Source organism: Lissotriton helveticus, chromosome 4_1 (genome assembly GCF_964261635.1).
Source record: "Lissotriton helveticus chromosome 4_1, aLisHel1.1, whole genome shotgun sequence".
In the NCBI taxonomy this organism is placed as follows: Eukaryota; Metazoa; Chordata; class Amphibia; order Caudata; family Salamandridae; genus Lissotriton; species Lissotriton helveticus.
Window position 1 is genome coordinate 14,211,508 of NC_136063.1, and position 144,179 is coordinate 14,355,686.

The window sequence follows — 144,179 nt, forward strand, 5'->3', positions numbered from 1 at the left end:
AGAGCAATCTACCCTCAACGGTTTTTTCTCACTTAAAACTACTTTCAAACAGTTAAAAAGAGTGAGTGAGAACCAGGACATGGGATCAAAGGGGAGTGTGCCCCCAGTAGCTTCCTTGCCATTACAGGCAGACTCTAATCCTACAAACAGGACAAATAAGGCGGAAACTAGTAGAGTGCAAACTCCAGCACCTAAAATTCCTCCCCCGCCCAAAGTAGGGCCCCAACAAAAGGGAACGACAACATCCTCTGAGGTTGCCAAAATTACACCTAAACTAATTCCACAAGTGCAGCCCCAGGCAAATAGAGGTAAAGCTAAAGTTAGCCAAGCACCTGGTACACAAGAAAAAGGCAAGGGAATAGCGATAGAAACGGTCGCCAAAACTGCCCCTCAACCTATAGCCCCAGTGGTTACCACAATAAGCCCCCGTAAATTCCCACGGCGGATCCCCCCCGTCAACCTCCCACCAGATTGCCACCCCTTTGTTGCCGTATTAGTAAACGTTCCTCCACTGAAGGAAGACCAGCTGGAGAACCACCAGTCTCTTAAGAACAAGTGTATCCACTGGCTAAAGTTAAATAAGCCAATTCCGACTGGTGTGGATGGGCTTATTTTAAGTGTCCGCAGAGTAGGGTGGGTAGGGCAAGGGAAAAAAACACAGGAGGGGGATTGTGTACTAATAAACTTCCAAGATCCCAGAGTAGTGAGCTCCATCTGTGGCCCCATAAAAAGCATGGATACCGTAGGGGTTAAAGTAGTTGACTTAACTTTTTTTTACCCAAGGCAAATCGCTATGCCGCCTTGGGAGGGTCCTTGTACACTTGGCCTAGGCCAAAACTGGGACCCACGCCGGGTTTGGGGTCCTGGGTTCAACGGGCTGAACCCCCCGTGGGGACCCGGGAGTTGCTGACTGGAGGGGGGCGATACGAGGGTAATTGCCGCTACAGTTATGGTATCTGACAATAGAGTAGGCTTAAGGATAGCACCATCACCCCGAATAGCTTCACCCCCAACTGTAAGCGACAGTGGGTTGGTAGTCTCTCTGCCCATTCCTCTGGATTGTAATTTGCATGTTCCTTCTGTGAGGTCTGCGGACAGTAGCGTTCTTGCGATCAGCGACACACCAGCTGTGACGGACCGAGTCCTTAAGGTTTTCAGCTGGAATGTCGCAGGGATCGCAAGAAAGTTGGCCCTCCCAGATTGGAATGCCTTGGTTGATGAGCACGCCATATGTATTTTCCAGGAGACCTGGAGTTTGGAGCCAGTACATAGGGTGGGATTCTCCTCCTACTTTGTGCCTGCGCTAATCTCGGAATCAGGGAGAGGACGCCCCTCGGGTGGCCTGCTCATATGGGTAGCAGCTTCCTTAGACTGCAAAATAGAGGAGTCACAGACAGGCTGTCCGGATATCCAAAACGTTATTTTAAGAGATCCCAGGGGACGAATAATATTGAATGTTTATAATGTGTACGCCAGAGGGACTAAGGGCGGGAGGAAGTCCTCTGTACTATCCCTTCTGGAGACCCTTTTGAGCACAACTCCACACAATTCGTGTATCCTGGTCGCGGGTGACATGAACTGTACGTTCGAGCCCTTGGGCTCGGATGTTGCCCTAGACCAGGATGAGGGGGATGCTAGGATAGGGATCCCAGCCCTGGAGATTCCACCCATTAGGAGATGGTCAGAGGTGGCGTTACAGTTATACTCCCTGAGTCTTGAACTAAACCTAAGGGCAGTTAATGGGAGGACAAATTCAGATAGGGGGGGGGGGCTCATACATATAATAGACCAGGACACACTTCTAGAATTGACTACATCTTACTAGATATATGTCTCTGGAGCCAAGTGAAGGACATGGTTGTGGTCCCGACGATTGAAAGCGATCACAACCCACTTTCCTTGACGATGGCCCAGTGGTGGTGTCTTCCTAAAAAGGGTCCCATTAACCCCACAGTAGCTCCCCCTGATGAGTCGGTAGTCTCTCTCTGTGGAAGGCGCCTAAAATGGGCTAAAGTGGTCCTCTCAGAGGAAAGGGTTGGAGAAATCTTAACCCTTTTAAATCAAGCAGTGTCAAATCTGGGGTCTCTCCCGGAAGGGGTGGGTAGGGCTAGCGGGGTTTTTGTCTCTTTAGTAGAGGCTCTGACAAATGTGTTTACCATCCCCTCTAGTAAGCCAGGAAACAAAAGAGGTGTAAAGCAAGGTAACGGTTGGTACACACAAATATGTAGGGTACATAAATCAAGACTTGTAGAGGCAGTGAAACATAACTCCCACAGTGATATACTGGAAGCAAGGAAGGCTTATAATAGATCCCTTAAAACTGCTAAGATGGAGTGGGAAGAGAACTTTTGGGAGGACCTACTAGCAAAAGTAAAGACTCAAGGGGCTTTTGGAACCTTGTAGGCTCCCGGAACAGGCCCGACGAAGCTATGAGACCCTGTAATATTCCCCCACAAAGCTGGGTAAAACACTTTGGGGCTCTATACCTCTATACTTCCCGGCGGATGGGGAACTAAATGGCAGGGTGATCCCCCCACTAGTATCTGAATCCCATGGCTATAATCTCTTTACACCTTTAGAGATCGAAAAGGTAATTGGGCGTGTAGCCCCCCGGAAGGCAGCAGGCCCAGATGGCCTACCGGGGGATCTCATGCGGGCACACCCAGTGGCGTGGGGAAGGGTTATTGCAGCTCTCCTTAATGACATTATGAAGGGGGGCCCAGTGCCCGATTCCTGGAAGGGGGCGGTGGTGGTCCCGATTTATAAAAAAGGATGCAGAGAAATCCCGGGGAACTACCGCCCCATAAGCCTCATCGACTCCACCCAAAAGATAGCAGGTAAAGCTATACTTGGTAGGATTCTCCATTGGGTGGAGGAAAATAAAATATTATCAGACTTCCAGGCAGGTTTTCGGGCAGGAATGGGGACGATAGAGCAGGTGTTTAGGCTAGCACTCCTTGGTTGGAAGGTGGTGGAGCTAGGCAAGGGCAGTCTATATCTGGCTTTTATAGACCTGAGGACTGCCTTTGACCTAGTTCCCCGGGAGGAGTTATGGAGGGTGCTTTATGGGCTGGGATTGCCTCCTTACATCTTGTCCCTCCTTATTAGCCTTCACGCCCACAACTTTGCTCAGGTTCGCTGGGGAAGAAATGGAGAGTTAACAGAGAAAATCCCAGTGTCTAGGGGTGTGAGACAGGGATGCGTCCTAGCGCCCACCCTCTTCTCACTATATGTGAATGGGGTGGTGGAATATCTCCAGCAAGAACCAGCCGACGTTCCCTGTCTCGGGGGAGTGCGGATCCCTACCCTGCTTTTTGCGGACGACACGCTCCTGATTTCTAAGACTCCGCAAGGCCTCCAGAAGCTGCTAACCCGTTTCCAGAACTTCTGTGTTTCAAGGGGCTTAGTAATCAACGTGGATAAAACTAAGTTTTTAATCCTAAACCCTCCAAGGAAACTGGGCCGCCCTCCTATTCTCAATTCTGTTGCCTTGGAGAAAGTATCCGAATTTGATTACCTTGGAATTCGGATCACGGATAGCATGAACTGGTCACCCCACATTGCCAAGATGGTCCTGAACCATAAGAGAGTAGGAGGTGCCCTTCTGAGGGAATTCCGGGCATCACCGAGGAGGTCGCTTGCCCCAGCAATTGACATTTACAAGGCTAAGGTAGTAACATAAGCCTTGTATGGGGCAGAACTGTGGGGGCATTGCTGTCTGGATTCCCTGGCAACAGCAGAGAGCAAGCTCTTGAAATCTCTAATCGCCATCCCTCCGAGCACTCCAACAGTGCCTGTGCTGTTGGACACAGGATGTAAGAATATTAAAGATCAAGCCCGGCTTCGCCCACTCCTCTTATGGGCACGCATCTGGAGGGGTGACGAGCTAAAATCGTATGCTGAAGGGTTGGATGAGATAATGAGCCTGGGCGGTTGGGCAAAGATTAAGTGGTTGAGAGACACCAAAAAACTTTTGGAGGAACTTGGACTGGGGGACTGTTGGTCATCAAGATCGGCTCCACCAAAAGAGGTTCTGAAAAGATTATACTGGAACTGGGTTGCGGATCAGTTAGTTACAAATTCTGGTCATTGTAAATCTACAGTTGCCTTTTTAACAGTAAAAGATGCAGTAGTTTACGAGCCTTACCTGGACCTAATTACCCTACCAGCTGATCGAGCACTGTATTTCAAATTCAGAGTGGGCTCCCTCCCAGTTGGGGCCCTGGTGTCAAAGTGGAAATCAGGTGCATACATGTCCCCCTATTGTGCACGTTGTTCCACTAGGATATAGTCCATCACGCATATCCTGTTTGAATGTCCGGACTATGCTAAACCCAGGAGTTTTTGGCTTAAACCCCTTTGTAGCAATATGGGCACGCGTAGCTATCTGGTAGCCCTTCGCATCCTATTGACGGACACTTCCCCCCCCTTTCTTTGTGGTGTAGCCAAATTTTTCAAGCAATTTTGGTTGATCCGATGCAAGAGATTGTCATTAGCGGTTTAATTCATTTTTAGTTACATTATTCTGGCATTACATGTCCTTTTATCTTTTTTAAATGTACATTCAATATTGCTTTTTAAAAAAAAATGTTTTTTCTAGTTTTTTAAATGCTGTATTCTGTGTATGCTTACAAGATATTTTGCATATCGAATAAAAGCTTCAACAACAATAAAGAGAAGCTCGAGAGTGGGACATAGCATTTTCACCAACATATGGTCTGTCCAGGCGATCTGAGTGGGGCATAAAGCCCTAGCTCCCTCTAGGTTGGTAAAAAAGGATCAAGAATATGCCCTCCCCTATGCGTAGGAGATGTGACCAGCTGGGTAAGTTGCAAGGCCTCTAAATCGGCCAGAATACTACTGATAGAGGGGGAGGTCGGGCAATCAAAATGGAGATTGAGGTCTCCAAGAATATTGAAGTTAGCACATCCTAGTGCCTCAGTGCTAATTAAGTCAGGGAGAGCAGCCCTAAAAGCAGAATCACAGCCCGGAGGGCGATAAATCAGCATGCCAGAAAAGGTGAAGTGATGGCTGATCGAAACTTTAAAGAGAGCGCTCTCACATCCTGGGAGTTTTAAAGCTTTCCACTCGCACGGATAGCACGACTTGCTGGCCATCGCAATGCCTTCCCCCCTAGTAGCACGATTAAGCGTGAAGATGGAATATTCCGGGGGGAAGGCCAGATTGAGGATGGAAGTATCCGCGCCCTGCAGCCACGTTTCTGTCAAGAAAAACAAGTCAGGAGACTCGTCCTTGATAAGATCATGTATCTCCCGGTAATGTTTAACCAATGATCTAACATTTAGGTTCCAAATGCTGAGATCACGCAATCCTGTCGTTCTTTTATGTGACAATGGCGTCTCCAACGCTCAAATATGGGCAGGAGTGTCTAATGACCAACCTCCACAAGTACATCGGTAAGGACCACATAGCGGGCCTACAGGGGTATGGCCGCAATTAGTAATCCGACCCCGGATGGCCATTAGTTCCTCCCTTGAATATGTAAAAGTAGGCGACGACATGACGATAAGGCTAGAGCTTAGAGTCCTGCCGCGACCCGCGCCTACTTAGCGCTGACGGGCGCAGACGGGCAGGACTCCGGCACGACTCAGGCGCAGGGAAGGCGCGCCCGCTGCGCGAAACCGCTGCGCGTTGAGGGGAGCTTTAAGTAACCGTCCCGCGAGGCTGCCAGAGCGCTAGACCGCTCGCAAATGGCGCCCGCTGATTGTCCCTACTACCCTAAGATGGCGCCTGTAGTTCCCCACCCCAGGAACCGGACCCGCTAAACAGCGGTGCACTAAACAATTATGCTGCAAGTGAGGGGGAGGATGAGACCCGGTTAAAAACAGGGGAAAACAAGTAAATCGAACACAAATAAGAAAATAGGTAAGTTAAAATGCTAGCAGCGCGGCTAATATAGCGCAACGCGCAGGAAGCCTAAAGTGCAAAGCGGCGTGAGGGTACCTCGTCAAGGCTGCCCGCAAGAATGGTCGCCTTGAGTAAGCGTCCCGCGAGGCTGCCGGAGCGCTAGACCGCTCGCAAATGGCGCCCGCTGATTGTCCCTACCACCCTAAGATGGCGCCTGTAGTTCCCCGCCCCAGGAACCGGACCCGCTAAACAGCGGTGCACTAAACAATTATGCTGCAAGTGAGGGGGAGGATGAGACCCGGTTAAAAACAAGGGAAAACAACTAAATCCAACACAAATAAGAAAATAGGTAAGTTAAAATGCCAACAGCGCGGCTAATATAGCGCAACGCGCAGAAAGCCTAAAGTGCAAAGCGGCGTGAGGGTACCTCGTCAAGACACATCACAATGACACATCACTTTTTTTAATCAGTGATGCAACACTTTTCATAAATAAGAACCCACGTTTTTTTGATGTGCTTTCATGAAAGAAGGGCTGATGGTCAACTCAAGAAATTCTGAAGCCATTCAGAATGTCCCACCATCATGTAACACTATAGAAGTCATTAAATACAAGCACAGGATCAAATCTTATTAAAAACATATTTTTATATTATGAGATAATTCCAACCAAACTCATCCATGTTTCAGTTATTCCTCAATCAGATGCTTTTAGCAGTATCATAAAGCCACCAAAGACAACTTTCTCACTCCTGATTGGATCATTGAAATTAATTTGAGGACCCTGAGATATTGGCACTAGATTTTGGGTGCATAACTCAATGAATATTGTACTTCAAAAACCAAACCTATTACACCGGTGCTCCAATATATGAGGCCAAGGCACTGAGTTCAGCCCTTGACGGGGCAGGATTGTGGGGATTCTCCAATACAGAGGAACTACCTAGAGTTGAAAATAACTTTTTGGGAAATCCTGCTTTTCTCTATTTGAGATCTCCTTTGTATACACTCCTCTTGAACTTAGGAGTAAGGGGGTTTGTGGACAACATCACGCCGCACCCATTACTGTAATAGAGCCATCTACGGAATACTCCTGAACTCACCCACTAAGGGGCGGATTCCGATCTTGGTCGGAAGGGCACCGAATCGGGTTTGGCATTAGCGGATGCGATTCGGAGACTGAATTTCCGTCCGAGTCATACACGGGACGACGAAGTACGATGCAAAGAAGCGCAAAATCTCTGTCGGAATCAATTCCAGGTCCGAACCGGTCCGTACGAATAGGTCACAAGCAAACCGTGGTGGGCAATGGAGACGATTCACGACCAAGCTAGTACGATGCTCTATTCGGACAGCCGGATCGAGTCGGAGCATCCGGCTCGCAATAGCTCCCAGAGTTGGGCTTTGGCGGTACACCTCGGACCCCCTGTTACCCTTAGCCTTACGACTCAGACACAGGGGGAGACCCATGGGTCTCCCTAACATAGGCATGTATGGTGCGGATGGCACCGACATGTACCCACTGTAGGGGGCACACTTGTCCGCGACGTACCCATTTGGTCAATGGGAGCCCATGTATGCATTGTACGACCATCTCCCATTGGCTTCTATAGGAGTACGACCGAACCGAGTCCGACTGCATACAGCAGCATCGTACTCGCATGGTCGGACTGCAGGAGTCCGGATCGGTCGCAAAACACCCCGGATCTGCATCGGTCAGAGTGCTTTCCGACCCAGATCGGAATCAAACCCTATGTTGTGACCCGCAATGAAATAATGTATTAATATTTCTTTTGCGTATTTTTAAAGTGCAACACTTATCACCTAGGGGATGTCACAGCGCTAAGTAGTTACCCAACCTATCCACTGAACAAAAAACATCATGCAGTCCATTAACCTGGAAAGCTGACCACTTCAGCAAGATCCCTGAACATTCAAATATTAAGGAGATGCTTTTAATTTGAATTCCTTCTGTGGGTAAGAGTTTTTCGGGGATCAGGTGTCTGTCACATTGGACAAGAAGATATATTTTCCATTTCAGAGTGGACACCATACCGTTGAGAGCGTTCACCTCAAAATGGGCCACTGGGGGAGTTGTCGTTGTCCAGCCTGAAATTCGTCAGAGGAGAGCATGTCTGTCACATGTTTTCTTTTTTACTGGAATTCCAACCCAGAAAAGCACATCCTGTCACTGCTTCAGGCCCTGAAAGTCTGCCGTAAGAACATGAGTTATTAATTGGGGAGATGTGAGTCCTTCCCAGGAGATACGTCCTTAACATTGTCAGGTCCAAAAAATAAGTTTAAGAAAATAAATCTGAACTTTTCTCTGGTGACAATGGCATGGGGCAGCCAGGCACAACTCCGGGAAAAGTATGAACAATATCTAGCATTACCAAAACATATAAAAGTCAAAACAACACAATAAAACTCCTACAGCTAAATTCTGAAAGTTAAGACACATTTTTGGGTAAAAAAAAAGATCAAATATGATCAAAATCCATTAGGGAAACTGAAGATATTATTTTTTAATTGTTTGAGGCATAAGACTGCCAAGAAAAAAGAACAGCTTTTCACTATTATCAGTTGTCACTCTTCACAGTTGGTCTGGACCTAGGTGCAATTTAAAGCCAACCATAATGGGGCTTAGATCTTATTCATCAGGAGTTTATCCAGGTAAAGGTTTTTCCTTCCTTTGTTAGGGAGGTCAAAAGTATTGAGCAGTGCAAGGTTGAAGACTGCATCTGCTTAAGTCCTCTCCAAGTCGGATAGTTATGGAATGAAGTCCCAATGAAGATGTTGGTTTGGCAGAAAAATCCCAGCGCAATTTTCTAATCTTCTGAAGTCCTTTCAGCATCTGGATACTTTCCCCACATTTTCATGGTGAAGATTTCCTTATTAGAACTTATTCTCCAGCGGGGCAAGCCTGGAAGATGTATCTTGATACCTCAGTTGTGAGAGTAAATTGAAAACGTTTTGCAGGTGGTAAAAAGCTCTGAGTAGGACCGAGCTGATGTTTTGCCCGCCGAAGTCATGTCTTTTGGAAGATAGTCTTTGAAGGTTAAAAATATTTTAAGAGCCAACTTTCTCTTCTTTTTAGAGCAGTTGCTGTTGGTCAATTACCAAGACCTTAGGCAGCACTTCAGTAGGGTAAACAGCGTTTACAACGAAACTTTTACCACGCACTACCTTTACCACGCAACTTTTACAACGCAAACCGCTACAACGACTTGCGCTGGGGGGCACTCTAGGATAGGTAATAGTTTAATTTACTATCCTAAACCTTCCCTACTATCCACGGGGACTGGAGTTGGAATAGTAAATTAAACTATTCACTATCCAGCGCCCCCCAACGCAAGTCGTTGTAACGACTTGCGTTGTAAAAGTTGCGTGGTAAAGGCATGCGTTGTAAAAGTATGCGTGGTAACGACATACATCCCTTCAGTAGTGACCCCTAGTAGGGCCCATTGAGAGTCAGGTTGTAACTGGTCAGCACACACTTCAGGTAAATACCTCTTGTAGTTTTTGATGCCCCTGTAGACACGCAGGAGTTCAGCCAAATGACCCTGGGAATTCACTTTTCATTCTTCAGTACATTTGGAGCAGGTTCAACCCTTCAGGTCTCCAAGGAGGTCACAAATAGAAGATACTCTCCTGAATACCCACAAGATGAGATGCAAGAGCAAATGTTTCACTTTTGCAGCACATCCTATTTGCCTTATTACACACCATGAAATTGGGTTGTTTTTTGACTGGGGCGTGAGCCCTGGTCAAGTAATAGACACAATACCTGTCTGGGAGAGCCCCACAAAGTTATCAAATGTACCTGTTCTTAGGCCTGGGTAGCTGGCACAAAAGGCATTCAGGCTTAACTTAGAGGCAATGCTAAATTAATTATTGAGCATACAAACATTAATAAAGTGAAAACACAACACAAGGAAAATCCCTAAGTATTTTTGAAAAATAGAGTAAATTGCATTAAATAATTTGACAACAAAATAACGGAAATCCAATCAAGGTAACCAGAGTTATGATTTTTTAAAGTTTAATGTTCAGTATAGCAAAGAAAAGGAAAATCGCCAACCATGGGCATCCGGTCATGCTCGACTAGGGCAAAGTCAAAAGCTAAGGTCGGTCATGATGGAGGACGGAATATACGAAGTGGATTGTGCCCGATAAGTGCTAACCTTTGGACGCAGCATTTTCTTGAAGGAAAAGTATCTGAGAAGGTAGGAGCTCAGTGGGGCTAGGCCGTAGAAGTTTCCAAGCAGAGAGCTTCATCATGGATAGCCGTGGAGAGAATACATGGTGAAGATCCTTACCTTCGGGGTTGATTACAATGTCTTCTGGAAAGCAGTCCAATTGAATCGGATCTTGAATGCTTTCCAAAAGACTCAGGTTCGAGGAGTCCAACCGACTGATTACGGTGAGTACAAACACATTTCGGTCGGACAACCATTGACTCCAATGAGAGCCTCTTCTATTAATGGAGACACAGGCGGTCATTGAAAAAAGCAGTGGTTGGGGAAAACCTTGCACCTGGTGTGCATGCAGGGAAAGGGGGACCCATGGGTACCCCCAAGGCTCTGAATCAGAGGGCCCCGGGTGAAGGGAGGCCTGCTGCAGGCCCCCAAAGTCTGATTCAGACAGCCGATCTGTGTCAGACAACCGATTTGGAAGGGCTGTCTGAATCCTACATCCTAATCGCTCGTCCAAAAAAGCAGCCCGTAGACCTTTACGTGTCAGTACCGACCAACATGTTACTCGGAACCGAGTCGGACAGGTCAAAAGGCTTCCAGACATCATGATCGGTTGTTCGGAAATATGTCTGTGTTGGTCAGAAACAATGCTTCTGATTCGGATGCTACCGAATCGGATGCCGTTCGGAGCCTTTCCAGATAGCATCATAATTGGGCCCTTCGTCATCAAGATGGAAGTCAAAAATTCTCCAGCGGGGCGAAGCACAAAGTTGTGCCGAAGAATAATACCACTTTGGTGAAGCGGATGCAGAAACAGATTTGTTGCTACAGAGAATTCTTTAGCGGGAGAAGTTGCAAAGTCAATCCAACCAGTGATGCACCATGAGCAGGTAGGCGAGCAGGTTGGTGATTGTCTCCTCCCGGTTCTCAGATAATTTTTTGGGCGTAATTGTGCCTTTTCGCACTTTTGGAATATGGCCATCTGGAGGCCTTTAACACCACAATCAAGGGTCCAAGAGTGGATGGAGACTTCATTGGTGTTCAGGACTCACTCAGGGTCGGTCCAGGTGTGGGCTCAAGATGGTGGGAGCCTGTTGTATTCATGTGTATCAGAACAGGAGGCCAGCACACTAGCCCTAGGAGTCGCTTTGGAAGTCTTGGGTGCAGGTGAGGATGCAGGGCTCAAGAGCAGGGCTGGCCTCTGAGGATTCAAGGCATGCTCCATGCAGCAAATGAGTCTGCCCATGTACAGCAGAGGTCTGGTAGAGTGCACAGTAGGTCACAGCAGCAGGTAGTCCTCTGAGAGTCCATCCACAGGTCTAGTAGTGAACTGAAGAGTGGGTCAGACAGCCCTTTATTTATACCATTGTGCCCTACTCCTAGAAAGTGGGAGATGTTTCTGGAAAACTTAAAGTTCTGGAATGTCCCTGCCTTCTCTGTCCTATAACCAAGCTGGCTGCATTGACAATGCTGGGTCATTAAGGCTATTGTGAGGAGACAGGGCGTAGCCTACTCAAGTGCAAGTGGGGTTGTGCTCAGCCCAAGGACAACCCATCAAGCCAGTTAATGACTGATTTAGGGTCTGCTAATGCTACTATTGTCTGACTGTCTAAATGAATGCATTTTTATTGTATGAAATATATTAATAGTTATCACAATAGAAAGAAAACATTAAAATCACAAACATAACTGCAAATATTCCTTAAGAGCAGCGTTTTGATCACACTTAATTAAAACGGCTATAAGCATAATCTAACAATGTAGTTAGTTTCCTAATAAATGTACAATCTGTAGTGGAAAAGCAGTACTCAAGAGCACCTTTGATACATCTCAATTCAATTCAATTAAATGCTTTTTTCAGATGTTTCTTTTGTAGCTCCAGTTTCTAAGTGGAATTCACAAAGTCCTAACTGTCAGCTATACCCAGGCATATGACCCAAGGCAGGCGGCAGGCACAAAGGCCTAAGGGCAGGAAAATTGTCATTTTCTAAAAGTAGCATTTTTGAAATTGTAGTGATAAAATCGACTTTACCATTAAAGAGGGTTTCTCATTACACGTCCATAGTACCAAACATGATATCTCAACCTCCTCTCATTTAGGAATTACAGTGTATTGAATGTAATAAGGAATCCCCAATGTTATCCTAAAAGAAGGGTAGGCCTCACTATACTGAAAAACAAACTTGGCAGTTTTTCACTACCTGGATATGTAAAACTTAAAAGTACATGTCCTACATTTAATTACACATTACCCTGCCCTCTAGGCTAAGTAGGACCTGTCTTAGAGAAGGAATGAAAGGGTAGTTTAATGTTCGGCAAGGGAGTTAAATACCAAGTCAACATGGCATTATGGCACTGCAACAGCAGGCCTAGGACATGTTTATGAGGGCTACTTAAGTGGGTGAACTACTTAAGTGGGTGACACATAGGGGTCGATTCCGATTCGGGAAAAACCACTCCAAATAGCCGTACAGAGTCTTTTGCCCATACGAATCGTACCCTGCAACGTCACCGTACGTACGACGTAGTACAATTCTCACCCAATGCAGCTCCCCATACGAATCGTACAAGAAACCGTACGACTCGAATTCCCATACGATTCGTCGCAGGAACACGCAGCAAGCGACGTTTGTACGGTTCGAAGCAGGTTTTCCCGGCAAGTACGATTCGTCCCGCCGACCCTCCGTATGTCTCTTTTCCAACAGGAGCTGAAAACTGTCGGTAAAGCAGAGTACGCCCCGAAACTGGTACGGAATGGACCCCCACGGGTACGGTGCATACACCCCATGATCACAGGGGTACGCACCGTACCCCTGTGATCATGGGGTGTACGCACCATACCCCATGATCGCAGGGTGTACGGTGCATACCCCATGATCGCAGGGTGTATGGTGCAAACCTCATGATCGCAGGGTGTACGGTGCGTACACCCTGCGATCATGCGGTACGGTGCGTACACCCCATGATCACAGGGGTACGCACCGTACCCCTGTGATCATGGGGTGTACGCACCGTACACCGAAGAGTTGTGAGATCAGTGGGTCACTGATCCCATTCTGTGGCGCACACACGAATTCCTCTCACACGACAGAGGTTCCAAACGCAGTTTTTCAATGTTAAAGTATGCTTTTATTCAGCAGCTTTTATTCATGTATAGTTTTTCGTTTTTATAACGGTCTTCATGATTTATACAATTTTCAACGTTTCAACACTGTCCTTTATATACATCCAATGCATTTCGGGGCGTATTTGCCCCTTCATCAGGGAGAGGATACTAAAAATAAAATCAAATGAGGCGTAATGAGAATGTGGTAAGCGGGTGGAATCAAGGTGCTGAGAGAGCTAAGCGTGATTTGGAAAGGGTGTTCGAGTGATGTTATGGGGTCACCTTAAACAATCCTGAACCCATGGGGAGGTGGGAAGGTAAATGAGAAATAACGCTTACGTGTATCGAGTATCTAATGCTTCAAGAATCTGTAATAAAAGGGGACGTGGATCACTTATTGTGTTTAGCGGTAAAAAAACGGCTCAACTCGAGGGTCTAAGTGAGCAGTGTAACTGCCAGAATATCTGCGGACTAACCTAATCAAAAGGTAATGGTGAGTCGTAAGACTTCCGTGATTCAGCGTCGGTCAGGAAGGAGGCGTCTACTGCCGCGTATAATCGTGTGGGTTTATGACGATCACGTGGTTATGGAAAGTAACGAAAGTTAAGCTATGAGGGTATTCGATAGTCTGTTTTCCGGGGGAGTGTGGATATATGGGATGGCGCTGTAGGTTGGGGAATGTACACCCGGGATATCGGGGAAATTAATGGAACGGATTGGTGCAACAAAAGACGTTAAAAAAATGTTAAGTACAAATGTGGAAGAGTTTGGTAAAAAAATATAAAATAAAAAAGTTAGGGTTAGCTAGGAAAGTAAATTAAAATAAAAAATAAAAATAAAACATCACGTTAAAGACACACAGGTATCACTGTGCCCCATGATCGCAGGGTGTACGGTGCATACCCCATGATCGCAGGTGTATGGTGCAAACCTCATGATCGCAGGGTGTACGGTGCGTACACCCTGCGATCATGGGGTACGGCGCGTAAACCCCATTATCGCAGGGGTACCCACCGTACACCTGCGATCATGGGGTGTACGCACCGTACGGTGTGTATGTAAATGTGTGACCCTCCATACGAATCACACTTACCTGACGTGTACCCTACGAATCGTGTCTCCATTCCACGGTCCGGATCGTACTCGTCGGGTCGTACAGCATATGTACGAATCGTACGGTCCACGTTGAGGGTCCGAGTCGTACGGTATCTCCGGTGCAATTCATATGGGTCGCAACTATTCGGACGGAAACTGTGCGTACGAATCGTACTACGCAATTCGGACGGACATGTACGATTCGTACGGAGAGGGCTCCGGATACGATTCGGACGGATGCTTTTTTTCCCCAATCAGAATCGACCCCCATAGTGATTCAGGCCCACTGGTAGTATTTACATTTACAGGCCCTGGGTGTATGGTATACCACTCAACAAGAGAATTACAAGTACATTAAATATGGCAATTGGGTATAAACCCATTTGACCATGTTTTAGGGAGAAAACACAAACACTTTAGCACTGGTTAGTTGTGATAAAGTACACAGAGTTCTAAACCCAACAAACACATATCCAGCAAAAAGTAGGAGGAGGTTGGCAAAATGTTTGGGGATTACCCTGCAGAGAGGGTAATTCCCAACAACAATTATCAAAGAAAATCAAAATGGCAAACTTTCAGCCTCTGGAGATGGCTGATGGCATAACCAGAGGTGTTTCTAAGGGAATACGCAGACCTTTCCTCCAGAGCTACACCAAACTGACCTGAGGTGAGCTTCCTCTCCACTCAAATAGATCGAGACTAGCTACAGTTGCACCTGGGTTCAAAAGACTCTGCCATTTCGTAGTTCACACTTTACACTTAAGTGTGAAAAGGGGCAGGCTTCGTTCTGAACCATCAGAGAAATAATTAGTAAAATAATTCACACGCAGATCATCCTGCCAGATGGTCTAAATCTTTGTTTCTGATACAAGGTTAACTTTTACACCTCATCAATGAGACAGCTATGATGAGGGGTGTGGTTGCAGACAGACTAATGCTAATTAGCCAACTGGAGCTTCAGGCAGGCAAAGTCTTACTTTTTATACTTTACTTTTCCTTTATATTATATAAAGCTAATTTATACCATTGAATTTGATTTTAAATATATATTAAAAACAGTAGTTGGATTTACTTTATTGCTTCCTTCAAATCAAAGTTAGTAAAAATATTGTTCAATTGGTATTTAGTAGTTTAACTCACAGAAAGAGGTACAGCCCTCTTTAGTGAAAATGTTTTTAGTGGCTAGTCACAGAAGGGAAATGCCCACCTTAAATTATTATATGTTCCACATTTATACATTCTGCATGCTGCATTATTGGCTAGAAGGCTTACATAGGGGTGACATACTTTGCTGAATGCCCCTGCTAACTGCTCTGCCTGCCATTTCAAGTGAGGAAAGAGGATCTCTCCAGTGCTTCAAGCCCTGACAGACTGTGAGACCCTCTTGGTCTTTAGAGTGAGGGAAGTGCAGCTTGCTAGCTGTTCATACTCCAACCAGCAATGTCAAAGTCAAGCAAGGGAAGTGCATTCTGTCAGTCTGATAGTCCGAGCTACCCATCCGGCACTTCAGGCAAGGAAGTTGTATCAAGGACACTGATTAAACCGAGGAAGACAGCACTATGTTGCCAGCGTTTCAAGCTCATTCTGTCCTCACTTGTTTCTTTTGTGGGAGGGCTTAAACGTACAAGACAAACCTTGCCACCAATGTCTGGCTGCCCACCGGTGGCAGTGATATTTCTTCCCAGTCTCATTAAGTGGGTGAAAGATTCATGTATGTCTTCAGTGCAGTGCTGTGAATGCCTCACAGATGTGACCATATCCAAAAATGCATCTATGAGCCCAGCCCTGATATTTAGCTTGCATTTGGTATTATGATATTCACAGTTAATTTAGATTGTTTTTACATGCTTATTTATATTTTCCAAACATAATGAACCTCACAATAATGTAAATGAAATGAAAAAAGAATAATTAAAAAATTAATATCTTTGATGCTTTATAATATTTATTTTTGTGTTTTGATATATTTAGCTAATTAAAGTTCTTGCCTACTTTTCATGTACATAACATAAAAATACTGTAACAAGTAATTACAAAGTGAATAAAATAACAGGACATAAGCAGAACATGACCTTTACATTTTATATATGAGCAACCCTCCAGAGCACCTTCTGATGCAGCCCCCACTCTTTGACTGCTCCACAGTTCCAAATGAGCCCCTTCCCCAAGCCAGGACACAAAAGGTTCCCCTTCCCTTCAGCAATGACTCAGGTAAGTGCTGTGCATGACTAAGGTTCAACCTGACAGTCCTGCCATTCACTGAGGTCAGGCTTCACATCAAGCTAATAACTGTTAATAAATGCTAATACAGCTAATACATTTCCTTTTTAAATCTAGACTTGATATAGTCCTAATGTGTCTGTGTCTATTTTAGGTGTGAAAATGTGAAGTTGCATTTAATAAAGAAGCCACTGAAGAACAAAGGTAACATCATGTAATGAATGATGCTTTATCTCAATCCCTTTTTACCAATGCAGATACTATACGACCTGCTATTTAGCAATTGAAGCTACACCTGACTGGGTATTCAGAAGAAACCTGCACTGCATCTTGAAACAGGCTGTTGTGTGTATTAAACTGATGCATTGCATGTCAAAAGAGTATTTAAAGAGGCTGTTGTAAAGCAAGACATTGACAAATGAGATTCAGAATTTGTGTAATTAACAACTCACATAATTCACTGGGAAATGGTAAACCATGATCCATTGAAATGAAAACATCTTGTTAAATCTAGGCTTCACAAAGCCAGTGAGTTGAGGAGGAGCCCTTGAGATCCACGCACATATGCTTTAGAGATATCCCTAAACAATTCTGCACATTAATGAGTGTACTGGCCAGTATCTCCACTGCAAACTCTGGTCAGTGCTAGTTTTTTTCCTCCCTAAATTGTGGAATAACTGCTCAAAATGAGATTACTGGGTACTTTTCTGAGCAGTTTTTCTCCATTTTGTAAAAAAAAAAATGCTATTCCCTCCTGCTTTTAGCATGCAGACAGTGTCCCTGGGATTGCTAGGCATTTCTTGTCCAGTGCAGCTGTTGGGTCTAGTCCACTGATTTTAATGTTGTTTTATTTCAGGCGAGGATCAGAACCCCAGGATTGGGTGTCAGGTGCCTGGAATCAAAGTCCCCTTGGTTCAGACATGTCCAGAAGTCCAGTCAGATCCTGAGGATATAAAAAGAAACAGTATGATTCAAGCAGGTGAGTGAAGGACCCTCGGACAAGGCATAGTACAGGAATACTCTGGATGCTATACCGGCCAACATAAATATTATAGACAAAATATTGACTACCAATATGTGACATGTTAAAGGAAATCAGGGATGAAATCCCTGATCACATCGCTGATGCCAACCCCCAAGCTACTGCTCCTCCAATAGAAAGCTTGTAGTAATGAAGACGAGGCTCGTACAGTATGATGAAATATATATGTTGTACACTTTCGTGAACAGTGAGGCTGGAAGTAAATAGTACAAAAAAGTTTTCCTGCCAAACACATGACACCTAGACAAATTGCAGATCTTCCAGTGCCAAAACCTCAAGCAGGAGTCGCCACGAAGAAGTTCAAAAATGTTGTACTAGAATAATAAAGAGAAATAAAACATGACACTCAGAAATACAAATGATAACAGGAAATAAAACAGTTAATATTATTTAAAAAAACATTGATGTCTGACTGCAGGGGCAGAGTGACACTTACCCCAGCCAAACACCACCTCACACACACCACTACAAAAATGCCAGCCACACACACTGGCTAGCTACAAGGTACAAGACGCCGAACACTTTTGTGCTCCCAAAATCCTGCAAACTAATCTCTTCGGATTAAGAGTGGAAGCTACTTTTTTCACCCCGCCACGACGAAAATCTAAGAATATAACGATCGATCCCCTTTGATCATTCCTTTATGACATATAATTTAACAGTCTGAGTTTCCCTACTCTACCCCATAACGATGGAGGTGCAGTCCTGAATAAATACGATTGATTCCATTCATCCGAACATGCCCTATAGCAAGGTTTTTTAGATACGGACATATACTGGCATAATTTACGTCAAGCCAACGACCAGGTACATTCTCCCAGGCCATCTTTTTGATTACTCACCAGGAAACAGCCCCACCCTACCCCCCCTCCTCCCTTCACGTCCTGACGAAGACCCGCGTAGTAAGGATCTAATGTCCTACAATCCCAGGGTCGAAACGTAGACTTTTTTCTACAATCCAGAACTCCTAAGGATAGCCTGATGTATACAGCTGAATAGGAGCTTCTATTTTGAAATGTTGTTTTGATGTTCACGTATTGTCTTCTGACCCCGTGTATGGGGATCTATTAAATTTCGTGATTGTGATCTGTAGAGTCATGCACATGAAAACTTTGATTAGTGATGTTAAACTATCATAAAAAATGTGTACCCTTCCCCAATACTTTTTCCTTTCCCTGTGGGCGTATTGAATTTATGTATACTGTGTATATATCTCTCATCTAAAAAATTTTTGATCATTGATTGACTTTGGTGCGGTGAAAATAAAAACACCTTGCACCCTAAAGGATTTATTTCTCTAGAATTTATTTAACTAAAACATTGTGATTTTCTCAAATCCGCTGTGTTCTGTCTGGGACCACTCTATATATACCTAGCCACACACACTGACAGCTAAATCCCCAGTTCAAACATACCATCAGCCAAATGCCAGTAAACACACAGCCAGCAAAAACGCCAGTACAAAAAGAGCATCTGCCAAACTCCAGTTCACACACCCAGATATTTTCTCTGGTGTCTAGTGTTTTTCGACCCCCCTTGGGGGTAGATGGGCCAACAAATGGGGGTGATCTGCCCAAAGGGAGGGGCCAAAAATGGCCACATTTTGCCCCAAAAATGGGAGTAACCATTGCCCAAGGGGGCGCTCCCTGACATATCAATAACATCGTCCCCAGTGTCTAGTGGTTTTCTACCCCTCTTGGATGCAGATGGGCCTGTAAATATGGCCAATGCCCCAGAGCCAAGGCAGAAAATGGCCAAAATATTGCCCCCTTAATGGGATGCAACCCTTGCCCTAGAGGCCGCTCCCAGACATATAAATAAATAAAAAATCCCTGGTGTCTAGTAGCTTTCTGCCCCCCTTTAAGGACACATGTGCCTGAAAATATGGCTGATCCGTCCCAGGGGAGGAGTAGGCAGAAAACAGCCAATATTGCCCCCAGAATTGTGAGTGACCCTTACCCAAAGCATCGCTCCCTAACATACAAATAAGTGAATCCCTGGTGTCTAGTGGCTTTCTACCCCCCTGGAGACAGATGGGACTGAAAATATGGCCAATTGGCCCCCAGCTGGTAGAATATGGGCAAAACATTTTCCAAGTTATTGGGAGATGATTTTTGCTCAAGAGGCCACTGCCCTACACAAACATTGCTAATAAACATCCCTCATGCTAATGGGTGCTTTCCTGCTGCACAATCTAGACCCCACCCGCTATTGTGCAGCAAGAATGCCCTGCAAAGAGACAGCGGGGGACAGGAAAAACTCTTTCCTTTCCCCCAGAGCCTCTTTGCACTCTGCAACACCTCCTTCTTTGCAAGGCGCTGGAAGCAAATGGCTTCCAGTGCCTCTGGCCAGATCGGATTACGATGGCGCTCGGCTTGTGCCCCGATGTCATCAGATCACCAGCGGAGAAGGGCAGATGTGGCAGCAAAGCATTTCTACTACAATTCCTGTTGGGATCATGTAGAGGGGCGGCCCATGGGGGAGCACTAGACAGCTTGCAGCCATCCTCAGCACAGGCCCAGCATGGCAGAGGATGGTTTGGGGGATAATAAACAAAACAACACCAAAATACCAACAATCCAATGAGGACAACCGGACATATGACAGCACCAAAATGTGAATCACTGTTTTGTGGTTGCCCTTGACCAGTACTTACTCGCAAGTTAATGCAGACAGCAATGGAGCGCAGCTCGGATACAGTGACAAGGATCGACCCCGTCGGAAGTTTTAGCTTTGACCTTACTCTCTGAAATTATAGTCCGAAATCTTCACTGGGGCAAGCAGCAGGCTGTGGCTGAGGAGTGCTCCATGATGTTGGATAGCAGTCAGACATGCTTCAGGTGAAACCATTTTTGTAGGCAGGAAACACTCAAAGTAAAAAAAGGTTGAATTTCGCTCCCAGGAAAATCCTTACATCAGTCAGATACCATTGGCAGCTTCTCCCAGTGAAGATTTCTGCATTCTGACCACATCCCATTTTATTATGGAGCTTGGATTCTTCCAGCAGGGTATGACTGCTCCCCTGAGTTCCCACTGAAAAGGATTTCCTGCTGCAAGAAAGCTCCGAGCCGGAGCTACAGAAATAAATGGCCTAGTGGCAACACACCTTTGTCTGATTATCTTAGCAGGTGTGTTCCCATTCTCTGACCAAAAAGGTTTTTATGTCCCAGGTTTCAGCATTTTTTAAGAAGAACACTTTGACACCAGCCAAGAGTCCAGGGCCCTAAGGACAGCTCTTGGGGGGAAAAGACTCACTCCAGCAGATGTCAAAATCAGGGTCAAAGGCAGGTCCCGTTGGAAGTGGTCAGCTGGGCAAATGCAGGGAAGAAAAACCTTGTTTAGCTTCATGTGCCCTGTGCCTGAACAAGAGTTCAGTCAGAGGTTCTTTTGATGCATGTCTTCCTCAGTGAACGTCTGATTCGTCTGTAGGTCCAGTAAGTGTTTATGGGGATGGTACTGTGGATGCTACATTATTTATTATTCCAAAGAGGGGAAACGGTGGGCTTTTATTTCAAAGGTCCAACATGCATGCCCTAAACATAATATAACAAATAAGGTATTAAGTTCCTAATAAGAAACGGAGTTAGAGGTCAATGATCGTGATATGTGTGCCCTTGTGTGTGGGTGTACAAATGGTTCAGGAGACAGGATTCCTCCTTGATGGAAAGAGACCCTCACACACCCAACAAGCAGGCGTCTTGCGTCATCATTGGGTCTGCTCCTACTCGGGTTGGCGCTGCAATACCTGATGAGGCGCCCGTGATCGGGCCTACTTGGCGGAGATCTTTATTCCGTTAGTCGCTGGGTGCAGTGCGTGTAAGTGCCCTAATGTGTAATATGAGTGTAGGTGGTGACGTGGTGTGAGCGTGAATTAAAACAGGGAATAGTGGTCCACTCAGAACAATTTTAATGCAGTGTGGCCACTACCCTGGTTAAAAACGAAAAACGCACCCTCCCATGGTAAGGTATGTGTGGATGTGTGCTACTGTAAAAAGGTCAGCATGTTTCTTGCCTTAATTCTAATGATGGCAATTCTTATGGACCAATAAAGGGATCTACCTACACTTTCTGGTGGTGGTTAGGACCTTAATGAGGTATAAGTAAGACCAAAAAAATCAATTGTGGAGGGAGAAGGAAGACGTGATCCTTTCAGCGTCCTTGGTTTCGAATCATAAAGATCAAGTAGGGAAGGATCACTTGTCCTGCATAACCAGGGTATGCAGGTCGCGTACCGATATGTCCCAAATAAAAAACACTCATGCACGTGTTTTTTGTTGGAAAGAAAGCGGTATATCTTGATTCTCCGCTAATTGATCACGTGTTTGCATAATCATAGGGTTAGTAGTTATGCATCCTCCAGCCGGAGGTTTTCCCTTGGTTAAAAGCAGTAGTGATCAGTGATTTGTGAGGTGTTAAGCTAAGAATTAAAAACTCGTACAGCCAGAGAATAGTCTTTAATGGGTCTGGATTCGAGATAAGGTTAAAAAGTTATTAACGTGTGTTAAGAGAGTTATTAGGGCTCCCACACACTGGAATTAGTGGTTAAAATAGGTCGACATGTTTCAGCCCTTGGTTGCCTAGGTAGGTCGAGTGGGCTTTCTTCAGGACCAAAGTGCATAGTGTGTGGAGACCGAGGGCGTCTCTGATGGTGTTGTTTCCTATAAGAGGTTTGTCCACTTATATGGAGAGGTGAGGGGAAGGATATATTAGTCCTTCTCAGAGTTAGGTCACAAAGTACCTGCAAAACAGAATTCGTAAACAAACAAGGGGAGGGAATATTAAAACGGACTTGTGTACAGAAGGTTCTGTTTTCTTTAAAAAAGCTCAATCTAGCTCAGCAACTGGAAAATGGCAATACTTCAGGTGAACACACAAAGTCATGGCAAAGATCAACTCTCTCACTCATCAGGTATGCTCACTGATGGGGCTGGGTTTTCAAAAAGTATATTGTGAAATGAAACATGGCAAAATTTCTCTGCTCATTCTATAGGTGACACTCTTCTGCTTAATCTCAATTTGTCTGTATGGTGCATTAATGCCTCTCATTTCATTTCAAAGGTGCAAATAACGTGATGTGATGTGTCTTTTTTTTAAATTAACAATTTACTAAAGAAATGTATCTTAGTGTATGTAGCCCCTAACTGCATATTACCGCATGTGCCTTGATTAAAATGTGCGTGAAGGAGCAGCATTAGTGCATGTGAGAACTGGGTAACTCGCGGTAACAGCAATCCCAATGGGATGACGCACATACCTTCAGTGATTTGTATTACGTGCCTCAACGGGTTCCCAGTGTGTCACGGAGGCCTACTGAAATAATGGGCACAGATTGAGAAAAACAGGGGTGACGATTATACGTTACGGTTTTTCGTCGGCGTTGTACTGTCCATCCGCTACCTGCGGTCTCATCCTGGTCAGTGCTGACACCACCACTCTGGGCCCGGGTGACGAAACCTGTTCCGGGTGCCGTAATATATAGGATTGGAGTTAGCAATAGAGGAGAGACTGGTGGTTACGAGCGGAAGTCTGTTTTCCGGTTCTGTTATTAAGAAGTCAGAAGAGGACCAAATTCAAGGCGATTGAGATGAATAAACGAAGTGATCTAATCGATGAATAAATTGTAATTAACATATATTCCCGGAGTGGCACAGGTTTTAAGGCCAAATAATACGAGATTTTTAATGTATCAGAGAAATGCTGTAAATGTACATACAGTTAGTGGTGACAATTCACAATTATGGCACCTCAAAGTCTTTATATTTTGGCAGTTTTATTCTTATTTATTTAGATTCAACCAGGGGATGTTATCATTCAATCCCTGTGAGTCAGTTTTAAGTCTGTGGACCCACCTTTGTTCCTTCTCAAAAAGAATATTCTCTGCATTGTGGTCCTTATTGCTGAGGGTTTCTAAAACAATCCAATTTAGCTCTTCAATGGTATGGCCAGCCTCTAGGTAATGGGTTGACATTTTGGTGGTACTCTTTCTGCATTTGACATTACTGCGGTGCTTGCAGATGCGCTGTTTCACCTTTCTACACGTCATTCCAATATAGAGCTTTGCACAAGGACATGTGATCATATAGATCACATCACTTGTATTGCAGTTGGTATGGTTCCTCATTGTCCATTTCAAATCTGGTAGCAGTTGCACTTCTTTCACTGTCTTGGTTAGTGGGCAGACTGAACATGATCCGCAGAGAAAATTTCCAGTTACTGGACGTTGATCCCATAGCTGAGATGTGACTGCTAAGTGTTTTTTTGCAGGTGGTCTTGTATGTACCAGCATATCTTTAAGGTTACGAGTCCTTTTATTGGCGAACCTTGGTTTCGGCCAATCTATATTTGCAGAAGTAAGGATTCTCCAATTCTTGTTAATGATCTTTTTTACTTTGTTTGTCGCAGTGCTGTATGTGGTTAAACATGTCATAAGATCTGCTTCGGGCTCATTTTGTGCTGGTTCCAATAGACTATCCCTATTTTGATTCCTTGCCCTTTTCTTGCATTTATTGATAACACTTTGGGGGTAGTCGCGATCTTTTAGTTTTTCACATAGCTCATCTGCTTGCTTTTTTTATTCTTTTGTCTTACTGCAATTTCTTCGTAGTCTTAAAAATTGACTATAGGGAAGATTTTCCCTGAGGGGACGGGGATGAAAACTCTGGTACGAAAGTAAGCTATTCTTTGCTGTCGGTTTAAAATAGGTTTTGGTTTGCAAAGTGTAATTCTCAGCATAGATGGTAATGTCCAAAATATCAAGCTTCTGTTTGTCAGCTATGTAAGTGAACTTGAGGCATTCATCTCTTGTGTTAATCCATGAGTGGAAGTTTTTGAGGCTGACAATGTCACCTTCCCAAATCAAGATGATATCATCTATATAACGCCGCCAGAATAATATCCTTTTTTGGTAGGGGTTATTTGCGTTGTTGATATGCTCCTCCTCAAAATTACTGACGTAGTGCCCCGCTACACTTGGTGCGAATGTGCTCCCCATCGAGGTTCCATGGCACTGTTGGTACAAGGTGTAGTTGTATTGGAAATAATTTTCAGTAAGGGCCAGCCTGCAGCACTCAAGTACAAAGTGTCTGGGAGTCTTATAATGCCAATCCATATTAAAAACTAGTGTTTCCAGAGTATCCAAGGTTTTTTGTTGGGGGAGGCTAGTGTAGAGGCTCTCTACATCTAGCCCCACCAGAATCATACTCTCCTCTGAATAGTTGATGTCCCGTAAGAGGTTGAGCAGATCTCTCGTGTCTCTCAAGTAAGTGGGTGTCTTATGCGTTAATTGTTTGAGGTATTGGTCTGCGAATTGTGACAGTGGTTCAAGTACAGTACCAATACCCTTGGAGATGCAGGGAGTCGTACCTTACTGTTAGCTCCTTAGGAGTGGCATCGTCAGACGTCAGTTCTTGAAATGACTCGTCGGGCCCTTGTCACAGTGCAGACAGTGGTGTAGGTTGACAAAATGGAGTCAAAAGCACTGCCGTCAAAGGGCCAAGGCTGCGGTGTAGGTTGGGGTGGTGTGTCCTGTAACTTATGAGCACTGTCCCCAAACCATGGTACAGGCAGTCGCACCAATGTCAGTTTCGAGTGGCGATGTTGGTGATACAAGGGTTGCGCCGCAAAGCACAATGGTGCTCTGTATTCTCCACGAGCGATGTCCACAGGTCATGGAGCAGTCACCAGCACCAGTGACGGTGTCACAGCATCGTCGGAGATATCAGGGCAACTGTGTGAAGCGAGGCGATGCGGGGTGCAGTGCCCAAGGGTCATGGTGCAAGCAGCGGCTTAGTGGCAGCAAAGTGCCATTTGCAGTACCTTCAAGTCCAGGAGCCGGAAGAAGCATCGTTGACGGTGTTTTGGTTACCTTTCTCTTCTGAGGTGGCTGAAACCGCCAGTTCCAGAAGCTGGTACCCTGAAGATGTTCAAGTCTTCCATTTCCCTGAGACTTCGAACAGGAGGCAAGCTCTACATCAAGCCCTTGGAGAAACTTAGTATGCAGAAAGAACAGTCCAGTCCTTTCCCTGCCCAAGACAGAATCAGCAACTGCAGGCCAACACAACAAAGCAACAACAGCAAGGGGGCAGTGCTCCTCCCGACAGCTCTTTCAGTTCTTCTTCCTGGTAGTTTCCTTAGTCCAGCAGTAATCTGAAGTTCTGAAGTCAGGGCCCCAATATTTATACCACATTTTCCTTTGAAGTTGGTACAAACCAAGTTCCTCTGGCATACATATACTAGTTCAGCCTGGCTCAGGCCAGGTTCAACACAGTAGGTGCTCCCGGTGAATTCCATATTGGTGCTAGTAGATTATAGTACGGAAACTTCTATATTTTCCTTATCTTGTACCATAGTTTGTACGCTGACCCCGGTACCTTTAATTACATTTTTTTAAGTACTTGAGGTGGCCAAACTTATAGACACAATGGTCATGATCAGTTACTGCCTTCCAATAAGCAAAGTAAAGTTCATATGGTCGAAAAGATTCCTAATATTCTCAAAGTGAAAGGCTCTATAGTACATCATAAGGTCTGGACCGGCATACCCACTTGATTTTTCTTTTGGTAAAGCTTTTTCCAGGCTATCCTTACTCCCCTAGAGGTCCAGAGGAAGTCATGTATTTCCCCTCTGAATCTTTTTTATCCAGTGTGATTTAAACTCCACAAAGGAATAGCGTTAAATACAAAAGTAAACTTTGGCAGAATAGCCATTTTGATAACTTTGCCTCTCCCCATAAAAGTAAGGGATAAACAGCTCCAAGATTTTAATAACTTCCTCATCTCTTTACCTTTTAAGTCCAAATTTACTTGGGCAATTTCATCAATATTTTTGGGAACTTTTATCCCCAAGTATTTGATTTTGTTTTTAGATTCTATCATCGGCGTGATCGTGTTCCAATGCATGACCTCAGTCTTCTGATGGTTAATTTGGTAACCAGAGATACTCCCAAAGTCTGTTAATAGCCTTGTTATACTGTTGAGGGATTTATTCAGGTTGCTTGTATAAATCATTGGGTCATCGTCATATCATGTCACTTTCAAATTCCATCCATTGAATTTTAAAGGAGTGATTTCATGAGACCTCTTTATCATGTTAGCTAAAGGTTCTATATAGAGGTTAAAAAGGTGGGGGGAGAGCGGGCATCGCTGTCTAGTACCCCTTTTGATCTGAAAACCTTTTGATAAGCGACCATTAATAAGTATTTTTGCCACAGGAGCTATATTCGCTATTGCTCTTGAGATATTTTCCCCTAGACCGTAGTGAAGGATAACTTCCTGCAGAAATGACCAATTCACGTGGTCAAATGCTTTATCAGCATTAAAAGTAAGAACTGCAAGAGGGGACTTTTCCTGAACTGCAATATCGATTGTCGTTGTTTAGAAGCGATATGGGCCTATCCGACTCTCATTTAAGGGGATCTTTGCCAGGTTTTTAAATTAAGCTAAGTGTCGCCTCATTCCAATTTTTGGGAAGCGGGGAACCTCCTAAATAGATAGTGTGAAAGAGGTCCGCTAATTTAGGGGCTAAGGATTCCTTTAGAGCTAAGTAAAGCTCATTTGGGATAACATCAGGGCCAGCAGCCTTTCCTCTTTTCACACTGTTTATCGCCTCCATAACATCTTCCGCTGTGATAACTGCATTTAATAATTTGCAGCAATCTGCAACCAGCTTAGGAATTTGTGAGTCTCTTAAGTAGAGGTCCACTGCTGAAGCTGAAGGCGAAAGGTGTTCCTCATATAGTGACTGAAGAAATCTACGAAAGCTTCTTCTATGCCTGCCCTATCTTCTACTTTTGCCCCTTCGCTGCCCTTATATATTGACATAATTTTATTTCTGTTTGAGCCAGTTTTAAGCTTCCACGCTAGGAGTTTTCCGCTATTTTCCCCATACTCATAGTTTGATAAACAACTGGCGATCTACCTCTTCCTTACCCTATCCTCCAAGTAGAGTGCTAGGTCGTAGTTCTTTTTTAATATTTCTCCCATTGCTTTGCTTTGTTCTTCCTTCAAAATTGATGCTTCCCACCTCACCTATTTTCCAGTATATCAAACCTCTAACTGAGTGATTTTAAGCCTTTTCTCCTTGTTACTACTTATTGCTAGACCAATTAGGACCCCTCTAAGCACAGCTTTATAAGCGCCCAAATTACATGGCTAGATGTTTCTCCATTGATGTTATCTTTAAAGTAGTTTGCTGTTGTATCTCTTATCTTGTCTATAACTTGGTGGTCTTGAAAAAGAGTATGATCTAATGCCCACCTTTTCTAGCCCTGCAAGAGATTATAACATATCTCTAGCTGGACTAAAGAGTGGTCTGGGAGGTGGGCGGGCAAGTGGAACACTTTTTTCACCTTTTTCCTTAAAAGTTTATCAATTAAAAAGAATTACATTCTAGATGCATGGCCATATTTGTGATTCCTGTAGGTGTATCTATTACTATGGTCCCCTTTGGTTTTCTAAATATCAACCAGCCCCAAATGCCTTTTTGGGAAGATTCAAAGCTCTGCCAGGTGGGTGCCTATCATTTTTAGGATCTAATTAGATGTTAAAGTCACCACCTAATATGAGTGGCGTGGACGTTGTTATTAGCTGCGTATAAAGGGACTAAAGTGGTGCAGAATCATCTGTGTTGGGGCCATAGTACCCAACCACAGAGAAAAAACTATTTCCCAACTTGATGTTAGCTAAAGCCCATCTGCCTCTTTAATCTGCACATCCCTCTAATAATGTGAAATTCGATGATTTTTTAATGATAATTGATATTCCCTTGATACTACAAGATTGGTTTGTACAAACAATGTTCCCAACCCATTTTTCCCTTTTTATGATTTCAAACCACTCTTCATTAAGAAGGTGGGTTTCTTGCAATATAATAATATTGATCTTTATTATTTTAAGATATTCAAAGATTTTTTGTCGCCTTCTCTTTGTTCTTAGCCCGTTCACATTCCAAGTCAAGATTATTAACTCGCCTGTCTTAATAAAAGTTTGTTATTCTGCCATGACCGTGTTTGCCGTAATTCTTGCATATCGGACAATATTTTTTTGTCTTTTTTCCACAATGCTCCCCACCCAAAAGAAATGTATTTAAATTGTGGTCAAAGATAATGAACAAGCCCTTTACAATAACCTCACCCCGGAGAACCCTCCCTACAGTCATTCGATTATGTTTGTGTCAAAGGATCCTTCTTTTTGCCAGGGAAATGCATATGCCTTAGTGTGTGCGTGCCATTCATGGCAATACTTGTTAAGTGGTTTGGCTTGTGTGGGGAACCTGGTTTGCATGTTTTTAAATGTTCAAACCATGATTAGTTGGGTACTTTTTAAGTGTCAAATACACCCTAGGTTTTCTAGGTTTTTGGGAATTGTTCGGTCCTACTCTGGTCATGAGAAAAGATTATACACAGGAATTGCTGGTTCTAACTACTTACTATGAGCTCTACGCTTTTTACAGATGCATCAATATGTGCAATTCACAAACACAAGTAGCAATGATTATGAAGGGTCACAACCTACAAGAAAGTGCAATCATTAAAACATAATGAAATTTAGCAGCAAATAGCAGAATTTACTGTGATATGGAATAACGATTGTGAAAACACCATCATATAGCACATTGAGACAGCAACAAAAGTCAACATTCAGACATTATGCAGTTGCATTAATAAACCAGCACCACAGCATCACATCATTGCAAAATCAAATACCTTGCAATAATTTCAAAAAGACAATGAGAACAAAACTGACAAAGGGAAAATAATGCTATTTTGTGACTAGCGGAAGTCCTGCTAGGTACACGGGACTAAGTGATCCCGATAGTCTATGAATATTGGCTCCTGGAGTAAGAAAACAACAATTCTTTTTGTGAAGGAAAGGAATAACTTGAAGAACTACAGGCCCCTCTTGCCCAAACTCAAGCTACACCTGAGATCCCAGATCCAAATATTTTCCTAACATCCAAATTGCACCCCATGTCCAGGGACCTAACATACCATCGGTGTCACGCAAACTGTCCAAGCTAACATCTCCTCTCTCTTCTTTCAGATATCAGCTGTTTTTACCATACTCGGGCCCATGCGTACCATTTGTGTCATGCCCAGCGGTCCAAGCGGTGAGGCCTCAACCCTGTATCACACCCAGGGGACAAGCGTGCCATCTGTGTCATGCTCGGTGGTCCAAGCGATAAACAATATTCATCCTTCTTAGCTTGCTAACTATAAAAAAGTGACCTCCGAGGGAACGCCTCGAGGCCAACCTGTGACTACTCAGTTCGGACACATGATACAATAGGTAACATGCCAGATTTTTGTCAGTGGCAGGGCGCTCTGTTGAACTTTTTGTGCTTCTTCTCAGTTTGCCATACCCAAAATGCTGGGGACTAAGGATAAGATGTGGTCTCTTACCCTTCTGACGATGGCTTCAGGATGAGTCTCAGCCCTGTTATCTGCTCATCTTCCTTGCTACGCAAATGTGAATCCATCAAGGCAGGGTCCCCTGCCTTCAGCTACAGTTGGGTTCAAGGGACCTGTTGGACTTGGACCTTCTGGCAGGTTTACCCCTGAACTTTTTGCCTTTTAATATTACATAATTATAGTGATTTCTGATCTTTGCGCACTTTGACAGTGTGTCCCAGTGTAAAGAGCGTGCGCTCTCTGAGTGCATGTGTGAGATTGGCCTGCCCTCCCAGAGGAATGCATGGGTGATATGTGTGTCCATGGTAGTTCCTGTTGTGTGGGGAGTGCAGGGTCGAGTTTGGTATGTGCAGACTCGTATGATTAAATGCTGCGCGATGATGTGCGCGGATTTAATGTGTCTAGTGTGGAAGTGCCACTTCTAGAAGTTGATTCAGAAAAGGGGGTGGTGATGAACAGAGTGTCTGAATTAAGCAGACCACTCTTACCCAGTCCAAAGATCAGGGCTTGATCCATCACCATTATTTAGCTCACTGCCCCATCCCAGCTCAGAACCTGGCTACATGCAAATTAGTCTGTCCCTGGCCCAGTGCATCATGGGAACAGGGCAGACCAAACTACCAAGCCAATTCTTCACCAGAAAGGAGACAAGCTACCGGGGACCGGTTTCTGGCATTTCAGCCTCGTCGGCCCGGCTTGCTTGAATCCTGATGGAGCAGTGAGCAAGGGACTCATGTCTGAGTATACCCTTCCACGCTTATGGTGGACAAAATGATTCAGAAAAGGGGGTGGTGATGAACAGAGTGTCTGAATTAAGCAGACCACTCTTACCCAGTCCAAAGATCAGGGCTTGATCCATCACCGTTATTTAGCTCACTGCCCCATCCCAGCTCAGAACCTGGCTATATGCAAATTAGTATGTCCCTGGCCCAGTGCATCATGGGAACAGGGCAGACCAAACTACCAAGCCAATTCTTCACCAGAAAGGAGACAAGCTACCGGGGACCGGTTTCTGGCATTTCAGCCTCGTCGGCCCGGCTTGCTTGAATCCTGATGGAGCAGTGAGCAAGGGACTCATGTCTGAGTATACACTTCCACGCTTATGGTGGACAAAATGATTCATAAAAGGGGGTGGTGATGAACAGAGTGTCTGAATTAAGCAGACCACTCTTACCCAGTCCAAAGATCAGGGCTTGATCCATCACCATTATTTAGCTCACTGCCCCATCCCAGCTCAGAACCTGGCTATATGCAAATTAGTCTGTCCCTGGCCCAGTGCATCATGGGAACAGGGCAGACCAAACTACCAAGCCAATTCTTCACCAGAAAGGAGACAAGCTACCGGGGACCGGTTTCTGGCATTTGAGCCTCGTCGGCCCGGCTTGCTTGAATCCTGATGGAGCAGTGAGCAAGGGACCCATGTCTGAGTATACCCTTCCACGCTTATGGTGGACAAAATGATTCAGAAAAGGGGGTGGTGATGAACAGAGTGTCTGAATTAAGCAGACCACTCTTACCCAGTCCAAAGATCAGGGCTTGATCCATCACCGTTATTTAGCTCACTGCCCCATCCCAGCTCAGAACCTGGCTATATGCAAATTAGTCTGTCCCTGGCCCAGTGCATCATGGGAACAGGGCAGACCAAACTACCAAGCCAATTCTTCACCAGAAAGGAGACAAGCTACCGGGGACCTCTGTCCATCACCACCCCTTGTTGTTAAATATTTTGTCCACCCTAAGCGTGGAAGGGTATACTCAGATGTGAGTCCCTTGCTCATTGCACCATCAGGATTCAAGCAAGCCGGGCCGACGACGGCTGAAATGCCAGAAACCGGTCCCCGGAAGCTTGTTTCCTTCCCAGTGTAAGAATTGGCTTGGTAGTTTGGTTTGCCCTGTTCCCATCATGCACTGGGACAGGAACAGACTAATTTGCATATAGCCAGGTTCTGAACTGGGATGGTGCAGTGAGCTAAAAAACGGTGTTGGATCTAGCCCTGTTCTCTTGACTGGGTGAGAGTATTCTGCTTAATTCAGAAACTCTGTCCATCACCACCCCTTGTTGTTAAATATTTTGTCCACCCTAAGCGTGGAAGGGTATACTCAGATGTGAGTCCCTTGCTCACTGCACCATCAGGATTCAAGCAAGCCGGGCCGACGACGGCTGAAATGCCAGAAACCGGTCCCCGGAAGCTTGTTTCCTTCCCAGTGTAAGAATTGGCTTGGTAGTTTGGTTTGCCCTGTTCCCATCATGCACTGGGACAGGAACAGACTAATTTGCATATAGCTAGGTTCTGAACTGGGATGGTGCAGTGAGCTAAAAAACGGTGTTGGATCTAGCCCTGATCTCTTGACTGGGTGAGAGTATTCTGCTTAATTCAGAAACTCTGTCCATCACCACCCCTTGTTGTTAAATATTTTGTCCACCCTAAGCGTGGAAGGGTATACTCAGATGTGAGTCCCTTGCTCATTGCACCATCAGGATTCAAGCAAGCCGGGCCGACGACGGCTGAAATGCCAGAAACCGGTCCCCGGAAGCTTGTTTCCTTCCCAGTGTAAGAATTGGCTTGGTAGTTTGGTTTGCCCTGTTCCCATCATGCACTGGGACAGGAACAGACTAATTTGCATATAGCCAGGTTCTGAACTGGGATGGTGCAGTAAGCTAAAAAACGGTGTTGGATCTAGCCCTGATCTCTTGACTGGGTGAGAGTATTCTGCTTAATTCAGAAACTCTGTCCATCACCACCCCTTGTTGTTAAATATTTTGTCCACCCTAAGCGTGGAAGGGTATACTCAGATGTGAGTCCCTTGCTCATTGCACCATCAGGATTCAAGCAAGCCGGGCCGACGACGGCTGAAATGCCAGAAACCGGTCCCCGGAAGCTTGTTTCCTTCCCAGTGTAAGAATTGGCTTGGTAGTTTGGTTTGCCCTGTTCCCATCATACACTGGGACAGGAAGAGACTAATTTGCATATAGCCAGGTTCTGAACTGGGATGGTGCAGTGAGCTAAAAAACGGTGTTGGATCTAGCCCTGATCTCTTGACTGGGTGAGAGTATTCTGCTTAATTCAGAAACTCTGTCCATCACCACCCCTTGTTGTTGAATACTTCTAGAAGTTGGCATGTCTGTGCAGTGAATGTGAATTGACTGTCTGGCTTGTGATTGTCTGGAGCTGGCTGGTGTGCCTGGCTCCAGGAGTCAGGATTGGTCTGCCCCGATGGTGAATGGAGAGATCTGCATGTTGATGGGAGGGAGGAGTGCACCTGGGACCTGAATAGGGCTGGGCCTTCCCTCCCCAATGCTGGCTCCACCCCCTGTGGTGTGTCTGATGTCCCTGACCCATCCAGTGAATAGGCAGAGAGGCTGAGCAAAACAAATTGCTCAAGAATAAGTTGCGTCTGGTTCGCCCCTTGCCTGCACCTTTGACAACAAAGGATTCCTGTGTATAAAAGAGGGGCTCTGATCCCATGAAAATGTTCTTGTTTCCTGACTTGAATCTACCAGGGGAGTGCTGCTGCTGGGGTCCAGGGGAAGGCTTGCCTCCCTGGGCCCTGCCCAGCACCTGGATTGCTGGAGTACTTCTTTCTGGGGGCCCTTCTGCCTGGCCTGACTTTCCTTTCCCTAAAAGCCTTGTCCTGTGATGCCGTGTTTGTTGCTGGTCCCACTTCTTTCCATAGGGGTCATTCCTGGGAGGGCTTGATGGTCTCTGTACCCCCTAGCGCCTAGGGAGTGCTTCATCTCGATTTATGGGCAGAGCGCTGTCATTTCCACTGAGGGAAGCGCTCCTGCCCTTTATGTTCCTAACGCGGGTGCCTCCCCTGCTTATTTGCGCCTTATTACGGGTGCCATCCCGCTCTTTAATTATTTATAGTACGGATGCCCACCCCGTGTTAATGAGCCTTAGTGGGTGCCCACCCCATTTCTACTTTTATTTTTTACTTTGAGGGAGCCTACCCATTGTTCTCTGCCGGGAAACACTGCTGCTGCCCAGCCGCGGCCGCCCAGAAGTCTGGCAAACTTGCCTGCGACATGGGCGGGGCCGGCGGCTGGGCTGGAGGAAGTCGGAAGAGGCGCGAGCATTGCAGGGCTCCCATGACCAGGAGGGAGCCCCGGAAAAGGAGTTGGCCCGGAGTCCTGCGGTTCCACCCTAATTCCCGGTCCCGAGATGGGGGACCGAGTGAAGACTGGCGCATGAAGACAGCGGGGTTCCCATGAGGAGGGAGAGCACCACCAGAGCCGTAGATGATTTCCTGCGGGTGGGGCATGAGGCAATTGCCGGTGACTGCCCCCGCCGCAACTACAAGAGAGGAGTTTTTTTCCCCGCCGAGAGCCGGTAAGCTGAGAAGGCTGGGGCGGGGGGAAGGTCACATGTGCACCACGGCACGCAGTGGGGGCCGCCCCGATGGCGGCTTCTTTTCAGAGCCGCATGGCTATTGCGAAGGTGCTAAATTGAGGGAAGGGACCCCCGCAGGCACCAGAGTGGTGCCCTGTTTCAGAGCAGCCTTGGATGGCAGCGGGCCGCTCCACTGATAGCTATCTTTTTGTCCTGAAGGCCCGTGGGGGTACTGAGGTCCCGGGGGCCTGTGTTCCCCCCAGAGCCATGGCGCTCCATCGATGGGAGCAATTATTCCTTGTAGGGCCAGAGTGTCCCAGGGGCAGATCCAGGCCCCACCATTGCCCAGAGCCTAAGGGCTCCAACGATGGGCATGTGATGATTCAAAGCCTAGAGGGCTCCCATGTTTTGGCACAATGTTCTAAGGGCCAGTAAGAGCCCCTGCCGCAGTTTGATTTCACAGCTGCCCAGATAGTAGTGGGCAGCTGCACCGTTTAGGTTTTTCTTCCTAGGGACATGTTCTCTTGGACTCAGGAGTGAGTCACACTCCTTTGCCCCTACTTTGGCCTTCCCCAGATGCTCAGCACTTAGTGCCAGCTGCAGCGTTTAGGCCCCAGTTCTTGTTCTCAGCTGCCCAGGAAGTATTGGGCAGCTGCCACGTTTAGGTCTTGGCGCAATGGCACAACCTGGACTTTCGCCGCTTAGGCAGCAGCCCTGACTGTGTGGACATAGGGCATTTGAGCCCCTTCCTAGATGGCCAGTTGGCCAGGGGGGGTTGTTACATTTATAGGGCGCATGCCCTAATGTGATTCATGTGCTAATGCTTGGGGTGTTAGGAAATGTACTGTGTATACTATGTTTTGCGCTCCCTGTGGTTGATGCCTCTAGATATGATTTATGCATAGGAGGTTGTTTTACCTGTTTAGGTGTATGTTAGGGAGATTATACTTCCCTGTGTGATTTGCGCCTCTAGTGTAAGGTTTACTTAGGTGGTTATGGTCTAATATAGTTAGACTTGTGGGATACTGTCTATGATGGATTTCATGTCACAGAATGTAGTATAGTGCAGTGATGAGCAGTGTTTACTGGCTGTACGTTCCATGACCTATTTTACTTGTCTAATTTAGTTCACTTTTCCAAGTTATCTATTTTACTTTTTCTCTACCAAGTGCTGATCCTGACAGTGGTCCATGTGGCCCTGTCAGGTGTACATAATCCCTTGTAAATATTGTCCATGCCAAGTTGGCACAATGTACATCCTGTGATTAATATTCTGATGTGTTTTGAGAATACAAAGGCTATTTTTATATATAACCTTGTGTGGAGTTCCTTTTGTGGGGGGGCCTGGGATGTTGTTGCTGTGTGTGTGTTGCGCAAATGCTTTACACATTGCCTCCGGTATAAGCCTGACTGCTGGTGCCAAGCTACCAAGGGGGTGAGCAGGGGTTATCTTTGAGTGGTGGTTTCTGCCTGGCTTTGGCTCAAGCCTCAGCCAACCAGAGATCCCATTTCTAACAGTACCAAACTGTTCTATCTGGCTCACCAATATGTTGCTTGAATATGCAAATGCTTATTTCCTTAGGCTATTCCCCTGAAATTGGTGCCTCTATTTAACATTCTTAGAAGGATAATATTCTTAGGGTCTACGAAAGGCACTGAGGAAATATTTTTAAGTGGTGTTCCTACAAAGGTCTTCATCTAATCACTGGTGAAGGGGGTAGTATTCTTGAGTTCTTACGGAATTTTTTGTTAAGTTGGAACTCTCAGTTTTCTCCACCCTGTATAGTCAGTGGGCAGGTATCAAAGCTTTTAGGGGTCCTTCCATTCTTCTATTAAAACCTTTGGTTTCACATCTCTTATGGAGTTTTCACCTGAGGAGAACGGTGATCCATTCAATAGTACCTACCGGGGACCTTCTTTTAGTTTTGCGCTCCCTACAGAGTCCTTCTTGTGAGCCTCACTCCTTTGTTTTATTGGTGGAAATTGCCTTAAGGTGATTGTTAGGTGAAATTGGGACTCTCCTCTATCACAATCCCTATTTGAGGTTTTTTAAAGACTAGATGGTTCTATGCCCAAATCCAGCTTGTCTGCCAAAAGTATCCTAACATTTTCGTTCTTCCCTGGATTTAATTCTTCCTGCTTTTTCTCCATAAACATTTCAAGTTTAGTGTCTCTTGACTCATAATTTAAGATCACAAATCATTGTCAAGTTGGACTTTAAATTGAAAGTCTGAAAATGCCACTTTTAGAACATTCTTTCAGGGACAAGGGTCCCTACAGTCAATGAATGCATAACAATGATCTGGAGACAAGAATAATGTCCAGGAGTAATCAGAAATGGATATGTAGCACACCTTTAATCAGACAATTATATGTGTGGAAGATTAACTCCACTGGGGTAATCCTCGACAGGTGTTAAACACATGAAAACAAACAGGCATGAGACACTGAATGACCATCAGTTGTGTCCACAATGGGGGTCACTTATTTACATCAAGTAGAAGACTACTACACCCAGTCATCATATACACATATTTAAAGGGTCAGAGTGTTTAAGGTCGATGCTACAATCTGTGATTAATGCAGGATCATCATCAGGATTTCAAAATACGTACCTGAATAAATGTATTGGTGTGAAGAGTATACGTCATCTAACGTATAATTAACAACACGTGTGGAAGATATTGGGAAGAAGAAAAGGAAAAAAATAGAAATTCAGAAATCAGATGTGTGTACCACTTTGAGCAAGAGAATGCAGTTGTTCCGAGGCAAAGCGTGATATATATGATAAACATGCCTATAATGGTGTAATTTCCCTAGAGGCAGTGAAAAGGCCAATTACCGAACCAAAAACATACAGGAAGGAGAATAGACCACATCCTAGGTCTACTGAAATTGATATTCTATCAGACATCGTTCATAGAGTGATTGAAAATACCATGCAATAAGACAATTATATATCCACGTACCTATCATAGCGTCAGAAGGACATCATGATGGTGTTTAATACACATGGTCAAACAGAAGTAAAACCTCTGAATCCGAAATAGAAAAGCCAAGTTACGCACCGTAACAATCTGACAATTTACAAGTAAACTGGCAGTAAGCATTAAATTGTACCTAGGTAGTATTTACATAGCCAATTATAGGGGCAATCAACAATGCAGAGAGGTATGCAGCCTTCATGGGGAAAATCACTTGGAGAGCAAGCCTCAATCCCAGGGTGGGGAAATCTACAGGAGGAGTTTCAAGGCTTAGAAAGAGAGGAAAAATAATGTCCATAAAAGTGATCGATAAGTGACCTGCTGTGAGCGTAGCGAGCAAACCTGACTGTTATAAGGGTAGTCCAGTTGGGGGGTTCTCCCCCTGAGAAACTTTTAAAAACGAGTGGGCAAATGATGCATTAACAAGCAAATCTGAGTAGGCTAACGGGTTAATAAGGCAATTGTGAAAGTGTAGTTATGACATCAATAAAGAGATTTCATATGATAATGATGTAGGTAGCTGCCTATTCAGTATAAACACAGAACGAGACCCTAGATCGCTATATGAATATATCCCCCTTGAGGGGACCAGCCGCTACCACCTCAAATTACATCACTGTATGAACACCTGTGCAACTGGAGTGAAAACCCGCTCTACCCCGACATTTATGATTAGTGCAAAAACATCTGCGAGCTCAGGTCATAAACAGTTTGATTGCTACTTCTCTACACCTTCATCTTGACTCCTTTCTGAACACATCTACCAGGGGACTAACAATCGTCCCTTCCTTCACATCTGTGGTCCCACACTGGAGCCCTGGCTGCTCTGTCACTAGAGCTCCGACCAGCAGCAAGACCTTCCTCCAGCTCAGACGCAGGGCTCTGATTTATTTTTTAATGGAGCCAGTGAACTCCGAGCCATTATTATAGGTGAAAATGTATACGTTTAGAAACCTATCATTTCTAATGGGTACTCATCTAAAAGAATCAAAACCTCTAAATTGTTTAGCATTTGTACTGCTTGCCCAAATCACTTTCAAAATGTGTCCCCCACTATCCACACCCTTGGTAATATCTACACTCGCCCCTGATCTGCAGTCTCCTTATCCTTGTAGGCTTGTTCATCTCATATCCCCAGAAAAGGTTCCCAGTTTCATTTACAGTTGTTTACTGAGAACTGAGGCCTCAGCTTTCAACATCACAGACAATCATTACAATTACAAAAACAGGAAGCAGACATGCTAAGGAGTAGGCGACAATGCAAGCTCTTTTGCTCCATCCTGGAGTTTGAGCTATTGGTTTCAGAAAGTGGACTGTGGAGACAGTGAGACTTACTTGCATTTGTTGCTGTAGCCCGGTGTAAGCAGCGTGGCCTTCCCTCGCAGTCCCCCCGGTACCATGGCCAGGCCCACGGCATGGCAGGCCGAGTGGAACTCTTAAGGGAGATGGTGTGTCTGTGACCAACGATTCCAAGATCAAAGGAGAGTTGGTGGAGGTGCTGGGACTGAGCCGCCTGCACTCTGTATAATTTTAAACTCATGGCGCTCTCTCACAGCGACTGCAGGCAGTGACCGTGCCAGTGTTTGTCCCGAGAAGCAAACAGTGAAACACATGGAATACAGCACACCTGCTGCGTAAAATACCTTTGATGCCGAATTCAGAGCTGTGCCTGCATAGCCAAACTCTCACACAGCCCACGCGCCCAGCTCCCATTATCCAATAAGGAGAGGAGGCCTAAAAGTAGCGCGAAGGCAAGATCCAATTGTTGCCCCCCTGTACTCTGTCTTTAGATAGGCCAGCCCTGCCCCTGCCCTTTGCCATTCATTTCAATAGCGCGCTGCTAAAACCGCCTGGGCCGCAGCATAAGCGCCCCATTTAAAACAAACCATTTGCCGCTTTCTCTGGCCACTCCCTTCAGGCTGACATCACTCATCTCGCGTGTGCTTCGAGGGTGAGCAATAGTCCTGACCCCGACCAGCACATGCGCAGGAGGTCTCTGACCTCATCCCTTCCCCCCCAAAAAACCTGAATGTGTAATCACAAAGTAGTGAGCACTAAATTTGAAGCTGCTGCATGGCGTTTAGTACAGTCTCTCTTTCTCCTCCCGTCGCTCCTGGGGCCTCATTTATGAGGCCTTCCGTCACTTTTACGCCGCTGTTACGTCACTTTTTGTGACGCATTGACGGCGTAAAACATGCCTCCTGTTGCGCACTATTTACAAAGTGACGCCTCTAAGTAGATGCGTCACTTTGTAAACCCCGGTGCTACATTATACCTGCGTCAGGTATAATGTATGCAGAGGAGGCGTTCCCCCGCAAAAAGCCTCTTAATAGTGACGCAGTGAAAAAAAAAAAATACGCCACGTATCTGTAACTCCTTGCAACATAATGCGTCATACAGTAAATATGACGCATCAATCATGTCGCAAGGAGAGTGCACTGCGAAGTGATGCGTCATTTCTCATAAATGAGGCTCCTGATGCCCTGGGCCCGAACCTAGTAGGACAACTCCCCTTTCGCCCATTAATACCAGCCGCCATGGCTAACCAGTGTTCCCAGTAATGTGCGCATCCGCACATGCACGCGCGCACGCAGTGCTGCATGTGGAGCGTGCCATCCACAGCACATCCCAGGAGAGCATTCGCGCCGCCGCTTTTAGAACGGGAGCGGCACGAAAAATTGTAATTTCCTGGTTGCAGTGGCTCCTGCACTTGCTGCTGTTTTTCCCTCTTAATGAAGGGCGGCTGATGGTTGTTTGTGGACCATTGTGAAAATATTCCTATTAATTGCTGTAGTGTCCTGCGGGACACGTTCTAGTGTCTGGCAGGAAGCTGTACTCCCAGCCAATCCAATCCAAAAAGGACTGGTAACACTTGCACCCTCACATGCATCCATCCCGGTGTCATGAGTGACGTGGCCCAGGGCAATAAAAGGGCCCGGGTGCACGTGCTCGTGGCCAGTTACTGCACCAGATTATCCAGTGTCTGTGTCCGGTATTCTACACCATGTGGGCCTGGGACCCAACATTCCAATTGCAGCACTTTCATGCGCTGAAATTAACATAAATATTTTCACAATGGCCCACAATCAGCCTGCAGTTGCGCTTCTTTAAGAGAAGAAATACAGCAAGCCAAAAGCACAACGTATGCTTTACACGTCGTTCTTTTGGACTTGATGTATTTTCTTAACGGAGCACGCCTGTGGGCTGATTGTGGGCCATTGTGAAAATATTTATGTTAATTGAGTCACGCTGGCTTTAAAAATCATTCAATAGTAAGTAGACAGTTATTTACCAGCCATTTGCTACCCCAGAGTGTTTGTTCAGTGTTCACACAAAGTAAAATACCAATGCCCAAGGAGCACACAATCAGGGCACTGCTGCAATTGCTTGCTGTCTGAGTCATTTAGTGAGTGCTCCATCACCGAGACACAGGTGGGTCCCTGACTTACTGTTGTGTTGAGGTGTTAGATTTGGGGGTCTCTAGTTGCATTGGTAGTTACTTGTGACAAATAAGGACCCTTGCGTCTAGTCAGAGTAAGGGGGTACACTCCTAAAATAACCCCTGCTCACCCCCTTGGTAGCTTGGCACGAGCTGACAGGTTTATCTCAGAGGCAGTGTGTAAAGCATTTGTGAACACATACAGTAATACAGTGACAACACTACAGATGGACACCACACCAGTTGTATATCAAAAATAATTATTCTTTATATAGATTTAATACAAGACCACAAACGACAAATATCCACAATATTGTACTTAACATGGTAGAATTAGCATAGTTCTCTTTAGATCTTAAAATGCGACACTTTGAGTCAATATACCTTAAGATGCGTAACGCCTCTACAACAAAAGTTTTGCAGGGATGGTGATGCGGTAGTTCCTTACATGCATAGACGGTGATGCATGGAAGATCCGGTGTAAAGAAACAAAGATGGCATCTTCTTCTTGATGCGATACGCTCCTCCGATGTTGCAAGATGTCTCGAATCAATGCAACAGCTGCAACGGCGACGCCCTTGTTCAGTGATACGACGAGAGCGGCTTTGGCGGCAACACTCTTCTCCGACGATGCGAGGCGCTTTGGCTCGATGCGACAGCTGCAGCTGCGACACCCTTGTTCAGTGATGCAACGACAGCAGCTGCGGCGGCACGCTTCTCAGTGGATGCGAGGCGCTTCTGCGATTTGATGGACAAGCTACAGCGGCAAAATTCTTGTTCAGTGATGTGACGGCAGCGGCTGCGACACGGTTCTTTAATGTTGCGAGACGTTTCTTGTGATGCGGTGCGATGCGACAGCTACAGCGGCGACACCCTTGTTCAATGATGCGATGGCAGTGGCTGCAACGGCGACATGCTTCTTCTTCATGAGTCGCGCTTCCAGCTCCTTGCGACATGCAGTCTCTCAGAAGGCACAAAACAACTGCAGGCACTTCCAGAGGGCTCTTCGAGTCTGTTGTCCCTGAGACTTCAGCAGGAGGCAAGCTCTTCTCTCAAGCCCTTGGAGATCCTTACAAGTTGATGAAAGTACACAAAGTTCCTCTCTCCTTTCTTTGGCAGTCAGGCAACCACTGCAGGGCAATCCCCCAAGCAGCACTTCTGCTTAGGGATAGTCTCTCCTCAGTCTCTCTGATTCCACTCCTCAGCAAAGGGCTATTGCCCAGAGTCGCAGAGTGTGACCCCGTGAGTCGAGTTGGCACCGGAACGAGAATTATCGAGTCCGTGGAATTTTTGAGCACGAGACCCGCCGAGGCGGGGAATCGAACCCTGGTCCACGGTCGATCTCACCTTCCGATCTCACCTTCCGGGTCTGCCGCCTCTAACCACTGTGCCACGCTTCTCCACATGATAGCTACGTTTCTGCACTTCTGTTCACTTCTGATATTAATAAAGGGTACTGGGTGATGGATCCAATTCTTGGATATGTAACAGATATGTGTAGTATCCTCAGGTTATGTTAAAATGTTCCTATCCTGTTTATCCTTACATGTGGGTTTAGTTTGTTGCTTTGTTATTTTTGGTATGGGTGTTAACCTCATTTCCAAGTCATTGTGTCAGTGTGTAAGCCACCCTGTGCATCTCCTTGTGTTTTTACGTCTTCATGTAGTGTGTGTAAGTTACCCTGTGCATGACCTTGACGTAATAATCCACATTTGTAAAGCGCACAATCACCCGTTAGGGTCTCTAGGCGCTGGGGGCCGTCGGGAAGATTAAGCAAGTTATTGCCCAGAGTCACATGGTGCTGGGCTAATCTGTTGCCGGTGCCGGGGATCGAACCGTGGTCCCCAGATTCCGGAGCCGGTCGCCCTATCCGCAGCGCCACACCTCTTCCTAATGTGGGTGTGTGCCACACAGTGCTGCACCTGTGTTGTTCTCATGCTGCGCATGTCTTTGGGTGTCAGTCCCATGCAACGTTGTCATGTATGTGTAAGCTGCCCTGCGCCTCACTACAATATCCTTGCCTATTTATCTCTGGCTGTGGCATACGCTCATTCACTGCGGACAGCGGCTAGGAAGGCGGACAAGATAGGTATTGACTTGGTTAATTACTGGTAATCTTCTTGTCTATGAATCACAGACCTCCTTGCCACAGTCCTCCATTCCCTCTTCTCCCTCTTTGAAGGCAAGGAGAAAAAATTGTTGTTGTTTTTAGAATGTTGGCTTGGCGAATTTAGGAAGAGACAGGCTTTGACTACGCCCGTATGCTGTAACAATGACCACTTCCTGGGTGGGGATTTTGGTCGTTTTTTCTTTTAATTGCTAGGAGTAAATTTTGTCAGTGAGACATATTTTGGATTATTCAGTTAGGACTAATGAAGGACACAGGTAACAAACCGAGCAAATAATACAGATTCAGCATAAGTAAATATGTGAACGCCACTTTGGCGGCTCCAATGCTATTCCTTATGACGCTTACAAACTAGCAAAGTTCAACTTAGAGGTAAAATTCTGACCCTCAGTCACAAAATCTGCAAATCTGTACTCTAACATGTCCCTCACAGTGTGCAGATTTCTCTTCAGTTGTGCATTGCACTTTCCAACAATACTAAGCGTGATTAAAAATTAATTATATGTATGTGTGTATTAGGGGTAGGACTATTTACTGGACACGCAATGATATGTGCGGCAGGTGCCTTAACCCCATAAGGTATTTAAAATTGCAGACTTTGCAACCAATTAAACAGAATACATTTACTGTCACCTTTCTCCTTATTGTCAGTTTCTTTGTGGCAGAGTTTTTACAAAATAAATGTGTACATTGAGGTCCACATTTTTGGTTTGGGGGATGCGTCATTTTTTTGGGCACAACCCCCACACAAACTGTCATTTGTTAAAGCGTGTGATGCACTCAAATGTACTCATGATAGCTCTGTGAAACATATTTGTGAGGAGTTAAGCTCTGATGTCACTCCTTGTGATGTCTCTTCCTGTCAGGTCAAGGGTTGTGATACCACTTCCGGTTAAGTCAAGAGCCATGATGTCACTTGCATACTGCCTAACATGCAGGCGCGGTTCGTCCATTGGGGCGTGGGGGCATAGCCCCCCCTGCCCGACGGCCGCCCGCAGCTCCCGCATGACAATCATGTCAATGAATCTACATGACGTCAGACCGCCGGGCGGGCGTCATGTTGATTCATTGACATGATTGTACAGACGGCAACACAAGTACGCATGCGTGGGGACGGAGGGTGAATTTTTACCCGTGCCCACGCATGCGCACTTGTGTTTTGGCGGCGTTGCGCATGCCCATCAGGAGCCCTAATGGGCGTGCTGCGGGCCAGAGGGTAACTGTGCCCCTGGCGCCAGGATTGGCCAGGGGCGCTGTGAGCCTGTGACGTGTGCGGGACCGGCAGCAAGGTAAGAGTGTGTGTTTTTCGGTGTTCCAGTAAACTAGCTTGCACAAATGACTTGAATGATGTATGGATGCAGGATGGGTGGGTGGATGTATGGGTGGATGTATGAATGATGTATGGATGGATGGATGCATGCATGCATGATGGGTGGTTGCATGATGGATGGGTGGATGCATGAATGAATGATGTATGGATGCAGGGTGGTTGGGTGGATGGATGGGTGGATGCATGAATGAATGATGTATGGATGGATGGATGGATGCATGCATGATGGGTGGATGCATGATGGATGGATGGGTGGATGGATGGATGGATGGATGGATGCATGAATGATGTATGGACGGATGCATGCATGCATGATGGGTGGATGCATGATGGATGGGTGGATGGATGGATTGGTGGGTGCATGAATGAATGATGTATGGCTGCAGGGTGGGTGGATGGATGGATGCATGCATGATGTATGGATGGATGCATGCATGATGGGTGGATGCATGATGGATGGATGGGTGGATGGATGGGTGGGTGCATGAATGAATGATGTATGGATGCAGGATGGTTGGGTGGATGGATGTGTGGTAAATAAATAATTAATTACCGGTACTTTTTTTGAATACAGTGAACAAAACAGATAGCTCAATAAATAAGAGACAGGATTCGAGGTATCTGAGTCTAACAGGCTTTAATCAGGCATAAGGGAAGGGACAGGAACGGGATAGCCTGCACGGAAATAGAATGGATGGCAGCTGCCATGCCTCATCGACAGTGCAGCATATATATAGTATAATACATTACATTACATTGCATACAGTAGGCGTAGCAGTAGGCGTAACTCGTAGCAGTCGCGAAAGATAAGAACAAAATGGGTGTAACAAGAAGGCGTGTACAGGGCGTATACATAGACATGTGATGAAGACGTCACAGAAGTGTCATAAATGGGGCGGAAACATGGAGGGGGCTACTCGAGTAGCTGGGACCTTTAACCTAGTGGTGCGCGCAAACGGGCAATGACGTGTTACCAGGGAAAACTGGGGGCTATGACTTCTGCACTAGAAGAGGAGACTAAAGTCTGCGGTGTCAGGACGACATGTACCTATAGCATATCTGGTATCTGGTGTTTGGAGTACATGTTGATAGAATCCAAAAGTTATCAGGGCAAAGGCTACTTGACACTAAGACTGGTGCATGCATTATTCTACATGTATTGCGTGTGCGAGGAATATTCTATGAATATTAATACAGTAACTCTCTTACATGGAGACAGAAAGGCTAGACCATAGCTGAAACTATTGATGCGATTCAGTAGCTTAGGAATGCAGAGAAGGAGGGCTGGACTGATAACTAGAAGCATAACATACTCTTGGCAGACAGGCAGGCAGAGCCAGGCCAGGCACCGCGCTGCGCGAAAGGGAGTAAGTGAAGGGTCAGGGATGCAGGTGGGGGCTGCATCGCTCCTTGGAGTGGATTCAGGAAACTGGAGCTTGAATCTGATGTCCGGGCCCTTTTTAGGCCTAGGAACGGGGACAATGCGATGAATTAACGTGCACACTGTGAAACGTGGCAACATAGGCCTAATACTCGTTGCTTTCACGAGAACTGGAAACTGGCATACTAGAGTTGGACACAACTGTAATTGCGTCTTTAATCGATCATGAGGGAATACATGCATATCGATCATGCACATATAGCATAGGATGGGGAACACGTAGGCACATATAACATGGCAAAATTTACTTTTCCACATTCCCTCCTTGTGCCCTACGTTTCCATCAGGAAACATCAATATTCATGATACCATCTATCTGTTCATATAGCATCATTTGCTCGTCTCGAATTGTCTTGGAACGGGATTTAGGACTAGGAATACAAGAGGTAGCACACATGCCGCAAATCGCAGGGCCACATTGTAAACAGAGGCAGCAACTGAATATGATCATTACTGCTATACCTAGGAATGACAATACTTTCCATCCCCAGACAGATATGATACTCCAGAGCCAACCGGACCATGTCCAGGTGCCTGGATTCTGGTGTAACTGATGGGCAATTTTATGAAGTCTGGTTATGGCTGAATAAACAGACGGCGCGTTATTTGGAATGAAAATACAGCAACTAGATCCGATGACTCTACAAGCTCCTCCTCTATCGGCCAGTATGACGTCAAGAACGAGACGATTTTGGAGCACGACAAATCTCATAGCAGATTGCTCTTCAGTTAAGTTACCTAGAGCGGAAGTAGTCTCATTCACTACTGCTTCAAGGGTTCTGGTTAACCTACGTATTAACTTACTATTCTGGACAGGTCCTATAAAGAAAAAGAAACCTTTATTGAAGTCTTGATATTGTTCTAGAGCAGTTTCAGTTTGATCGACAATTGGGGACTCAATCTCCCTTCTATGTCTAACGTGTACTAGATGTGTGTTTCTGTGATAATCAGATGGGGCTAGAAAAACTGGTGGCAGTAGGAAGGCAATATAACATGTTCCATCCCAATCAAGGGGCAGACGAACATATGCGGTCTGACCACAAATAAAATAAGAATGACGTGAGGCTTTGAAAATAGATTTCCCACTGTCACTATACTTGACCACAGTAGTACAATCACTATGTCCTACATGTGCGGAACCATTCTTTCTGACACATAATTCGCCTTTGACTAGTAGTACTGAAATAGCAGGCAAATCTGGAGTAATATCGGACTGGACATTCAGAACCATAAGATTCGAGGAATAATTACCTAAATCATATACTTCATTTTCTAGATCTAACCCTGTTCTATGGGAAAGACCTTGCTTGTCTGGGAAACATGTTTGATTCAGAAGGGACATATCAGTTGAGGATGACGTTAACGTGGACCATGCTCCACACGAACCATTATGTGAAAATGGATAAGGAAAGAGTGGCAGAACTCCCTTCGGTGTCTGGAAAGGGGGGAGTCGACCACACACCCAACAATTAGTGGCATTGCTGGTCTGGTGTGAATAGTGCAACATTCGGATAAAAGTATTGTTACGCATAGCAACACGATAGGATAACTCGTGAGGAGGCAGATCACTAAATGTGTGCTCTACTGTAACATTAGAAAACATATGTACATGTGAAATAGGAAAACATAAATGTAACGCATAACTTATGCATGTAACCATAAGACTTAGGAACAAAAAAAAGAATAGAACTATAATACATTTCTTAGAGTTTTGACTAACTCTCTCACTGTGTGGGTCTATCTCATACATGTCAGGAACCTGTCTAACCATTTCACCCGAGAGGGACTTAGACAATTAAACTGGCTGACTTATTTTACTAGACCGCAATTTTGCTTTATACTCCTGCTGCGGAGTTTTCTCTAACAGGGGAAGTTCGGATTCAGAGTCTGTCTTTCGGCAGTCCTTAAGAATAGGGCAGTCTTTGATAAATGTCTTTTGTCGCAATCCATGGAATTTCTTGATGTGGCTGGTATGCACCCAGCCTTTACGTCCCTCGAGCTTGACGGCGGTCCTTGTTGTTAATAACACCAGCTGGGGCTCCTTCCAACGGGGCTCCAGCGGACTTGAACGATCAAAATTGCGCACCAGGACGAGATCCCCCGGAACGACTTCATGCGGTTTCACCTCAGTGTTGTCTGGGAATGCAGCGGCAACCTGTGAACGACAAGAGTGTAGGGCAGACATCAAGGAAGCTAGGTAATCTGTCAGCATATTACTGGAAACGTCTGTAATGCTACGGGGTCTAGGTGTACCCCACATGTTTGGAGGGCGGCCGAATACGACCTCGTACGGGGACAGACCTGATCTGGAATGTGCAACCATTCTCATATAAAAAAGAGCAACTGGCAGGGCTACTAACCAATCTACACCTTTTTCTACACACACTTTAGCAATGCGGATTTTCAAAGTCTGGTTATGTCTCTCTACGAGACCGGCTGCTTCAGGATGGCGTACACAATGGAACTTCCACTGGTACCCTAACAGAAGGGAAACTTGTTTCATGAGCTCGGATGAGAATGGCTGGCCGTTATCTGAATACACGACCCTGGGTAATCCATAGCGGGGAAAATACTCACGAACCAACTGCCTGGCAGTGGTCGCAGCTGTGTAATCTGGAACTGGATATGCTTCTGTCCACCTGGACAAAGCGCATACAACTACGAGGACATACTTGAAACCTCGACATCGCTCCATCTGAATATAATCCATCTGGAGGACTTCAAAAGGGTGGTCAGGAGGTTGGAATCCACCTTGTTCCACCGGGACACTTTTACCTGGATTGAACTGACAACATATCATACAGGTACGGACTTTCTGCTTGGCTGCTGCTCGTAAATGCTTGTTGAACCAAAGGTTCTGAATACTGTCTAACATGGCTTTTTCTCCTAGATGTGCTGGACTATGTGCGGTATTAATAATGATTTGAACCATAGAGTCGGGGAGAAACCATGTGGCTTTCCCCTTCGTCAACCATCCTTGATCTGTCTGGACCCCTCCTTTTTCGGACCATTTCTTGATTTCATCGGGAGTAGCATGTAACTGTATGTCTATGACATCTTGTGTAGGGTCCTTAACTGTCATACAAGTAGTCTGTTCTGGAATGTGTGTCAGTGTCGTGTTAACTGGAATGTCTGGGGTCTGAGCTGTAAGCTTGGCTGTTCGATCTGCTAGATCGTTACCTTGGGAAATGATGTCAGTGACTTTCGTATGTGCCTTGCACTTCATGATAGCGATAGCTGTCGGTAAATGTATTGCATCTAACAGAGCTTGAATGAGGAGACCATGCTGAATCTTGGTTCCATGAGAAGTCATGAAACCTCTCTCCTGCCAGAGCACTCCGAAGTCGTGTACGACTCCGAATGCATAACGTGAATCTGTGTATATGTTTACTTTCAGGTTCTTGGCACGTATGCAGGCTTGGGTCAGAGCGACTAGCTCTGCTGCTTGAGCAGACAGGGTGTCAATACGATGTGTTTCTATAACTTCGGTGTCAGTAGTCACTGCATACGCAGCTACTAGTTCTCCTGTACTTGTTCTCATACATGAACCATCCACATAAAGTGTCAGGTCGGGATCAGGTAATGCAATGTCTGTCAGATCTTGCCTTGGTTTTGTCATGGTGTTAACAACTTCCACACAGTCATGTGTGGCAGGATTTGAAGTAACTGACGGTAACAGTGTAGCAGGATTCAAAATGTTGCAGCGTCTGATGTCTATGTGTGGCTGAAACAGTGTCAGTTCATAACCTGTTAAACATGCAATTGTCAAGTGCTGAGTCTGTGTTCGGTTTAAAAGAACTTCCACGGAGTGTGGAACTTGTACTGTCAGGGAGTGTCCTAACACTATGGAATCACTCTGTCTGATAGCTAGAGCTGTGGCTGCAACTGACTTGAGGCACGCAGGCAGAGCCTGGGCTACTGGATCTAATGTGCTAGAAAAATAAGCACAGGGCTTGTATTGTCCTGCTTGTTCTTGTGTGAGAACAGATAATGCAGTACCATCACGTTCTGTGACAAAAAGTGTAAAAGGCTGACTGTAGTTCGGTGTTGCTAGAACAGGTGCATTACATAAAGCTTTCTTTAACTCATTAAAAACAAGTGTATGTTCCTGGGTCCAAGGGAGGACAGTCGATACGGCTGCCTCCTGTGTCGTTAACTGTATCAGTGGCTTGGCTAGAAATGCATACTGAGGAATCCATTGTCTGCAGTAAGAAGTGAGGCCGATAAAAGCTCGTACCTCCTTCTGAGTCTTAGGCTGTGGAAGACATGCTATTAACTGGATACGGTCAGGTGTCAACTGCCAACCCCTCTTGGACAGTAAGTGTCCCAAGTAGACCACTTGCTGGACACAGAATTGTAATTTGGAAGGGGACACCTTGTGCCCCATCTCGGCCAGAAAATACAGGACTGTAAGTGACGCACGTTCGCAGTCACGTTCAGAACGGGCTGTGATCAGTAGATCATCGACATACTGGAGCAGGGCAGTGTCAGTTGGCATGTGAATGTTGTCTAGTTGTCTCTTAAGTGCTTGACTGTAAATGCTAGGACTTTCTGTGAAACCTTGAGGTGCTCGTGTGAATTTATAGCTTCTTCCATTTAAACAGAATCCGAAAAGGAACTGGCTGTCTGGATGAATGGGAACACTGAAAAATGCGTTCTTGAGATCGATAACTGTGAAGAACGTAGCTTCAGAATCAATGGCTGTCAATAGGGAAGAAATATCTGGGACTACTGGGTACTGCGGTATAATACATTTATTAAGTTCTCGAAGGTCAATCACTAATCGATAAACTGGAGGTGCATTTGGATCAGTACGTTTCAGGACTGGAATGATAGGAGAATTACATACATTGGAGTCAGTTTCTACAACCACTCCTTGAACAATAAGCTCGTCAATAATTTTGGATAAGGCTGCTACAGCCTCAGGTGGCAATTTGTACTGTCTGATTCGTGGTAAAACAACACCTTGCTTCAGAGTCACACGGTGGGGTGTGATATGCATACAACCTACATCAGTTGGACCTTGCGCCCATAAATGCTGTGGTACATTCAATAATCTTGGATCAAAATCACGTAATACATAATGACCTTTGAAATCTCGGAGGAACAGGCGGACCCCTTCTGGGGAACAGCATATGACTGCTCCTAATTCTTTTAAAGTCTTAATTCCTAACAGATTTTCTGGACAAGATTTTGTTAGTAACAAATCTGTAGTTCGGGACAATGGACCAACTTCTAGAGTAACTGGTTTCGATATTTCATTAACAATAGGCTTTCCTGAAAATCCAAGGGAAACATTTCTAGAGCCTGAGAGTGGAGCCCCTGGAACCTCGTCATGACTGATGGTAGTCCTACTTGCCCCTGTATCAATCAGAAACCTTCTGTCTTTCCCCAATACCTGACTGTGCACATAGGGACCCTCTTGATCTACAGAAATCTCGATGAGAGGCAAGCCTACCTCCCTCTCTAGGCTGTTTCATGAATATGGCTGGTAATCTGGATACTCTGACTGTGCATACTGGTACATCTGCTGTGTAACGTGTTGTGTTGCAGCTATAGGCTGCGGTACTGTAACTGTCTGTTGTGCATTCTGCGGTGGCTGGGAAGTCTGTGAAACTTGTTCTTGTCTAGGCGGACGTGGTCTTTCTTTAGTTTTACCAGTAGCTATATTGTGTTTCAGAACTGCACATTCGTTTATAAAATGACCTGGCTGTTTACAGTAATTGCATGTCCCTTTAACGGGAGCTGCAGGATGACTGGCTTGATTCGGACCCCTCTTCTGACTGTCCTGTGGAACAGACTGTGCAACTAGTACTTTCATTTTCGTGTCTTTCATACGTCTCCTTTCGTGTTCCTGCTCTTCCCTGATTCTGTTCTGGTGATACTGGAGCATTTGAAGCATCTGTGACGGAGAATTAGCTTGCCAGGTACTTTCGACTTTCAGGACTCGATTTTTGACTTGTGGACTTGAATTCTCGACTAGTTTAGTAACGAAAAGATGAGGGTATGATTCACTACTTGTTTTCAGACCACTATTAATGATAAAACATTTTTCAAATCTAGAATAAAAATCACTAGTATCTTCGTCTTGTTTCTGTTTACAGGCTGAGATGGCATCCCAATCTTCCTTTTTCGTGGCTAGTAATCTTGGCAAAACTTGTATCAATAACTCGGGCAATTCTTTAGCTTTATCCCCAAGACCAGTACCTGGTACTCGTGAATTATCTTCAGCTTCTAGAGCTGTCCAATCTATCCTTTTCTCTCCCACCTCCCATTCTTTTTCCTTGAGTTTTTCATATATGCCCGCAGGCAACAGGACCTTTAACATTTTAATGATTTCAGGGTACGTGTATTCTCCCATACGGAGCATGTCCTTTAATTCACGGTGGAACCCTGCTGGATCTTTGTCGTGACAGGGAATTAACTTTTTCATCTCTAAGAGTTCCATCTTTGTGATAGGGGTGTAAACAAATACTTGTTCTAGACCACCACCCTCTTTCTTGACTGGATGTACTTCTCGTAACGGATTCTGTCTGTCTATGTAGAATGATTTACTTTCTGGGGGTGAGACGTGAACAAAATGTGGATTCAAAAACGTTCGGTATTTGTGGCGCTGTTCTAGAATGACGCTAATTAAATCGGTACCTAGACCTTTCCATCTGTACTGGAGTAACTCGTTCAATACATCATGTAGAGGACCTGGATCAGAATGTTGATCCTCATACAGCGTAATGAGGTGCTGGATCATATACATACCCACCAGTCGCTGTTCGGCTGGGGGCAGTTTCAGAAACATTTGTGCCACTATTTCATCTGGAAACGTGGTAGAATCAGTAGTCCACCGGACTGCTGATCGGGCTAGTTCTTGTTCATGCATGGTACTGAGCTCACTATAGCCTATTCGTGATTTCAGAATGTGATCGGTAGCTTGGAACACTTGCTCAAGAGAACACTGTTCTGGTGCTGGAGGAGGAACAACTTTCTTGTAATCTAGGCGTGAATGTTGGTCGGAAAGTCTAGTTCTACCTACATACGCTATTCTGGAGGGATTCTCGTCGTCTACCTCTTCAGTAGAAGAGTCGTCTTCTTTCTCGGTTGCTTGTTTTGCTTCTCGTTTCTCGTGTATCTTTATAATTTCCCTACGAATTTTCTTGTACATACTCTCTATACAATTTTGTGTCTTGTGTCTTCCCTCGGCTATATTGTCACTCCACCTGGTCAGGACTTTCATTTCTTCTTGATCTTTTTCTGGACAATCCTGCTCCCTAATTAAACAGTTAATCAAAAACTTTAAAAGCATGAGCTGAGTCTCGACTTTTCTCTGAACCATGGCTTCGTGAACACTTTCTGGATTCACTCCTGTACGGATAAAACTATATATTCTGTCTAGATGTTCTCTCATATCGGGCAGGGTGTCCAAATAGTCGGTCACCCGTCTTAAACGTAATGAATATATGACCATGTTACCATCGCCTGGAACTGGATCATAACGACATTCGGTAAGTGCTCGCTTGATATCTACGTATGTATTCACTTTTGGCGTACGCTGTAACGCTAGTTCATGTAGCGTCATACGTCTGTGTTGAGGCGGGGTACCAGGAGAATCTCCCCCCGCGGCTCCTAAACTAGAATCGTCGGTGTGTACTGTACGTGCTGGTAGAGCGACTGGTAAAACGGGTACATGTACTGTGGGCTGGGCCGGGGGTACTGTAACAGGTACTGTAACATTAACTGGACCCACTGGACCAGCGGATGGAGGAGCAGGAACTACATTATTAACGGGAACAGGCGGGACAGGATTTGCATATTCTGGAACGGTATCGTCCAAATAGGACGAAAGAAAAATATCAGCTGCGGTCGGTTTATGACGTAGCTTAATCGGGACCAATGGCGGTGGGAAATTACAGGGTGCTTCCGGGGTTGCTTTTGGCAAGCCCTCGGCAAGAAGAGGATACATACCCTTAATAAGGGCATTTCTCTGTCTGTCTGACTGTTCTGCTCTAACTCGTTCACCTTCTTCTATTAATTCCCTTTCTTGGGCTTTTTCTGAGGATTCCCTACTTAATTCTGTTTTTCTGAATTCCTTTTCGGTTCTTTTATGAGATTCTTTACGCCATAACTCGATGGCATCTTTCTGGGACTGTCTGGCTTTTCTTTTCCATAATGCTTCTTCTACTCACATGATGCACTCGGCATCCCATGTACCTGATATGGGCCATCTATATTTCTCTTCCAATTCCTTGGTATAGTCCACCCATAAGTCTAGATATAATATGGCACCTAAGCCATGCTTATGATACATAAAATGTCCGGGACTGTCCCTAGGCGGGACAGGAACTGCTTCCTCGAGTAACCCTTTTCTGGTCTTTAACTGACGTAACTTGGAAAACAGAGGCATTCTAGACTTGAATCCGAACACAATACAATACACGATAAACACAATAATGAATAGAAAAACAAATCACTCATACCACGACATTGAAAACACATTAAATAACATTAGAATAACAGTTCGGACAGAATATTACCTGATATACTGGGAACAGAACACATGAATTTCTCGAGAACGAAACTTACTAGAGTTACTAGATGCACTGCTAAAACAGTACGAAACATACCGGTCCCATAAAGAGACACGTCAGGACCCGTATCCACCTAGGTGAACACTTCGGACTGGATCTGTGTACCCAAACCCACTGGACCAGAGACAAATTAATTGACCCTGTCTAGATACTACCGCAGCAACGGTACTCACCGGGCAGCAAGAACGGAAAGCCTCGGACTGGACTGGACTGCTACGACGTCGGACTACGAACTTCGGACTTCAGTTACAGGTGGGCCTCCGGATACCTCGGACCTTGTACTCTCGGCTTGGGCTCTGGTCGGGACTCGCCGCGTTCCTCACCGCCTCGTCTGGATGCTGGACCGCAACCTCCATCTCCTCCGTGGGCCTGAGGGATACTTGAAGCAGAAATATCTGCACGTGCACGGTATGGTTCCGTCACGGCTGCAGAGGGTCAGGGGGCCTGCGTGGCGTCGCCGGCGCGTGGGGAAAGGGCAAGTCCCTATTCGGGCGCCATTATGTGGTAAATAAATAATTAATTACCGGTACTATTTTTGAATACAGTGAACAAAACAGATAGCTCAATAAATAAGAGACAGGATTCGAGGTATCTGAGTCTAACAGGCTTTAATCAGGCATAAGGGAAGGGACAGGAACGGGATAGCCTGCACGGAAATAGAATGGATGGCAGCTGCCATGCCTCATCGACAGTGCAGCATATATATAGTATAATACATTACATTACATTGCATACAGTAGGCGTAGCAGTAGGCGTAACTCGTAGCAGTCGCGAAAGATAAGAACAAAATGGGTGTAACAAGAAGGCGTGTACAGGGCGTATACATAGACATGTGATGAAGACGTCACAGAAGTGTCATAAATGGGGCGGAAACATGGAGGGGGCTACTCGAGTAGCTGGGACCTTTAACCTAGTGGTGCGCGCAAACGGGCAATGACGCGTTACCAGGGAAAACTGGGGGCTATGACTTCTGCACTAGAAGAGGAGACTAAAGTCTGCGGTGTCAGGACGACATGTACCTATAGCATATCTGGTATCTGGTGTTTGGAGTACATGTTGATAGAATCCAAAAGTTATCAGGGCAAAGGCTACTTGACACTAAGACTGGTGCATGCATTATTCTACATGTATTGCGTGTGCGAGGAATATTCTATGAATATTAATACAGTAACTCTCTTACATGGAGACAGAAAGGCTAGACCATAGCTGAAACTATTGATGCGATTCAGTAGCTTAGGAATGCAGAGAAGGAGGGCTGGACTGATAACTAGAAGCATAACATACTCTTGGCAGACAGGCAGGCAGAGCCAGGCCAGGCACCGCGCTGCGCGAAAGGGAGTAAGTGAAGGGTCAGGGATGCAGGTGGGGGCTGCATCGCTCCTCGGAGTGGATTCAGGAAACTGGAGCTTGAATCTGATGTCCGGGCCCTTTTAGGCCTAGGAACGGGGACAATGCGATGAATTAACGTGCACACTGTGAAACGTGGCAACATAGGCCTAATACTCGTTGCTTTCACGAGAACTGGAAACTGGCATACTAGAGTTGGACACAACTGTAATTGCGTCTTTAATCGATCATGAGGGAATACATGCATATCGATCATGCACATATAGCATAGGATGGGGAACACGTAGGCACATATAACATGGCAAAATTTACTTTTCCACAGATGGCTGGATGCATGAATGATGTATGGATGGATGCATGCATGATGGGTGGATGCATGATGGATGGATGGGTGGATGCATGAATGAGTGATGTATGGATGCAGGGTGGGTGGATGGATGGGTGGATGCATGGATGCATGCATGATGGGTGGATGCATGATGGATGGATGGATGCATGAATGATGTATGGACGGATGCATGCATGCATGATGGGTGGATGCATGATGGATGGGTGGATGGATGGATTGGTGGGTGCATGAATGAATGATGTATGGATGCAGGGTGGGTGGATGGATGGATGCATGCATGATGTATGGATGGATGCATGCATTATGGGTGGATGCATGATGGATGGATGGGTGGATGGATGGATGGGTGGGTGGGTGGGTGCATGAATGAATGATGTATGGATGCAGGATGGCTGGGTGGATGGATGGGTGGATGCATGAATGATGTATGGATGGATGCATGCATAATGGGTGGATGCATGATGGATGGATGGGTGGATGCATGAATGAATGATGTATGGATGCAGGGTGGGTGGATGGATGGGTGGATGCATGGATGCATGCATGATGGGTGGATGCATGATGGATGGATGGATGCATGAATGATGTATGGACGGATGCATGCATGCATGATGGGTGGATGCATGATGGATGGGTGGATGGATGGATTGGTGGGTGCATGAATGAATGATGTATGGATGCAGGGTGGGTGGATGGATGGATGCATGCATGATGTATGGATGGATGCATGCATTATGGGTGGATGCATGATGGATGGATGGGTGGATGGATGGATGGGTGGGTGGGTGAATGAATGAATGATGTATGGATGCAGGATGGCTGGGTGGATGGATGGGTGGATGCATGAATGATGTATGGATGGATGCATGCATGATGGGTGGATGCATGATGGATGGATGGGTGGATGCATGAATGAATGATGTATGGATGCAGGATGGCTGGGTGGATGGATGGGTGGATGCATGAATGATGTATGGATGGATGCATGCATGATGGGTGGATGCATGATGGATGGATGGGTGGATGCATGAATGAATGATGTATGGATGCAGGGTGGGTGGATGGATGGATGGATGGGTGGATGTATGAATGATGTATGCATGAATGATGTATGGATGTATGGATGGATGCATGGATGCATGCATGATGGGTGGATGCATGATGGATGGATGGGTGGATGGATGGATGGATGGATGCATGAATGATGTATGGATGGATGCATGCATGGATGAATGCATGATGGGTGGATGCATGATGGATGGGTGGGTGGATGGATGGGTGGGTGCATGAATGAATGATGTATGGATGCAGGATGGGTGGGTGGATGTATGGGTGGATGTATGAATGATGTATGGATGGATGCATGCATGATGGGTGGACGCATGATGGATGGATGGGTGGATGCATGAATGAATGATGTATGGATGCAGGGTGGGTGGGTGTATAGATGGGTGGATGCATGAATGATGTATGGATGGATGCAAGGTGGTTCGGGCTCGCTCGCTGCGCTCGATCGCTGCGCTCGATCGCTGCGGTGCAATATGCAAATTAGTTTACGCTCACCACTTTCAAATGTCACCAGCCACCCCTGCTAACGTGGTTAGTCCCTCCACTTCTTTTTTTAGGACCTGTGCCCTGGTGGTTACACCTTAGCCTGACCCCAAAGTTATCCCCCACTGTCCTTCACCTCTGAGGTATGGAGCGCTCAGGCCACGCCTCTTTGAGAGACCCCCATCCCCAGTTTTGTCATCCTACGTAATGCCTTGCGGGAAGCTACATGAATTGAAGGTACACTTCTTATCCAGCTCAGTAGAAATAGCTCTTTTTGGTTGATTTTTTATGTAAAAATGTGTCACTTTAAACTTTTCATTAAGTTGAAGTTTGGGCGCTGCTGATTTTAACCTTGTGTTACAAGAAGCAGTCTCCGCCCCTTTAGTCTTGATTGACAGCCCCTGCTCGTCCATCTCTTCTCGCCTGACAATCTCTCTCTTTGCAGGTGGGTTCGGTGACGGTTCATGCGGTGGAACAGAAGAGCTGCGGATGGTCCTTGTCGGAAGCGCCGGAGCCGGAAAAAGCGCCACCGGCAACTCCGTCCTCGGGGAGAGGCGCTTTTTGTCCAGGGCGTCTACCAGGACGGTGACCCTGGAGTGTGAGAAGGGGGTCTGTGTCCGGGACGGGAGGAGCCTGGTGGTGGTGGACACCCCGGGGTTCCTGGGTACAGAAACTTACAAAGAACAAGTGAAGGAGTGCTTGAAGCTCTGTGGCCCTGGGGGGCCCAATGCCCTAGTCCTGGTGCTCCAGGCCGGGCGCTTCACCCAGGAGGAGGCGCAGTCTGTCGGAACACTAGAAACTCTGTTTGGGAGAGGAGCCCTGAAACGCATGGTCATCCTATTCACCCGGAAAGACGACTTGGGTGAAACATCAATACAAGAGTTTGTTTCTACATCTGAGATTCACATTAGGAAGTTAATTTCAAAGTGCGGGGGTCGTTACTGCGCCTTCAACAACAGGGCGACAGGAGCAGACAGGGACCGACAGGTGCAGGAGTTAATTAACATGATAGAAAAGGTGCAGGGACAGAAAAAACAATTTAGATTTTAAAAAAAACGCGTGCTAAATCGTGCATTTTGTCTTAGCTCAAGCTGTGGTTTGTCAGGGGAGGGTGTCATGATAAATTTAGGGCTCAGAGGTGCTGTGGTGAGTCTAGAGTTCAGATGGGCTGTGATGAGTCTAGGGTTCAAAGGTGCTGTGGGAACTCAATCTGAGGTTTGTGCCTGTCGAAAGAAATACAAACCAGCCCTGGCCAAACAGAAGGGCGCCTTGAAGGAAGAAGCCTGGAGGGAGCTGATTGACTCAAGCACTCTCAGGAACAACTCGAGGTTCTGGAGTGTTGTGAACAGGCTTCATTTTGACCAGAAATGGGGGGGCTTAGATTCACACATCACAGAGGAGGAGTGGGTACTTCACTTTAAATCTATGTTTGACTGCCCTCTATAGTTTAATCGCAGAGAAAGCCGGGACATGAAGGACTCTGTAATAACTTTTGAAAGGGGTGAGATCCTGGAAGTTATTATAGGACTATTCATTAACAAAGCACCAGGTCCAGATGGGATTCCCCCTCCAGTTCTGGGCCCCGATACTGGAGTCAGTATTTAATGCAGCAGCAAAGAATGGCTGTCCTCAGTCTTGGGCCTCTTCTACCATAGTCCCTGTTTTCAAGAAGGGCAATAGAAATAGCACCCACTGTTACAGACCGATCTCGCTTATTGATTCAGTGGTTAAAGTGGCAGGACGCATCCTCTTACAGAGATTATCAACATGGGCAGAGGAGCATTAGATCATGTCGGATGTCCTTTCTGGATTCCGGCCGGGATGCTCTACCGTTGCTCCGTGTCTTAATCTATCCATGATACTGAGCAAATATACTGTTGCTCACCCCGGAACCATCCATTTTGCTTTCATGGACTTGTCATTCCCGTTTGACTGTGTAAACAGGGACAAACTGTGGCAGTCCATGAGTGCAATGGGGGTGGAGAACAGTATTGTCAATCATTTCGAGGACCTGCGTATATCAACTAAAGCCAATGTTAGGTTTTCACAGGATTTGCAGGTCACTAGGGACTTTGAGATTAAGAGGGGAGTCTGGCAAGGCTGCTTTCTGACGCGTTTTTTATTTAATTTTTATATAAATGAACTGGATAGTGCACTAAGGGCAATTGGAGTCGATTACCCCTTTGTATATCAGCGTGGTATCCCCGTCCTGTTATATGCGGATGACGCCCGTCCTCATATCCACGACCGAACTGGGTTTTCAATCTCTTTTATCCACATTCTCTAGATTCATGACTGACCGTGATTTGGCAATTAATAATTCCAAGCCCTACGTGTTGAAAGTGGAGCAACAATCGAAAAAGAGTTTTCATTTTAGTGTTGGCCCCGCCAAGTTTCCCCGCACTAATGTATTTTCCTACTTAACGGTTCTTTTTGACGACCAACTTAAATGAGGCCCCCGAATACAGAGGAAAAAAGGGGATCTGGCTCAGGTAAATACAGCAATCTTCAACATTGCCTCTAAAATAGGGAAGGAGCCAACAGGAGCAATGCTGCAAGTTTATCAATGGACGATAGAGAGGAAAGCGACCATAGGCCCCTCCGCGCCACATTCAATCTGGCGCGGGTACAAGCAGAATTACAAGTAGTTATTGGAACTACCACGGGGCAGGAACATCACAAAGTGCTTAAAAGAATAAAATGGTCAACCAATCTCTGTCATAGCCTGCTTGACTATGTAGCTAGAAGGGAGGAAGAACCTAACCCAGTTCAAACTAAGAACATCATTCACCTCTGGGAAACTCTGACCTCCGACTTATTGGAACGCCTGGGCAATAATCATCACTCAAGAAGTCGCCAATTCCACTCTGATCCTTGCCGTGCAACATCGTGGTGCCTGTCACAGTGTAAGCATGCTCTAAATAAGGCAATCAGGGCACAAAAGAAAGGCACTCATTTGTCAGGGAGATACTCCATTGCTGCTCTGCTTGGTCATATCTATCTATGGTAGTAACATTTGGGGATATACTGCTGCAGATTCCCTCCAGGTAGTGGAGAATGACTTTTTGAAACGCTTTTTATGTGTTCCAGCAGGAACCTCTAATTTAGCGATCCACGAGGAACTAGGGGTCCCCTACCTAAGTGATGCTTTTCTTTGCGACCCCTGATCTTCTGGCTAAAGTGTTGGCTGAACAAAGATTTAACTCAACCAACTGATTCTAAGAGAGTGTATGTCCCTTGAAAACTCGGCCCGTTTCCCCAGGCTTAGGGATATTAAAAGAAGTTTTCCAAACCTGACTTCATCGCCAAGAAAGATGTGGAATTAACTAAAATAGCCTTTTTGACTTTAAGGAAAATGGACAGGGAAGCCGAGGAGGTGCTGAAACCTAGTGTTGTAGTTCATGCTTAAGACAACTCCGATGACGGAACCTTATCTTATTGGGTCTCTGTCAACACATGAGAAGTTTTTGTTAACCAGGTTTCGCATTAACCTCTTCCATCTTTTGCTCGCCAGACCTAAGGGTTTCAACAGAGGTCAAGTGTTAGCTCCCTGTGGCTGCGACAGACAGTCTCCGGAGGATTTGTTGCACTTCCTGTTTTTATGCAAACTGTATGAAATTCCCTGTAAGAACTTTCTGGTTCCTATTTTAAAAAGAATGAATTTTAGACAGGTTGTGTATCTTCAACTGCTGAAAGAGGACTTTATCTTTTTTACAGTAGGGTTTTTAAAAGCTTCTGTGAAATCTAGGACCTGTATGGATATGTAAAGTTGTTTTTTGACATGTTTATTTATTTAGAAGATTTATCTTGCGGTACAGGTTATCTTTCTAAATCATGTATTATCATTCAACGGTTTTTATGTATTTGTATCTGTGTAATTTTTATGGTTTTTCGAACAAAAAACAAATAAAGTTTTTCTCATTGATTGATTGATTGACTTGAGGGTGGGAGCATTCACAATCTCACTTTTGATTTGTTTGAAAGCTGTTTCCTGTCTGTCTGACCACACAAACTTGGTGGATTTTCTGGTTAACTCTCTGAGAGGCTCCATCTTGGTGGCGAAATTCTGTATAAACGTACTATAGTATTCACATAGGCCAGAAAATGAGAGATGTTTTTCTCTGTTGTCTAGTGAAGGTGTATTTGTAATAGCCTGGACCAATGATTATTTTGGTACTACACCCTCACCTGAGAGGGTGTGACCAAGATACTCCACTGATTTGCGGAAAAAAATAGCATTTACTGGATTTAAGTGTCAACCCACTCTTTCTCAGTCTTAAACAAACTTCCTTAACATGTTGGACATGATCATCCTCACTCTTAGAAAACATGAGGATATCATCCTGAAAACATTTTACAAATGTTCCAACATCTCTAAAAAATGTGTTACATAGCCCTTTGAAAAACAGATGCTGCAGACGCTAGGCCAAAAGGCCTCCATTTGAACTGAAACAATCCATGAGGAGTGATGAAAGAAGTAAAGTGTTTGGAGTCTTCTGTGAGCTCAATTTGGTGGTACGCAGACTGCAGATCAAGAGTGGAGAAAATGCATGCACCATCCAACATACACACCCTCTCGTTAATATTGGGAAGTGGGTGGCAATCGGCAACCAAGTTGGCATTCAACGCTCTCATATCAACACACAACTTAATGTTTTTGTCAGGCTTCTGTGCCAAAACAATGGATGAAACCCATTCAGATGACTCAATCTCTTCGATAATTCCCCCTTTAACCATGTCATCCAACATAGATTTCAACTCAGCTCTAATACTGATAGGAACTCCTCTAAGTTTTTGCTTGATAGGTAATGATCCTTCTCTTACTTTTATTCTATGACTGAAACCATTAAGTTTACCGAGCTTTTCAGTGAACACAACAGGAAATAGTAGAGTAAAATCTTCAGTATTGGAAGCAGTAACAGCAAGAACAGATACTGGTTCTTTCTCCCTGGGATTTAACACAATACCAAGTATGGCCTGATCACGCCACCCCAGTACATTCACACCCTTGAAGGCTACATATAGTTTAATAAATGCACTGCTTTCTTTGAATTCAATGAGGTTCTCTTTCAAAACTATGAAATCAATATTAGAACCATCAAAATGTTGTGCTACAATATCAGGTTTGCATAAAGATCTCATGTCAATTATATCTCCAAAAGATTCCAAACAGAAATATTTATTTTTATTTTTATTTTTATTTTATTTTAAACGTTTTATATAGCTCTGGCTAGACCCGGAGGTATCAGAGCGCTTTACATGAGTATCAGACCATAGATTACAGGTTACATCGTTACAAAGGTTCACAGTTATTAGAGAATGACAACATAGTTACATGAAAGGTCAAGACAAACAAGAAGGACATATGTACGTAAGGGGAAAAAGCAGGCAAGGGGAGATTCAGGGAAGGGGGGTAGGAGCAGGGAAAGTAGACAGAGAATGGAGGAGGGAAAGAGGAGGGGAGGGTGAGAGACACAACATGGAAAGAGGAGGGGAAGGGAAGGGAAGGGTGACGGGACACAAACCTGAAGACGAGTCAATGCTGCGTCCAAAGTCTGGTAAACTGTGGTCCCAAGGGAAGTGATATCATTTCCGCATCTCTGTTACAAGAGGCTCCCTATACGCAGTGGACTCTCTCAGAGGGGTCTCTGAGACTCCAATGCCTTCATACGGGATCCTTCCATAAGCTCAAGTTTTCTTCCAAGGATACGAACCATACATTTTGGCGGACCAATCTTGTCAGCTTCTGAAACATCAAAAGAGTCTCGAATAGAAACAACAATTACGGATTCTAGTTCAGACTGAATATCCTCACCCAAGGATAGATCATGCAAAATAGTAGAATTTTTCCCTTTGGAGTAACTTGAAGACGAAACAGAAGAATAACTATTCTTGGTATTGGTATTCTCGCACATATTGGAAAAATGCCCCATACGTTCACATTTACCACATTCTTTCCCACTAGCAGGACATCATGGAAAAGAAGCTGTGTGACCCGGACTACCACACCTATAACAGTAAAAAAACTTTGCTTGAAATACAAGGCTTATTCTCTTTATTTAGGGAATTTATCCGCTTTTCCAACTGTTCCAAGGCCTTGGCAGTGCTGATAGCTGTCTCCAAATTAGGGTCATCTAAAATCCAAAGTTGTTTTGGGAATTTTTTTACTTCTCACATGGACAAAGATTTGGTCCCTTATCCTTCATCAGTGATCAAACCAAAGTTACAATGCAAAGATAATTCACGAAGAGCAGTAAGAAAATCATCAAAGCCCTCTCCCTCTTCTTGGGCCCTAGTATAAAATTTAAACCTATTTAACCCAACACTGGTAGTGGGTTGAAATCTGTTTTCAATGCGCAAAATATCTTCATCATAATCATTATGATCACCCTCAGACCTTACCGGAGGAAGAGTCCTGTAAACCACTTGACCCTCAGAACCTAAACAATGAAGAAAAATATTCTTCTTTCTCTCAGCAGACATGTGTTCACCATCAATAGCTTTTAAATATGTGATAAATTCTTCTTTCCACCTTGACCACTAAATAGGTGGTCCACCTTTACTTTGTAGAAACTTACTTGGTGGATCATATTGCATGGCGCAAGATTTTAGACAAACATCTCTAAATAATATTCAAATAAAGACAATAACAAATATTGCAATGAAGAAAAAAAAGGCAGCTGAAATAAACTGGTTAATGTATAGAATTAGGATGAAAGTATATAAAAATCAAGGTGTGCCTGTCACCGTAAATAACAGGCAGAGTAGGGGTTGTCCAGATTAATAATGTGGTAAAATGTGGTGTGCCTGTCACCGTAGTAAGAACAGGCATCCTATATTACCTACTGGCGGTCGCCAGTAGGTATATATAGTTAGGATTTTTTCTCTATGGGTTTTTTGAAAATTCTATGTCTAATAACTTTGGCGTTTGTGGACGGAATCGGCTGAAATTTTCAGGAAAATGGCACATTTTGTTTCTGAGCAGCCCTTGAAAATTTGGGGGGGGTTCGTCCAGTGGGGGCCGAGAAAAAAGGGGGGTCCCAAAACGTGTTTTTAACATTGAGTTTTCCATAGGGCGGTTGGCCTCACTTTTAGCCCGAACGGCTGAATGGATTTGCACGAAACTTGGCAAAATTGTAGGGACTGGTAGCCCGATGTGCCTTTTGTAGGTCTCAATATATGTGCTCCAGTGGATTTTGAGAAATTAACGTTTAAAAAAAGATATATATCTGTAACAGCGGACCGGTTAGCGCTCTGGTTCGCGGACTTTTCGCGCAACGGAGCTTTGTGAAGCGAAGCTGATTGGTTCTCCGGCGTCTGTCAACATTCCAAACAGTCCGTAGCGGCCGCCATCTTGTCTCTCGGTAGGATCGAGAGACAAGAGGAGGTCAAAACAAAGGGGGAAATAACTATAAGGGGGCATAGTAGATCCTCGCTGACCCCCTAGGTTTGATGTGGAGGTTTTAAAAGGGCCCCGCGGGGCAAAAAAAAAACAAAATAATAATAATCGAACGGCTGAATGGATTTGCACGAAACTTGGCAAAATATTAGGGACTGGTAGCCCGATGTGCCTTTGCTAGGTCTCAATATATGTGCTCCAGTGGATTTTGAGAAATTAACGTTGAAAAAAAGATATATATCTGTAACAGCGCTCCGCTTCGCGTACTTTTCGCGTTACGGAGCTTTGCGAAGCTGATTGGTTCTCCGGCGTCTGTCAACATTCCAAACAGTCCGTAGCGGCCGCCATCTTGTCCCTCGGTAGGATTGAGAGACAAGAGGAGGCCAAAGCGAAGGGGGAAATGACCATAAGGGGGCATAGTAGATCCTTCCTGACCTCTTAGGTTTGATGTACCATTTTGCCAAGTTTGGTGTAATTCCGTTCAGCCATTCAGGCTGTAGACGTATGTAAATGTCCTATGGAAAATTGCATGGGGAAAACACATTTGAAAGTGTTGAAATTTAGAACCAATTAAAATGTTACTTTGGTTTTGTATTTGTGTGTGATGAAAGTTAATTGGTTATGTATATATGTCAAATGAGAGGAAACCACAGCCATTTTGTGATACTACTGTCTGAGGTACATTTGTGAGGAATTTTTGGTGGTGAATTTCTGGTGTTTGATTTACACAGTACTAACACTTCTGCTACTTTTAAAAAGGTGAGTTGTTAATTTGTAAGGGGAACTATGTTGTACACTTGAAGATAATTTTAAAAATGTTTTCTGTTATTTATTTGCAGTCCTTCTGTTATACTAAATACTTGATGAAGTTAGTTTTATATTATGTATTACTAAAAACGATAAATGAAAGTGATTATTTTTTTCTGCAATTTACAGCAAGCAATTTCAAAATAAAATGGCTCACAATGAAGAGACCGTGGCAATTTCTTTTGAATTGTCCACTACATTGATTGAAATTGAGAGCACCAATAATGAAATATTGTCACAAGGAGGACATGACTTGTATGATTCCATTAGATTGATTGAAATGGACAGCACCAAGAATGAAATATTGTCACAAGGAGATGACTTGAATGATTCCACTACATTGATTGAAATTGAGAGCACCAATAATGAAATATTGTCACAAGGAGGAGATGGCTTGTATGATTCCATTAGATTGATTGAAATGGACAGCACCAATAATGAAATATTGTCACAAGGAGGAGATGACTTGAATGATTCCACTACATTGATTGAAATTGAGAGCACCAATAATGAAATATTGTCACGAGGAGATGACTTGAATGATTCCACTACATTGATTGAAATGGACAGCACCAATAATGAAATATTGTCAGAAGGAGGAGATGACTTGAATGATTTTTTTGATCAATCTCTTGATGGCGAATTTATCGAGTGTTTGGAGACCATAGAGTTACAAGAATCATCATTGCAGACTTTTAATGAGGAGATTCCAGATGAGATGATTGAAGAGGAAATTACTGATGAGGACATGTTACTAGTTGTTTCAAATTTAGAAAATTCTGAAGAATAAATTTATATTTAGAAATCAAAAATTGTTTGAGACATTATTTATTTTTATTTTTAATTTATGAGGTTGTAGCGAAGTGATTGTAGTATAAAATGAGACTTATAGTATAGAGTGCAACATTTTTATGTTACATGGTAAGTTTACTCATATTTACTTCCCTTCTGCCACTATATTATCTCCAATGTGTATTTGACATGTCTTCTTCATCTCCGGCCTCCTTTCTCTCACTGTGTGTCTCCGATGCATCTTATCGCTGGTATTTTGTGTAATTACAGAAGAGAGTAAAATAAAATAGTTCGGAACGTGAAAAGGGGGCAAAGTAGAGTACTCCTCACCCCCTAGGCCTTTTTAGGCGGTCCCAAAAGGATCAGTTTCTGCTTTCCTGAGAGATTATGGTATGAGTTCCATATACCACAATAACTTGCATTACAACATGCAAGATATCTATCTCCTATTACCAACTTTTGGAGATATTCGCGCTAAGCGCGAATATCTCCAAAAAGTAACACCTGCCCTGAGCAGTTCTTAGCCATGTTATCCAATGGGAGGTGGATAACATGGCTAAGAGTATTAGCTCGGTAATGCATGAATATCGCTGACTTTTTAGCGATATTCATGCATTGCGGCCGTTTATTATCGCATTTGCGATAAACCTTGATAATAGTAAGGTTTATCTTCGATAATTTCTGACGATGCTTAGTGGTAAAAAATTGGTTGGTAAGCATCGTTAGCGATAAATATCGCTTAACTTTGGTAATATGCCCCAACGTCTGTTAACGTTCGATTCGAAGGAAATGAGGAAGTGTTGAAAAACATTGTCTGCGCCATCTTGCCTTTTTTGAAATGCCACACTTTTGTCGTGCACGGCAGCCATTTTAGATGTCTTGACCAGACCCACTCTCTGCACGCTGTCGATTCGTAGCATGGCTCCTCACCCTCGTAAGCATCTCCCCCAGGCACTGGTCACCACCGCTCTCTGTCTTATGCATGGGCAATAAACCTTCCCCCATCTGCGCTGCTCTTCCCTGAGAATCACACTCTGTGCCCGCCCGACACCTCCCTTTCGCCCTATTCACTACCGCACCCTCTGACACTCCTCTTCCTCTGTGTCCGAATGTCCAGGCCGGTCCTAGGCTATCAGCTAGCCCTGCAGATGTAGTTTATGGCCCCAGCTGTAAAGAATCACCCCTCTTCAAAGGAGTTATAGTAGATCAAGGCCCACACCCGATGTGATCCGTCACAGCACACGCGTTCCTACTATCTGAAAACCATCCTGTATTGTGATTGGGGAGGGGACCGAGCCTGAAGCGGAAGATTCCAGGAATGACTCTTTGTACATCAAAGTTTTTACAATTATGTGTCACATTAAAAATATATAGCACTCCAACAAAGTAGTAGGAATATAAAACTTTAATAACATATAAATATATACAACAAAACAAAAACAGTAAAAACATTTAAACAACGAAGAGACCGTGGCAATTTCTTTTTAATTATCCAATAGATTTATTGAAATTGACAGCACCAATAATGAAATATTCTTGTCAGTAGCGGTCTGTTGTGCGAATAGTTCCAAGGCAGCAGAACGCGCTGAAATCTAGATGGCACGAAAGTGATGTCTAGTAAGTTGCCGCCCAGCAAAAAACGGCGTGGGGCGCCGCGGGGGTGAGTGAGTCCAGTAGGCACCACAGCTATTCTTACCGGCATTGCAGAATTACTGCTGGGGACAATGCCTGTGCTGTAGCAGGGTCACAGCAGAAACAAAAAGGATTCTGTTGAAGATGTTGTTGGTTTTCAATTTGAAAACAGTTCTGGTGTCAACTGCTATGCTAATGTAGTGGTTAATGTTTTGTTTTCTCTAGAAAATGTAAAAGAGGGGGAGGCAGTCCAAAGTTCCGTTAAAAGGGCAAAGGAAAGGATCGGTGGTTTGAACTATCAGTCAAAAAGGGGAGGGGGTGCAATAATTTTTCCTACCGGGTCACACTGTGCTTTCACCGGAAGTAAGGTCTGCAGGATTGTAGTAATTCAAAGTGAGGCTGGCGCCAGCATGGGAGCGCCGACGTCCCGCGGATACAGTTTCGTCACTCCACGGGCGATCATGGCAGTCATTCCCCATCGGGGGTCGGAGACTCCCGCGGCTCCTCTAGAATCTTCAAGGTCGTGGAGGACTACGGTGGTGGAGTCAACCAGTGACCGGGCCATTTCTTTATGTTGGGCCCGCTCTTGCCAGGTCGACCGCCATTTTGAGAGTTCGGCAGCTACCGGCGATCGCGGGGTCACATGAGCGGACGGGCTCCACCCTGCCGGGCGAGACGTTGCAGCATGGCCACAGTGGAAGAACCGTTATCTAGGTCGTTCCGAAACTGTGCAGCACTGTAGTTGTTAGGATGCCACCGCCTGGAGCGCTGAGGGTGCAGCTGGGAAGCCTCCACCTGGGGAGGCGGGAGAGGCCTGTTCGCACCGTCTCTCCCTCCCAGTGCACCCCACGGCGTCTCGCTTGAGATTTGTTATGGCCGGACCAGGCGATGAGGACGAGGGGGGGGTCGGAGGCATGTGCAAGACATCCCCCTCCAGTGTTGTCGCAGCCATTATAAAAGAAAGAAGTGTCCCGTCCGTCTTCGGGCCGGGCTTCCGGTGGATGTCGGCCGGACGCCCCTGGCTCTGGCCCCATGAACGGGTTTCTTGGTTTATCGGCTGCAGCCGGATCCCGTCGGCCTCGGCCCCCCGACCGTTGGTGGTCGGACCGGAAGAGCATGTGGCGGGACTACCTGCAACTCTCAAGGGCCACCGCGGCTGGACTGGGAGAGAGAGGGGAGGGTCGAGGAGACATTCCCCCCCCCTGCAACTGTTCAGCGTTGTAAAGGCAATCCCCTGGCCGGGTCCCGCTGGTCTCGGCCTCTCCTCCGGCTACACCCTACGTTAGGATCTCCTGGCCGAGGCGTGGCAGCAGGACCTGCCTTATATGGGCTGCTCCCGGCTGGGCGTAGCCGGAACCCTGCCCCACCTTGGAAGTTTCCAGAGTGGGGGTGGATGTTCTACTGACTTGCATTTTCCCTAGTCTATCGATTTTTTTGGCGTGGCAGGCGGTGGGACAGCGAGGGGTGATTTGGTTTCTCTTACTGTTTTTCTGGTCTCTCACCACTGGCATATTTTAACGTTTTCTTGTTTCTAGGACATTAATAGGTTTTATCATTACGTTATGTTATCGTTTCTTTGTTCGTTGTTTAATAAAAGTTCATGTTCATCAGTGGCCTACTGATTTTCGTTTTCCTATTTTTTTCTTTCCAGGTTGTTTCATGGTAAAGTTTCTGTTAACAGGATACAGTGATCACTTCGTTATTATTGCATATGTCTTTTTCACTAGGGGTGCTCTCTGGTCGGGCCAGATGACGTATCTCTAGTAAATGGTCCGGGTGAAAAAGGTGCATCAATCAGTGGGGAGTAGATAGGCATGACAGATTACAACGGGGGAGAACGGTCCGCATTACGTACCCTTTCACTACTTGCAAAGATTTTCCTACGTTTATTTGCAAACAGGGAATACCTCCAAAAAGAACTAATTCCCAAACAGTCAATGTTCGGACAATCAATCAATCAATGAGGAATGAAATAGGTACGACGTGTTAAAGGCTTGCGTTACCTACCCTTCACTATCTGCAAAGGGAGATAGAATATTCCTATTCTTCCTCGTTTGCAGGTAGAGAAGATCGTTAAGAGAATTAACTTCGAACAATTCAATGCTCGATTGAAACAATCAACAAGGGGTACTGTGAACACAAATGAACGCCGCTTATATACATACGCATTGCTATTTTCAACAGGTTGTTCCTAATGTTTCTATTTTAGCGAGGTCAAAAGAGATCCCATTAGTGGCCTACTGATTTTGCTCGATTCCTTTTGTTTTTTTACACGATTTTTCGCTATCTGCAAAGACTAAACAGAGTATTGCGACTCTGTGCTTGTTTGTAAATAGAGAATGAACCAAAGAGAACAATCAATCAAATGGAGAGAGAAGCAGGCACGACGGATTACAAAGGGGGAAAGGGCTGCGTTAACTACCCTTCACTATCTGCAAAGAGAGAGTACTCCTAATAGAAATGAGGGGTGGGGGGCAGCAATCAAAGCAGATCAGTGTGCATAAACACGAAAAAAAAAATTCTTACCACGTACTTGACATTCGACAGCTTATGATATTTGCTATTAAAAAACCATTGAAATTCACTGAAAAAACCATAGGTTATAGACCATATATAGTTAGGAATTAGCATTTACAAAACCTTGAAAATTCACTGAAAAAACCATAGGTTATAGACCATATATAGTTAGGAATTAGCATTTAAAAAACCTTATTTTACTCACACAAAACCATTGAAATTCCATATATAGTTAGTTGCACTAACTATATATTGCGCACCCGCAATCCACTGCTGATGATGTCACATATTACATCATTCATGACATGGTCAGTGACATCACTGATGACATCACTGATGACATCTCAAATGACATCACTGATGACATCACTGATGACAACATCCAGTGACTATGTTTCTGTAAAGTTAAAATATGTCTTACATATTGAAGAATGAGTGGATGTATAAGTGTCTGGACGAAGGATTTAGTAGGTGCATGACTGAATGTATGAGTGAGTGATTAAATGTGTCTCACTGAGTGCATGGGTTAGTGACTAAACTGTCTTAATTTGTGCATCATTATGTCTGTTGTTCTGTAAACTGCTGCATGTGTTGATCAGTAGCTATATGAGTAACTATATGGGTTATTGATTGATTGCCCAAGTATTTGCATGGGAGACTGAGTGTGTGTGTGGCTGGATGGGAGGTGTGTGACTCTGTACAGATCAATGTGTACTTGTATCAATGATTGTATAAGAGAGTAAGTATGTGTTAGTATATGGTTGAAAACGTAAGGTGCTCTATGTTTAACTGTATAGAGTAGAAAATGGAAGTGTGATTGATTCTTTACAGGACTGACTAGGTGTGTGAGTAACTCCATGGATGAGTGGCAGAGTGTGAGTGTCTGTATAGGTGTATGAGTGCATATGATTGTGTTGTAAACATGAGTGATTGTATGTATGAATGATTGTATGGGTGAATGAGTGAATGTGTGTGTAGACGTAGGAATCAGTGAGTACGTATGTAGTAACTAGTATTGGTGTGTCAATGGTTTCAAAAATTATACTCTGTTTTTAACACTGGGTGAAACAGAGGTTATATTAAAATGTGAGGAGATGCATTGTATTGTCACATGAATGATATCATCAGTGATGTGATCATTGATGTCAAGTGAGATGTCATCAGTGATGTCATTTGAGATGTCATCAGTGATGTCATCAGTGATGTCACTGACCATGTCATGAATGATGTAATATGTGACATCATCAGCAGTGGATTGCGGGTGCGCAATATATAGTTAGTGCAACTAACTATATATGGAATTTCAATGGTTTTGTGTGAGTAAAATAAGGTTTTTTAAATGCTAATTCCTAACTATATATGGTCTATAACCTATGGTTTTTTCAGTGAATTTTCAAGGTTTTGTAAATGCTAATTCCTAACTATATATGGTCTATAACCTATGGTTTTTTCAGTGAATATATATATATATAGAAAGAAACACCAAAAACTACAATATACGAAGAAAATGTAGAAAAGTTAACAAAGCTACCGAAGAAACACTGTCCAAGTGTTAAAAAGTAAATCTCTGTAAATGAATTTGTAACTGAAATAGACGAGAAACACTCCTTAAACAGAGAAGGTCACAATTACCAATAATAGACCTCTTCCGACATAGGGAGAATTTCCTGCGGAATCAAGATGGCCACCAGTGTGATGACACACGACGTAGCCGGCGTGGAGATCGCACGGAGCAAAAATGATATGCAGGGAAAAGCATCACAGCACCAGTAACCAAGTAAAGAAATACACGTGGTGATGAAAGCGTCAGTCCTACGATATAGCAACAGTAACTATAGAGACTAGCAGACGTCACCAGGATCATCAACGTAGAACTGAAGGCATTCCATTGTCTGGGCAACCTTAGTCAACTGGGAGGAGGTGACCGTTGAAACAAGAAAATTGCCCAAACATGAAGAAATTCATTGGAACCACATCAAAGAAGTTAAAATAATCTGGATTTCATCAATAAATACCCAGATCTCACCAGCGTTAACGACAGCAGTTCCGGTGGTGAAAGAATGCAGGAAACGAAGAACGGGTCCAGAAAACCTCGCCGCACCTGTGCCACTGGGATGATGCAGCAAACAATGTTTTCGATGAATCGTTGCAACTTGTAAAGTATGAAATATCCAAGAGGTAAGAGAACGATTACGTTTATTATAACAGCAGCACAGTGCATCTGCAAGGAGCAAAATTAAAGCAGTAACTGACAATACTCGAACTCATGCAGGCACATGGTTCCATGTTCCACGAGGTGAGAGAGCACAAGAAAGAAAAGGAAGGGGAAAAATAAGAGAGGCAAAGAAAGGAATGTAACACATGCCCAGCAAATATGTTCATTCATCAAAAACTGTCCCTTTGTACCCACAATTGGCACATCTCTGTCCAAAGGTAAGCCCCTTGTAAAAAGGTAACATGGCTGCAAAGGGAACTATGAGGGAAGACCTCTAAGGGCTGCAGCACCTAATGTGACACCCTTAGAGACCCTGCACCTTAACACCCACACGTGGCCATTGCAGGCTGTGTGTTTTGGTGCAGAGATAAGTGAAGGGTCGACATGACACACATGCCTGTGTGGCATGCCTGCAATCCACGCACAATAGGCAAGTAAGTCACTCTTGTAGCATGGTGAGGGTACAGGTATATAAGCACTCTACCCCTACAGTGTCTAAGTCCATTTTTCGACTTAGACATTGTAATTGCAGTAAAGCCATAAAAGAGTGGTCATTACGAACTCCAAAGCTTCATAATGGTTTTACTGAAACCTGGGAAGTTAGTTAGCAAAACTTCTCAGTACATTAAACCCTCACTTATGCCAGTGTGAGTTTTAATGTAAAATGCACTCTGAGGGCACCCCTGAGATGCCCCCTGGAAAACAATAAGCCATGTTGTGATTCCTGAGTGGCTACCCACCATTTGCCACCACCAGACAGGTTTCTGGACGCCTAGGTAGAGAGCCTCCACTCTCTGGGTCCAGAAACAAAGCCCATCCTTGGCAGAGGTGCCATGCCTCCACACCCATTCTCTACCCTTCACTTTGGTCAGAGAATCCACAGGAAAATGAAAATAAGAAGAAAGGTGTGCCCACCTTTGCCAACCCCAACCCTCAGGTGGTGGAGGCAAGGTGAATCACATATCCAAGTTCCCTCCATCTTGAAGATGAGGGGACCCAGCCAATAAAATAGGTGGTGTACTCACACCCATGGAAGGGACCCATTTTCCCAACCTGTACACCCTTATAATGCCCCTCCTAAATTTAATATTTAAGGGCAACCCTGATCCTTGCTGCCTCAGATTTCAGAAGAAGAAAGAAGAAAGACCCATGAGCTGTGCTGAATCAGTTAGAAGAGGACACCTACTGCTTTGGCCCAAGCCCTACTGGCCTGTCCCGACTTTGACCTGCACCTAGAAAACCCCGGCATGTACAACACCCAGCAGCCATCCACAACACGTACAACCTGCCCTGCCTTCACTAAAAAGATTCTGTCTCCCGTGAGCACCGGATTTGCTCAACCAAAGACTCCAACTCAGAACCGAAATCCAGCCAGCTCTGCTGTTCTGCACCACTCTTCACTCTATGCCCATGGCCCGTGTTCGAGTGGCCCAACACCACAAGGCTGTCTCCCCAGTGATCTTGACCTGAGATCCAGTGAAACCCGACCTACCTCAAACTTCTACCAGACACCCAAAGCCTCAACCTGAGTGTCCACACGAACCCCGACCAGAGCTGGTAAGAAGACCCGATACATAAAGACAACCCTGCACCTCACACCCCATGGCCTTGGGTGTTCAGGCAACTTTCAACAATCCAACTTACCTCTCTTGCAACGCATCACCTTAGGAAACCTCCTTCATCAAGCCTGCATCATTTCTTCTGAACTGTAGATCTCCATTACCAACAACATGACTCCAGATATCTCCTTGGCACTCTGCATATGTCCGCCTCATCGCCACCGGATGTGCAGTTCCTGTGGCTCCTGCAGTGCTGATCCTAACCACGGAACTTTGCTTCCACAACCAAGTGACCTGCTTGTGAGCAGCCCCTGACCCAATGTCGTATTTTGGCAGCTCCTGAGTTAGCGTTTAGCTCAGCTACACGATCTTTTCTATTAACTTGACTAAAATGTACGGGAGCCATTTTGAATCCTTTGGCTTCCATTTTGTATGAACACGCTGCCTCGTGGTCAGCATGCCCTTTCGTCCTTTCTCGATACCAATGACCGTCTGCCCTGCCCAGCAACAGGCTATTTTTAGTACTGGTCAAGCACACATGCGCATTTATACACCGACTGGTCATCCTTTAGGAATGTTCTCCCAAACTGACCAGTACTACTAAACTCCTCCCACATGTTGGCTGTGTTCCAAAAATGACCTTATATGTACCTAAAATTGTGTAACTTGTAAACGCCTACCTTTTTATTGCTTTTAAACTGTATAAAAGAGGCCGCACACCGATGTTCGGTGTGCTACTTCTTGCATTGCCGAAGGGTGCTGTAGGAATGTACCCCCACCCCATGGGGTCTTAATAAACTTGTCTTTTGCATTTTCCAGTGTCCGTGCCAACTTCTATACTAAGGTGTTCGAGAGTTTTAACAGAGTATGTAGGCCTGATTGAACCCAACACCACAAATTGGCGACCACGAAGGGACTCATCGGCGACTCGGATGCCCGAAGGAGAGGTCGTGACGAAGGTTTGGAAACTCGCCATGGACGCGATCGCTGCCACCGAGTGACCCGAGTCTTGGCACCCACTGTGTTTTTCCCTTCCTTCTGATCTGACCTTCCAGGTGGTGCCGGCCCTCGACTGAGATTCTGATCTTGGATTGTCGTATAGTGCCGTTTGGCTGATTCGATTAAAGAATTGGCAGTTGGACCTTGGACGTTTGAAGATACTTGGTAAGCTTATGATTGGTAAGGTAGTCTACTGACACTTACTGTGGCTTTTTGAATTTGAATTTGAATTTGTTTGAGTTAGCTAACGTTTGGACCTATGAATTTGACTTATATGTGGACTGCACCTCACATAGGCAGGCATGTAGGGATATTTCTCTAACTTTGTTTTTATTTGAGCGGCACATCGTGTATGAAGCACATTAAGTGCCATTTTATGTAGTATCACGTGTTCGTGATATTTTGACATGCCTGTTCTCAGCACACTCTGAGGAATATGCTGCTTTGGAAATGGTACCAATTATCGATTAAACGAAGCACAGCCGGCTCCCCCAGAGGGGACCCCCAATCGCGATATGTATGTAAAATTTGGCCTTCCGCCATTAATGTATAGCACATTATGGCATAAATATACTAAAGCTGATCGTGAATTGCAATGGCCACTACATGGGTCATTCGACTTACGAAAAGTGCAATATGTAGAGCAGTGTTTGTTTCAGCGTAGGTCTAGACAAGATATGTTTGATTGTGTGCGTATGTGGGAGAAAGAGGTGCGTGAACGAATGAAGCGTGAGGAAGCCTTGGCGGAGAAGGTGCAGCGAAGGGCTGCGCGTGACAAAGCTTTACGGCTACAGGAGAAGGAGTTGCAGGAACAGAAAGAGAGGGAGACTCGAGAACGTAATTTACAGATTAATGGTCAATTCCCTATTCGACGTCCTCTTTATCCTGTCCTTACTAATGAAATAGATGATTTTTCGTTATTAGATCGTTGCCCGCCTCCGTATATTGCACCTACGGCCCCGGATGAGGAATTGGATGAGGACAATCAGAGTGCACAACGTACCAGGTTATCTTCGGATCGAACTGCGGAATTACGTTCGCTTGCACGAAAACTTAATATTAATACTGTAACTGTTTCTGAGATTAGTGAGCATATGGCAAAATGGTCTGATAAGGAGTGATTGTATTTTTTAGATCATTTTGGAGATGAAGTTGTCGAACGATTTCGAAAGTATTCCTCTGAGTTAGAACCTAAGGATATATCAAAGGGTCGTGATAACTTTCGTAAAGGTCTCTTTGCTCTTTCAGATGCGGACGAATTTTACAAGCGTTTGGTTCAGCTACGGAATGAGGCGTCGCGGCTACGGGAGTTGAAAAAGACGGAAGGTTCGCCTGCGTCTGGATCGACGGGAATATCCAAAGAATGCTCTATCTTTAGAACAGATAAGAACACTGCGATTAATGTTATGCCTATGCGAGAAGCTGCGCCTTTGTATGTTCCTCCTAAAGGCCAAGGTACAGATGATAGTAAATCGTCTGCGGATGCAAAGGGTTATTTTATATACAATTGGGTCTATACGCCTTGGAATAGAGCAGATGTTATGGCGCTTAAGAACGCTTTGCCTGACCCCCATAAAAACCCGGTAGCTTTCTATGAAAGTGTCGAAAGTGCTATTTCTTCGTGTATTATGACACTAGTTGACATTGATCTGTTCTTTGGGTTGATATTGCCCCCTGATATGTGGAGAGCGATTCGTAAGTTTGATGATCGAACGATTCTTGGGGCAAGTTGGAAGGACATAGCTCAAGCTGATTTAGACAGGGAACCAGCATGTAAACCTTGCCAATTAATCTTAGACCTCCCTGAGGCTATTTTGACTAAATTAAAAACGCTTGTTCCCGCTAAGAAAATCGATTGGACCATGTTGGCTTCTTGTAAACAGAAGGCGGACGAATCGGTCTCTGATTTCTTTTCTCGCTTTGAGGAAGCGTTTCATGATTACAGTGGTCAATCATTGACAGAAGATACAGGCAGGCATTTGTTTGTTGATAAGTGTGTGGCTAATCTCCTACCGGAGATTGCAAAAGGATTAAAGGCGAGTGAAAGTTCATGGACCACGGCAACCCCTGCTTCTTCATTAACTATGGCTCAATACTATGAACGACAGGAATTGGAGGCAAAAGAAAGGAGTGACCAGAAAGTGAAGGATTTGAAGACGAAGGTGATGTTGGCTCAGGTTTATGCTACGAGAGGGAATGATAGGGGTAGACGAGGATCGTATAATGCGCCTCCTCCCCGTTCCGATATATCTGAAGATCAGTGTGCATACTGTAAACAGTTTGGGCATTGGGTTTCAGATTGTCCGGTGCTTCGAGAACAGCGTAATCAGCGTGGTCGAGGAAGTGGAAGGTCTAGGAATGGTTATGGAAGATCAAGGGGTGGAGCGAATGATCGTGGAAGGTATGAAGCAAGGGGTCGTGGACAGACAGATTATAACACGTTCGATCGACGCAATCAATACCAGATAAATGAGGGTGACTCTGTTGAGTCACATGATGAGCGTCATGCATAGGATTGCGTAGGATGGGGGTGTGGAATCGGTTGAGGTACCAGTTGATCAAAGGGGTCCATATATAGAAGCACATGTCTTGGGTTCTACTGATCAGTTTCTGGTTGATACAGGAGCTACTCGTAGCCCTTTGTCCAAACACTTGGTTCCAAAGGCTCCCCTGTCTGGCGAGGTAATTACAGCTATAGGGTTCGATGGAACACCTACTTTTAGCCCACTGTCTCAACCTGTTACATTTTATGTTGATACATTTTCTGCCCCATGTCCATTTTTGCTGTCCCCAAACACACCAGATAACATTATGGGGCTCGATCTGCTAAAGCATTTTCGAGCTACTATCCGCTGTGCTCCGGAAGGGGTACGGGTTGTGTTAAATGAGAATTATCCAGAAATTGAGCGAGTGTGTCTCCTCCATGAATCTGAAGTGTTAGCCTCCCTACCAAAAACGTTGTGGGCCACTTCTGATACTGATGTAAGGCAGATGATTATTCCTCCAATGCGTATTACTGTAAAGGAGGGAGCATCTCTGCCATGTGTTCCACAATACAAAATATCTAGGGAAGGCGAAATTGCATTGATACATATTGTGAATGATTTAATTACGGCAGGGGTGGTTGAGGAAGTTCCCTATAATGTTTGTAACAGCCCAATTCTTCCGATCCTTAAGAGAGATACAGATACTAAGGTTTTCCGTTTTATCATTGATTTGAGGGAAATCAATAATATAGTATTGCCCCAGTACCCGGTGGTGTCTGATATCACCACGTTGCTTACATTGGTTCCACCGACGGCAACTACTTTTACAGTCATCGACCTGAAGAATGCCTTTTTCTCGATTCCTGTACATCCTGACAGTCGATACCTTTTTGGCTTTACATTAAATACCAAATCGTATAGATTCTGTCGAGTTCCTCAAGGTTATACAGAAAGTCCTAGCATCTATAGTCAGGCTTTGAAAAGACAGCTTGATTCTTTTAAATTACAGTCCTGGGTGGCTCTTATTCAGTATGTGGATGACATTTTACTTCCAGCAGACACACAGGAACAATGTGAGGAGAGTACTTTTTCTTTGCTTTCTTTCCTTGCTAAAAACAATCATAAGGTTTCGAAGAAAAAGTTACAATATTGTAGACCCAAGATGACCTACCTCGGTCATCTTTTGTCTAAGGAGGGCCGTGCATTGACATCAGATCGAATTCAAGCAGTTTTAGATACACCAGTCCCCCGCACTCAGAAAGATGTGCGTGCTTTTATAGGTCTAACGTCCTTTTGTAGGCAATGGATATTAGGATTTTCACACATTGTTAAGCCTTTGTTAGCATTATTGTCTAAAACTACACCAATTCCCATTGAATGGACAGATGAATGTCAGAATGCTTTTGAACAATTGAGACAAGCTCTTTGTTCTGCACCAGTGCTAGGTACACCTGATTACACGAAGATCTTTACATTGTACGTACACGAGAAAGATGGGTGCGCATTGTCAGTGTTAGTGCAGACACACGGAGATAAGCAGAGACCCTGTGCATACTTCTCGGCGGTACTCGACCCTGTGGCTCGAGGACTGCCTGGATGTTTTCGAGCAGTTGCAGCAACGGCAGTAGCTATGCGGCAGAGTGAGGTTATAGTTTTGTCACATAAACTGTTGGTGTTAGTTCCCCATGCGGTAGATGCTTTGTTGAACCAAACGAAAACACAGCATCTAACAAGTGCCCGCCTAACAAGATATGAGCTAACGCTCTTGGCGCCACATATCACACTGAAGCGATGTGCTACTCTGAACCCTGCTACTTTATTGCCATATCCTGTTGCTGAGACCCAGAAGGAAGAACAACATGATTGTGTTTTTCTGACTGAGGAGCAAACAAAGGGTCGTATCGATTTACAGGATACACCATTTCCAGATGTAGATGGGGAACTGTGGGTTGATGGATCGTGTGTGAAGCTGCCAGATGGTACGACTTCTGCAGCCTATGCGATCACGACACTCAAGACAGTGGTAGAAGCAGCACGAATACCGCAGAAATCGGCCCAATCAGCTGAATTGATAGCCTTAACGAAAGCATGTGAGTTAAGTGCTGGACTATGTGTGAACATCTACACTGATAGTCGCTACGCTTTTGGAGTAGTGCATGATTTTGGCCTACTCTGGAAAGAACGAGGGTTCTTGACCTCACATGGAGTGTATATCATGCATGGAGAATTGGTACGCGATCTCCTGAATGCACTATTGTGTCCAAAGAAAGTAGCGATAGTCAAATGCAGTGCACATAAAAAGGTGACAGATAAAATAGGACAAGGAAATGCTTTTGCAGATCGCATCGCGAGAGAGACTGCTATGCTACAAAATGACTCTCCTATGTATGTGGTGAGATCACAAGCTGAGCGATGGCATGATGCTAGAGAAGAAATATTAGACATACAGAAATCAGCATCTGAAGCAGAACTTGCGATATGGGCAACTGAAGGAGTGTTGGATGATGAGGGTTGCTGGCGTAGCAAAGATATGGAGAGATGGAAATTACCTGCTGCCTATTTACAAGCAATTGTTCAAATGACACATGGGTTGGCACATGTTGGAGCTCTTGCAATTACTAAATTGCTTACACGGGTTTGGGAACATCCTGAGATTGCTAGTACGGCTAAGAGAGTAGTTCAGACCTGTCTGATCTGTTTACAGCACAATCCTGCTAAAGGGACTTATACTCCCAAAGGAGGGTTTGTTCCACCTACTGCACCATTCGAAGTACTGCAAATGGATTACATCCAGCTGGAGCGCTGTAATAACCTCAAGTATGTCTTAGTGGTGGTGTGTGCCTTCAGCAAATTGATTGAGGCCTACCCCACGAAAGACAATACAGCATTGACAACAGCTAAGGTGTTACTTAAAGAGTACTTCCCGCGTTATGGTGTTTGTAAGTTTAGGTGGAATGATAATGGTCCTCATTTCATTGGGAAAGTAGTGGAGTACATCCTGAAAGGATTGGGAATCAAGCAAAGATTCCATCCTGTATTTCACCCGCAGTCAGCAGGTTTGGTAGAAAGGTATAATGCAACTCTGAAGTTGAAGCTAGCAAAGATCGTGGCATCCACGTCTTTGAAATGGCCGGACGCTTTGCCTTTGGCATTGCTGTCTATTAGATCAGTGCCACATTCCCGATCTGGCCTCACACCCTATGAAGTGGTGTTTGGAAGGCCGATGAATATTTGGGGAGTTCCTAAGCCTCGTTTGATATATGATATGCCTTGTATAATGATGAACGATTATTTGGCACGATTAACAAATGATTTACTTTCTATTCATCAACAGGTTCGAGAAGCGCTCCCTGATAACTCCGCTGGAGAGGCTCATGATCTTCATCCTGGGGACCACGTGATGATACGTGCGTTCGAGAGGTCCAGCAGTTTGGAACCGAGATGGCATGGCCCTGAACAAGTGCTGCTTGCAACTCGAACGGCCGTGAGGGTCACGAATAAGAAGCGGTGGATTCATTCTACCCATTGCCGTCGTGTTTCCCCGGACCTGGTGAATCCTGCAGTGCTGTCCGACTACAGAGACATCTTGGATGCAGAAAAGAGCCCAGCTGTTACGTCTAATGAATCGGAGGGAGCCTTCCCGGACCACACTATTTCTGATGGAGTGAAGTATAATCTGCGTCCGAGGAAAGAATTTTTTTTTTGGTTCAGGACTGGTTTGTAACCGGTTTGAGGTTTGTGAAAACGGAAGCCGGGAATATCAAGGGGGGGGGGATCAGTTCTATCCAGTATAGAGACACCCGTCTTGAATCTTGGAGAAGACACCAGCGGCAGCCTCAGGCCTCAGCACTAACTTTTTATTTTTTTTATTTTTGCTTCTGAAGAGCCTTTGTTTTGTGAATTATGGCACCCTTTTCGACACAAAATAAGAAAATTTTTGGTGCTGTGCTTTTTGTCATGACTTTGGTGATAATGGCAGTAATAGCTTGGACTATTGAACGATTTTTTCCTCCACGAGAACATTTACTGCCTACCACTCCAAGCCCATCTGAACATTTTCATTTTACTTTGCCTTATCATGAAGAGAGTCATAGACAGACTTACTTGAATAACAGTTTCATTCAGATTTTGCACCATACTCACAATATGACCAATATGTCAAATTGTTGGGTATGTGGAATGTTGCCTGGGCATCAGAAGAGGGGAGGAACTCCACTTATTCCTCTCCCGTTTTCTCATAATGGTTCCTGCAATGCTTGGTACACTCTTCTTTTTACTTTGCGATGGCCAACGAAAGGTGGACTACTCTTCCGACTAAACGGAGTATGCTTCAATGATAAGGATGGTTATCCACAAGCTGAAGGAACTAAATTTGAGTGGGAAGAATACCGTCCGGACAATGTATCTACACCTCGTATTTTTACAAATCAAAGACTTATAAATGTGTCGAATTTACACGTGATGACTGTCATTGATGCAAAAGCAGATCTTTGTATTAGGAATAAAGGTACAATCCCTGTAGGCCGAAGTGAATGTAATATCACACTTACATTTGATACCCCAAATGGAATCACATTTGTAGCCTCACGTAATACATATTTCATTTGTGGAAATAAGGGATACCATTGTCTTCCTATTGGATGGTTAGGAACTTGTTACATATCCTTTGTATTACCACCTGTGTTTATTGCTCCACCTATGTATCATAATGACTATGTATTGTATCACAATTTTATGCTAAATAGAGTTAAAAGGACATTAGACATTGATGATGTGGATCAGACTGATACCTCTTTACAGCAATATGTAGATTTCAATTTGGGATTATTCTCGTTTGTAGGGGCTGCATTAAATAGCAGAAAGATAAGACGGCTCACACGCGTTGTGGAAGTTGTTGCTAATGAAACTGCCTCTGCTTTGGGAAATATAACTGAAGAATTGCAGATTACTAGAATTGTGACACTCCAGAACCGGATGGTTCTAGACGTAATATTAGCTGACCGTGGGGGTGCATGCCGCATTATCGTTAGTAGCTGCTGCGTGTACGTGCCAGATAATTCACCTTCCGTATATGATGCTATCTCTAAGCTACATAAAATAGCTGCTGAGATTCACCCAGAGAATGGAACATGGACCTTTTCTAGTTGGTTCTGGACTCTACGTAGTACATGGGGTTGGAAGTTACTAACTATTCTATGTATTATTATCGGAATACTCTTTTTTCTCTGTTTATGTATTCAATGTGGCCCTACTCTATGTTCTGTATGTATCACAGCTTGTATCCCATCCAAACGAACTATTATCAAGCAAGAGAAAATGATTAATGATGAAATGATGAAGATGATGGCTATTAATATCGATGATGAGAATCCTGATTACTCCCGTTATGAGGTAGCTTTTGCTAAACGCTAAAAGGGCCGTCTGTTGTATTTTGGCAGCTCCTAAGTAAGCGTTTAGCTCAGCTACACGATCTTTTCTATTAACTTGACTAAAATGTACGGGAGCCATTTTGAATCCTTTGGCTTCCATTTTGTATGAACACGCTGCCTCGTGGTCAGCATGCCCTTTCGTCCTTTCTCGATGCCAATGACCGTCTGCCCTGCCCAGCAACAGGCTATTTTTAGTACTGTATATATCAAATGAGGATAGGACACTTGTTACCACTTAGCCAGGAGATATACATTGAGAAACCCTCATAAACGCCGTGTATTCCGAGTAGCGGTGTATCTTATTCTCCGCCCCACACTGGCGTTATGGCAATAGTCATAGGGTTTGACAAAGATACCGTGCCAGCCTCGCCCGAGGCAATCTCTGGTGTATCGTGGTAGTATCCAGAGATAAGGTTTTACCCAACTGGTAAGTATTCAAAAAACAAAAAACAAGAGTGTTAAAAATAGTGTTCAAACTACAAACTAAACTTTATTCACGTAGTTGGGTGGCTATAATAAAACTGATGAGTGGGTATGCTCATAGGACTGAGTAATGGGTCCTATGCATATCACTTAGTAATACGTCGACATGTTTCAGCTCTGCGGCCCGCAGGTCTATGGAGCTTTCGTCAGGACAAGAAAAAACATATACACAAAAAGGATAAAAATACTCTCACTATTTGTGAAGTAGTTCATTGATTTGTAAGCTAAGGGGTCTTACCCACTGTGATTCAGGCTTTTTCACCTAAGGGAGAAAAACAAGGCAGTATCTGGCTTATTACATCTGTGTGATATATGCATATATAATTTATATGTTAACTGTGTGATCTCTTTCTACACAGAAATTTTCGATTTGGATTCATTTTTATAAAAGAAAACTCTTAGGAAAAACTCTCATGACGAATTACACAAGAATAGCAAAAATAGTGAGAAGAAATGCGGTCACAATCTGGGAATGATTCATAGAAACTAATCAAGTCTAATGAAGAACTATCGTTAAGGTCAAGTTATGTACGAATTTAATGTCACACACCCCATATTAAGGTTTGTACAGAGAGAAGTACTGGTAGAAACAATCAATTATTACCAAACATGATTCGTACCTTTCGTTTGGGTAAAAGTGTCGTGAACCTGTATGTGGGAATACCAATAATAATCTCTGAGTTGGCAACAAGCAAATATAGAGATAACATAAAGATACCTTGTGTGAGGTCTTACCTTAGTCTCCAATCATAGGGTTTTGACAATTAGTCACAGGCTGCGAAAAGGGGGATTACAAAGTTAATAGTATTTTCTAATCAGTATTTGTGACGGGCTTCGTTGGAAAACAAAGTCCTACCCGCGTCGGAAACTGTGTCCGCTTCTTGTGCTGGCTCTGCCCTCGGGACGCCGGAGCCGCGTTTCCGGCGGGGTTTTAGATGGAAATTCATCGGTATAGAAAGAGGACATGCCGGGGTGCGGAACGCTCGTAATACCGGGCTCTAAGTTCATATGATTGTTCACAAACATAACCTAAAGTTATTTATAACGGCACCATTGAATCAACTTATGAAATTTCAAAACATTTAAGTTGTTTATAAATCTTATTGTGAGTAACCTCCATCATTCTTATAAAAGTACTTATGGTGCTTATAGATTTATGTCTAACTGACAAAGGGAATCAGTCTAAATTATCTAGTGAAATGGTGCCATGAAATTTCATCGTTAAGTCCTTGTTTATTTGTCTTCAGACGATCTACCCAACGTTGTTCCTTCTCGTAAAGTACTTTCTCCACACTGGGAGTGTTTTCAGGTAGTCTTTCAATAACAGTCCATTTCAGTTCTTCAATACTGTGTTTCAACTCAGCGAAGTGAGAACAGAGCTTCGTTGTGTTTTTTTTAAGGCGGATGTTACTCTTATGTTCTCCTATCCTTAGTTTCACCTTTCTGCATGTCATCCCAATGTACTTTTTTTTCGCATGTGCAAGTTACCATATAAATCACATGAGATGAATTGCAATTACTGTGTTTTTTTTTAATCCACTTCATTGTAGGTGTCAGTTGTAAGGTTTTAGTTTTGGATGTGGATTTGCAGGCTATACATGAACCGCAGGGGTAATGTCCTGTCACTGGCATCATTTGAAAATCTCTTACTGGTTTTTCTATTGTCAGTTTTTTCGGGCGAGTGCGGACCAGGAAATCACGAAGGTTTTTTGTTTGTCTATTAGTAAAACGCGGTTTTGGCCAATCAAATTTGCCTGTGTTTAAGATATGCCAGTTCTTATTGATTAGTTTGTTTATTTGGTATGTTACAGGGCTAAAGGTTGTTACACAGGTCATCAGATCTGTTGTGGTTGTTTTTTCATAGGTTTTTAGGAGATTTTCTCTCGGTTGATTCATAGCTCTCTTGCGGCATTTAGATACAATAGACGGTTTGTATTGTCTTTTGACAAGTCTGTCACTAAGTTCTTTTGCTTGATCATGGTAGTCTGACATTTGGCTACAATTCCTCTTGAGACGTAAAACCTGGCTATATGGCAGGTTATCTCTTAATGGTTGAGGATGGAAGCTTTTATATGATAAAAAGCTGTTCTTTGCAATAGGTTTTCTGAAGGTTTTTGTCTCGATGTTGTTCTCTTTTATATAGATGGTTAGATCCAAGAAATCAATACTTCCTTTGTCAGCTGTGTGAGTGAAATGGAGCCAGCGGTCTCGTGTGTTTAGCCACTCCACGAATTGGTCCAGGTCTTGATCATTACGCCAGATTAGTAGGACATCATCAATATAACGTTTCCAGTACAGTATACTGGAAACGTATGGATTGTCTGATGTTAGGACATTGTTGTTTCAAAATTACTCACATAGAGTCCTGCCACCGAAGGAGCAAATTACAAAGAACATTGGTCCCTATGTAGAAGTAATATACAAAGAACACAATAATCATACACTTGATAAGTCGTATGTCTTCTGTCCGTCCGGACAGGGTTTTTTATTTTCTATTTAAGTTTACATTTTTTCAAGTTTCTTGAAGATGTCAAGTGGGCTCACCTTGTCCTGTGTCATCTTCCCAACTTCCCTTCTCATTCCCTTGTTGTCTTTACCAGGTATGTCTGATCCTCACCCTCCTATGTACAATTTGTAGTATATTAATAAAATACTAGGGGGCCCCTCGCTCCTTTCGGACCCAACCGAAACACCATCAACATCCAGTACCTCTCAAACAGATGATTTAGAGAAGTTAAAGAAAAAAGAGGTTTGCCTGCTTCTAATGGTTAGACTTTTGACCGACTATTTGAAATCCAACACTATCCCACTAGGTCTACAAGTACGCAACGTACCAGGGGTCTTTACTACTAATCCGAAATACCTGAAAGGATTTAGCTACATCAGTACAACTTGTTCCCGGCACTGGATGGTGCTGGGAATTGAAATTGCAACAGAAGAACTACAAAAATTAAGTATTGAAATAACAGACTTAGAAAAACAGATTAGAGACAATACCACTAGCACGGAAACTAGTAAACTCCTTGAAAAAATAAACAAGACTATAGACGAGTTTCATAAATTTGAATTAAACAAAAAACAAGTTAAGGTAAGGAAGGACATTAAGAACTTTAATCAAGAAAGAGCATACCCGTACCTTAATAAAGACTATTATACTAATCGCCCTTACAACGGTCCACAACAACAGAGACCCTGGGGCAGGTTTAATAGGAGACAACAGTACGTAGGCTTTACTGACAGTACAGCCGACACATCCGGCAATTCAGATCAAAGTGACAGCCCGGGTCCATCTAATAGGAATTTTTTAGAGGGTGGTCGAGGTCAACCCAGAGGAAGAGGAAAAACATGGCCCAAACCACAAACACCCCCCGGGGAACGATTCACACGCCGCCAACATTACCGGTGGTAGTTGTACCTAATGAAATTATCAGTAATCCAGCCACGAATACTCTAGAAACAGGTCTCCTCCCAATCTTTAACCTCACAAATCACATGCTATCTAGCAATGAAGTGTCACTCCTCAGTAGAGGTTTATCCTTCGTCCCCACAGTACGGCCCAATTTCCAGGAAGCACAAACAGAACTCCTAAGATTTTTTAGGAAAATTCGTTTACAAAGCTTTTTTACTCTCAATCCTTCTATTCCCAAACATTCTAACACCCCTTTCAGACCACCGTCCAAATTCTCTCCCACAGCTGGTATGATTCCAGCTGAGATTCCTACATTTGAGAAACTGGTCTTAAAGGATTTGTCAGACCTTGAAGAGAAAAGGTCCTTCATTCCTTACAACATTACTCTCGAAGAAAAGAATGGTATTTCCTCCCTCAAAACCAATCAATCTCTTGTAATAAAACCTGCAGATAAAGGGGGAGGGATAGTAATTCAAGATATTGAATCCTACAAAAATGAAGTGCTTCGCCAACTTAACAATCAGGAGCACTACTGCAAACTCCCACGTAACCCCACTGGTGAAATTCAAGACATGATTACAACTGTCACAAACAGAGCACTTGATTCAGGCTTTTTGTCTAAAAAAGAGTATGATTTTCTCAATATCAAATCTCCACGGATTCCCGTGATCTATTGTCTGCCCAAGATTCACAAAAATTCTCAATCACCACCAGGTCGCCCTATAGTTTCGGGCTGTGGTTCGATTCTCGAACCATTAGGGCATTACATAGATTATTTCATTAAGCCATTCGTCCCGGAAACCATCTGTTACATTAGGGATAGTATGGCCATGATAAATTTCATAGAGGATTACCCCTTTGATCCCACATCCAGCACTATGTGTACGCTGGATGTGGAATCACTGTACACTATTATCCCACAATTTGAATCCCTTCGTGTAATAGAGAAGGTCCTTGAATCAAGACCGCGACCCTACAATGTGCCCTCTATATTCATCCTTGAACTCCTTGAAATTTGCTTGACAAAAAACTTTTTTCTATTTGAGGGACAATTTTACGGTCCAGTCAAAGGGACATCCATGGGAGCAATTTTTGCTCCCAACCTGGCCATTCTATACATGGACCATCTGGAGACTAATAACATTCTCCACACGTCGAATCCCTTCCACAGTGGCATTGCCTTGTGGAAACAATATATCGACAACATTGTCCTACTATGGAATGATTCCCCTGAAAACCTCACAGCCTTCCAACACTGGCTAAACAACAACAGTGGTGGACTCTGCTATACCTTGTCCACCAGTAAGGATTCCATCCCTTTCCTTGACCTACAAATAAGACAGACAGAAGGTCGTCTTACAATAACACTGCACCGCAAGCCCACTGAGCGCAACACTTTGCTCGAATACACTAGCCATCACCCCCGGGCCTTACGGGATTCCTTACCCTTTTCCCAGTTCCTCCGCATCAGGCGAAACTGTTACTTTAGGGATGATTACTTTACAGAGGCAAAGATTCTTACTAAAAAACTGAGAAATAGAGGTTACCCACGTAAACTGGTACGAAAATCTCTCAAAAGGGCTTGGTACTGTCCAAGAGAGACCCTTTTAGAACCTAAAGAAAAGAATACACAAGATAAACTAATCTGTGTCACCACATTTTCACCGGCTTCTAATGCCATTAGAAAAAGTGTATTCAAACACTGGCCAGTCCTTAATGCGGGGCAACTAACACTAGAAAAACCCATGTTTGCATTCAAACGTGCTAAGAATGTTAAAGATCATCTTGTCAGGGCAGCTCTCCCTCAACCATTGCAAAAAACGACTATAAATGATGTCTGGGGCCTTCCACCACTCACAGGTCATGTCAAATGTGGTGGATGTATTTGCTGTGACACCACTATAGAAGGAAAAACATTTGAATTTGGCAATATTAAATTTGATCGAAAATTTTTATCTAATTGTAATTCTGCGAACCTGGTGTATGCCATCCTGTGCCCTTGTATGCTCATCTATATAGGACAAACCAGTCAAAAAATAAAACTGCGGATTGGCCAGCATAAGAGCAGGATAAAATGTAAAACAGCGAATGCGCCATTGGTGGAACACTTTTCTGCAAAAGGACACAGTGAAAAAGACTTTCTCTGGACTGTGATTACCACTATTAAACCACCACCCAGAGGAGCAGACATGTCACAACTATTGAACAAAGAAGAGCTACATTGGATTCTGCGCACCAACAGCATTCGGAATGGGCTAAACTGACTTGAAGACTGGACGTCCCTGTTGTAACTTTTTAGAAATTAATTTCTTGTGATTCAATTTTTTAGAAAATTTAGAAATTGTAATTCCCCTTGTTCTAAACTGCATGTTCACTATAGCAGAAATCACCACTCTAAAATGGCCGCCGCGAACACTGCCATTCACCTCACTCCTACCACCTAGTCCCCTCACGCTGTTTACCATCCCCGAGGTTACTGTCCACGCGATTTAAAGCCGGGAAATCAAGCCGATGCAGTACCAGACCGCCAGACCCGTGGCAACGCTGAGCCGTGCTCACAGTAAGTTTTAAACCCCTTTTGGGCACTAAGATTGCAGATTTATTAGTGTTATCTTATTTCCGCCGGTAACCTCTGCATTCATTATTGCAGATAGCCATTGTGCTCCCCACGTATCATTGTATACGCATGCTCGCGTAACCGGATAAGTGAATAATTGAAATCCGGCTTTGCAGGTAACACGCTCTTCCATCCATGCCTAGTTAATGTGCATGCCAGGCGCCTCAAAAGTATAATGGGCAGTTTTACTTCTCCACAGATTACCTGCCCAAGTGGTATTTATTTTTCCCTGAACCGCTAATCCAAGCGAGTTATCTATACCACGTAGGTGTTTTAAATTGTCCAATCCTTCCTAGAACACAAGCATGCTCAATGCCGGTTGTGCACGTTTAATCCGAATTTTGCTCTGTATTCACGACGCCAAATTATGTACACATGTTCACAGCCACTGCGCCGTTTTTCGCATGATGCCACGAGTTGGATTTCATCATACCCCCTCACTTTTCAGACATTTTTTCAACGCATGCAACGAACAAATGTCACATTCAATATCTATTATGTCATGCTGGTACATGCTCTTATGAGTTCGCTATCGTGCATGTTACCACTGTCACCCTCTTTCACATTCACTTCGCTGTCATTATTGTGAAACACGATACCTCACTGCCTTCAAAAACGACCGCCAGGGTTTATCTAAAGACTGCGGCACTCGAATTCACTCTATGCACAACAAAAGAGGATCTGTGCCATATACCTGTTATTTATGTTTATTCTTTTTGTTTTCTCCCTTTTTCTCCCCACTGTAAATATGTTTGTAAAGCAAATGTAAATTTTTTTAATCATGACAACAATAATGTCATCTAATGTCCTGATGATGATGCCTATATCCTAGGAAAGGCATCGAAACGTCGACCCTTAACCCCATATACAAACTTTCTATGTAAATACTGAATAATGCAATGGTGTGGTTTGTTTAAATATCCTAAGTCTGTTTCACTGAAATACAAGTGCACAGACAGATCTCTTGCTTTTCACTTCTTCCTGTTGTTGTCTCTTGTATGTTAAAGGTCACGGCTGTGCCCGCTTGACATCTTCAAGAAACTTGAAAAAATGTAAACTTAAATAGAAAATAAAAAACCCTGTCCGGACGGACAGAAGACATACGACTTATCAAGTGTATGATTATTGTGTTCTTTGTATATTACTTCTACATAGGGACCAATGTTCTTTGTAATATGTAATGCCCAAGGTCCCTATGCTATACCTTAAGGGTTCCCTTGTTTAGTTGAAACACCGAAGGAGCAAAGGCACTCCCCATGGAGGTGCCATGGCTTTGTATAAACAATTGGCCATCGTATTCAAAGTAATTATCGGTTAGCGCCAGCCGGCAGCATTCAAGAACAAAATGTCTCGGTGTTTTGAAATTCCAATCTTCCATGAAGAGGACATCCTCTAGCATTTCGAGGGTCTCTTTTTGGGGTAAGCTAGTGTACAGAGATTCGACGTCAAGACCCACTAATAGCATTGTAGTAGGATCAAAAGATTTGTCTTTCAAGTGATTTAACAGGTCCCTAGTATCCTTTAGATAAGCAGGGGTCTTTTGGACCAATGGTTGGAGGAATTGATCAGCGAATTTTGAAAGTGGTTCTAATATAGAGCCTATTCCCGATACTATTGGACGTCAGGGTGGAGGGACTTTGTTCTTGTGTGTTTTTGGTAGGGAATAGAAAAAGGGTATCTTCGGATCAGTTGTTATTCGGAATTCAGCTTCTTTTTACTGATCCATGCATGTGTCTCAGCTTCATGAACCATCATTGCGATCACTGTTTTAAGTCTTGGTGTAGGATCTGCAGTGATTTCGGTATAGAATTTTTTGTCTGCCAATAACTTCAAACATTGGTCTCTATATCCTTCTTTTCCCAAGACAACGATACCACCACCCTTGTCTGCGGGTTTTATTACGATGTCTTCATTAGCCCGAAGTTCTTCCAGGGCTTGGTGTTCCTTTTTAGTTAGATTTTGGAAAGGCTTTTTGGCATTTAGTTGGATTTCATCAATTCCTGTAAAGATGGCCTGCTCAAAGGCTTGGATTTCAATAGGGACTATTATTATTATTATTATTATTATTATTAAAACTTTTATAGCGCGCTCTATTACCACGGGGTATCCTGGACTACACTAATGGGAGGAGTAAAGGTGGACTTCTTTCTTAGAGTAGTGTCTCCTTCATTCACTGATGACAATGAGCCAGAGAAGTGGGCTTTAAGTTTTAATGTGCGGCAAAATTCTGATAATTCACACTTCAACTTAAAGAGATTAAGGTTGGGAGTCGGTACATAGCCAAGTCCTTTATTGAGAATGCTTTCTTATTCTCTGGACAGTGTCAGTGTACTCAAATTCACTATTGATTGTTTATTCCTTGTGTAGGCATCTCCATCATGTTCTGCATCTGGAGTGCACCTTGGTTATAAGGATTCATCCAGCCTGGGTATGGTTGCATAAATGGTTGGAAGAATGGCATTGGGGGACCCATAAAATGTTGTCTGGGCCATCTATTTCCTCTCCTTTGGGGTCGGGATCGGTAATTCCCTTTAGCTCTTCTCGGGCCTGAGTCTACGGATCCAGTTTCTGATCCTCCAGAGGAGTTCCACCCATCCGAATCATTATCTGCGGTGGTGTCGCTTGCCTTATAATCTGTTTTGGTATATGGGTGCATTTTCTCCTGGCTAAATTTTTTGAGCTCTTTGCTTAATTTTTGTAACTTGTTTTGCATCAAATACTCATGGTTCTCCAAAATGTCTTTATTTAATTCTTCGAGTCTCTTCTTGTAGACAGCTGGTTGTATACCTTTTTTAAGTTCGGCTTCACAAACTTGTATCTCTATTAATGGAGCTTCAGACAGTCTTCTTGCTGTTTTTACTATCAACACAAGATAATCAAGGGTACATTTCCATGAGATTGCCGACCAATCTTTTTTAAATGCCAAGTCGTGGAGGAAGATTCTGGGAGCATTAGTAATCCAGAGACCTCGTGGTGCTGTTTTGGATCGCAAGTATTCAGTCATTATAATTCGGTGGATAGCAGTCCTTATTTGTTCCTGTTTTTTGGCTGTGAGGCTCTCCCAGTCATCGGTCTGGGCCAAAGCTTGTACCAAGTACGCGTTTTGGAGTAGAGGTTGTGCCGCTAAAATCTCACTAATGTCACTCTCTGTGAAACTCAAGCCACTCGTGTCTTCCATGGTGAGTGATCAGTGAGTGTATTGGTTTCTTGACAGATGTCAGAAAAAGTATTCCCGCAGCTGCACGCTGCTTATAATATATTTATCACAAAGGAGGGAAGAGGAATAGTAGTCCTATCTGTTCCCCTGAACTTGTCAGTATATATCAAATGTGGATAGGACACTTGTTACCACTTAGCCAGGAGATATACATTGAGAAACCCTCATAAACGCCGTGTATTCCGAGTAACGGTGTATCTTATTCTCCGCCCCACACTGGCGTTATGGCAATAGTCATAGGGTTTGACAAAGATACCGTGCCAGCCTCGCCTGAGGCAATCTCTGGTGTATCGTGGCAGTATCCAGAGATAAGGTTTTACCCAACTGGTAAGTATTCAAAAAACAAAAAACAAGAGTGTTAAAAATTGTCTTCAAACTACAAACTAAACTTTATTCACGTAGTTGGGTGGCTATAATAAAACTGATGAGTGGGTATGCTCATAGGACTGAGTAATGGGTCCTATGCATATCACTTAGTAATACGTCGACATGTTTCAGCTCTGCGGCCCGCAGGTCTATGGAGCTTTCGTCAGGACAAGAAAAAACATATACACAAAAAGGATAAAAATACTGAGGGTTTCTCAATGTATATCTCCTGGCTAAGTGGTAACAAGTGTCCTATCCACAATTGATATATACTGACAAGTTCAGGGGAACAGATAGGACTACTATTCCTCTTCCCTCCTTTGTGATAAATATAAGATAAATATATATTTTTAGTACTGGTCAAGCACACATGCGCATTTATACACCGACTGGTCATCCTTTAGGAATGTTCTCCCAAACTGACCAGTACTACTAAACTCCTCCCACATGTTGGCTGTGTTCCAAAAATGACCCTATATGTACCTAAAATTGTGTAACTTGTAAACGCCTACCTTTTTATTGCTATTAAACTGTATAAAAGAGGCCGCACAACGATGTTCGGTGTGCTACTTCTTGCATTGCCGAAGGGTGCTGCAGGAATGTACCACCACCCCATGGGGTCTTAATAAACTTGTCTTTTGCATTTTCCAGTGTCCGTGCCAACTTCTATGCTAAGGTGTTCGAGAGTTTTAACAGAGTATGTAGGCCTGATTGAACCCAACACCACACCAAGGCCCCAAGCCTCATTTGCTAACATTAGGCCTCTGCACCTCGCAGCCCCAGATCTGCTGGTGATGCAACTCGAGTGCCTCCTTGAACCTTGGGGAACCTTAGTTCTGACCTCAGACACCCAGAATTGTAAGGCATTAAAGGTCAGATGTACGACCCTACCAATTTGCGAGACTATTTGAATAGGAAAGTACAACAGTGTAATTAAGTGACACCTAATGGGGTCGCAAATTGCATGCCTCATTAATATTCATGAGGCAGGTGTAATTTGTGACCCAATTTGGAATGGCTAGCACTCCCAGGGATGTTGGCCTCCTGGGGTCAGCCGACCACTATGTCTGTTAGTACTTTTTAAATAAAGAAGGCTTTTTTTTAATGCAGCTCATTTTCCTTAAAGGAAACAGGATCATTTAAAAAAGAAAAATGAAACATTTTTGTTGAATTTTTCAAGAGTAGACAGAGGTCCGTGGGACCACTGCCTGCCCTTAAAGAATATTTTCGCATCCATTCACAAAGGGGAAGGGGTCCCTGGGGAGCCCTTCCCATTGACGAGCGGCTTACTACTTGAAGTGTGTGGTAAACTGCTAGGGTTTTGTGACTGCAATTGCTGTCGCAAAACAATCATACATTGAAGTGCGAGTCGCTATTAGGAAGGGATGCACTTGGCACACCTCTTCCTAATAACGAGTCGCTAACTGTATTTTGCAAGTGGGTAATAGGTCACTGACTCGCAAAATAGTGTTTGTACATGGGGCTGATCAATTTTGTGGTCGGAAACGGGTCAATTTCTTGTTTGTGACTGCAAACAGTGGTCGTGCATCCAGCCCTTACTTACCTGCAAACCGGTAACTCTTTTTCTCCATAGAACCCATGTTGTGTTTTTTCCTCCGAAATGTTCTAAGACTAGATCTGCTTTGTGCATGGAGCCAAAGTAACTGCACTTTGAAAAGTAATTTTTCCAACTTACCTTTGTACTGTAGGACCCAGGGTGTGTTATCTAGGCATATCACCTCAAATAGTCGATGGAACAAAAACTTAATGCAAAGGTAATTTCCATGTATTCTGAACTGTTTTGAAAGCAATTACAAACCTGTAATGATTCCATTTTCATCAACAATTGCATTTCTTAGTTCTAGAAGTAAAACATAAGTATACCTTTTTTAAACTTAGCTAATGGGTCTGAATTAAGTCTCTGAGTGTGCGCCATCAGATCTTGGCTGTGTGAATACAATAAGTGCTTAACACACATGATCTAATTTAGCCTCCGCTATACCTCTTAGGATCCTCTGGACCATGTGCACACTATACCTTACTTTGGTATTTTTTAGCCACTTCGATGGACCGTCCGACGTCGCGGTGGGCGTGTGCGTCTCACGGCCAAGGGCCGTTCGAACTGTGCACGCGTAATTTTTTTCCACACTTTCCGCCGCTGTGAAGCAGATATACAGAGCCAGCTTCCCACACATCATTGTTCAATGGTGGAGCTATTCTTATGTTGAATGTCTCCACTTGTTGTTTTCCACAAAGCAATAAGAATATGGCTTTTCCTCAGTTATATATGCACTTCAATGGACATAAAGACGAAGTTAGTCATCATCTTTCACCTCATCTTAAAGAGCCAATCTCCTGGTGTCAGTCAATTACCCAATTGAAAGGCAACACCTCTGTGGAAGGAGATCTCTCCTGCAGTGTTAACTTCAGAAATAGACGGGGGTTTCCTGCATTTAGTACCACTGACCTATATACTCCTCACAAGTTGCTGTTTTATCAATGAATGAGATTCCAGAGAGTCGTGTGGTTAATCCCATGCGCCGGTGCACCAGTGATGGGGTTCATGGATACAGCAAATGGCGACGAGGCTGGAATAATGACTGTTTGTGCGCCGGCAGGGGAGAAGAACAGGAATGTGCTGTATCTTGTAGATATGGTGCATTCTTGCCCTTTTATTTTGATGCAAAGCAATGCAGCCGGAAGGCCTGCTGTGCTGCCGTGCATTAAAATATAGTACAGGAGGTCCTAGGAATGCATTGGTGCGTTGGGATCTTAGATGAGGGGAGTAGACAGCACTTGCACACTTCCAAAAGAAGATTAAAATTAACCTTGCTCTCCAGCCAGAGAAAGAACTGCAGGCTATGCGGCCTGAAAAACCACCAGGGTTGCAGATCCCCCAAGTCACCTGCTGCTCCCAGCCAGTGCCACAGGGCCTCAAGCTGGTGCATAACAAGCAAGAACGCTGCTGTGATGAGAATGATGAAGCGGGTAGCATGGTAGAAGAGAGCCATGAGGCGCGCAGTGTCATTGAAGCCACCACAACAAACCAGCTGCAGCCAGGAAGCTACATGAAGTTTTAACCCCTTCACTGCGGTGGCTATTCCGCCGCAGTGCTAAGGGGGCGGGCGGCCAAACTGCACTACCGTGCTCATGACGGAACCGCTCCGTCACGAGCCTCGGGCGCGCTGTGCTTGTGACGGAACGGTTCCGTCACGGCCCCGCCCGCCCAATAGAACGCTCAGCGCAGGCGCGGAATTCGCGCCGCGCAGGAGCGGCGAGCGGGCCGTGACGAAACCGTTACGTTACAAGCACAGCACACCCGCGGCTTGTGACGGAGCGGTTCCGTCACAAGAATACAAGGGGTTAAAGACATTGATGCAGAGTGACTGATGAAAGTGAAAGAGCTCAAGGCCACGATTGCAATGAGACAACTGGGAGTTAATACTAAACAAACAATTTGATATCTGTGTACCTATCTGGCTACACAAGGAAGATTATGAATTGGATAATAAGGTTAAGAAGGTTTATTACAAATTAATAACCAAACTAATATCGATAAATCTCAAAAACATATTATAAAGTTACAAAATCACCAATGGCAGTCCAACACTCCTTAAAAAGCCCAGTCTCAATTGCTAGAGGCATACAAGAAGTTCAGTGGCAATAAATGTGAAAGAGAAGGAATAGTATCTGAAACTCCATACAATATTTCCGGTTCTCCTAAATAGATTCTAAATAACCGGAGGAATCCTACACTAATTAAAGTAATCCAGGGAAAGGATGATAAAACTAACATAAGCAGGAAGGTGGCACCACAGGCAAATATTTCAGGAGAGCTCTTTGAAGCAGATTCAAGTGAGAGCCATATATCCTTACTCTCTCAGAGATATATACTAAAGAGGTCTGTACTTCTCAAAGACAGCCAGGGTCTGATCTGCTTCAACAAAGGTGTCTGAGGTGAGCGCTGCATCAAGTTAACGCAGAGAAATGTGTCACCAAACTGTGTTTTAAGATAGCTAGATATGTGTTTTGAGTAATTACACAGTTTAATTATGTCTGTTTTTCAGTCTGTTTCTTTTTTTGTGCAGAAGCTCTGTAAAGACTCCTTGAAGGGGAGGGAGACTTGAATCATAGCAATATTGTTTACACGCTATGCTCAGGAGCATTGAGATGCTAGTGAGGGTACCGCACATGCTATTTTGTCGTCAGCCTTAAGAGGGCTGCTGGGAGGCGAGCAGCGGGCGTGTCACTGCTGCGCCAAAGGTGTGCTAAAGGCAAGCCCGTCTGTGCCCGTCCATACAAACTATCACCTTTCTACATGCGGCCCAGAGTTTTTCAACAGTAATTCATCCTGATAAAGGAAACAGGGCACTTAAACAAAATCCAAAAGATGAAATACAAACCCAGGAGCTCATTGTGAGAAAATATTCACAATTAGGACTTCATAGGACTTCACAGTTTGTTGGTACTCATACTTGTAATATGTTGCAAATAGGTTGCGCGCTTTTAGTGCACCCGGACGTTTCGCTTTCGAACACCCGGTTTTTAGGACTTTAAGTCGCAGAATTACACTACCTGGGTCACACTCATAGTATTTCATGGTAATCTTAAAAGATAAGGCCACTGCCAAGCAGCTAGGGTAAGGGCTCCTGTCCTGGTTACACCCGAACATGAGCACATATATGCGAGTGCACCGATGCACGCTGCACGTGAAAGACTACCTTCGTGTGCAGGGGTAGGTGCAATCAATAGGTATTTAAAGTCAACTTAAATGGAAAAATCTAATTTTGTCTGAACATTAAGCAAAAATCTCTTTTAAAAATGGACAAAGAGCCTTGGGCATGGTGAGGTGTTGTTCTTTCCCTGACAGGATGCCCTGGGGCTGTGCCCAGTAACTTGATTAACTTTAAAGGGGGGTACCTTATCACAAGCAGATTTAGCTAACACCTGGATCTGCCCCTTCCTTTTTCCAACTAGCCAGAAAGGCACCAAGTCCAGTGGGAAAGGAGCTGCTCCCAGAACCTGTTCAGAGTGACCACAGAGAAGGGACTGCTCATTTCCATGACCAAACCTCTGGGTGGGCACAGGAGCCGCTGCACAGGGGAAGAATAGTTCTGCCATATTGGCACATAGGATTGTTCCAGAATGCTGTGGAGGAGAGTTAGGATAGGTGTAGAGGAAAAAAATGGAATCCTCGGATTATAAGCTGTAGAAGCATACCAAACAGGTGTTTTATTGAGCAGGTCTAGCACAGTCAGAAGTTACTCGTAATAAGGTATGCTGTTCCATGGGTCCTACTTATTCAAAAATTGGTAATAGGATTAGTTCAGGAGACCAGAAGTACCCTTTTCAGGATGCATGAGCTCCCACCAACTGCAGTGCCATCATCATTGGGCTCTGGTTTTCATTGGGTGGGCACTACAATACCCAACGGGCCCAGCAAAGACATTTGCGCCAAAAAATCATTTGACCCTCTGCCCTGATGTTGCTCAAATAGAAAGATGATAGTTCTTTGATTTCTATGTAGAAGAGTGTGAAGTAGATTGGGATTGAAAATAAATTAAAACTAGCTATGGGCCACCTCTATCATATTATATATTGCTATAGTTAAAAACACAGGTATAAGAACTCAACCAATAGTATCTACCCAATTAGGTACTAAGTGCGCTGAACACTACTTACATGTATTCTGCCTTAAATATGAAACCAATGCAGATAATAATTACTTGCTTCTTAGGAAAAAGCCTACACTGAAGGGTTCTCAGCGCCTGTAATTGTAGCCGGAAAGGTAAAGACAGACAGTTCAAATAACACATAAATCCCTAAAATGTTATAGATCACATGATCACTACAAGATGCAGGGGGGACCATTATATTACACCCCACACATCATGAGAAGAAGTGATCATAACACTGCACAGAGTGACCAAATTAAGTCAGCGACTTGATATTGTGGGTCTAATGCAAAGTCATCCTGTGCCCAGGCACCCCCAATTTTTGCTGACTGTTATGGGTGGTAATTGACTCTGACTAATCCTAGGCTCTGCCTAATCATGCCCAGGACCAGTGCTATGGTGAAAATAAACTTATAATACAGTAAAAACAGCTACATGCACTAGGGTACACTAAGGGTTGGCGCATCCCTATGATTGGGTGACCTCCCCTCTGCCAAAACCAACCTCCACGAGGGAATAAAGGCCGTCGCCAACTGGATGAAGAGTAGCCGCTCAAAGCTGAACTCAGAAAAGAAGGAGGTACTCATCCTCGGACCCACCCCCTCATCCTGGGATGACTCCTGGTGGCCGACCACACTGGGAGCAGCACCAACACCCTCTGACCACGCACACAACCTAGGATTCATCCTCGACTCCTCCCTCTCCATGTCGAAACAGGTCAACGTCATCTCCTCCTCCAGCTACTACATCCTCCGCATGCACCGCAGGATCTACAAATGGATCCCGATCGAAACTAGGAAAACAGTGACACAGGCACTCGCCAGCAGCAGACTGGACTACGGCAGGAATCCCAGCCAAGCACCTAAGACGACTTCAAAGCATCCAAAACGCCGCTGCCCGACTGAGCGTCAACGTCCCCCACCGCAGCCACATCACCCCCACCTGAGAGACTGTTAGACCTGGCCACCTTGGTGTGGGCCCCCCGTACCTTCTTCTCCCCTAAGCTCCCATGCAGGTCCCCTTCTTGAAGCTAGAACTCCCCCCTACTACACCCCAGAGCACTGTGTGAGGCCTCACGCTAGCGAGTAACCCCTGACACCCCCCAGATTTCCCCAACCCCGGGGAAGCCACCACAACGCCGAGGAGCGCCCAACCCCAGGACCCTGAGACCTTAACCCTATCAAGGACCAACAGCGCCCCCCCAGCGTAGGATACACCCGGTCCGGGAGGCTCTGTGACTCTCCTTCCCCCAATACCGAAACGCCGGCCGAGTGATCTCTGAACCTGGTGATGGCCGACAGATGCCAAGGGAAGGGGGCGGAGGAGTTCAGCAAGACCTCCTGTCTCCCCCGAGGCCGGCTCCAGCCCCCGCTGGTCATCTGATGTGCCTGCCACCCACGTGCAAAAAGCCAGGTGCCAGCTGGCCGGACGCGGGACCCGGAGGGCGAGAACCCCCAGGCCCTGGCGGGCTGGATGAAAGGACTTCAAAGAGCTGGAAGCCCTATAACGGGGCCCCGTTTCCCAAAGAAGGGGTGTTGTCGTTTTGGAACTGAAGAGCCCTGCAGACGTGGTTGCGGCTCTGTCTTCCCTGGACTGAAGAGCCCTGCAGACTTGGTCACGGCTCTGTCTTCCCTGGACCTGAAGAGCCCTGCAGACGTGGTCGCGGCTCTGTCTTCCCTGGACCTGAAGAGCTCTGCAGACGTGGTTGCAGCTCTGTCTTCCCTGGACCTGAAGAGCCCTGCAGACGTGGTCGCGGCTCTGTCTTCCCTGGACCTGAAGAGCCCTGCAGACGTGGTCGCGGCTCTGTCTTCCCTGGACCTGAAGAGCCCTGCAGACGTGGTCGCGGCTCTGTCTTCCCTGGACCTGAAGAGCCCTGCAGACGTGATCGCGGTTCTGAGCTTCTGGACCTCCAGAGTCTGGCTGACGGGTTGCTGCTCCTCCTAGAGTGTACGAGGTGTACTCCGCAGCGCACCAGTCCGGGCAGAGAGTACGAGGCGTACTACAGAGTGCACCAGCCCGAACGGAGCGTACGAGGCCTTCTCCAGAGCCCCCAGCCAGATCAGGGGGTACACACCGTATAGCAAGACATCCCGCACCAAGCCAAGCACGGAAGCGGACTCGAGGATTGCGAGTCCCATGCAGCAACGCCCGCACTAAGCCAAGCACGGAAGCGGACTCGAGGATTGCAAGTCCCATGCAGCAATGCCTGCACTAAGCCAAGCACGGAAGCGGACTCGAGGATTGTGAGTCTCCCACCGAGACCCCCGCACGGAGGCAGAGGGCACCCCATGACTCGAGGATTGTGAGTCACACGCCGGGTATGCTCCTTCATCCCCGCAGGGACAGTAGGACTAATCTCCTAGAGACACTCCAAATCATCCCCTCCCGGAAGACCGTGAGAAGCTGGGACTCTTACCAGAACCCCCCGACCGAACTCTGCCCATATCCCCTCCACCCTCGGAGTAGATCTGACCCCAATACCCCTGATACGTGTGATTTACCTGACCTGATGAGAATTGCGATATCTATAAAGAACTATTTCAACCCTAACTACCTGGTGTGGTGTCTGTCTGTGGTATTGTGAGACCTCTCTGTATGCAACCATAAATGCTTAACCCCCACCTCTGAGGGTCAGAACCCGAGCACTCGGCACATTCCTAGGAGAGGGAGGTCACTGCGTGGACAGAATGACCAGACACTGCCACTCAGGGGCCGGCACCCTTCTAACAGAGACCTACACTGGCTCCCCGTCGACAAGAGTATCACCTTCAAGCTCCTCACCCACGCACACAAAGCACTCCACAACGTCGGACCACCTACCTGAACAGCAGACTCAGTTTCTACACTCCCACCCGCCTGCTCTGCTCCGACAGCCTCGCCCTCGCCGCTGTCCCCCGCATCCAACGAATGACCTCCAGAGGCATATCCTTCTCCTTCCTCGCCGCCAAGACCTGGAACACCCTCCCTACCCACATACGCCAGACCCAAGACCTACTCGCCTTCAGAAGACTCCTCACGACCTGGCTCTTCGGGCAATAGCAGTACCCACCCTCCCCCCTCAGCGCTTTGAGTCTCTCACGGGTAAGTAGCGTGCTCTACAAGTACTCTGATTGATTGATTAATATAAGTCCCTAGTACATAATAGGGCAGGGGGTTGAAACAACCTTTAAGTCCCTGGTATAGAATGGGGCATGGCAGTTTGGAGGCCAGCAGCTCTTTCTGCACGTGCATGTGTGCACTGCTGAGAGCCTGAGATCAGTTTAAAAGGAGTCCTGTGTTGCAGCTCTGCTTTTAACATGTAAATTGTACTCAAGCTCGACTTTGGTGGTAGGGAAATTTAGGAATTGATATTCTACAATGTATTGGCATATTAGGTACCCCCAGGGTCTCTCCTACGTGGCCCAGGGGCAGGGGGGTTGTGTAACTTTAAGGAGGAGCCTTAAAAATGATGTTGTATATGTCCGGGATATATAAATTGCACTTTTCACTTCCTCCATTGTAGAAAAGTGTCTTCCAAAATCAACATTGGTGCTAGGAGCAGTGTGGAGTGGTGATCTATACTATTTGTATGTATTCAGAACCCCTAAAGTCTCCCCTAAATGTCACAGGGGTGGGGGGTCCTATAGCTATGAGCAGGGCCCTTATAAAATAGGTTTTATAAACCCTGGTGTTGGAGAAATTGCACATTCAATTTTCCCCTTTGTAGATCCCCAGCCACATCAGTAAACATGGCAATAGTTCATTAATGCTTAACTAGCACTAGGGATTAACAAAAAATGTAATGCAAGGACTTAGGAGAATCGTATTGATAAATCCAACACTATGCTATTGTTGAGTTTATCCTATAATTTACAGCGAAGAAGTTATAAGACTGTCTTGTCTGTAACCCAAAATTCAGCCTTCTAGTTGTTTACTATGATTGGTCATAGTTAACAGGATTAGCCCGGCTGCTTTGATGAAGTGATAAGTTGCTCGTTCCAGAGAGGCTAATCTGTTGGAAAGAACTCTCCTACAAAAGAATACCAGAGCAGGGGGAGGGTTCGCAAACTAGGGGGATTCAAACAAAAGACAGAACAGGCAGGAACAGTCAGGTCCATCTTCAATCAAGCAATCAATCAATCAATCATTTGTAGAGCGCACTACTCACCTGTGAGGGTCTCAAGGCGCTGAGGGGGGGGGGGGGGGTTGGCTACTGCTCGAATAGCCAGGTCTTGAGATGTCTCCTGAAGGTCAGCAGGTCCTGGTTCTGCCGCAGGTGGATGGGGAGGGTGTTCCACGTCTTGGCGGTGAGGAGGGGGAATGATCTGCCTCCGGCGGTCGTTCTGTGGATGCGTGGAATGGTGGCCAAGGCGAGGTCCGCAGAGTGGAGCTGGTAGTTTGGGGTGTTTGTTGAGGTATGCTGGTCCGATGTTGTGGAGTACCTTGAAAGCATGGGTGAGGAGCTTGAAGGTGATCCTCTTGTTGACGCGAAGCTAGTGCAGGACTCTGAGGTATGCTGTGATGTGACTGTGGTGGGGGATGTCGAGGATGAGGTGTGCGGAGGCGTTCTGTATGCGTTGTAGTTGTTTCTGGTGTTTGGGCATGGTTCCCACATAAAGGGAGTTGCCGTAGTCCAGTCTGCTGCTGCCGAGGTCCTGGTTGACCGTCCACCTGGTTCCGGTGGGGATCCATCTGTAGATATTGCAGAGCTTGCGGAGGGTGTTGAAGCAGGAGGAGGAGACGGCATAGACTTGCTGGGTCATTGATAGCGATGAGTCAGTTCCCAGTGTGGCCGGTCACCAGGAGTCGTCCCAGGCGGAGGGGGTGGAGCCGAGGATGAGGACCTCCGTCTTGTCTGAGTTCAGTTTCAGGTGGCTGTTCTTCATCCATTTGGCGACGGCCTTCATTCCTTCGTGGAAGTTGGTCTTGGCAGTGGTGGGGTCCTTGGTGAGGGAGAGGATCAGCTGGGTGTCATTGTCATTTGAGATGATGTTGAGGGCGTACGATCGGACGATGTTGGCGAGCAGTGTCATGTAGAAGTTGAAAAGGGTCATGCTGAGAGATGATCCTTGGGGTTGGCCGCAGATGATCTTGATGGATTGAGATCCGTAAGGAGGGAGGCAGACACTCTGGGATCTACCTCTTGCTCCTCTGCTCCTCTGCTGAGACGTCAGCGATATTGAATTATGGAGGAATAGTGCTCTCTGGTGAGACCTTTATGCCACACTTCAGAGAAATGGTCATGCTCTTGGGTGTTGCCCTGCACCTCATTGGACAGGAGTGCTCCAGGAAAGTTTCTATGTCAGAAGGTAAACACTTTGACCAAGGCCTAACGGGAGGGGTAACCACTCAGTGCTTCATCACAGTCAGCCTGAAACTTTGACTTTGTCCTGGTCTGGCGTAATCAGATGTAGCAATAAGCACTGTAGGTTTCTATGTGCTATATAGAGCTAAATCTTTTTTTAAATCAGATCTCTGGTTCCTCACATTGAATTTTTTTTGATTTTGTGTAATTTTAAAGATAACATTATTTCCTATTTTTATTAATTGGTAAACACAACATAACTGAGGGCAGAGGCTGATAAGATCCACACCCAACATGTGAATAGTGTCCCTGAGTAGCTAGCGGTGCACAAAACTAGGGAGCACACCCCCCTACACTCCCCACAAAATAGGAACATGTCCTACAGTCAATGCAACACAAACGGGTTTCAGCACTCTATATAGTATAATTGAAATTTCGTATCACAGTCCACATGAAAATAGCACATAAAGAACGAGTATCCAAGTCCAGGGTATGTATTTCTTGATGCAGTATTCACTTTTATTTTTCATAAACAGATTCTTTCTACCCAATCCATTGATCATAGCCAACGCGTTTCGTCTCTTGAGAGACTTCTTCATGGCTATTGAGAAAATACACAAATACATATATTTAAAATGACGGAGCCCGACCCAATAACAAAACTTGAATATACAAATAATACACATTGTGAATATATTTACAAACTCATCTCCTTCTCACAATTATATACAATAATTGTTGCCTGGTCACAATCCTAGAAATGGTAACTGATCAAACAGGTTCAAGAATCGATGTTAATACCAACAAAAAGATTCTGAATCCGTATCTAGACATGTTACTGCGGTCAAAAACATTGAATTAGACACCAAATTGCATCAATATGTATGGGAGAATTTTCTTTTTAAAATTAAACCCTAATACTATATACAAAAGACCCCATACAATAAGTTATGTGACAATAAAAATCCATACCTTTCAACGTATGGCATATAGTGTATTCTTCAAATGACCAGCAATTTTTCAAGACCAGTAAAGATAAAATACTTTACAATGTTCAGAGAATCTGAAATAATAACAATTTTTGGAATGAAATTATAAATCCCTAAAACAGAGAGATCAGAAATATATACACAAGCTTCCTTTTAACATCGGTAATTTATCACATGACTTCCATGGTAAAAAAGCTGAAAAAACAAAGAAGTCAGGAAAACTAATACAGGTAATTCTCTATCTCTATCCAAATAGATTTGATTAGGGACCACATCTCCACATATCAGCAGACATTGTGAATATCTATATTTAATGCTACTATCTTCCCAAAGAAATTCACAAATTGTCTATATTATTCAATTTGATAATTCCATTGTATACAAGAACTAACTGTATGTCCAGTTTATTATCATCAATATCTATTATTTCTCAAGACTTCACTACTTAACAGAGTAGAGAGATTTGATTAACTAATGTGATGTATCCCTATATGAATAGCCTTCAAAATACAGTACTGTGATTCTGTGGAAAAGTAAATTTTGCCATGTTCTGTGTCCCTACGCCTCATCCATCATGTGTTATGTGTGCATGATCAATATGCATATGTTATTCCCCATTTCTGATTAAAGACGCAATTACAGTTGTGTCCACCTCTAGTATGTTAAGTTTCCAGTCCTCGTGAATACTACGAATATCAGGCCTATGTAAGTAATGTTGCCACGTTTCTCAGTGTACACGTTATTCCATTATAAAGTCTCCGTTTCTAGGCCTCAAAAGGGCCCGGACCACAGATTCAGCTCCTGTCTCCTGAAAGCCTCGCTGAGGAGCGATACAGCCCCCACCTGTATCCTCGACCCTTCACTCACTTCCTGCCTTGCAGTGCCCGGTGCACCCCGGCTCTGCCTCTGAGTCTGCCAAAAGTATGTTATAGTTCCAGCTATCAGTTCAGTCCTCCTCCTCTGCATTCCTAAGCTACTGAACTGCATCAATAGTTTCCGTCATTGTCTAGCCCTCTCGTCTCCATGTTAGAGAAATACTGTATTTAATGGTCATTTAATATTCTTCACGCACTACATGTAGAATAATGCATGGTCCAGTCTTAGAATCAAGTTAGTTTTTCCCCTCATGACTTCTAGTTTATATCAACATGTTCCCTAAACATTAGATACCAGATAGGGTTTAGGTACATGTCGCTCCGACCCTCCAGACTCTAGTCTCTGCTCCTAGCACAGAGTTCGTAGCCCCCAGCTTCTCCTAGTAACACGTCATTGCTAGTTTTCGCGCACCATTAGGTTAGAGGTCCCGGCTCCTTAGGTAGCCCCCTCCAATGTTTCCGCCCATCCATGACATATTCTGTTACGTTTTGCATCACATGTCTAAGTAAACTCCCAGTTACACCTCTTATTTCTCTTATCTCTCGCGACTGCTACGCGTCACGCCTTCTGCTCCACCCACTGCTACGCCTACTGCAATGTAATGCTATGTGTTTGCGCTATGTATATAAGTCAATGTTTTGTTATTAAATGTTAGCGCGCTCATCCCAGACCTAGCCCCAGCAGCTGCTGGGCCTCTTTTCCCCTGCTGGGCCCCAGTTGTCCTGCTGGGCCCTGTCATTCTGTTCCTATGCAGGTTGTCCTGATCCTGTCCTTATGCTGTAATAAACCTGCAGAAACTCCTACTACCTCGAATCTTGACTCTTATTTATTGAGCTATCTGTTATGCTATAAGTCTAGTCAAAAATAGGGTATTATTTATTTATTTACCACATAATGGCGCCCGAATAGGGACTTGCCCTTTCCCCACGCGTCGGTGAAGCCACGCCGACCCCCTGACCCTCTGCAGTCGTGACGGAACCATACTGGCCAAGTGCAGATATTTCTGCTTCAAAGTATCCCTCAGGCCCACGGAGGAGACGGAGGAGGCGGTCCAGCATCCGAACGAGACGGTGGAGGAACGCGGCGAGTCCCGACCAGAGCCCAAGCCGAGAGTCCAAGGTCCGAGGTATCCGGAGGCCCACCCGTAACTAAAGTCCGAGGTCCGAAGTTCGTCGTCGTCGTCCAGTCCAGTCCGAGGTCTTCCGTTCCGTGCTGCCCGGTGAGTACCATTGCTGGGGTAGTGTCTAGACAGGGTCAGTCTAAATTGACTCCTGGTCCGTGGGTTGGTGGTACCCAAGCCCACAAACGAAGTGTTCACCTAGGTGGATACGGGTCTTGATGCGTTCCTTTATGGGACCGGTATGTTCCGTACTGTTACAGCAGTGCATCCAGTAACTCTAGTCTGTTCCGTTCTCGAGAATTCTGTTCTGTTTCTGTTTTCAGTATTTTCAGGTAGTATTCTGTTCGAACTGTTATTTATCATATTGTTTAATGTATTTCCAATGTCGTGGTATGCCTGAATTGTTTTCCCAATTGTTATTGTTTTTCGTGTATTGTATTGTGTTCCGATTCAAGTTTAGAATGCCGCTCTTTTCCAAGTTACGTCAGTTAAAAACTAGAAAGGGTTTATTAGAAGAAGCAGTTCCTGTCCCGCCTAGGGACAGTCCAGGTCATTTTATGTATCAGAAACATGGCATAAGCGCCATATTGTATCTAGATTTATGGGTAGAGTATACCAAACAGTTAGAAGAAAAGTGTAGATGGCCCGTATCGGGTACATGGGATGCCGAATGTATCATGCGAGTAGAAGAAGCATTATGGAAAAAGAAAGCCAGACAGTCACAGAAAGATGCCATCGAGTTATGGCGTAAGGAAGCGCATAGAAGAACGGAAAAGGAAGTCAGAAAGTCAGAGTTAAGTAGAGAATCCCAAGAACAAGCCCAAGAAAGAGAATTAATCGAGATAGGTGAACAAGTCAAAGCCGAACAGTCAGACAGACAGAGGCATGCCCTTATTAAGGGTATGTATCCTCTCCTTGCCGAAGGCTTGCCAAAAGCGACCCCAGAGGCATCTAGTAATTTCCCGCCACCATTAGTTCCGACCAAGCTGCGTCACAAACCGACCGCAGCTGATATTTTTATTTCGTCCTATTTGGACGACACAGTTCCAGAATATGCCAATCCTGTTCGCGCTCCATCTGTCCCTGTAAATCAGGCACTTCCCGTTCCTCCAGACACCGGAGTACCTGTTACGGTACCCCCGGGTCAGCCTGTCATACAAGTTCAGCCCACGTTACAATTACCGACCCTGCAAGCACGAAGAATGTCAGTCGACGATTCTAGTCTAGGGGCCGCAGGAGGAGGTCCTCCTCAAACCCCGCCGCCACACAAACGTTTATCAGCACTCGAATTACATGCTCAAGCATCACAGCGTACTCCTAAAAGTAATAAGTCTGTTACAGAAATCAGACAAGCCCTTGCCGAATGTGTCTATGACACAGTCCCAGGCGAGTATAATATGGTTTTATATTCCGTACGCGTAAGAAGGGTGACCGAGTATCTAGTCACCTTACCGAATATGAAAGAAGATCTAGACAGAATATATCGTTTCATCCGTACAGGGGATGATCCAGAAAGCATTGGCGAAATTATGTCTCAAAGGAAAGCCGAGATTCAGCTCATGATATTAAAGTTCCTGATCAATTGTTTAATAAGAGAACAAGATTACCCGTCTAAAGATCCCGCCGAAATGAGAATCCTAACAAGGTGGAGTGATAATATAGCCGAGGGTAAGCACAAGACCATTAGTGCCATGGAAAGTATGTACAAGAAAATTCGTAAAGAAATAATAAGGTTACACGAACAGCGTAAAGCAGCACAAGTAAGCGAGAAAGAAAGTATCTCTGATCCTGAAGAGGAAGACGAGAATCCCGCCAGAATAGCGTATGTAGGAAAATCCAGATTTCCAGATCGCCATTTACGTCCAGAACCTAAGTCTATTTTCCATCATCCAGCACCAGAACGAGGCTCTTTAGAGCAAGTATTTCAAGCTACCGATCACATTCTGAAATCACGAGTCGGTTATAGCGAATTAAGTACCATGCACGAACAAGAACTAGCCCGATCAGCAGTCCGATGGATTACTGATTCTACCACTTTTCCAGACGAAATAGTGGCACAAATGTTTCTGAAACTGCCCCCAGCCGAGCAACGACTGGTGGGTATGTATATGATCCAGCACCTCATTACCCTGTATGAGGGTCAACATTCTGATCCAGGCCCGTTACATGATATCCTGAACGAGTTACTCCAGCACAGATGGAGAGGTCTAGGTACCGATTTAATTAGTGTCATTCTAGAACAGCGCCACAAGTATAGAACGTTCCTGAACCCGCATTTTGTTCATGTCTCACCCCCAGAAAGTAAACCATTCTACATAGACAGACAGAATCCGCTACGAGAAGTCCACCCAGTCCAAGGGGCGGGTGGCGTAATGCAACGAGTGTTTGTATACACTCCGATATCAAAGATGGAACTCCTTGAAATGAAGAAATTAATCCCCTGTCATGACAAAGATCCAGCGGGGTTCCATAGAGAATTAAAAGACATGCTCCGTATGGGAGAATACACTTACCCAGATATCATTAAAATGTTAAAGGTCCTGTTACCCGCAGGGGTGTATGAAAAGTTAAAGGAAAAAGAATGGGAGGTGGGAGAGAAAAAGATCGATTGGGCAGCTCTAGAAGCTGAAGACAAGGCACGAGTACCAGGTACCGGTCTTGGAGATAAATGTAAAGAATTACCAGAATTATTGATTCAAGTTTTACCCAGATTATTGACAACTAGGAAAGAAGACTGGGATGCAATCTCAGCCTGTAAACAGAAACAAGATGAGGATATTAGTGATTTTTATTCTAGATTTGAGAAATGTTTCAGTATTAATAGTGGTCTCAAGACAAGTAGTGAGTCATACCCTCATCTTTTCGTTACCAAATTAGTCGAGAATTCAAGTCCACAAATTAAAAACCGAGTTTTGAAAGTCGAAAGCACCTGGCAAGCAAATACTCCGTCCCAGATGCTCCAGATGCTCCAGTACCACCAGAATAGAATCAGAGAAGAGCAAGAACACGAAAGAAAACGTATGAAAGACACGAAAATGAAAGTGCTAGTTGCACAATCTATTCCTCAAGACAGTCAGAAGAGAGGTCCGAATCAAGCCAGTCATCCTGCAGCTCCCGTTAAAGGGAACTGCAACTATTGTAAACAGCCAGGTCATTTTATAAACGAGTGTGCAGTTCTGAAACACAACATAGCTACTGGTAAGACTAAAGAAAGACCACGTCCGCCAAGACAAGAACAAGTTTCACAGACTCCTCAGTCACAGAATGCACAACAGACGGTTACAGCACCGCAGCCTATTGCTGCAACACAGCACGTTACATCGCAGATGTACCAGTATGCACAGTCCGAGTATCCAGAGTACCAGTCATATTCATGAAACAGCCTAGAGAGGGAGGTAGGCTTGCCTCTCATCGAGATACCTGTAGACCAAGAAGGTCCCTATGTTCATAGTCAAGTATTAGGGAAAGACAGAAAGTTTTTGATCGATACAGGGGCAAGTAGGACCACAATTAGTCACGCCGAAGTACCAGGGGCTCCGCTCTCAGGCTCAAGAAATGTTTCCCTTGGATTTTCAGGAAAACCCATAGTTAATGAAATATCTAAGCCAGTTACTCTAGAAGTAGGTCCATTGTCCCGTACTACTGATCTGTTACTTACTAAGTCATGTCCAGAAAATCTATTAGGCATTAAGACACTGAAAGAGTTAGGTGCAGTTATTTGCTGTTCCCCAGAGGGAATACGATTGTTCCTACGTGACTTCAAGGGTCACTATGTATTACGAGATTTTGATTCAAGATTGTCTAATGTTCCGCAACATTTATGGGCGCAAGTTCCAACTGATGTAGGTTACATGCAAATCACACCCTATCGTGTGACTCTCAAACCAGGTGTAGTGTTACCACGAATCAGGCAGTACAGATTGCCACCTGAGGCTGTAGCAGCCTTATCCAAAATTATTGACGAGCTCATGGCTCAAGGAGTAGTTGTAGAAACTGACTCCAATGTATGTAATTCTCCGATCATTCCAGTCATGAAACGTACTGATCCAAATGCACCCCCAGTATATCGATTAGTGATTGATTTACGAGAGCTTAACAAATGTATTATTCCTCAGTACCCAGTTGTTCCAGACATTTCTTCCCTGTTAACAGCCATTGATTCCGAAGCCATGTTTTTCACTGTTATTGACCTCAAGAATGCATTTTTTAGCGTTCCAATTCATCCAGACAGCCAGTTTCTTTTCGGATTTTGTTTAAATGGAAGGAGCTATATGTTTACACGCGCTCCTCAAGGTTTCACAGAAAGCCCTAGTATTTACAGTCAAGCACTCAAGAGACAACTAGACAACATTCACATGCCAACTGACACTGCCCTGCTCCAGTATGTCGATGATCTACTGATCACAGCCCGTTCTGAACGTGATTGCGAGCGAGCATCACTTACAGTTCTGTATTTTCTAGCCGAGATGGGGCACAAGGTGTCACCTTCGAAGCTTCAATTCTGTGTCCAGCAAGTGGTATACTTAGGACACTTGCTGTCCAAGAGGGGTAGGCAGTTGACACCCGACCGTATCCAGTTAATAGCGAGTCTTCCCCAGCCCAGAACCCAGAAGGAGGTACGTGCCTTTATCGGCCTTACTTCTTATTGTAGACAATGGATTCCCCAGTATGCATTTCTAGCCAAGCCACTGATACAGTTAACGACACAGGAGGCAGCCGTATCGACTGTCCTCCCTTGGACATCTGACCATACACTTAGTTTCAACGAGTTAAAGAAAGTCCTATGTCAAGCTCCAGTTCTAGCTACACCGAACTACAGTAAGCCTTTTACACTTTTCGTTACAGAACGCGAAGGTACAGCATTATCTGTCCTCACACAAGATCAAGCAGGTCAATACAAGCCCTGTGCTTATTTTTCGAGCACATTAGATCCAGTCGCCCAGGCGTTGCCTGCGTGCCTCAAGTCAGTTGCAGCCACAGCACTAGCTATCAGACAAAGTGATTCTATAGTTTTAGGACATTCCCTGACAGTACAGGTCCCACATTCAGTAGAAGTTCTTTTAAACCGAACACAAACTCAGCACTTGACAATTGCACGTTTAACAGGTTATGAATTGACACTGTTCCAGCCACACATAGAAATTAGACGCTGCAACGTCCTGAATCCTGCTACACTGTTACCATCAGTTAGTTCAAATCCAGACACACATGATTGTGTGGAAGTAGTTAACATTACGACAAAGCCAAGACAAGACCTGACAGACATTCCGTTACCAGATCCTGACCTGACACTTTATGTGGATGGTTCATGTATGAGAACTAGTACAGGAGAACTAGTCGCCGCGTATGCAGTGACTACTGACACTGAAGTTATTGAAACACACCGTATTGATACCCTGTCCGCTCAAGCAGCAGAGCTAGTTGCTCTGACACAAGCTTGTATACATGCCAAAAACCTGAAGGTTAATGTTTACACAGATTCACGTTACGCATTTGGAGTTGTACACGACTTCGGAGTGCTCTGGCAGGAGAGAGGTTTTATGACTTCTCATGGAACCAAGATTCAGCATGGTCTCCTTATTCAAGCCCTGTTAGATGCCATACATTTACCGACATCTATTGCTATCATGAAGTGCAAAGCACATACGAAAGTTACTGACATTATTTCCCAAGGTAATGATTTAGCAGACCGCACAGCCAAGCTTACAGCACAGACTCCAGACATTCCAGTTAATCAGACACATATTCCAGATCTGACTACATGCATGACAGTTAAGGACCCTACACAAGATGTCATAGATATCCAGTCACATGCTACTCCCGATGAAATCAAGAAATGGTCTGTACAAGGAGGGGTCCAGACAGATCAGGGATGGGTAACGAAGGGTAGAGCCACATGGTTTCTTCCCGATTCTATGGTTCAAGTCATTATCAATACCGCACATAGTCCAGCACATTTAGGAGAAAAAGCTATGTTAGACAGTATCCAGAACATTTGGTTCAACAAGCATTTACGAGCTGCAGCCAAGCAGAAAGTCCGTACCTGTATGATATGTTGTCAGTTTAATCCAGGTAAAAGTGTCCCGGTGGAACAAGGTGGTTTCCAGCCCCCTGACCACCCTTTTGAGGTTCTCCAGATGGATTATATTCAAATGGAGCGATGTCGAGGTTTCAAGTATGTCCTTGTAGTTGTATGCGCCTTGTCCAGATGGACAGAAGCATATCCAGTCCCAGATTACACAGCCGCGACCACTGCCAAGCAGTTGGTTCGTGAATTCTTCCCTAGATATGGACTCCCTAGAGTCGTATATTCTGATAACGGCCAGCCATTCTCATCCGAACTCATGAAACATGTTTCCCTTTTGTTAGGGTACCAGTGGAAGTTCCATTGTGTACGCCATCCAGAAGCAGCTGGACTAGTCGAAAGGCATAATCAGACTCTGAAAATCCGTATAGCAAAAGTATGTAAAGACAAGGGTGTGGATTGGTTAGTAGCTTTGCCAGTCGCTCTGTTTTACATGCGTATGGTCGCACATTCCAGATCAGGTCTGTCCCCGTATGAGGTCGTTTTCGGCCGCCCCCCCAATATGTGGGGTACTCCTAGACCCCGAAGTATTACCGATGTTTCATGTAATATGCTGACAGATTACCTAGCTTCCTTGATGTCTGCCCTCAACTCATGTCGTTCACAGGTTGCCGCCGCATTTCCAGACAATACCGAGGTGGCACCGCACGAGATCGTTCCAGGATCCCTTGTGATGATCAGAAATTTTGACAGATCAAGTCCGCTGGAACCACGTTGGAAAGAGCCACGCCAGGTCCTCTTGACCACCCGAACTGCCGTCAAGTTGGAAGGCAGGAAGGGGTGGGTCCACCTTTCTCATGTAAAACTTTTCAAAGGACCGAAACCAGTCTTCAAAAGCATTTCCGAGAACATTTCCCAGGATTCGAAGGATTGCCAGAACATTGTTTTAAAGGACTGTCCCGCACAAAACATTATTACAACCCCTCCCTTGTTAGAGAAAACTCCGCAACAGGAATATAAGTTAAAGCTCAGGTCTAATAAGTCAGCCAGTTTGATTGTATAAGTCCTCCCCTAGGTGAAACGGTTAGACTGTTTCTGACATGTATAAAATAGACCCCCATAGTGAGAGAGTCAGTCAAAGCTCAATCAAATGTATCATTTTTCTGAGTTTCGTATTATTCATCAGCATAATGATTTCCTGCACCAGCTATGCTTTCTATCTGTGTTTTTCAGTTCCTCATGTAAATATGTCTGCTCATGCTACAGTAGAGCACACGTTTAGTGATCTGCCTCCTCACGAATATGCATACCGCCTCGCTATGCGTAATAACACATTTATCCGTATGTTACATTATTTACACCAGACCAGCAATGCCACTAATTGTTGGGTGTGTGGTCGACTCCCCCCTTTCCAGACACCGAAGGGAGTTCTGCCACTCTTTCCTTATCCATTCTCACACAATGGTTCGTGTGGAGCATGGTCCACGTTAACGTCATCCTCAACAGATATGTCTTTTCTTAACAGTACATGTTTCCCAGACAAGCAAGGTTTCCCCCACAGAACAGGTTTAGATTTAGAAAATGAAGTATATAATTTAGGAAATTATTCGTCGAATTTCATGGTTCTGAATGTTCAGTCTGATACTACTCCAGACTCACCCGCTATTTCAGTACTACCAGTCAAAGGCGAATTATGTGTCCGTAGTTATGGTTCTGTACATATAGGTCATAGTGAATGTACTACTGTTATCCAGTATAGTGACAGTGGGAAATCTATTTTCAAAGCTTCACGTCATTCTTATTTTATTTGTGGTCAAACTGCATATGTCCGTCTGCCCCTCGATTGGGAGGGAACCTGTTACATTGCTTTCCTACTGCCACCTGTTTTTTTAGCCCCACCTGACTATCATAGGAATTCTTTCTTAGTACACACTAGACACAAGAGAAATCTCCCGATTGTCGATTATACTGAAACCGCCGCAGAGCAATTCATTGATATAGATAAAGGTGTTTTCCCTTATTTAGGCACAGTTGTAAATAGTAAGCTAATCCGTAGGTTAACAAGAACCCTTGAAGCAGTAGTAGATGAGACTGCCTCTGCTCTAGGTAACTTAACTGAAGAGCAATCCTTTATGAGAATTGTCGTTTTACAGAATCGTCTCGTCCTTGACGTCATACTGGCCGATAGGGGCGGGGCCTGTAGAATTCTCGGATCCAGTTGTTGTATTTTCATTCCAAATAACGCGCCGTCTGTTTATTCAGCTATAACCAGACTCCATAAAATTGCCCATCTGTTACACCAAGATCTAGGCACCTGGACATGGTCCGGTTGGTTCTGGAATATAATTTCCGCATGGGGATGGAAAGTCCTGTCCTTTTTAAGTATTGCAGTAGCGATCATATTTAGCTGCTGCCTCTGTATACAATGTGGCCCTGCGATTTGCAGCATGTGTGCTACCTCTTGTATTCCCAGTCCCAAGCCCCGTTCTAAATCTCGTTCCAAGGCAATTCGAGACGAGCAAATGGTACTGTATGAAATGATAGACGGTATCATGAATATTGATGGGACCTTTTTAATCTTATTTGCACAGCGAACGGAGGAACGCATTGCCCTAGCGGCTCACCTGTCTTCAGCCAAGCGCAACTTCACTTCTCGGCGCACCCGCTTCGCGGGTGCCCCATCGCCTGCACCAGGAGGGAAATACACCTGCCGTTGAGAGGAGCACAGAAGCGGTAAGGAGGGAGCGGAACCGGGCGTGTGGCTGCAGCGGGGCTGCGAGCGTGCGGGGACTTCAATTCCCAGAAGTCCCTGCTAGACCGAGTGTGAACTTCCGGTCCGCTCTCCCTGCTGGCCCGCCCCCCGCCCTCCTGAGGCTTCAAAACCACACCTACAGGCCAAAGCAAGTGGGACCTTTTTAATCTTATTTGCACAGCGAACGGAGGAACGCATTGCCCTAGCGGCTCACCTGTCTTCAGCCAAGCGCAACTTCACTTCTCGGCGCACCCGCTTCGCGGGTGCCCCATCGCCTGCACCAGGAGGGAAATACACCTGCCGTTGAGAGGAGCACAGAAGCGGTAAGGAGGGAGCGGAACCGGGCGTGTGGCTGCAGCGGGGCTGCGAGCGTGCGGGGACTTCAATTCCCAGAAGTCCCTGCTAGACCGAGTGTGAACTTCCGGTCCGCTCTCCCTGCTGGCCCGCCCCCCGCCCTCCTGAGGCTTCAAAACCACACCTACAGGCCAAAGCAAGTGGGACCTTTTTAATCTTATTTGCACAGCGAACGGAGGAACGCATTGCCCTAGCGGCTCACCTGTCTTCAGCCAAGCGCAACTTCACTTCTCGGCGCACCCGCTTCGCGGGTGCCCCATCGCCTGCACCAGGAGGGAAATACACCTGCCGTTGAGAGGAGCACAGAAGCGGTAAGGAGGGAGCGGAACCGGGCGTGTGGCTGCAGCGGGGCTGCGAGCGTGCGGGGACTTCAATTCCCAGAAGTCCCTGCTAGACCGAGTGTGAACTTCCGGTCCGCTCTCCCTGCTGGCCCGCCCCCCGCCCTCCTGAGGCTTCAAAACAACACATCACTCCCGCAGCGCGGGACGCAGCCCGGGCTAAGACAGGGCAAAGACTGGGCCGTTTGAGGCCGTTCGAGGACGGCCGAGGACTGGACTGGCCCACTCCCCCTGGACCGTGCGCCCTGACTAGCTCCTCTTTGTAGTAGTAAGTACATTGCCGGGATTGACACTTAAACACAAAATGAATACCCGGGGGAGTCGTAGTAAAACTGCTATGGGGCTCAGCAAGCCTAGCGGGACATTAGATGATTTCCTTGTAAAGACAAATTTAGCAATCGACAATGAGATTACCAAACTGCAGACCAGGGTGTCACTTGAGCTTGATGCCGCACGCAGGCTTTCTCAGACCTTTGCAAATTCTAAAAAATCTTCCCTAGGGAAAATCGCGTCAGCTGTATCCCCACAACATCCGCCTTGTCCTCCTCTATTGTTAATACATGCTGACATTCATTCTGTTCCCCTACTGGCCCCTCTCCCCCTAGAGCCAATACCCACCCCGGTCATTATATCCCCTAACATCTTTGAGGGAACAGCCCTCACTGGAACTGGCAGTGGGCTTGGAGCAAGAATGGCGAGTAACCCCTCGGACACTGTTAAACTTCCCAACTGTTTTGGTCATGTTAAAAATTTTGCCGGTACAACTTCACAAAAGAAAAATAGTATCAGATCTGCCTATGCCCGTAAAAGAAATGCTTATGCCCGTAAAAAAGCTAAAAGTGCAAGGCTCCAGTTTTTCAATAAAAGGCGAATACTACCAATCTTGGGGGACACTACACAAACGCCCAATCAGGATATTAACCCAACTGGGGGGGCCGAGGCGCACATTGCATTAGATGTGCTCCCTGTCCCCACCCATGGGCTTTCCCCCACACATAGCGAGAGCCAAATGGAGAGCGTACAATCTGAGACTGGAAAGGGCAATAGCAAGGGGGATGAAGACGAAGATTTCCTTAAAAAAGTCTGGGCCACATTAAAACAGCTATTGTCACCTCTAGAACTGAGACTTTCGCGTATCGAGAATAACTTACTCGATATGGATAAGACTCTAGTCTCCCTGGCTACCCTCACTCTAAAACATCTGGAATCAACTTATCCTAACATCGTCGAGGGAAGTAATCAGGTTGAGGACGATGGAATTCTTCCGGCCCCTCTACCCAATGTGAGTCCCCCCCCCCTACAAACAATACCTTCGGTCCTGCCTCCACCTTTACCACTACCAAAACCAAATCCAATACCCAAACCACGGTCTAAGTTAAATGTCCCTCCTGCAATAACACCAAGGCTCTCCATACCAATGCCAAAACGTCCAGTAACCCAGACTTCACCCAAGCCTACCACTAATGCTGCCTTTAAGTCCACCAAGACCACTGTCCCCTCTACTGACCACATAGCTAACCAGCACTATGGTCGTCAGAATTTCCGGGGGGGATATATTGATCTCCCTCCTGAAGCGGGCCCCTATGTGGCCATTTTGGCTGGTGTTCCACCACTTGATCCGCATTCTGTGGAGACCCAATGGTCTCTAAAGAATAAGGTGATTCACTGGCTCAATACGAATAGGCGTCCTCCCAACCCCGGCAGGACAGGGGTTCTAATGGCCAGGAGAGTACCATGGGTGGGTCGTACCAATAAGTCTATTCCTGGAGACTGCATAGTGATCTCATTTGCAGACCCCCATACAGCCCAATATATCACTAGATGGGAAAACCAGGAAACTGACCATTCCATCGTCACCAGACCCTTAACCTTTTTCTACCCCCCAAAACAGACCATTGATCCATTTGGGACATGGACATTAGTCCACAACCGTAGAGGGAAAGGATATGGGGATGGCTGGCAACCAACCAACAACTGGTGGGAAGGAGCGCCCACGAGGAATAGGTTTGAATGTCTCGACCAGGTGGATTGACTGGGAAAAAGGCTTGTTGCTCTTCAAACCAACACCCTAGATCCCCTAACAGAGACTACTCGGAATGAAAAACTAAACCCCCCACCCGACGTCTCTAGCACCAAGGGGACGGATTTAGAATTATTAAAAGAGCACACTCTCCCCGCTCAGGTTATTACACAGGCAGATCCTATGCTTTTGAGAGATCTGAAAGGTACAAGGAGGACCAGTGGGCAAAAGCTACATTCAAAGGAAACTGGAAAACCCATGCACTCTCTCATTTCCTGGAATGTAGCAGGCCTAGCCAGTAAGATCACCCATAAACCTTGGCTAGAAACCGTGCAGAAGCATGGCATTATATGCCTACAAGAGTCATGGCTTATAGAGGAAGCACATATGCTAGGTTACCGAACCCTCCATTCACCAGCGGCGCCATCAGTTCAGGGGCGCAATAAGGGGGGCCTGTGCACATATATCTCGAATATAGGGGATATCAAACTCTGTAAATTCATATCTAACCAATATTTTCAAATTATATCATTTAAATGGGGCAATTCGCAAAAGGTAATCCTCGTGAATTTTTACAATAACCTGCCGCCTAACGAAGTGGAATCAACTTTGAATACCATGATCCACCACATCCATAAAATGAGAGACCAAGCCTCTGGGGTACACATAATATTGTGGGTGGGCGATTTTAACTGTACCGTCTGTCCGTCATCCGAGCTAGGTTTGTGCGGCCTATCAGATGTAGGAGAGGACGGTCCCTTACACTTCTCCCATTCCACTGTGGGGTCCCTCCTTAATAACGTTATTTTCACCTTTGATCTCAACTTTATTAATCAAGTATGCTCCCCCCCGGTCCCCTTTGCCCCAACGTTCAATGGCAGAGGCTGCGGATCCACAATTGACTTTGCCCTTATATCATCAACCGACCCAGACTTTGTAACCTTCTGGGAAACGGGGGATGACCCGATGACTGACCACTATCCAATTACCTTTGGGGTAAACCTGACTGATACCAAGGAAAAGGAATCCAGTGGGCCCTCACACCATATTGAGATTTCTCTAGTTAGATCCAACGGGTATGTAATTAAGTGGGAGAAAGTGGATCCTGCATCCTTCCTCCGTAATCTTATGTCCGCTTGTCCTACCGACATATCTACCTGCCTACAGGAAGACATGGACGCAGCGAGCCTTATGGCTGCTTTCTCTAACATTCAGCGCCACATAAAGAATGTACTGACAAGAAACTACAAACCCAAGGGGACCCAGACCCGAGGGTGGTTTGACTCTGGATGTACCTCCACGCTGAAAAATCTAAAGAAAGTTTTGTCTGCGAACCCGAAAGACAGGGTACAAATTCGCCAAGCAAGACGTGATTACAAGCTGGCAATTAATCAACGGCGGGCGACTTTGAAGCAAGAGGCATGGGAATCCTTGGGGGAGGCAGCCAGGTCTAAGGATAGTAATGCTTTCTGGAAAGTCATTAGATCCGTGTATAATTCAAAAGACAGGGATAACTCCATAGAGGTGGCGATAACGGCTGACCTCTGGGTAGAACACTATGGCAACCTTTATTCAAACAAGATACAGGGTAATCCCTTGAAACTTTCTAAGGGGATCTCCCTCATAGATAGTTTAAACCAGGATGACAAACCCACCGCCTCCCCAGTATCTCCTTATCCCATTGATTTAGTATTTACTATATCAGAAGTGGAAGATGCCCTTAGAGAAAGCCCATCAGGTAAAGCCCCAGGCCCGGATCTTACACCAGTGGATGTCTATAAATCAGAACCAGACTTTTGGGTCCCCCTGTTAACCAATGTATTAAACATGGGAAATAAGTGTGGCCTCATTCCCACCTGGTCGGATGCGATCGTAGTACCCATCTTTAAAAAGGGGAATAGGGACGATCCTGCTTGCTACCGCCCAATATCTTTATTGGACGGCCTTATGAAAATAGCTGGAAGGATAGTCCTTAAGAGGATCCAACACTGGGAAGAGGAGAAGAGGGTTATTTCGGAGTGCCAATATGGGTTCAGAAAGGGCCTGGGGACATTGGAGCAATGCTTAAACCTGTCCCTTTTGGTCTCTAAATACACGCAGGCCAAAGAAGGGCACCTCTTTGTCACCTTTGTCGACCTCAGCTCCGCATTTGATTGCGTGGACCATGCGTTGCTTTGGTCGACACTGGAAGACATTGGGGTGGACCATATCATCCTCACATTCATCAAAGAATTATACAGAGAGGCAGGGGCCAGAGTCAGGTTCGGGACCCAGGGGCAATGTTCACAGAAATTTTCAATAAATAGAGGGGTTAGGCAGGGTTGCATACTTGCCCCCTTGCTATTCACATTGTATATAAACTCTATCGCCGACAGTTTAACAACTCTGTCATGCGATTTCCCCACTATATATGGAAGGCCTATACCCATTCTTTTATACGCCGATGACGCGGCCATCATGTCTAGAACTAAGGTAGGCCTGCAGAAGGCTGTAAATGAATTTTCATCTTTTATGGGTAAAAGAAATTTAAAGGTGAACATATCTAAAACTTTCTCCATGCCCTGCTCCCAAAAGAAAAATAGACCAGCATGTACAATATACTTAGACCAGCAAAGGATTGCAGTTACTGATTCTTTTTGCTACTTGGGCATTGTGTTCGATAGGTGGGGTAGGTGGAAACATGCAGTATCAGCCAGGAATCTTGCCTTTGTTCGCGCTATAGGCGCTCTAAGAACCTTTGCTGCAAAAATCGGGGGTAAACCCACTAGGGAAATGCTGCAGATTTACCAGGCAAAGTGTATAGCCACAGCCACATATGGCGCAGGTATATGGGGTGTCGAGAATGTGTCCTCAATTCAAACACGTGAGAACACCTTCATTTGTTACCTATTAGGTGTGCCAAAAACAACGTCGACATTTATGACCCACATCGAGGTCGGTGTTAAATACCTTAGCGATACCATAAAAATATCACCCTGTTTGCTCTGGCATAAGATCTGGACCACAGAACAATGCAAATTGAATAGAAACCTCATTAAAGACTGTATGGCCTTGGATGGGGTATCAAAAATCAAATGGTTACGATATGTTCAAACGATGTTCTCTAATATTGGTCACCCGGAATTTTATGACGAACCAGAGTCTACACAAACCATGACTAGATCTGCCCTTAAAAAATTATTATTTACACACTTAGAGAGCGTACGATGGGACACTAAGAAACACAATGACAACATTCTAACCTACCAGCAAATTACTCCAACGGAAGGTTTGCAATTGTACCTAGGGATTGAAAATGCAACCTATGCTCGTTTTCTCTTAACTAGGCTGCGCCTAGGGATCTTTTTTCGTTTGGTCACTCTGCCAATACAGAACGATTGGGCCTCATCGAAGCTAATATGCCCATGTGATGACCACTCTTTACAGAGTAACATACATATTATGTTCTTCTGCAAACTGTATACTAGCCCGAGAAAATTATTACTCTTACCCTTACTTAAACGGTTAGGAATAAGAACATGTAAACTTGCATTTTCAAAATTATTGCTCCTAGAAGATGTGAATGTTATCTTTGCTGTCTCTCGTTTTTTAATGGCAGTGATGAAATCCAGAAATACCATGAGTTAAACTGTTATGGGCTGCTTAAATAGACCAGGGCAAAATGATGTCATGCTTTTTAGCACTGAATTAGTCTCTCACCCTAGGAGAAATGTATTATCTATTGTTGAAATCATGCATTCCATTAAATATTTCTTTAATATTTTTATATATATTCTTTATGTAGAGGCTCTATTTCTGGTTTTATGATCCCTTGAGGAATTTATCTTGGAAACTTTGTCAATATGAATATTCTTTTATTGTTTGTATAAATTTTATTTGTATGCTTTTATGATTTCTCGAAAATCGAATAAAGCTTTTTGATTTGATTTGATTTGATGTTTCCTGATGGAAACGTAGTGACAAGGAGGGAATGTGGAAAAGTAAATTTTGCCATGTTCTGTGTCCCTACGCCTCATCCATCATGTGTTATGTGTGCATGATCAATATGCATATGTTATTCCCCATTTCTGATTAAAGACGCAATTACAGTTGTGTCCACCTCTAGTATGTTAAGTTTCCAGTCCTCGTGAATACTACGAATATCAGGCCTATGTAAGTAATGTTGCCACGTTTCTCAGTGTACACGTTATTCCATTATAAAGTCTCCGTTTCTAGGCCTCAAAAGGGCCCGGACCACAGATTCAGCTCCTGTCTCCTGAAAGCCTCGCTGAGGAGCGATACAGCCCCCACCTGTATCCTCGACCCTTCACTCACTTCCTGCCTTGCAGTGCCCGGTGCACCCCGGCTCTGCCTCTGAGTCTGCCAAAAGTATGTTATAGTTCCAGCTATCAGTTCAGTCCTCCTCCTCTGCATTCCTAAGCTACTGAACTGCATCAATAGTTTCCGTCATTGTCTAGCCCTCTCGTCTCCATGTTAGAGAAATACTGTATTTAATGGTCATTTAATATTCTTCACGCACTACATGTAGAATAATGCATGGTCCAGTCTTAGAATCAAGTTAGTTTTTCCCCTCATGACTTCTAGTTTATATCAACATGTTCCCTAAACATTAGATACCAGATAGGGTTTAGGTACATGTCGCTCCGACCCTCCAGACTCTAGTCTCTGCTCCTAGCACAGAGTTCGTAGCCCCCAGCTTCTCCTAGTAACACGTCATTGCTAGTTTTCGCGCACCATTAGGTTAGAGGTCCCGGCTCCTTAGGTAGCCCCCTCCAATGTTTCCGCCCATCCATGACATATTCTGTTACGTTTTGCATCACATGTCTAAGTAAACTCCCAGTTACACCTCTTATTTCTCTTATCTCTCGCGACTGCTACGCGTCACGCCTTCTGCTCCACCCACTGCTACGCCTACTGCAATGTAATGCTATGTGTTTGCGCTATGTATATAAGTCAATGTTTTGTTATTAAATGTTAGCGCGCTCATCCCAGACCTAGCCCCAGCAGCTGCTGGGCCTCTTTTCCCCTGCTGGGCCCCAGTTGTCCTGCTGGGCCCTGTCATTCTGTTCCTATGCAGGTTGTCCTGATCCTGTCCTTATGCTGTAATAAACCTGCAGAAACTCCTACTACCTCGAATCTTGACTCTTATTTATTGAGCTATCTGTTATGCTATAAGTCTAGTCAAAAATAGGGTATTATTTATTTATTTACCACAATTCAACCTTTTCATAATAAACAGAAGGCTAATTTATGTGCAAAGTATAACAAATAAAGTTGCCAATCATATTATATATCGAATAGTTAATACGGCTATTTGTGGTCCAAAGTCTTGTACATCCTAGGCAAGACGATGGCTAATTACAGCCTTCTTTGAAATAATGCTAGAACTTAACGTTAGGTGCATTAAAGCATGGAAGGCACATTACTGCACAGGACTGTCCATGTTCGGACTTCCCTTAATCGGATGCCTCCCTTTATAATTACCTGTTTCAATAATGTAAATTAACGTCATTTCAATAAAGACGCAATAGCTAGAGTGTATCTCTCCTAAATAATGAGGGCAATAGGGCGGCCATCTTTGGAACATGTCTCGCTACAAAGCTCAGTGAGATTTCAGGGATTATTCCCCTTACAAATGCATGTCTGCACTATGTCTCGCAAGTTCATACTCCCCTTGTCAATATGGCTCACTAACCGGCTTATTTACAATCACACAGGGGTTTGTCAAAACAACCTAGCTTGTTAACGCCTCAAAAACTTCAGTTAAATTTGGTAAAAGAAACCCAGTAATATACGTCTTCATCTTTAAAGAGTACTCCCTATACTACAGTAAGTGTCCCTGTGCACGTGCCAATACATTTCCTAGTTTTAGAACGTGTCAGTTTTGCGGCACAAATACTAGCGCAACTATTAGTGAATTTCGATATTATTTAAAGTCAATATTATACAAACATAAGTGTGAACTCTATTGTCCCTCATGACACTATAGAATCTCTTCATATTATATCTAAATCAACAGAGGATTCATATACCCCCAGAGACTTACCAAGAATCGGCCTGATAACCGTATGCAGTGAAGTTATTGTGTCAATTTCACCAAACAGAGCCGCGAAGAACTCACGTTTTTAAAGGGCGCCACCCGGAAGCGAAAAGTCATATGACTTTCGTTTTAGCCAATTAACAAATACCTGTAGAAGATAGTATATGGGCGCCATCTTACAAAAGTTCTCTCTAAAATAAAAAGTGCATTCTAGGGCCCCAAAACAGAGCGGGCATGTGAATTTCATTTGAACCAATTCGCGAATCCCGGGCAAGATGGAACATGGCGGCCATCTTGTAATTATCAGCCATAACATAGTGATCACATTATGAGGTCCCTAAACAAAAACAAGTGCACTTTTTTTAAGTGAAAATATACCGAGAACAGCAATATTAAATTTAGAATATGATCTAATATTCGGATTTATCTTGTTTTTCTTTTTCAAAACATTGCCTTGTCATTGCGAGTTCTTAAGAGCACTAAGGTCGTAAGAAATTAATCAGATGTCCTTTAGCGGTTAGCCAGTATTCCTTGAAATGTTATTAATAAACCAGCAAACGCATGAGTGTGACAAAATTTCCCATAAGTGCAGCACATACTATCCCATACTGATGTGTGTAAGGAATACATATAGATGCAACTGACATATTTGAGGACAATAATTAGTCTATATAGGTGAAATAATAGGGGCAAAATGCCTTTTACATGTTCCTAACCATTATAATACATTATTGGTATACAAATAGGTATTAGATATTACCAGTCCCAATCAGGACAATTTCGGGGTCTTCTTTCACCCCAAAGAAACCCACCAATTTGTATATGCAAACGAATTATATTCAAAGAATACTTTATCTGTGATCCCAATTGGTAAATGTATTCGAGAGACCACATGTACAAGCAGTTCTTTATAGGGGGATAATAACCTTTTTGATCTTACTATAATAGATTCAGAACAAACCCTGACAATTGTGAGATACATCAACGATTTCTCGTACTGTAAGAATTCCATAAATTACAGACAGCTTGTTACTCATGTGAAAGCTCAATAATTTGACATTTCAAATTGATTTTGATTGCTAAAAAACTTTATAACAATCTCTTATTAAAACATGAATCACTTAAGCTAAGGCCGGTGACGCCTCGTTTAGTCATCATGCAATTACATCACAAAGAATGATGCATCTCATCAATTGTATTCAGGCCAAATTGCACAGTCCTTAGGCAGCATATCCAAGAGGCTTCTCATTGTCTAAGAAGCAATTCCCTGTCACCTCGTCTCTCCGGCATCTTAACCTGATCAATGCGCTGAAAGGTAAAGGTCATGTCATACGGGTGTTCTTGTTGTATATGCATTGAAACAAGATATTTATCATCCCTATTTTTGATAGCTATCGCATGCTCCTGTATCCGCAGTTTAAGACTGCACATACTGCTCCCAATATATTTCTTTTGACAGGAGCATGTGATCATGTACACTGTAAAAGTGGTGTTGCAATTGATAAAGCAATTAATCGAGAACTCCCTTGATGTATCATTCCCGAATTTCTTGCTCTGATTAAGACACAATTTGCAAACACTACAATTACCACATATGTGGAAACCAAGAGGTTCATCTGGTAACCATGTTGTTGGAGGAATGGAAACGTCCCTAATGTAACTAGGGCTTATTATGTCCTTCAGGGTCTTACTCCTTCAGTAAACTACTCTCGGTTTCATAGATGTCACAGTATTCCGAAACCCCTCCTTTCCAAGGAGATGCCAGTTCTTTCTCAAGATGTTATAAATGTGATTACTGAGCATGTTATACTCAGTAATAAAGAGAATCTCAGAGTCTGATTTTTTTACATCAGGTTTCCTCCCCATTCTGGGCATCAAAATCTCATTTCTTTTAAGTGATATAGCTCTCCTCTCTGCCTTGTCCAAGCAAGCTCGATTATTTCCCCTCTTGGCGAAATTTGTCTTAATGTTACTGATGTTTCTTGTAAAATCTTCCTCCAAACTACAATTTCGCCTGGCAAAAACCATCTCGCCATAGGGTATGGCATCAATGGTAGAATGTGGATGTGCACTAATAGCGTGCAAATAACTGTTGCACAACGTCTTTTTCCTGAATATATCACTATGTATGGTTGCATCCTTAATTTATTTATGTTTATTTTATTTTATTTAATACGATTTTATATAGCGCAAACTTTACAACGAAGGTGTCAGAGCGCTTTAGATAAGAACCAGTTGCAAAACATAAGAACTTAGGATTACATGCGTTACATAAAATATACAAATAGAAAAAATTGCAAATGTACAAGATATAAAGTCATACAAGGAAGAGATACAAACGGAAAGAAAAATTGCAAATGTACAAGTAGTAAAGTCACTCAAGGAAGAGATACAAATTGATATACTCTAAGAGTCTCATAGGAATGGTAGAGAGTACAAAGGTCTACTGCATATACTAGTAATTAGAGTTATCTCTATATACATATATATTACCTACTGGCGGTCGCCAGTAGGTATATATAGTTAGGATTTTTTCTCTATGGGATTTTTGAAAATTCTATGTCTAATAACTTTAACGGAATTGGCTGAAATTTTCAGGAAAATGGAACATTTTGTTTCTGAGCAGCCACTGAAAACTTGGGGGGGTTCGTCAAGGGGGGACCAAGAAAAAAGGGGGGTCCCAAAACGCGTTTTTCCCATGTTAATTTCCATAGGGCGGTTGGCCTCACTTTTAGCCCGAACGGCTGAATGGATTTGCACGAAACTTGGCAAAATTGTAGGGACTGTCAGCCCGATGTGCCTTTGCTAGGTCTCAATATATGTGCTCCAGTGGATTTTGAGAAATTAACGTTCAAAAATATATATATATCTGTAAGCGCGCTCCGGGCAGCGCCCCGGTTCGCGTACTTGACGCGTAACGGAACTTCGCGAAGCGAAGCTGATTGGCTCTCCGGTGTCTGTCAACATTCTAAACAGTCCGGAGCGGCCGCCATCTTGTCTCTCGGTAGGATCGAGAGACAAGAGGAGGCCAAAACAAAGGGGGAAATGACCATAAGGGGGCATAGTAGATCCTCCCTGACCCCCTAGGTTTGATGTGGAGGCTTTAAAACGGCCCCGCGGGGCAAAACAAAAATAAAAAAAAAATTGTTTTTTTCCGTGGGGAGCGCCCGGTACGCGCACCGGGAAGCGGTCCGGGGAGCGTACTATAAGGAAAAAAGAATGATAGACTATGATATTTTGAAATATTGTATGCTTATTGATTGTTCTTTTTGTTGTTTTTTTTATTTTTTTTATTTAAGTAGCAGTATTAATGATTATTAAATATAAATGTATTTTTGGAATTGTGCACAGTATACTATAAGTCTGACTTTACATTATAATCAATTTGGTACTAGTTTATGAATTACATATAAAAATGATTAAAGATTCAAACAATTTTTTAATATTAAATATAATTTTATTTTTCTGATTCTTTTTCAAAATGTAATAGAACGTCTAACATTTGACTGTCCGATATGTCCTCTTGTTGAGTGAACATAACTTCCCACATTTGACCGTCATCATAATGAAGTAAATAATCCACAGATTCTACACATTGTAGAAGTTCATGGTCTCGTGATTCATCCATGAATTCCAAGTCAATGGGTTCAATTATTTCCTCATTGTTCATGTCTAGGACAATTTCAAAGGAAACGTTCTGTTCTCCTTGCATTTTTGTGCTGAAATTTGAATAAAAAATAAATATATCAGTAGAGATAGGGCACTGTTGGGTTTAAGTTCAGACAGGTACTTTTGAGGCATGAAGTAGTACTATTAAAAAGTGCCTGTGAAAAAGCGTATGTAAATTCATAATTATACCACAGAAACCTAAATCAATCCATAATTATAATAAACAAGCCTTTCTCAATGTCTAACTCTTACAGAGGGATAGTATATAACTATCTGAAAATGTTTTCAAATTTATAAAATAATATCTTACCTTTTAAAAACAAGTTTAAGTTGTGAGTGAAAATGATCTTGCAATGTAGTTCAGGAATTAGTAGTCAAAATGGCTGTGTTTCTCTCTCTTTTTTTATACATATTCAGGTACATAACCAATCAAATGTCAGGTAAAAAAAGTAGAAAATGAAAGTAACATTTTAATTGGTTGTCAATTCCAACACTTCAGATGTGTTTTGTGAAGTAATTTACCTCAGGGTATTTAGAGAGGTCTACAGGCTAAATGGCTAAATGGAATTCCAACCAAATTTGTGAAAATGGTAGGGATTGGTATGTAGTATGAGTTAATCTATATTTGGTGACATTGTCTCCAGGGTTTCTTCTGTAAATTACTTTCCCACCTTTTTTAATGGAGCGCTTCCCGGTGAGCGCCCCGGTACGCGAACCGGCAGCGTTACGGGAGTCCACCATTTTGTGTTTCGGTCAAATAAAGATACAAGATGGAGGGCAAATAATGTTCAGAATAGGTAGAAGGGGGCACGGTAGACGTATCCTGACCCCCTAGGTTTTCTGAGGGTGGCTGAGGAGGTCCATATGTGCGGAAAAAAAATAATATTTTCAATTTTCGCGGGTTAGCGTCCGGTGCGCGTACCGGGTAGCGCTCCGGGGAGCGTACTTTGTAATTAGTGAAAAAAGTTAGAGTAAAATAATAATTATGAGTGATCAGATGTAGGGTAGCTCTGAAAAGAGCTTTTGGGTCCTGTGGCTGATGTAGGTACCTACAAGTAGGTAGCAATGCACAGTCTTAAATTGAGGATGAAAATTCTGTTCCCCTCATCTGAGAAGTGAACTCCATCTCCTCTGTAGATATCTTGCATGTAGTAACGCAAGTTATTGTTGTACATGGAGCCCATTCCATGGTCTCTCATGTAAGCTGAAACAGACGTATTTACATGCTTCCTCGATTTCTCAATTTGTGGACAAAATTGGTTCGACCACCTCCATTTCTGTCTTTGGCATATATTTGAATATACCAAGGCAGTTTGAGGAAAAAGTGCCATCAATTGCTCAAAGGTGTCCTTTAAAAGCATTTCCAGACCTACCCCAGTCAAAGTGCCCAAGTCATTACCTCCACAGTGCACAATTAACAGGTCAGGTTTTGGCAAATGCAAAAAGGTTTTCACCAATGGTATCAATTGGTGACATTTTAATCCTCTGTGGGCAATCCACTTAATTTCCACATTTTGTAAATTGAGGTTGTGTAAATTTCTGTTATCAGCATACCTCTGAGCCCAGTAGATGTAACTATGTCCAACAATCCAGACAGAAAACATGGTGAGAGGAGGTTCTGGTGCAGTCAGATGAAGTGTGGCAATGAAATGGCAGTTGAAAAAATAAGAGTTTAAAATGAACAAAACTGTGGAGTTTCTGTGTTAATAAAGCAGTAGCAGTGATTGGTGGATTTTGATTGCTGAAAACAGAAAGTTAGGGTGCATGGATGAGTTCTTTGAAAGATGTAATTTGAATGGTCAAGAAAAAAACATTTTATGAAAGATTGCACTGGATATGCAGGTGTACTGAGAGTTCAGAGTTCAATTGAAACATTGTTGTGTGAACTTGCAAACATCAGAGGTCTTTCAGGAGGTGGTTGCTATGCAAAAAAGGCAGAAAGGGCAGAGGGGGGAAGGGTGTTGATTTGAAAAAAGTGAGGGAAGAGTTTTGATTGGGTGACATGAGAGATATGTGTGATGAATTACAGCTTTTCTGTGCTTTTTATGGCTGCAGACTCTGGAGTGCATACCTTTTGCTCTGCTAAACACAAATTGGTGTGTTTCTGAGACTGTTTTGAAACTCATAAAGTATTTGCTAAGGTGAGAAAAGATTCATTTAATTTAGATAGAGAATAGTATGGTTTAGGGAGAAAATTATGAAGAAAGTTGTGTATTTAAAATGTTGCTTTGTGTCAAGTGTTTTATAAATAGATTTTGTTTCTTTGTGTTACATAGCCATGTTAAAAGTGATGCAAAAATAGTGCAAGGGTCTTACAAAAATGCTTTCATGTGTCTTAGGGTATTTTAACTCACTTCCCCATGAATGTATGAATATAATTGCTTTACAAGATGTGTTTAAAAACGTTTTTTGAAATCAATTAGGTTTCTTGATATGTACTGCTAGAGTTTCATAGGTTGCTTGGGGCATATTTTCAAGGCTTTTGAGTTCCTTTGATGTAATTTTTCCCATTTTAATTTAAGACCTTTCCCCGTGGTGCAAGGTCCTTGTAAATATGCCCCCATCTGTGCTTGGCAAATTTAGATTTTAATTCTTTGACTAACATAGCCATGTTAAAAGTGACCCAAAAATGTTGCAAGGGCCTTAAAAAATACGCTTTCATGTGTCTTAGGCCATTTTAAGTCATTTCCCCTTGAATGTAGGTATATAATTGATTTAGATGATGTGTTTAAAAATGATTTATGAAAACAATTAGGTTTCTTGATATGTACTGCTAGAGCTTCATAGGTTGCTTGGGGCATATTTATAAGGCCTTTGAGTCTCTCTGATGTTATTTTTCCCATTTTAATTTAAGACCTTTCCATGTGGTGCAAGGTCCTTGTAAATACGCCCCCATCTGTGCTTGGCAAATTTAGATCTTGATTATTTGACTTACATAGCCATGTTAAAAGTGATCCAAAAATGGAGCAAGGGCTTAAAAAAAATGCTTTCATGTGTCTTAGGGCATTTTAAGTCACTTCCAGATGAATGTAGGTATATAATTGATTTAGATGATGTGTTTTAAAACGTTTTTTGACATCAATTAGGTTTCTGGATATGTAGTGCTAGAGTTTCATAGGTTGCTTGGGGCATATTTATAAGGCATTTGAGTCTCTCTGATGTTATTTTTCCCATTTTAATTTAAGACTTTTCCCCGTGGTGCAAGGTCCTTGTAAATATGCCCCCATCTGTGCTTGGCAAATTTAGATTTTAATTCTTTGACTAACATAGCCATGTTAAAAGCGACCCAAAAATGGTGCAAGGGCCTTAAAAAAACGCTTTCATGTGTCTTAGGCCATTTTAAGTCATTTCCCCTTGAATGTAGGTATATAATTGATTTAGATGATGTGTTTAAAAACGATTTTTGAAATCAATTAGGTTTCTTGATATGTAGTGCTAGAGTTTCATAGGTTGCTTGGGGTATATTTAAAGGCATTGGAGTCCCTTTGATGTTATTTTTCCCATTTTAATTAAAGACATTTCCCCGTGGTGGAAGGTCCTTGTAAATACACCCCCATGTGTGCTTCGCAAATTTAGATTTTGATTCTTTGAGTTACATGGCCATGTTCCATACAGTGCTCACCTTCTGCGTAGTCTTTGATATGCTAGACTCCATCTGCACTATGAGATACCTAAGCAAAGGAAACACAGGTGATGTGATTGTGAAATGAGGAAAAGAAACTCCACATTTTTCAATTACATCACGTGTGTTTCCTAAGTTTACGAATGACATTGTGCAGATGAGGTTTAGGCCTGTCCACGGACACAGAAGAGGTCTGGCCTTTGTTCAAGAGTGAAGTGGACATGACTTACTTCATTGGTAGGCCTTCACATGTATTATCTCCTCTGTACTCTTCAACAAGCGTAAATTTCATCTGCAACCCTGAGTAGGCCTCACCTTAAACAAACCTCTGGATAGGCCACACCTTATCGTCATCCTGAATCAATCATTTAAAATGTTAGGGACAGATTTATGATAGGTGTATGCCTCTTTTGCGTCACTGTTCGTCACTTTTGTGACGCAGCGGCGGTGCAAAAGATTTGCTATGTGGCGACATATTTACAACTTGATGCATCTAGGCAGATGTGTCATGCTGTAAAGTCCCGTGCCACATGAAACCGATGCAGCAGTGATGCAAAAGATGCACCATGTTGCAAGACAGGCCTCACTTCATCTCCAACAAGATAAGAAGCTGAATCTTCTGTAAATGTCAAAATTGTTGTATACACTGCTGAACTTCTGTGTACTCTTTGATATGCTAGACTCCATCTGCACTATGAGATACCTAAGCAAAGGAAACACAGGTGATGTGATTGTGAAATGAGGAAAAGAAACTCCACATTTTTCAATTACATCACCTGTGTTTCCTAAGTTTACGAATGACATTGTGCAGATGAGGTTTAGGCCTGTCCACGGACACAGAAGAGGTCTGGCCTTTGTTCAAGAGTGAAGTGGACATGACTTACTTCATTGGTAGGCCTCCACATGTATTATCTCCTCTGTACTCTTCAACAAGCGTAAATTTCATCTGCAACCCTGAGTAGGCCTCACCTTAAACAAACCTCTGGATAGGCCACACCTTATCGTCATCCTGAATCAATCATTTAAAATGTTAGGGACAGATTTATGATAGGTGTATGCCTCTTTTGCGTCACTGTGCGTCACTTTTGTGACGCAGCGGCGGTGCAAAAGATTTGCTATGTGGCGACATATTTACAACTTGATGCATCTAGGCAGATGTGTCATGCTGTAAAGTCCCGTGCCACATGAAACCGATGCAGCAGTGATGCAAAAGATGCACCATGTTGCAAGACAGGCCTCACTTCATCTCCAACAAGATAAGAAGCTGAATCTTCTGTAAATGTCAAAATTGTTGTATACACTGCTGAACTTCTGTGTACTCTTTGATATGCTAGACTCCATCTGCACTATGAGATACCTAAGCAAAGGAAACACAGGTGATGTGATTGTGAAATGAGGGAAAGAAACTCCACATTTTTCAATTACATCACCTGTGTTTCCTAAGTTTACGAATGACATTGTGCAGATGAGGTTTAGGCCTGTCCACAGACACAGAAGAGGTCTGGCCTTTGTTCAAGAGTGAAGTGGACATGACTTACTTCATTGGTAGGCCTTCACATGTATTATCTCCTCTGTACTCTTCAACAAGCGTAAATTTCATCTGCAACCCTGAGTAGGCCTCACCTTAAACAAACCTCTGGATAGGCCACACCTTATCGTCATCCTGAATCAATCATTTAAAATGTTAGGGACAGATTTATGATAGGTGTATGCCTCTTTTGCGTCACTGTGCGTCACTTTTGTGACGCAGCGGCAGTGCAAAAGATTTGCTATGTGGCGACATATTTACAACTTGATGCATCTAGGCAGATGTGTCATGCTGTAAAGTCCCGTGCCACATGAAACCGATGCAGCAGTGATGCAAAAGATGCACCGTGTTGCAAGACAGGCCTCACTTCATCTCCAACAAGATAAGAAGCTGAATCTTCTGTAAATGTCAAAATTGTTGTATACACTGCTGAACTTCTGTGTACTCTTTGATATGCTAGACTCCATCTGCACTATGAGATACCTAAGCAAAGGAAACACAGGTGATGTGATTGTGAAATGAGGAAAAGAAACTCCACATTTTTCAATTACAGCACCTGTGTTTCCTAAGTTTACGAATGACATTGTGCTGATGAGGTTTAGGCTTGTCCACGGACACAGAAGAGGTCTGGCCTTTGTTCAAGAGTGAAGTGGACATGACTCACTTCATTGGTAGGCCTGGACATGTATTATCTCCTCTGTATTCTTCAACAAGCCTAAATTTCATCTGCAGCCCTGAGTAGGCCTCACCTCAAACAAACCTCTGGATATGCCACACCTTATCGTCATCCTGAATCAATCATTTAAAATGTTAGGGACAGATTTATGATAGGTGTGTGCCTCTTTTGCGCCGCTGTGCGTCACTTTTGTGACGCAGCGGCGGTGCAAAAGATTTGCTATGTTGTGACATATTTACAACTTGATGCATCTAGGCAGATGTGTCATGCTGTAAAGTCCTGTGCCACATGAAACCTGCGTCAGGTTTCATATAGGTGTTTTGTTGCAGGGTGGGCATTCATTTGCATGAAAGCCCTGTAAAACTAACACAGTGAAATTTAGAAGATTTCACTGAGTCAGCTTTATAGCATTGCTGAATCAAATCCTTACGCCTGTTTGAAACAGGCATAAGGAGTAATGCACCATGCAATGTGAGGCTTCCTCCTGTGCATTGCAGTAGACATTTCGCGCTTACGACGTGATTCCTGCAATGTGCTGCTTTTGCAGCACAGATGCGTGACGCATCTGTGCTGTTTTTGCTCAATGGTGCTCCACATTGTAAATGCGGCACATCATGGGTGGCAGAGCAGCGGCGCAAGTTAACTGGTGCATCCCCGGGGATGTGCTAGTTAACATAAATCTGCCCCTTTACATTTAAGTATGAGCAGGGTAAAAAGAGTTGGTGGGGCTTATCGAAGGTTAAGAAGAGATGAGTCCTGTTCCCTGAAAACTTGGACATAGGCCTCACCTCCTCAGCATCGCTGAACATGGCTAAATAATAATTGCAAAATGTTACTCTTGTTAAACAATTTTAATATTATAGTCTGTGAGATTTATCTCTTACTCTGCAACATCTTATTGTTGTTCTCTTTCTTTAAAGATAACGACAACATCAACCATGAGTGATAATGAGCAATCAGTTGATCTCGATCTTATCATTGAACTTGTCATTGAAACGTCAGTGGAAGTAGATCCCTTGGATGATTTAAATCCTGAGGATGATGAAGAACATGATGAGGATGCCGATTTGTCTGAATTGTATGACATAGGGTGGGAAGCTGACCTGCTTGAGCCTATGGAACTATAAACATTTATTTTTAAGAGTTACTGGAAATCAGAAGTAAAAATGTAAACCGTTTCATTTAAAATTAAACAAAAGTTCAAAAATAGGTTGTGTGTAGTGTCTTTAATAAAATACTCAAATATGCTCATAAAATTAGTTCAGATTCACATATAAAACAGCACAGGTTAAATGTAGAAGCATTCAATTTCTTTGCTACTATTTGTGATTTCTAAATTTGCCAATGCACTAAAAATTATTCTATGTAAAAATGACAAGTAGTGTGTTAAATTTTTGATGACTGTTATTGATTTACTGTTTGCTAATAGTGGTTAATAACATTTTTTATTATATTTTACCACAGATTCAACTGCAGATCATTTCAAAATTAAAGAATGCCTTCGAAGGACAGAAGGCGAAAGGCTACCAAACATCAAAGACAGCAGATTAAAAAACTTGTTGCAGCAGACCTCTACAATAAAAACTTGTCAAGTCACCAAGAAAGGTCCGGGTAAGATAAAGAAATCATTCATAAGAAACATTTGTAGAAAAAAAAGTAGTACTACAGAAAATGTTTTAGTCCAGAAAAAGAGAAGCAATTTAAACGGAAAGGGAAGGCCAATCCCTAATGTTACTGCTAGAGCAGGAGATAACTCTGTGCATGGTAGTAGAAGGAAAAATCAGTTTAGGGACATTCGTAGACGAATGTTTCGCAACAGGATAATTGGCAATTTGTTAAAAAATATTAAGAAAGGTCAGCAGAAAGTGGTTTTTTATAAGAGAAAAAAAAATTGAGAAAGTTATTGATCAGGCACTTGAAATTAAGCGAAAGTTATTTATTTTGATAATCAATAGAATTAGGAAGCTAAACAAGGCAATTTATGATTTCAAAACAAATAGTAGATGGAAGAGAACAGTTAATCGTAGTAATTTTTGTGAAGTTTTTTCAGGAGAATGGATGCATAGTTCAAGTTGTGAGGCATTTTTTAATGAGGAGAGTTATTTCCAGGATAATGATTTGGTGCATGCAGTTGACACCAGTGGTCGAGCTTATGAGGTGAAAGATGGTTGTCCAGTTGAAAAAGAAAAACTTGTGACAACAGAGGCAGAAGAGGTGTTAGGTAATGAGGTTTTAGGAAGACGTCCTAAGGGACCTGTGTACACCTGGAAGTGTAGTAGTATTTGCAGTGTGCGACAGGATTCCATCAATTTGCTTTGTGATTTTGTACGGACATTTAGTAAGAAAAGTTTGAAGCAGAAAATGAAGTTGTTGCAAGAATTAGATCCTTGCAGAGTGAGAGAAGTGACAGGTTTGGATGGTCATTCACTGGCTTGTCTTTCCAGGAGAGTATGCCAGAGTGTTTGTCATCATTTCAGGATGCTAGCAGTGCATCATAATAAAGTGAGGAAATTAGTTAGAATGTTGTATTATGCTAAGAGTCCAGCAGTTATGCTTAAACAATTATGCACTGCTCTTTTGCATGGTTCTGAAATAGATGTGAAGAATATTTGTGAAGAAATTTAGTTTTGTTACTTTGGAAGTAAAGAGGAGAATGTTGAAATTGACCCAGAAGAAGAGGGTAATGTGTGTACTTATTGTTGTAACAAATTAAATCAAAACCAGATGCCTGCTAGAGCGGTTCATAATAATCTGGAATTGGTTGAGATTCCTTCTGAATTGAAGGATTTAAATACTTATGAATCTATTTTGATTCAAAGTATCCATCCCTTTCAGGCTATTGTAAGAATGGAGCCAAAGACAGGGAAATTGCCTCCATCAGATTTACAGAGAGGATTAAAGGGAAGAGTTGTTTATTTGCCTCTAGATTTGAAGAAAAACATTAATACAATTGGAGTAGAAAAAGTGGAAGAGGAACCTCTGGTTATCTTAGTTAATGGGGTTCCGACAAAGAGTAAGAAAATATGGCAAGATTTAGTGGATGTTAGGAAAGTCAAAAAGGCAACATTGCATTTGAAAAAAAAACAATAAGTACTATAAGAATGTATATGTTGCAGAAGAGGAAGTAAGTGAAGAAGAGGATAGCGATTTGTGTGCTGGTCAAATTGAGAAAGTAGAACCCTCTAAAAGTGAAGAAATATATGAACATTATAGTGTTCATCCTTTGCATTCCAAGGAAGTCATGGGGAATGCTATTGAGTTGTTTCAAATGAAACAAGCCAAAGGGAGTCCCATTAGTGTTTGGGAGGAAAGTTTGGAAGGTCGGTGTTTCCCACAGCTATTTCCAACAGGTCAAGGAGGAAGATATGATGAGCGAACTCATCAAATTCCTGCTTCTGAATACCGGACTTTACGATTGTATGCAGAAGATCCTAGGTTTCGACAATGCATTCCCTATTTGTTTCATCTCCTGTTTGAAAGCGATCTGTCTGGACTGTCATATGCAGTGAACCACATCTTGAAAAGTGGTATACAGATGCAAAACATCTCGGCAAGTGACTTTATGGATAAAGTCAATGTGCAAGACAGTATTTTGGATTCTCACCTGATTAATCTCATGGCGTGTCAGCGTGGTACTAATGAGTACTGGTACCGTCGTCATGGTGATTTAAAATGTATGCTGAGAAACTTAGGAACTCCCACATGGTTCCTCACTCTCAGCTGTGCCGAGTATGGCTGGGAAGACTTACTTGAATTTCTACGAGAGGCAAATGGAAACATTGAAAATATCGAATTCAAGACACCCGGAGAACTGTGCTCTTTGGATCCAGTGAATGTATGCAGGTACTTCAATCATAGATTTGAAGCTATGATGTCTTTCATCATGAACAAGAGAAATCCACCTCTTGGAGAGGTGTTGGATTTCTTCTGGAGAAAGGAGTACCAAGCAAGAGGTGCTCCTCATATACATATGCTGCTGTGGATCAAGGATGCACCTAAATTTGGAACAGATCCAGAAGACTTAGTGATGAGTTTCATAGAACAGTATTCTACATGTGCTGTTCCAAACGCAAAGGAGGACAAAAGCCTAAGAGAACAAGTTCTACGCTTCCAAAGCCATCGTTGCGGAAAGTACTGTCGTCGTAAATTCAGAAACAAGGACAAGTTCTACACCAAATGTCGTTTCGCCTTTCCACGACCGGTGATTTCTAAAGGAAGAGTGAACAGTTTGATGTCTTCGCTGCGACATAATGTGACGAAGAAATCACCTAAAAACACATACAATTTGAAAAGGAACGAAGAGTCCAAGTATATCAACGACTACAACCCAGTGATTTTGTCCATGTGGAATGCTAACATGGATATACAGTTCGTGGCTGATAACTGTATGGCTGTGGCTCGGTATGTGACATCTTACATCACCAATAAAGAAAAGACAGAATTGAAGGATATGTGGGAGGACATTTCCCATGAAAAGAGCATCAGTAAGAAGTTGTACAGTTTCAGTCTGAAGATGTTGTCACATCGAGAAATCGGAGCTTACGAATGTTCTGACCGGTTGTCTTCAGCAAGTCTCTATGCCAAATCCAGGAGTATCGTTTGGGCGAGTCTTGGTCTTGCTGCAACAAGTAATCGAGTTCTGAAACCTGTGCGGGAAATTGAGTATTTGGCGGAAAAGGAGCCAAACAGTACTGATATTTTGAAGACCAACATGTTGGATACATATTATCCAAATAGAAGCAGACACCTCGAGAATGTTTGTCTGTATGAGGTTCTACAAAATTACATATTCAAGAGGAACATCAAAGAAGATATTGATAAAGGAGTGTATGCTGTAATTGGAAGTGAGGGATGTCTCGTCAAGCAAAGAAAATGCCACTTGGTAAACCATCGAAAATTGAGTGGCGAATCTCCTGAAAAAAAATAGTTTTTCTATTTAGCACTTTTGCAACTTTTCAAGCCTTGGCGTGCAGAAGAGGAACTGCTTGGAGATTTCCTCTGTTATGAAGACTCTTTCAATGCCGCCAAGGAGACCATAGAATGTCCTGTTTTTCTCAAATATCTAGAAATGTTGAATGCGGAAATCGAGCAGGAAGCAACGATTGCAGCCGAGATTGCTAGAGACAGTTCTCAGGACAGTCAGAGTTCTGTTTCATTGAGTCAGGATCCACTAGGAGGACCAGTTATCGAAAATGAAGCTGCCACTGCCATGATTGAAGTGGAAAGAGCCATGGCACATGCTCAGGAGGATGCGGTTAACTTAGAAGACTTGGAAAGAAAACTCAACGTTGAGCAGAGGAAAATATATGACGAAGTTACCAACCAAATTGATCATGGATTAAGTCATGAGAAGAAAGAGTGCTCATGTACGTCGTTGAAACCTGTCCGACTGTACGTGAGTGGAGAAGCGGGAACTGGAAAAAGTTTCCTCATTAAAGCAATTTCATGTTATTTGCAGAAAAGGACTGAGTCATCGCTGTCTTGTGTTGTCACCGCTCCAACTGGACTGGCAGCACATAACATTAAAGGTATTACTTTGCATCGTCTACTGATGCTGCCAGTGGAGCATGATAACAAATTACAATACCACTAGTTATCTGGAGATGCTTGTTGTGAAGTTTCAAGAGTCTTGAAGAAAATGAAACTTCTTATCATTGACGAAGTAAGCATGGTTTCCAATGTCATGCTTGCCTTTGTGCATTTGAGAATGCAAGAAGTTCTCAAAACAGAGTATGATGTGTTATTTGGTGGCAAACACATCATTGTTTTCGGTGATCTTCTGCAGCTGACACCAGTGAAAGGACAACCTGTGTTGAAAATGCTCACGCATGAAGATACCAGGAAGTGCCTAGGGAGCATTGGCAACGTTAATATATGGTTAAACTTCAATTATGCTGAACTGCATGAAAATATGCGTCAGTCGAAGGATGAAGATTACAAGAATATTCTACAAGATGTTAGAATCGGAAAAGTGACCGAGCATGGGAAAGAAGCTTTACATGCACGATTACTGTCAAATTTGTATCCAGAACAAGACGTTGTGCCTGAGAATATTTTTCAGAAAATTACTGAGAAGAAATCTGAAATATGTTTGATGCCAACTCTTGCAGAATGTGCCATCTTCAACAACAAAATGTTGTATTTAGAAAACCAAGATATTGTGAAACTGGAAGCTATTGACAGAGTAGAGCATATGGGATCAACAATTATTTTGTCTGAGAATTTGAAATCAAAATTGGATTCATTAGAAAAGAGTATATCTAAAACTGCGGGTTTTGAAAAGACTCTGAATGTGTGCTTAAATTGCCGTATAATTTTAAGAAGGAATTTACATGTTGAAAGAGGTCTGGTAAATGGATCAATGGGTAATGTTGTTGATTTTGTGAAATACAGAAATAGGGATGAAATTGAATTTTTAAAAATTTAATTTGATGGCATTGACGAAGTACAGCTAATTGGTCGTTGCTCTGCTAGGTTTTTGCTTGTGAAAGACTTATATGTTCGCCGTAAGCAGTTTCCTGTTTGCTTGGCATATGCAGTGACAATCCATAAATCGCAAGGTTTAAGTGTAGACAGTGCATTGGTGAATATTGGCAGTTCTGTGTTCAAGGAGGGTATGGCATATGTGGCATTGTCACGAGTCAGAACTTTATCGGGATTGTACTTGATTGAGTGTGATGTCACAAACATTTGTGCGGATCTAGACTGTGTTAAGGAATACAATAGGTTAAGAAGAGAGTATGCGCCACATTTGCCTCAATATCCTTTGTTTGAGAAACATGTGGTAGGCCGGAAACGAAGAAATGTGACCAATAGTAGGGAGGTTGTAGCAAAAAGACGAAAAGTCGATGAACCCGAAATTATAAGCAGAAAGAAAAAGGATTTTGTTGAAGATGTTGTTGGTTTTCAATTTGAAAACAGTTCTGGTGTCAACTGCTATGCTAATGTAGTGGTTAATGTTTTGTTTTCTCTAGAAACTTTAAAACAAGAGATTGTGGTCAATTCGGATCAGAGATTTGCAGTTTGTTGAATTCTGTGTTAGAGAAATGTAGCACTGATAGAACAAAAATAGAAAGTGTGTCTGAAATTCGAAATCTGTTAGACAGATGTTCAGGTCAAACACAATTCTCTCAAAATATTCAGCAAGATTGTCAGGAGTTTTTAATGTATATGCTTGATGTATTGCATGATGAAGGTGTAGATGTAGATCACCTGTTTGGGCTTTCTTATCAATGGCAGCATGACTGCGAGAACTGTAGGGTATCAAGTACTACTAGTGTAGACTCAGAAAAATTTATATATTTAACTTTGCCAGACAGTAAATCAGTGTCCTTTAATAAGCAAGTAAAAGCAGCTGATCACAACATGGAGTGTAGCCAATGTAAGTCTGAAATGTTGTCAACATTATTTATACGAACATATGGCCAGTATGTTATTGTAATGTTCCAACGATGTAGGCCTGATGGAACAAAATTGACAACTTTGATTAAAAATTTTGTGGCTTCACAGTTGTCAATATCAGGAAGGACTTTTGTAACTGCAGCAATTATATATCATGACGGTCCTTCAATAACATCAGGACATTACACAGCTTATTTAAAGTCTAGAAATGGCTGGTCATTCTGCAATGATTCTGTTTTAACTTTTAAAAAAAAATTGCCTTTTGACCTTAAAAATTCTTACCTCGTGTTTTTAAAACCAAAATTTTAGGGAAGGAATCTCAGGATTTGTTCTGAGGAATTTCAAGAGGTTCTAATGGCTCCTACACAATTTGGCCTTGAGGATAAGTGTAGTACAGAGTCAAAAGTTATTTTTGAGTTTTAAATAGTTCCTGGAAAAAAAGAAGGTTTTCTTACAGAAAGTGGTGGGCACGGATTAGTTAAAGGACAACAGAGTATTTCCCAAAGCAAACGGTGTTCTTACCAGAACACTTGACGTCATGGAAAAATAGCTGCATTTTTAATGAGTTCAGAAAAACTGTTTCTTTTTATAAGGTAATTCAAGCAGCCAATAAAAACATGGAGTAGAGGTAATGTAAGTCTGCAATGCTGTCTAGATTATTTGACCAAACTTTTGGTTATAATGTCATTTTAAAATTCCAACTATATAAACCTGATGAAAGTAAGTCTTCAACTTTAATTACAAATGTTGTGGCTACACAGTCGTTTATTTTAGGAAGAACATTTTTAACTGCAGCTATTATATGACATAATGGTCCTTTGACAAGATACGCTTATTACACAGCTTATTGAAAATGTAAAAAAAGCTGCTGTTTCGTAAATGATTCCTATTTGACTACGATACAATGTTGCCTTTTAACTTAAAAATATTCTTACTTTCTGTTTTCAGAAAAGAGAATTTAGGGTAGGTAACTGGTCTATAATGATTCTAGGGGTTGATATAATTTTACCTACTGTTTTAAATTGCTTTGTGATTAAAAGTGATGTAGAGAATTAAATAATTGTAGTAGTCATAGAGGTAGTGTAAGTCTGCTTCATAGTTAGCAGTATCAGTGTCATAGGAAATGTGGAACATGAGTGAGCAAGAAGGGTAAGATATTACTAGTCCAGGATTGTGAAAGTGATCTTGAACGTTTTCTTTCTCAAAGTTGCGGAAATACAAAATGACGGGATTTGCTTAGAAGAATTCCAAGAGTTATAAATGGCTCTTACACAATTTGGCCTTGTGGAAACGTGTGGTAGAGAGCGAGAAGTCATTTATTGTATGTAACATATTTTTCAAAACGATGGAGGTTTTCTTTCAGAAAGTGGCGGGCTGAAAATAATAGCAGCACAACAGAGTGTAAGCTGTTCATAGGACATCATTCGACGTCATGGAAAGTAAGTTAATTTTAAGGAGTTCTGATTTCTGATTTGTCATGTTGTATGGGTTTTTTAAACACAATCATTTTGAAAAAGCATGTGTTTTTTTTCCCCGCTGTTATATGATGAATACCTTCAAGTCACTGTTTTTAATGACATTTGATAAATTCTGAGAACAGCAAAAATAAACCATTTAACATGTATAATTAATTCTGTACTTTTTGTATTTATGATATATATTTAGAAATGTGTAGTAGACATGAAGAAGCTGAGGCTTCTGTAAGTGTCAAAGTTGTTGCATTCAGTGCTCACATTCTACGTAGTCTTTCATATGATAGACTACATTTCCACAATGAGATACCTAAGCAAAGGAAACACAGGTGATGTGATTGTGAAATGAGGAAAAGAAACTCCACATTTTTCAATTACATTACCTGTGTTTCCTAACATTACGAATCACATTTTGCAAATGAGGTTTAGGCCTGTCCAGAGAGATAGAGGAGGTCTGGCCTTTGTTCAAGAGTGCAGTGGGCATGACTCACTTCGTTGGTAGGCCTGCACATGTATTATCTCCTCTGCACTTTTCAAGAAGCTAAATTTCATCTGCAAAACTGAGTAGGACTCACCTGAAAGAAATCAGTGGATAGGCTACACCTTATCAGCATCTAGAAACAATCATTTAAAATGTTAAGGGCAGTTTTATGAAGGCTGTGTGCCTCTTTTGCGCCGCTGTTCCGTCACTTTTGTGTAAAAGATGCACCATGTTGCAAGATAGGCCTCAGTTCATTTCCAGCAAGATACCGTCACTTTAAAATGTATATAATTAGGACTGTGTAGGGGGCATGCAGAAGCTGAGGCTTCAGTAAGTGTCAAAGTTGTTGCATGCAGTGCGTACTCTTTCATATGCTGGACTACATCTGCACAATGAGATACCTAACCAAAGGAAAGACAAGTGATGTGATTGTGAAATGAGCAAAAGAAATTGCACGTTTTTCAAATACATTACCTGTGTTTCCTAACATTACGAATCACATTGTGCAGGTGAAGT